This window comes from Ictidomys tridecemlineatus, chromosome 4, assembly GCF_052094955.1.
Source record: "Ictidomys tridecemlineatus isolate mIctTri1 chromosome 4, mIctTri1.hap1, whole genome shotgun sequence".
NCBI lineage: Eukaryota > Metazoa > Chordata > Mammalia > Rodentia > Sciuridae > Ictidomys > Ictidomys tridecemlineatus.
Window position 1 is genome coordinate 107,659,779 of NC_135480.1, and position 144,179 is coordinate 107,803,957.

General features: G+C 36.9%; 7 protein-coding genes and 2 pseudogenes across 9 annotated transcripts; 3 read left to right on the top strand and 6 right to left on the bottom strand.

The window, feature by feature from the left end:
* The first annotated feature begins 12,574 nt into the window (after positions 1-12,574).
* LOC101977419 (olfactory receptor 8C8) lies at positions 12,575-13,516 on the top strand. Its single transcript, XM_021719547.2, has one exon. The coding sequence runs from the start codon at positions 12,584-12,586 to the stop codon at positions 13,514-13,516; it is 933 nt and encodes a 310-aa protein (XP_021575222.2). The 5' UTR covers positions 12,575-12,583.
* A 14,189-nt stretch (positions 13,517-27,705) lies between these two features.
* On the top strand, positions 27,706-28,650 carry LOC101977699 (olfactory receptor 8B3). Its single transcript, XM_005339560.2, has one exon. It carries the CDS (start codon positions 27,706-27,708, stop codon positions 28,648-28,650), a length of 945 nt encoding a protein of 314 aa, XP_005339617.2.
* Positions 28,651-32,397: 3,747 nt separating this feature from the next.
* On the top strand, positions 32,398-61,080 carry LOC101977973 (olfactory receptor 8B8-like; annotated as a pseudogene).
* A 3,343-nt stretch (positions 61,081-64,423) lies between these two features.
* On the bottom strand, positions 64,424-68,896 carry LOC101978256 (olfactory receptor 8C8-like; annotated as a pseudogene).
* A 3,641-nt stretch (positions 68,897-72,537) lies between these two features.
* LOC101960061 (olfactory receptor 8B3) lies at positions 72,538-74,741 on the bottom strand. 2 transcript variants are annotated; one of them, XM_078047235.1, is made up of 2 exons: positions 73,836-74,741; positions 72,538-72,549 (listed from the first exon to the last, which is right to left on the bottom strand). In XM_078047235.1, the coding sequence occupies exons 1-2, from the start codon at positions 74,739-74,741 to the stop codon at positions 72,538-72,540; spliced, it is 918 nt and encodes a 305-aa protein (XP_077903361.1). The 2 variants fall into 2 exon arrangements, with proteins under 2 accessions (XP_077903361.1, XP_077903360.1); XM_078047234.1 differs by lacking the exon at positions 72,538-72,549 and having other exon boundaries at positions 73,800-74,741.
* A 9,100-nt stretch (positions 74,742-83,841) lies between these two features.
* Positions 83,842-94,161, bottom strand: LOC101978553 (olfactory receptor 8B3). 2 transcript variants are annotated; one of them, XM_013364836.1, is made up of 2 exons: positions 94,122-94,161; positions 83,842-84,767 (listed from the first exon to the last, which is right to left on the bottom strand). In XM_013364836.1, exons 1-2 carry the CDS (start codon positions 94,159-94,161, stop codon positions 83,842-83,844), a joined length of 966 nt encoding a protein of 321 aa, XP_013220290.1. The 2 variants fall into 2 exon arrangements, with proteins under 2 accessions (XP_013220290.1, XP_005339618.1); XM_005339561.3 differs by lacking the exon at positions 94,122-94,161 and having other exon boundaries at positions 83,842-84,780.
* Positions 94,162-107,106: 12,945 nt separating this feature from the next.
* Positions 107,107-108,069, bottom strand: LOC101954414 (olfactory receptor 8C8). Its single transcript, XM_005339562.1, has one exon. It carries the CDS (start codon positions 108,043-108,045, stop codon positions 107,107-107,109), a length of 939 nt encoding a protein of 312 aa, XP_005339619.1. The 5' UTR covers positions 108,046-108,069.
* A 7,750-nt stretch (positions 108,070-115,819) lies between these two features.
* Positions 115,820-116,755, bottom strand: LOC101960344 (olfactory receptor 8C8). Its single transcript, XM_005339514.4, has one exon. It carries the CDS (start codon positions 116,744-116,746, stop codon positions 115,820-115,822), a length of 927 nt encoding a protein of 308 aa, XP_005339571.1. The 5' UTR covers positions 116,747-116,755.
* Positions 116,756-136,352: 19,597 nt separating this feature from the next.
* On the bottom strand, positions 136,353-137,297 carry LOC101960632 (olfactory receptor 8B4). Its single transcript, XM_021719583.2, has one exon. The coding sequence runs from the start codon at positions 137,295-137,297 to the stop codon at positions 136,353-136,355; it is 945 nt and encodes a 314-aa protein (XP_021575258.1).
* Positions 137,298-144,179: the final 6,882 nt, after the last annotated feature.

Genomic DNA, 144,179 nt, shown 5'->3' on the forward strand with positions numbered 1-144,179 from the left:
AACAGGCAAATATTTTAATTTTCCAAATTCTGGCAAGTATGTGACATTCATCTACCAAATATGATTAGGTATCAATCCTCTAGGATTGACTCCAAGATTAACTTGTGGTAAAAAGGTCACACAATTTTGACATTGTTTTATTATATGTCTAGCTTGGTCCTTAGTTATTTGAAAATGCTTTTGTAAAGTATTAGCATTGACATGGAACCTTTTATGAAAATTTATAGCTTCTTCTAGTGTAGAGAAAATATGTATGTCATGTGTAGTTTTATCTGCTAAATCATTGCCCAAACTAAGGGCTCCAGGCAATCCTGTATGTGCCCTGATATGTCCTGTAAAGAATGGATCTTTTCTGTCCCAGATTAGACTTTGTATAGTGGAAAGCAAAGAGAAAACAGTAGAGGAAGGAGAAATCCTACCAGCATCTTCAAGGGATACTATAGCATTAACTATATACTGACTATTGGAAAATAAATTAAATACAGAATATTTAAACATCACAAAAGCTTGTAATACTGCATTAAGCTCTACCTTTTGAGCTGATTGTTTGGGTACTAAAAATGTAAAAGTTTGATCAGGTGTAACTATTGCTGCTGTACCATTATTTGACCCATCAGTGAATATATTTGGAGCATTCATGATAGGGGTTTTTCTTGTCATTTTTGGAAAAATTACAGGATGCAATGACCAAAAAGACAATAAAGGATTAGATGGTAAGTGGTTATCAGATGAAACATTAGATTTGCACATGATTATTGCCCAAGTATTTAACTCATTAGGTAATTCATCAATTTGATTCATAGTATATGGACTAATAATTTTATTGGGAGAAATTCCAAACACTCCCTTTGCTGCTTTTATTCCTTTGAGTATTAATTGTCCTACAGCCTCAGGATACCTAGTAAGAATAGTGTTAGGAGAATAAGATAAATGTATCCATAATAATGGACCTTCTTGCCAAAATACTCCTGTAGGAATATTTTTTGTTGGTAGTACAATAAATAATAAAGGCAAACTTATATCAATTCTATCCAAATGCATATTTTCCATATATGTTTCAATGATTTTTAATGCCTTTCTTGCTTCAGGCATTAACATGTGGGGTGAATTTGGATCTGATGGACCTTTGAGGATATCAAATAAAGGTCCCAACTCTCCTGTTGGTATACCTAGATAAGGCCTTATCCAATTTATGTCTCCTAATAACTTTTGAAAGTCATTAAGTGATTTGAGCTGATCTACTTGTATTTGAATTTTTGGTGGACGGACCATGGTTGAGGATAATAGAACTCCTAAATAATTAATTGGAAAATTTAATTGTACTTTATCTATTGCTATCTCTAGATCATAATTTTTTAATAAGTTTGTAAGTGTGGCATAACATTCTAGCAATGTGTTTTTAGCTTTGTGTGCTAATAATACATCATCCATATAGTGAAATATTTGTAGTTCAGGATTTTGATTTCTAAGAGGATGGATTACTTTGTTAACATAAATTTGACACATAGTTGGGCTGTTAGCCATCCCTTGAGGGAGTATTTTCCATTCATATCTATGATCAGGACCTTCATGATTCAGTGCAGGGATAGTAAATGCAAAACATGGACTATACTCAGGATGAATTGGAATTGAAAAAAACAATCTTTAATATCTATAACTAAAACATACCAAGTTTTTGGCAAAGCAGACAATTGAGGAATCCCCAATTGAGTAGGTCCCATAATGACCATTTCATTATTAATGGCTCTTAAATCTTGCAATAATCTCCATTTACCAGATTTCTTTTTGATGACAAAAATGGGAGTGTTATGGGGAGATACAGAAGATTGTATATGTCCTTCCGCTAATTGTTGTTTGACCAGATCATGGGCTACTTGTATCTTTTCTTTAGTCAAGGGCCACTGAGGAACCCATACTGGTCTTTTTGATTTCCATGTAATTTTTATTGTCTCAGTGGCCCTTTGTGAAAATCCAACCCATGTCTGTCTGTTCCTTGATCTATTTGTATTGGTGCTGCTATACCTTGTTCTTGTTTTTTTTTAATCTTTTTCCTTTCCTAAAACCTTGTCTAGCCATAATAGTGGGTGCATTTTGATTGATGTTATTTGTTAATGTCAAACCTAATTGATCTAAGACATCTCGTCCCCATAAATTTACGGGAAGATGATCCAATACATATGACTGTATAGTTCCTTCACATCCTTCAGGATCCTTCCAATCTAATACCATTGCACTTCTATGGGGATTAGTCACCACTCCTAGGCCTCGAAGCATTTGAGTGGTTTGTTGTAATGGCCAATGTTTTGGCCATTCTTGATGAGAGATGATGTTAAGGTCTGCACCTGTATCCAGTAGCCCATTAAATTCATGTCCTTGAATATTTAGTTTTAGCATGGGGCGAGAATCTAAATTTAAAGAAAGCATAGCCCAATTTACACCTGTGGAGCCTAATCCCTTGGAACCTCTTTCTACAGCATGACTGGAAAATTTATCATGTAAGCTTGGTATTATTAGTAACTGTGCTATTCTATCTCCTGGTGAAATTACTGATATACCCTTTGGAGAACTGGCTACAATTTTTATTTCACCTTCATAATTGGGATCAATTACCCCAGGACTTATCAAAAGTCCTTTTAGAGTAGAAGAGCTGCGTCCCAATAATAAGCCTACTGTTCCTTTGGGAAGAGGTCCTTTCACCTCTGTGGGAATGATTTGAACTCCCATCTCTGGAGTTAGTACTGATCTGGCAGAGGCACAGATGTCCAACCCTGCGCTCCCTCTGGTTTGTCTGATGAGGGATCTGATGTCCTGGGCACTACTCTGATGGGGTTGCTGGGGTTGCTGGGTTGCTCCAGTGCTCCGTATATTTGTGGTTTAGGGCCCCAGAGCATTGGGGCCCCCTTTCCATTTTTTGGCAACGAAGCCCAATGCCTTTGTCCACGATATTGTGGATAAACACCTTGTCCTTGTTCGTTTTTTGATAATGGAGTACCCTCTATGGTGGTTTGACAATGGCATTCATTAGCCCAATGTAATGGAGTACCCTCTATGGTGGTTTGAGAACGGCATTCATTAGCCCAATGTCTCCCTCTACAGCATCGTGGGCAAATACCCGGTATTCTACTCCTTTGATACCTAGTTTTGTTAAACCCTTCTCCTATGGGCAATTCCTTTTAAAATGTCCTGTTTGTTGACAATTGTAGCATGTTCTTGGCCTAGCATCTAAAGCCTGTTTTACTGCAACTGCCATGACTTGCTCTTGTTCATTAATGTCTCTACATAATTTAATATATGTGTTTAAATCTTCCTGTTTCCATGGTCTAATGATATCTCTGCACCAACGATTCACATGGTCATAAGCCAGTTGTTTTATTAATGGCATTGCTTGTTCTGTATTCCCAAAAATTCTGGTAGCTGTTCGAATAAGCCTATCTACAAATTCAGCGTAAGGTTTATTAATTCCTTGTATTACCCTAGATAATTGAACTTGTAAACCTCCATGTCCTTGTAAAGTCTTCCATGCCCTAATCGCCTCTACAGCAATTTGTGAGTATACGCCAGGATCATATGCAATTTGTTGTTGCTGATCCTCATAAGGTCCCTTTCCTAACAACATATCTAAATTTCTCTGAGGATAACCAGCTGCTGCATTTCACCTAGCCATCTCCTTGCAAAATTCCTCATTGGCAACCTTCCATAACAGGTATTGACCTCCATTTAGCACAGCTTTACACATATTAGCCCAATCTGCTGGCGTCATGTTCAAGTTGTTAATGGATTCGACCAAGCTTACAGTGAAGGGTGCTTGAGGACCATAGGTTGTTACAGCCTCTTTTAGCTCCTTCACTGTTTTGAAATTTAATCCCTGGTAAATTCGCTGCCCTCCTACCTCAAATACAGGGCATGTTAATACTTGAGATCCTGTCTCAGGATCCCAACTATCAACTGCGGGGGTTGGGAGCCTCCTAGCATATGGAGGTGGTGCTGTTGATTGGACACTTATGCCCTCTGGTGATAGAATGCTGTTAGTAGCAGTCTCCTGTAGAGGTAGTGCTGTTGGTTGGACACTTACGCTCTCTGATAGAAAGGTGTTATTAGCAGTCTCCTGTTGTAACTTTTCCCCTGATGGCTTTTTCTGCTTTAAACTTCCTTCCTCTGTCTGACTAGCTTGAAAGACCTTCTCTTTTACTTGAATCTTTTCCTCTTTCTGACTAACTTGAGAGACCTTCTCTTTTACTTGAATCAATATGTCTTCTCCTTCTTCTACCTTTGTCTGAATTGAAGGCTTTGGACTAAGCAAACCAGATACGAACATCCACAATGGCAATGTGCCAACTGGCAGAGTCCCTGGGTTGTTCTTTTCTATTCTTTTTAAATCTTCACCATGATGGTTCCATTGTGATATATTTAACAACTCCTCCTTAAAAAGCCATGGGCTACATTTTTGTATTGTATCAACATATGCCCTGACTGCTCTTGATTTTACTGGGATGCCTCCTTCCTCTAACAATTTACTTAACACTCTTTCAGTTTGTTTTTTACTAATTTCTTATCCCGTATTTCTACTATAATACAACCCAACAAGATGGCACCAAACAAAACTGAGACAGAATGAAATAAAAATGGAACAACAAAAATTCATTATAGCCTTTCTATCCTCCTGACATGTACATCCGTCCTTTCTCCCTATCTGTTCCTCAGACGCAAATAGTTTTTCCTCAGATGTGAGCAGTTTTTCTTCTGTCTCACTCATCTCCAGGGACAGGCAACTTAAAACAAAAATGAAGCAAAACAAAAGAGGAAATTTAGAATGGCTACTCATCCTCTCGCCCTGCCCTCAGGGGCGAGCAGTTTACTTACCCTCAGTCGCTCCCCGTACGGGCCACCAAATGCCGCAGTCTGGCTGGGCACAATTCAGGAGCCACTTGTCAAAAGAAACTAACTTTATTTTTAGAACTACAAACGCCAAACAAAACAGCTCCTCAGGAAAAAACCCTCAGAGCCCAACTGCCACCACCGGCTTCCCACAAGCCTCTCACACCACCCAAGCCTCACCACCTCCCAATATCCTCCTGCTCTTGAGGCCAATTGGCTGAGTCGCGTGGGCAGAGCCAAAGAAGTCCCCCAATGAGCAGCTCCGTGATCTGAAAGAGCAGGGAAACAGCCCAATGAACATCACCGCAGAGGAGCCAATCAGCTAGATGTTGCTGGGGCCGCTGTGAGCCAATCATCAGCCGGCAGCTGGAAGTTTGCTGGCAGCTGGAAGTTTGCTGGGGCCCCTTTGGCTGTGGCTCTCAACAGTTACCTACACCATCCTGAGGGCAGAGTCACAGCTTAAAACAGACAACCCCACCTATTGGGTGAGAAAAGAAACAAAATAGATTTGGATCTCTAAAACTAGCAACAACCCTGATTTCTTCTCTCAAGTTTTTTTTTTTTTCTCTTTCTCTTCTACCACTCTATCCTCGGGCCCTCACTTCCCCAACATATGTGAAACCAAGAACTTTGCATGAAATAGGATTTTGAGGACTGAGCAATCTGAATAATATAATATAAAGGTGTTCTATATGCCCTTTCCCCCCTCTTCTTTCTTCTTTCATCTCTCTTTCTCCCTCCAAATTTTATTATTTTAACATCCTGTATTTTTCGTATACATGTGTGTTTTTTATGTACTCTAATGTCTTCCCATGTAATTATCTACCCTCAATTACTTCCTGTCTATTCTCTTGCTACTAATCCTCTTCATTAGATTTCTCTTTCACACTTCCTAAGATATATTAACTCTATATCCTCACATCCTTCCTCAAATGTCCTATGCCTCACTCCCAGTTTATTTTCCATTGTCAGAAACTGTATACCATTTTACAACACTACTGATTATATTGTAGATAACTATTGAATCCAACATCTCTGTACATTGAGACTAAATTATAGTGTCTTAATAACAACAAATTGTTCATAGATGATATATTGTTGATATTGGGATCAGTTCACATTATCCTTCCCCACAAAGGAGGGATCTTGGAACCCTACAAGAGCACTACAAACCTATAGTGTAAAAACAATAAAACTCCAGACCCAAAGAGCTGGAAAGAAAGACACATGAGCAACATGAAAAGAAGAGGAAGAAAGTACCACAAATAAATCAAGACACCACATCATAAGAATCATTGGCAGCCACAGCAGAAAAAAATGGTAGAGAAAGAGTAAGGGTACACATGGTTAAAATGTTCTGTGAACTCAAGGAAGATATAAGAGATCAAATGCAAGCAGTGAAAGATCACTTAGACAATGAGCTACATAAACAAATTCAGGAAGCAAAAGATGACCTCATTGGAGAAATAGAGGTTCTAAAAGAAAAGAGAGAGAGAGAGAGAGAGAGAGACAGAGAGAGAGAGAGAGAGAGAGAGAGAGAGAGAGAGAGAGAGAGAGAGAAATTCTTGAAATGAAAGAAATGATAAACCAAACTAAAAGCTCAAATGGAAGCATCATCAACAGAGTAACCATTTGGAAGATAAGACATCAGACAATGAAGATAAAATATATCATCTTGAAAATAACATGAACAGCACAGCAAAAATGATAAGAAACCATTAGCAGAACATTCAAGAAATATGGGATAGCATAAAAAGACCAAATTTAAGAATTACTGGGATATAGGAAGGCATAGAGGTCCAAACCAAAGGAATAAGCAATCTATTCAATGAAACAATATCAGAAAACTTTCCAGACCTGAAGAATAAAATGGAACTCTGAATCCAAGAAGCCTACAGGACACTGAATGTACAAAATCACTGCAGACCTACACCAAGGGACATTATAATGAAAATGTCCAGCATACAGAATAAGGAGAGAATTTTAAAAACCACAAGAGAAAAGAATCAGATCACACATAGGAAGGAGTAAAGCAATTAGGATAATGGCAGATTTTTCAACACAGACCCTGAAAGCTAGAATATCCTTAAACAATATATTTCAAGCTCTGAAAGATAATGGGTGCCAACCAAGAATCTATCCAACAAAACTAAGCTTCAGATTTGAATACAAAATTAAAACCTTCCATGACAAACAAAAGTTAAAAGAAATTATAGCTAGAAAACTAGCACTAAAAACATACTTGGCAAAATATTTTATAAAGAGGAAATGAAAAACAATAATGAAAACCAACAGAGGGAGGTAGTACACTAAAAGAAAAACTAATCAAAGAGGAAAACCAAGTCAAGTTAAGTAACAAACAACAACAAAAAAAATATGGCTGGAAATACAAACCATGTCTCAATAGTAACCCTAAATGTTAATGGCTTAAACTCATCAATCAAAATTCACAAGCTACCAGATTGGATTAAAAAGAATCCAACAATATACTTCCTACAGGAGACTCATCTGATAGGAAAATACTGAATACTGAAAGTGTAAGGTTGGGAAAAATTATACTACTCACATGGACTAAAGAAGCAAGCAGGGGTCCCCATACTCGTATCAAATAAAGTAGACTTCAAGCTAAAGTTAATCAAAAGGGATAAAGATGAACATTACATACTTCCCAAGGGAACCATACACCAACAAGACATAGCAATCATAAATATATGTGCTGCAAACAATGGTTGCAGCTATGTTCATCAAACAAATTCTTCTCAAGTTCAAAGTCAAATTGACCACAACACAATAATCATGGGTGACTTTAACACACCTCTTTTACCACTGGATAGATCTTCCAAACAAAAGTTGAATAAAGAAACTATAGAGCTCAATAACACAATTAATAGCTTAGTCTTAACTGACATATATAGAATATTTCAACCGGCATCAAGAGGATACACTTTCTTCTCAGAAACATAGGGATGGATCCTTCTCTAAAATAGACCACATACTATGCCACAAAGCAACTTTAACCAAATACAAAAAAGTGGAGATACTACCATGCATTTTAACAGACCATAATGGAATAAAATTGGAAATCATTGACAAAATAAAAAATAAAAATTTCAGTATCACATGGAGACTGAACAATATGCTACTGAATGAACAGTTGGTTACAGAAGACATAAAGGCAGAAATTAAAAAATTCTTAGAGGTAAATTAGAACACAGACACAACAAAGCAAACTCTCTGGGATACGATGAAAGCAGTACTAAGAGTAAAATTCATTGCATGGAGTACATTCCTTAAAAGAAGAAAAAGTCAACAAATAAATGACCTCACACAACATCTCAAAGCCCTAGAAAAAGAAGAAGAAATCAGCAGCTAAAGCAGTAGAAGGCAAGAAATAATTAAAATTAGAGCAGAAATCAATGAAATTGAAACAAAAAAATTGAAAAATTTGATAAACTAAAAGTTGGTTCTTTGAAAAAATAAATAAAATTGACAGACCCTAAAGCATGCTAAAAAGAGAAGGTGAGAGAGCACTCAAATTACCAGCATGTGTGATGAAAAAGGTAATATCACAACAGACCCTACAGAAATACACAGGATAATTAGAAATTATTTGAAAACTTATACTCCAATAAAATAGAAGACATTGAAGGCATTGACAAATTTCTTAAGTCATATGATCTGCCCAGGTTGAGTCAGGAAGATATACACAATTTAAACAGACCAATACCAAGTGAGGAAATAGAAGAAGTCATCAAAAGATTACCAATCGAGAAAAGCCCAAGACTGGATGGATACACAGCCGAATTATACAAGACCTTTAAAGAATAACTAATACCAATACTCTTCAATTTATTTCAGGAAATAGAAAAAGAGGCAGCACTTCCAAACTCATTCTATGAGGCCAATATCACCCTGATTCCAAAACCAGAAAAAGACACTTCAAAAAAAGAAAACTTCAGACCAATATCTCTAAAGAACATAGATGCAAAAATTCTCAATAAAATTCTAGGAAATTGAATGCAAAAACTTATTGAAAAGATTGTATACCATCATCAAGTGGGATTTATCCCAGGAATGCAAGGTTGGTTCAACATATGGAAATCAATAAATGTAATTCATAACATCAATAGACGTAAAGATAAGAATGATATGATCATCTCAATAGATACAGAAAAAGCATTTCACAAAATACAGCATACCTTTATGTTCAAAATACTAGAAAAACTAGGGACAACAGGAACATATCTCAACATTGTAAAGGCTGTCTATGCTAAGCCTCAGGCCAACATCATTCTAAACAGAGAAAAACTGAAGACATTCCCTCTAAAATCTGGAACAAGACAGGGATGCCCTCTCTCACCACTTCTATTCAACATAGTTCTTGAAACACTTGTCAGAGCAATTAGAGAGATGGAAGAAATCAAAGGGATATGTATAAAAAAAGAAGAACTTAAATTAGCTCTATTTGCTCATGATATGATTCTATACCTAGAAGACACCTCCTCAAAAAAAAAAAAAAAAACTCCACCAGAAAACTTCTAGAACTAGTAAATGAATTCACAAAGTGGCAGGATATAAAATCAACACCCATAAATCATTTCTGAATATCAATGACAAATTCTCTGAGAAGTAAATAAGTAAAACTACCCCATACACAATATCCTCAAAAATATAAGATACTTGGGAGATCAACTTAACAAAAGAGATGAAGCATCTATAAAATGAAAACTACAGAACCCTAAAGAAAGAAATCAAAGAAGGTCTTAGAAGATGGAAGGATCTACCTTCCTCTTGGATAGGCAGAATTAATATTATCAAAATGACCATACTACCAAAAGCACTATACAGATTTAATGCAATTCTAATGAAAATCCCAATGGCATTCCTCATAGAAATAAAAAAAAAAGAAATCATGAAATTCATCTGGAAAAATAAGAGATCCAGAATAGCTAAAGCAATCCTAATCAGGAAGAGTGAAGCAGGTGACATCATTATACCAGACCTTAAACTATACTACAGAGCAATAGTAACAAAAACAGCATAGTATTGGGCACCAAAACAGGTCGGTAGACCAATGGTACAGAATAGAGGATACGGAGACTAACCCCCAAAACTAAAATTATCATATATTAGACAAATGTGCCAAAAACATGCACTGAAGAAAAGTATCTTCAACAAATGGTGCTGGGAAACTGGAAAGCTATATGCAACAAAATGAAATTAAACCCCTATCTCTCATCATGCACAAAACTCAACTCAAAATGGATCAAGGACCCAGAAAAAAAACCAAATTCTCTGCGTCTTATAGAAGAAAAAGTAGGCCCTAATCTTCATCATGTTGGATTATGCCCCAACTTCCTTAATAAGACTCCTATAGCATAAGAATTAAAACCAAGAATCAATGAATGGGATGGAATCAAACTCAAAGATTTCTTCTCATCAAAAGAAACGATCTGTGAGGTGAACAGATAGCCTACATCCTGGGAGCAAAATTTTATCCCTCACACATAAGATAGAGCAAAACTAATCTCTAGAGCAAAACTAATCTCTAGGGCATATAAAGACCTCAAAAAGCTAAGCACACACAAAAAAATAACCCAATCAACAAATGATCCAAGGACCTGAATAGACACTTCTCAGAAGAGGATATACAATCAATCAAACAAATATATGAAAAATGCTCATCATCTCTAGCAATCAGAGAAATGCAAATCAAAACTACTCTAAGATGTCATCTCACTCCAGTCAGAATGGCAGCTATTATGAAGACAAACAACAATAAGTATCAGCGAGGATGTGGGGGAAAAGATACATTCATACACTGCTGATGGGACTGCAAACTTGTGCAGCCAATTTAGAAAGCAGTATGGAGATCCCTTGGACAACTGGGTATGGAACTACCATTTGACCCAGCTTTTCCTCTCCTCAGACTATCCCCAAAGGACTTAAAAACAGCATACTACAGGGACACAGCCACATCAATGTTTATAGCAGCACAATTCATAATAGCTACACTGTGGAGTCAACCTAGATGTCTTTCAGTGGATGAATGGATAAAAAAAATGTGGCATATATACACAATGGAATTTTACTCAGCATTAAAAAAGAACAAGATCATGGCATTTGCAGGTAAATGGGTGGTATTGGAGAAGATAATGCTAAGTGAACTTAGCCAATCCCATAAAAACAAATGCCAAATGTTTTATCTTATATAAGGAGGTTGACTCATAGTGGGGTAGGGAGGGAGAGTATGGGAATAATAGATGAATTCTAGATAGGGAAGAGGGGCGGGAGGGAAAAGGAGGCAGCAGGGGATTAGCAAAAATGGTGGAATATGATGGATATCATTATACAAAGTATATGTATGAAGACTTGAACTGGGTGTCAACATACTTATATAAAAACAGAGATATGAAAAATTGTGGTGTATATATATGTATTAAGAATTGGAATACAACAACAAACAAAGTACATGTATCAAGGCAGAAATTGTTATGAATATACTTTATATAAAGAGATATGAAAAATTGTGCCCTATATGTGTAATAAGAATTGTAATGCTTTCCACTGCTGTTATGTGTTTTTAAAAATTAATTGATTAATTAAAAAAATAAAAACAGATACTATGTATGTATAGTATCATAGAATGACTAAAATGTTGGATTGAAGCACAGATTGATTTGAAGATATACTCCTATTCTTTAATCTCTTTGCTACAACTTCTCTTTTAACATATGTTAAACACATGATGTAATGTTTCTTAATGCAATCTCAGAGGTTTGCAAAAATATACAAGTTCTGTATGGTTCTGTAGGGCTGGCTGAGGGGGAAATTGACAAATGAGACCACATCCACGCCTGGGGATTAGGAATTCCTAGAGGAAAGTAACAAATTGTGTAGAACTTTGATTCTCAAAAGACCCAACTTTAGGTCTACTAAACAGGTGGTAAATGCAGGCTCAGTACTTTCTGCCTCCAGGGGCTCATCCAATTTGGGATGAAGTCATAAAACACAGCATAATTTTCTGTGCTTTTAATGATCTTTCCTGGAACCATGGGGATTCTCAAGTGAGTGAGGTGAAGTTTTGGAGGCTGGTATGAGATGGTTGTTTTCCTTTCTGCAAAGGAAGAGTAACAACAACAGAAATGCTCAAATGGAATATTCCCCAGAGCAGCTCTTCTAGCATGTCAGAGAAAGATCTGAGGTGATTCTTATTTCCTCTTTCATCATCAGAAACTTGTCCTCTTAGGACAGACACTTGGGAGGAAGCCCTTGAAGTTCAGCATCAGCAAGAACCTCCAGTGCATCAGGTAAGCCCTGAACCATCTTTGTCATGATAATTTTCCTTCAAAGTCAAAGCTCTAAAAATCATGGATTGTGGAGAAAAACCACCTTTTTATTTCTCTTTTCAACCTTGATCCTTACAGAAGAATGAAGAGGGAAGAAATGATGTTCAGAGACACTGGCAAGTCAGCTAGCACTCATCCTTGATGAAACATACATGAAGGGTGGAGGAAGAAGGCAAGAAATGGCAAATCCTCAAGTAGCAACATAGGAAGTCATACACTTTATAGGCCTTGCTGCATGTCTATAGACAACCTTCAGCCTGGAACCCAACAGCTCCAGCTAGCCTTCTGGGGTCAAAGATTAGAGGTTCATTTCAACATCGCCTTCCACTCTGGCTTCTAAGGGTCTCACTCCAGAAGCAATGGCTATGGAAAATGACTCCTCCGTGGTAGAGTTTTTCCTTACAGGATTAACAAACCGACCTGAGCTAGAGCTACCCCTGTTCTTCCTGATCTTGGTAAACTGTACAGTCACTGTGGTGGGAAACATGAGCTTAATTGTTCTAATTTTCCTGAATTTGCATCTTCACACTCCCATGTACTTTTTCCTCTTTAACTTGTCCTTCATTGATTTCTGTTATTCATTTGTCTGTACCCCTAAAATGCTCCTGTGCTTTGTTTCAGAGAGGAACATCATCTCCTTTGCAGGATGCATGACTCAGCTATTTTTCTTCTGCTTTTTTGTCCACTCAGAGTGCTATGTGCTGACAGCCATGGCCTATGATCGCTATGTGGCCATCTGTCAGCCTCTGCTGTACAGGGTGGTCATGTCCCCTAGGGTCTGTTCTCTGCTGATGTTGGGTTCTTACTTGATGGGGTTTGCTGGTGCCATGGTGCACACAGGGTGCATGATAAGGCTCAGTTTCTGTGACTCCAATGTCATCAATCATTACATGTGTGACATCCTTCCTCTCCTTCAACTGTCCTGCAGCAGCACCCACGTCAATGAGCTTGTGAGTTCTGTTGTTGTGGGGACAGTAGTCATTGTATCCAGCCTCATTATCCTAATCTCTTATGCTTTGATTCTTTATAATGTCCTTCATATGTCCTCAGCTAAGGGTTCATCCAAGGCCATGAGCACCTGTGGTTCTCACATAGTAACTGTTGGCCTGTTCTATGGATTTGGGCTGCTCACTCATGTTAAAACATCATCTCCAGGATCTGTGACCCAGGAGAAATTCTTCTCCGTGTTTTGCAATTTTGGGGTTCCCATGCTTAATCCCCTCATTTATAGCCTTAGGAACAAGGATGTCAAACTTGCTCTGAAGAGAACTTTGAAGAGAATCACAAACTGAACTCTCCAGCCTTGGTCCCTGTTCCCATTGCTAGGTCTTTTTCTGTAATTCCCATTCTTCTTAATCTTAACCACCTTCCTTCCATTCTTCCTCCTCATCTCCCTTATCTTTTATTCTGCAGTTTGAGCTGTATTTTCACTGTAATTTTTGTTTTTACACTATGCAATGCAACTATGTGGACTTATTCTTGGAGTTGAGACTTGTTTTTAGTCCCAAGAAGACACCAGAATTTGTCTTTATTCCCTGTACTACATGGAGGCACTGGACTGAAGTCTTTTCTATCTGTATATAAGACTATCTAGTATGTTTTTGTATGTCTTATCTATCCAAAGATTCTGGTGAGTTGAATGCTTTTTAACAAGTTTATTTCTTTAATCTTTTCCTGAGACAATATTGTAGATCTATTTTGTGTTTCAATGTTTTATTGTCTAACAAATGCTTTAAAAAAGAAGAATCATAAGTTGTAGATATGTAAAGTGAAAATTCCAAAAGTTATTCAGACTATTTAAGGAATGATTCTCTTCTATATATTTAGGCTCACATCTATAATGGAAATGTGTACTTTTGGAAATGGAAATCGACTTGGGGTCTATTCTTGTTAGTATTTGAGGATGGATGATTCCAACCCTCTTTCCAGGTTTCTTAGATCTCACCAATACTGACAATGCATTGGTCAACTGATATTTTGTCAGACATGGACCTGAAATTTTCACCAGTTTGCATCTAATCTATATTTTCATCATTGTTTTAAAATTTTTATAATGATATTTCTCTCTACAGATGATAGCATCATCATGATGTTTAACTAATTTTCCTGTCACATAAAAGGAGTTCAATTTTCTGTTTTAAAAACAAACAAACAAAAACTGATTACTTAATTTAGTAGTAGAGGGATGCTTGTGTATGATCCTGAATCTGGTCCCTTGCATCCCCCAACAAAAAAGGAAAAACAACAAATAAATCCCTCATATATGGGTTTTTGTCTCTACTCTATTAAACATAAGTCTCCTCATGGGATTCTAAGGATTATAAAATCTTTATGTGACTTGTTCAGAGCCAGAAACTAGCTATACAGAGCTCCGTTTTTATCCCATTATGCATCCTGAGAAGAAATGGAAAGAAAGAATTTTTAAAGAACAGACAGAACTTCTAGAAAGTTATTCAGAATGAGCCCAGAATTGTGTATTATATAGGAACAAACCTCTGAGCCAAGATGCCAGCAGCCCAGAATTCTTATGCAAGGCTTTGATGTCCTTGTAGAAAAATCCACATTTGTTGTAGAATCTCATTTTAAAGAGGTCACATTTCATTAGCACTACATGTACCTCTTTATTGGTGTATAATAATCATACATAATACTAGGATTTATTTTGACCTGACTATAAATGCATGGACTATATTTTGCTTCAATTAAGTCCCCAGTATTTACACTTACCCTCTTCTTCTTCCCTTTACTCTACTGATATTTCTATTTATTTACATTAAAATTAGTACCATAATGGCGAGAGTCACTGTAGTATATTCATATATGTATGTAGTCAAGTTAGGTCAGATTCTTTCCACAGTTTTTCACTTATCCTGTCCCTCACCCTCCTGCTTAATCCCCTTCTTCTACTCCCCTGATCCTTCTTTCAATTTAATGGAATCCCCCCACCCCATTTTTTCTCTTTCTCTCTTTCCACTGCAATTTTAGACTACTTCCTGTATATCAGTGAAAACATTTGTAATTGGAGACTCTAATGCTAAGTGTAATAAGTCAGATTCAGAAATTCAAGGATTTATTTTTTCTCTGATTTGCAGAAGTAGTACATGTACTTTCAAATCTACTAGATAGTACAGGATTGTTTGAAGACAAAGTGCATTATTAATATAAAAAATAATAGAAAACTATGCTTTACAAAATGTTCTTATTGTGTTGGTGGCATAGAAATGTTCTTGCACAAAAATGTTGTCTGATGTTCATTATTACCCTGAATTGTTTCAGACCGGTGCCCTTCAGTGGAAAGATCCAAGTCACAGGATACCAGTACAGCATCACTGTAGTTTTCATATTTATATAAAGATACTGATGTTTGAAAAGTTCTAAAACATTGATTTATATGAGTAGTCTCAGAAGAAAATAATGCCAGTTATGAATTAAATTCTTTCATTAAAATTATTGCTACTAAAACAGAATATTAATAACCTCTACCTGTAAATTTATTTTTCATTATAATACATTTAAAATTTACTTCCTCTAACATAGTCTGAATGCTTCCTATCAACTTCCACTTTTCTGTTTGTGCTCGCCATAGGTATGTTTAGACAGAGTTCTTAAAACTGTTTTCAAAATTTCTCTGAAGCACATATTTGAATAAAGATACAGAAGACAGAGGATGATATGTAAAACATCCATGTCTGTGAATCTTAACTACTCAACAAAAAATGTAAAATACAAGTCACGGGGATAGCACAATACTTGTGATCCTTCTTAATATTGCATTGTTGTCAACAGCACATTCTGACAGAGAATGAAGCATCCAGTATTGTGGCTGAGTTTTAGAAAGTCTACAGGGTTATTGTATTAGCTGAATTACTGGCATTCATTGCAAATTTAATTGATTTAACTTGTAAATCAGATACACATTTAATGATATTTCTTGAATATATTTAAACATTTTAATCAACGAATTTTAATTAATGAATTTAAAATTATTTAAATTTGAGTGCAGAATATTTAAAAGTCATATAGGTAAATTAGAAGCAAAATAATTTTAAAGCATTTAAATATATTTGACAATAATGAGTATTTGGAAGTGAATGTGTAATTTGTTAAAAGTAAGGATTATATCTTTCTTATCTTTTTTGTGTTTGATAGTTCCCAATCGACACAATTTAACTATTTTAAAAATGTCCTTAGCCCATATTAACATATATTAAAGACCTTTAAATATTTTTTAACATAAAATATTTATTCTATCATAATGATTTAAGTAGATAGGTAAAAAATAATTTAAAAGAGCAATATCTTGAGATTTAACTTTCAGTGAATAAATGAAACAAGAAATCTCAGAAACTTCATATGTCAGTCCACATAGAATAGTACCTATTTCCCACCTAGTTTATTCAATCACTCAAAGTCATTGAAATGTCATCAGGTCATTTATCTGATATGTCACCAACATTTTTAGGTACTTCTCAAACAGTTCTTTCCTGTCTTTCATGAGGAAAGACCAGAATAGGGTGTTCTAAGCACTGCAAGGCAGACAGAATGGTGAGTGGGCATAGGTGAAGGTACTATGCCCAGGCCAGTTGAGTTGGACCTCATAAGCTGGGGTTTCTGTCTGGTTGTTCTAGAAGACTGTGGTCCAAAATGGGAGTCTTGGAGGTCAAGAGTAAGAGCATTTGAAATGATTGTTCACCATGACTTAGGCAGGAGCAAGAACAATGGGATAAACTGGATTTTGTGCTTCACTGTAATAACCCAACTGAAGAGGTGCCCCACCACCTGGACAGGAGCTATGGTAGTGACAGGGGGAGGGACAGAGTCCATTTTGTGCAAGAAGCCTTTGGGTTGCTGGTGGAGGATACTGACAATCACTTCTCCAGGCAAAACCCCCAACCTCTATCTCCCCAGTATACATGCTTCTGCCCATTTCTAATTGAGTCTTGCAAAGTGTGAGATAGTTGCAGTGTAATTACATTAACAATGCAGAAGACTACTGCAAATTCAAGGTTATTTTTTGTTTGCTTGAAACACTTCAAGTAAAAATGAAACTGATTCCAAGTATTTGTCCAAAGCTAAATTTGTCAATAAGAGAGAAGAGTTCTTACATTATTTAACTATAATTAATGTTCAAAGTTTCAAATTGTGGTAAAAAGTACTTAAAACTGGATCACTATTTTAGATTACACCACAGCACACAGAACTTCTAATTTTGTGCCTGTTGACCTCATAGAATAGAGAGCAGGATGATGCTTAGCACAAGAGGAAAGGGGAGATGTTGGGTAAAGACGACAAAGTTTCAGTTTGGAGGAATAAATTTCAGTCTATTGCACACACAGTATGTTGATTATAGTCAATAACCATGTATTCTATACATAAAATTGCTAAAATAATAGATTTTAAATGTTCTTACTACAAATCACAATGGAGATGTGAAATGATAGATATGTTAATTTGTGACTCAATCACCTCACAATGTAAACCTGTGTCATAACATCCTATTGAACAACATATACAATTTTACTTGCTCATGAAAATAAAAATTTACATCATTTATTCTTTCACAATTTCTCACTGATTGTCCAGTGCCCACCAGTCCAGGTGCCTACCCAAAGATGAATGGATAATGAAAATGTGGTATATACACAGTGCAGTTTCACTCAGACATAAAGAAGAATGTAATCACGGCATTTTCTCATAAATGGATGGAACTATAAAACATCATAAGTGAAATAAGGTAGATTTAGAAAGTCAAGGACCAAATGTTTTCTCTCTTCTGTGGATGTTAGACAAAATAAGGAATAAAAGGGTGGGGGTGGAGCATAATCACATTAAAATAAAAGCGAGATCAGTGGAGTAAAGGAAGGGGATTGACGGAAAGGAAGAAAGAAGAAAATTAAAGGAATGGTAGAATTAACCTAACCTAATGATGCTATTTATATTTTTTAATATATTACAGTGAATTTTACTTTTATATATATCTATAAACATTCATTTATAAAAGCTCTGCAAAGAAATAGAAGGAAGACCAGTAGAGTAGAGAAAAGGGAATAGGGGTTGGGGTGGGTTTGGGATGGGGAGGAGGATAGAGGAAGAGGAAGTACTGGGAAGTAGGGCAAATTATATTTCATGCACGTATGATTATGTTAAAATGAGCATTAACTTATTTATAATTATAATGAATTAATAAAACCATAGAAATTAAGCATTGACACATAAGTACAAAACAAAAGAACAAGTAAAAAGCCTGGAGAAATATAATCACCTACAAATGTTAGAATTTAGAGAGAAATTAAGTGAGCATTACTTACTTTGTCATTATTAGGATTTCTACCACTAACACAGAACTAAGGAAACCAACAACTACTCATTTACACTGTACCCTCTCTCATAAGCACAGAATTCCGTGGCATCATGAATCTTAGAAGTGAATAATTGAAAAACTTAAAAGATGTTTAGGGACATATTAGATCTTCAGATCTCTTCTACCTCTCCATGCAGCAGATGCCAATCTTTGCTTATGCTCAGTAAAGAACTAGAAGCTTATTTATTAAAGAAAGTGAAGCAGGGTTTCTAAATCATACCACTATATGTGCATGTGTGGTAGAGTTCACTATGTTGTCAACAAGGCAAAAAGTAGAGGTTTTGCCTCATGAAAATTGACACCATTAGTCTTCTTCCTCCACTCAGGTCAATGTTGAAAGCCGGGATACCTTGCTTCAGGAAGACTCAAAGATTCTTTTCTGGGGAGTCAAAGCAGTCCACCTTAGAAGACCACTTGGTATTTCCATTAAGTATTTCTATTGGAATGGGACAATATGCAGTGAGATGCACAGTTTAAATGCCAAGGCTCCACTTCGAGTTACTCATCAGCTTGTAGAACCCCTTTCCCAAATGATAGGGCAGGGGCAGGGATGCTGGACACTCTCCAGGAACCTACAATAATACACATATAATTTAAACATCATAATCTTAATCAATGAAAAAGTGGACGAGAAAATACTGTCCAGAAAAAAAATCAAAGATTTACGCATTTGAACTTTCCAGAGAAAGAACTCAAAAAAAGATAAAAGGAATATATTAATAATTTATGCAATTTAAGAAATACTTTTGGAACTGAAGGCCTTGTACTTCCCAAATGGACTTAGTTAATAATCTTAATGTTCAAATACAGACACATATAAAATACAATATTTTGAATGTTCAAAAAAATGGAAACAAATGTATGAGTGAAAGTAAACAGTATTAGAGAGTTACTGGGCTCATATTTGGTCAATATATTGAAAAATTTGAGGAGCAGTCACTTCTAAACTTCTTGGACAATGACTTCCAAATCACCTATTTATTGTCTGTTTACAAGGACAATAAATGGGATGGTGCATAAAGACAATTTCATGCATGCAAGATTGGTGAAACTGCCATTCCAGTCACTATTTCCCAAGGAACCAAAGCACAATGTTTTGTAACCAATGAGTGATACAACCAAGAAATTGGGATAACATATCAAGGAGAGAGAGAATCTAGGATATGATAGAGATAAAGGAAATCCCATACATTATGATGACAGATGATCTCAAGAATTCAGAATTTTTGTCATATTCAGAAGTGATTCTATCAATGTGGGAGTGGGTCAAGAAACTCCTGAAAATCTTATTTAAGAAGATGAAATTGAATACCTATGACTGAATGCAATAAAGGTAAATTTAAAACAAATAAGGAAGACATTGAGAAGGATTCAGAGAAATACAGGGAATTGTATGGAAACCAAGCAAAAAGGGAATTATGGAAATAAAAACAATCACAGTGTATGATGGAGTAACACTATATAGCATTTTTAAATGTCTTCCTAATGATAATAAGGATATTTATATAACTGAATGTGTGATTATGATCATAGTTATTGGGAGGAGGGAATAGGAATAACAGTGATCTGGGTATGTACTGTGGTGATGGATGGTTACAAATGTCCCATTTCTCATCTTCAATAGGTTACCAGGCTCTCATCTTCAATAGGTTACTCCTAGAGCAACCCAATTTTGAGATGGAGAGGAGCTAAAGAAGTTGCCTGAGTGAAAGTACAGATCTTGGAAAGTGATAGATCCTCTGGAACTGTGAGATTAGATAAAGATAGTGAGGGAGGAAAAGGTGCTAAGTTTAAGTTGTGCACTAGTGGCTATGCTAGTGGTGGAAGTAACTGAGAAAATGATGAGCTGAGGAAGAGCAGCCTTGGAAATCATATGAAAATCTAAATTTGGTTTGGGGCACATTGATCTTGAGGAACACAAGTAAGTATTAAATAGAACTGTGTGGAGTCTGTGGAGCAGACATAGGAGAAAAGCAGGCTGCAGAGAAGGACAAGCAGTCCTCAAACACGGAAATTATGGCCCTGTAAGGAGAGGAAGTTGTGATCCCTTTCCCCCACACCCATAAGAGTCATGGCCAATATTCTTATGATGAAAGACAAGTTAATGAGAAAAATATAACAGATTTGCTTAATCAGAATTTCTGTGACAAAGAAGCCTTCAGATATGAAGCTCTATAACCCAGGGAAGGCTGTCCATTTTTATGGTTAGATTTGAGGAAGTAAATCTACTATGTTAGAAATGTGATTGGACAAAAGTGTATAGGCTAATGTAATATATGAAAGGGGAAACACAGCATGGCCTATCTTTTCTGATTCTTCTTGGCCTTTCTGTATGGTATTCCTTCCTCTTGGTTAAAGGACACATTCCTTTCTGGAATAAGGGTCTTAGAGTCTCTTCTCTGACAGAAAGATTTGAAAATATCCTCATGGGAAGCTCCTATACAGAAAGGCAGGGGGCAGTGAGACTAGTATTTCTACAGTTTAGGTCTGGCTTTGAGGAGACAGGTTCTTCTTCTTATGATCAGCCTTATGGAAGGAGAGATTCTTGGTATTTATGGCCTGTCTTGTGGGAGAAACAAAGCAGGAGGAAGAAAAGGATGAGAAGGACAGAAAAAAGATTTTATTCTGTGTCCTCCCAATTTCTTTATTTCAGAGTAGTCAGTATTCCAATGTGACATACATTGGTGCAATATTTTCTGATTTCCAAACAACCCAATATATACATGATAATATCTTGAGAAAATTTGTTGGTCACAACTAGTGAGAGCTTTTGTGTAGAAGGATAGTACTGGCAAATTATCAGTGGGACCAGATGTGCTGTGCTTTCTGCCATGCAGAGGACAGTTGATGAATAAAAAAAAAAATCACCAAATCCACATTAGAGTCAAGCCAGAGTTGAGAAACTCTGATTTACGTGAAGAATGTGGAACAGAAGAAGGGATACTAACACCTATTTAACTGTTTTTATATGTCAGGCACAGATAGGTTATGTGAATTATCTCATTTAACTCCCACAAAACAATGAGATAGGTCTTTTATTTTACTTTTTAAAACTGTATTATTTATTTATATACTCATTTATTTATTTTTGTTGGTGCTAGGATTTACATGAGGACCTTGTGTATGCTAGTCAAAAGTTGTATCATGTTGACAACCCCTAGCCATTTTTATGAACCTCATTTTATAGATACATACAACTACATGTACATATAAATGTAAATATAAATGAACAAGGTTCATAGAAATGATATGTATGTGCACTCTCAGAGTTTGGTAGGGAACGTCTAGATTTAAACTCAGACTTGAGACTACCCCTTTTTTAAACTTATTTAATACAACTTCTCATTGGTAGAGTGTTATACAACCTAGAATCTTGATGTAATCCCAGAGGCTTGTAGAACATACTAGCACTGGAAGTGATTCTGCAATGGACTTCCCTCTTGGTGGCTCTACAGGGCATGAGGAGACTGACAGAGGGGACCACCCATTAATCAGCCTGGAGATCTGGGATTCCTGATGGGAATTTATAAATTAAGCAGATTGTGAGGTATTGGAAGATCCAGAGTTAGTTTTATTATATAGGATGTAACACAGGCTCAGTAAGTAACACTCTCAAGAGGCTTATCCAGCTTGGGAGGAAATCTTAAAGGAGAACATTATTTTCTGTGCTTCCAATAAATATTCCCCAGAACCATGGGACATGAAATAGATTCTCATTTGAGTGAGGTGATATTCAGAGACTTATATAAAGTAATATTTTCTTACTAGTGAATTGAAATTTTCAAATGGAAACCATGGCACATTCAACAGAATAACTCTTCTAGAAAGTCAGATGCAGATTTTAGTTGATAGTGAATTTTGAAAAATTCTAAAACATTGGTTTATATTAATTACCTTAGAAGAAAATGATGCCAGTTAGAAACTCGAATTCACTCTGATTAAATGTATTGTTATTAGAGCAGAGCTGAGAATTTATATTATTGTGATTTCATTATACTATTATAATTGAATTGAATTTCTCAAGCATAGTCTGAATGCTTAATGTCTACTTCTACTCTTCTGTTTATATTCACTATACTGCATGCTTTGACAGTTCTTAAAACTGCAACTTTTTCTTAAGCACCTACTTGAATATAGACATAAAATGGTTTTTAAAGATAGGATATATATATATATATATATATATACACACACACATATATATTTTCTTATAGTGTTTCCATAGTTTCTCTATAAACATAATTTAAATTGAAAAAACATGATATTTTCCAAATTCTATCCACTTGCCAGCAAATGCCATCATCATTTCATTCTTCTTTATGACTGTGTCAAGCTCCATTGTGTATATATACCACATTTTCTTTATTCATTTCTCTGTGGACACGTATACAGGCTGGTTATTGTGAATTATACTGCTGTAAAGAAAGTGCCTGTATTCTTACAGTATGATGATTATAGGTTTTTTTGGATATAGAACAAAGAGTAGGATACCTGGGTCATGTTGTAATTTCATTTCTAGTCTTTTGATAAATCTTAATACTGCTTTCAAGAGTGATTGTACTAATTTGAAGTCCTACTAACATTATGAGTGTACATTTCTCCCTATATCCTAAAATCAGCATATTATAATGATACATACATACGGATGTTTATAGTAGCACAATCCATAACAGCCAAGTTATGGACCAGCTTGGATCCCCATCAGTAGATGAATGGAGATGAATGGTTAATGCAAATATAGCATATACACATAATGTAGTTCTACTCAACCAATAAGAAAAATTATGTCATTTGGTGATAAATGGATGGAACTGGAGAACATAATACTAAGTGAAATAGGCCAGACTTGGAAAGCCAAGGTTCAAACGTTTTCCCCCTTATAGGGGAAACTAAAGAGAAATAAGACATCAAAAGGGGATCTCATGAAAATATAAGGAAGAGCAATAGAGTAGAAGCAGGCAACTGAGGGTGAAGGAAGAACTGGAAAATAAATTTGACCTAATTGTGAAATGTACAAGTATGAAGAAGTCACAATTCAGTCTGATTTTTTATGTAACTGTAATGCACCAATTAAAAACAAACAAGCAAGCAAACAAATAAATAAGTGGAATATCAATTGAGTATTGGAAGGGGGTCAGGGGAAGTGAGGAGGAAAGGGATGGGGATAGAACCAGGAGTTGAAATAGGTAAAACTACATTATAAGCACTTATGATAAAATCCTGCAATTATGCAATGCAGTAAAATAGTTATTAAAAGTACTAGTATAAAAAATAGAAAACAGATACTAGTACACAACTCTTTAGAATGATTAAAATTTGAAAAACTGACAATTCCAAATTTTGACAGGATATATGATAATAAGCATCTCATTCATTTCTGATGATAGCTAATAGGAATCCAAAATGGTCCAGTCACTTTGGAGGAGACTCTAGCAATTTATTATAAAGTTAAATAGTATTATTGTACAATTCATCTTCTTCAGGATATTAACTTAATTGATTTGAAAATATCCTTCTACACAGAAACCTTATGTGAATGTTTATAATAACTTTATGTTTGTCCCAAACTCAAAGTAACAAAGATGTTCTTCAAATGGAAATAGAGAAACAAATTGCAGAATGTCCTTACAAGAGAATTGAAAGAAATGATCTCCCTGAATTCCCAAAAGGTATGCAGGTGTCTTAATTGCACATCTCTCACTGAAAAAGCCAGTCTGAAAAAGCTAGATACCAGGCACAAATTATATGGCCTCAGTAGGAACTAAAAACATCTGTAGAAACAGTGAAATATGAATGGTTGCTAGAGCTTTGGAGAGAGCAGGAAGGGATAAATAGAGAAACATGGAATTTTTATGTCAGGATTCTTCTGAATAACACTGTCAGGATGGCTGCACAATACAATGCATTTTTCCAAACCTATATAACTTTATAGCACAAAGAGTGAACATGAATATATGAAATTCAAAATTCAAGGTATCTCAGAAAGAAATGCATATTATAAAAAGAGAACCTAATTGTATTACAAATTCATGAAACAACTTCACTGAGGACAGTAGGGGAATGGATGCTGACTTAAATAATGTGAAAAATGAATGGAGTATGTAAAGCTAAAAGAAAAAGTCACTTTATACAAGTTGAGTGAGGAGTATAACAAAAATTGAGTATCACTTTAGCAAGTTACTATGAATTATACAAGCCTGTTGGTTATGAAATTGTTATTGTTGAGCACAGGTTAGCAATTCTGAGACAGCTATACCTGTATAGTGGAAGTGAAGGGCTATGTAAATAGAAGATGAAGTGGGAGCCAATTTTAACTATTGGAGTTGGAATTTAAAGATACCCAAGAAGAGGGGTAGAATGATCTATGTGATAACAGAGTACTATCGAAGACATTAGTAAAACTCTAATTTATCTTAATATACAAATAGAAATACAGGTAGTTTCATATGGAAACATTTATAGGTATATGTTTATGCATGAGTTAGTATGCCAGTATTTTTCTTCATTCTTTCAACTAAGGGAGCCTAAAATAAATGAAGCCCTGAAAACAATGAGCACACATAGAAATCAGCTCGCTGTATTTATTTATTTTTTAAATATATATATATATATATATATATATATATATATATATATATATTAGTTGTAGATGGACACAATACCTCCCTTTTATTTATTTTTATGTGGTGCTGAGGACTGAACCCAGTGCCCCACACATGCCAGGCAAGTGCTCTACCACTGAGCCACAACCCCAGCACCAGCTGATTTTTTTCTAATAACATCATTATTCAATAAAAGCAATCAGGATTTTTATAGAAATGGATGATTATAGGATGGAGCTTCAGCCTCTTATAATGTCAGAAAGTAAAGAGATGCTCAAAACTACAAGGACTTTTGGCGTATAGCTCACTACTAAGGTATTTGCAAACACGTGAAAAGTCTTGGATTCTATTCCCATCAAAGTAAAACAAAATAAAGTACTATACAACAACTTCCAACACACACACACACACACACACACACACAATCACACACACTCAATTTGGGGGTGGGGCATCCTAAAGAGGCACAGGAACAAACTAAAAGAGCTCCAAACAGTCAAAGTGTTGCTGGAGTCCTAGGTCAGAGGGGTAATAAAAATTGGAAAGTCCTACACTTTTGAAGATTCTTTATGGGTGAAGTTGAGTGAGGAGTATAACAAAAATTGAGTATCACTTTAGCAAGTTCCTATGAATTATAAGCATTTCAAGATAAAAAGTTAAAAATTTGATGCCCTGCTACATGCACAAGCACATGTCCAGATATATAGGAAACTCTAATATTTTCTTAAAATGGTAGCTCATGAATAGTGATTTGTGCATCTATTTGATTTTAAACTATTGACAAAAATATATTGAGTTAGAACTTTCTAAAATAATTAAATTGTCATGAAAAAATATTCTTATTTTGGATAATATTATTATTAAAATACCTATGACCAATGAGTACTTTTTCCTATAAAATATACACACTTTATTACTGATTATTTAAGGGACTAAATTTTTTAAAAATGAGCATAACAAATAAACTTAACTAAATTATACATAAAGTTTTAGTAAAACTATTATACTCCCTAGATTCATGATTAGTGAAAATTTTAATGATTTTAATTATATTTACATCTTGATAAATAAGAGCAGAGGCTCCTTTACTGTGTGCCCTTGGGATTCAAGAGCCCTTGAGGGGAGGACCATGTCTACTGTCGTCAACTAGTATGTAAACCCAAACACCAAAGTTTCTTTTCTTCCTCATTTATCACCATGGGGTGATCTCATCCTAGGGGACCACACATTCCTGAATTTCTGATCAGGCCCCAAAGAACTATAAGTCCTCATCAAATGCAATATGTTCTGTGATGTGTTGGCTCTGATGTCAATCCCATGGCTTTTCTTTATACCCTTTTGGAAAATTTATAACTAGAAGTTTCATCTATATTTCAGAATGAGTCTTGGAACACTCAGATTGTGAAATCTGTGTTCTGATACCTTTTTCCGTAAGGAGGAAGAATCTTGCAAAGCAAGTGATCAGCTCAGATACCTGGAAGCCAGTTCATCCTCCAGGACAGTAGAGGTGAAATATGTATAAAGGGTGATCACCTGAGTTCTTTAAGTGGAAGGAGGTGAGTTCCTCTGATCTCTATCTCTCACTCTCCATGTGAGTAAAGAATGAGTAGAATTATTACACTGAATAACAAAAAATTTAGCAGCATGGAGCCCTGGATCTACTGCTTGCATTTTTCTCATCTAGATCTTGCTGTGTTGGCTTCTCTCTCAGTTTTAGGAGTATAACAGGAACACACCAACATACAGCCCTTTACAAATACTGCTGTGTGCTATACATACAGAGTTTACATGTTGTAAGAACACAGTTGGGCAAATTTTTCAAAATTAACTAATATAATTAGCACTCATTTAAATTATGATTCTGCTTCATCTCCTCATATTTGATCTTTGAAAACACATTTGTCATCTTTTTTTCTGGCCTCTGTGTAGTCAAGATGCAGTAGAAAAATATGTGTACCAACACTGAGGTATATGTCATTCTGAATCTTAAGCTGCCAAGGATCTTCTCCATACCTGTTATCAATTGTTGACTTTATAGATTCTTGTAGTATGGTATATGGGAACTCTACAGACTAGAGGATACTCCTTTCTAGGATGAATAATTTTGATACATTCTCTTCCCTAAAATAATTCTTCCGTTAGTTACCACAGGAAAACTGAGGTGTCTAGTTGAGTAATGGAAATATGATTAGAGTCAAGTAATTGAGGGAAGAGATGAAATGGAGGGAGTTTGGAGAGAGATATCCCCACTACATAGCTCACCAGCAGGTGGGTTTGTGTCACAGCGGTTCCACCTTTCTACTAGCCAGGACAGGAGCAATTATTGTTTCACTTTCAGTAAATACAGAAAATTAGAGATGATTGAAATGTTGAAAAGGAGGGTTTATTCATATGACATGAAGCCAGGGATAATTTACAGGAAATCTGCCAGTACCCTCCCCATCAATGACAAAAGCAGATACATGGGTCCTCTATTAATGAAGATTTGTTCTGTTCTCCCAGACTCTCAACAAAGAGAATGCTGACCGGAAATGACTCCCTGGTGACTGAGTTTGTTCTGGCTGGATTAACAGATCTCCAGGAGCTTCAGCTTCCCCTCTTTCACCTCTTCCTAATGATCTACATTGTCACCATTGTGGGCAACTTTGGCTTGCTCACACTTATTGCTCTCAATTCTCACTTGCACACCCCTATGTACTACTTCCTCTTCAACCTGTCCTTCATTGATCTCTGTTACTCTTCTGTTTTCAGCCCCAAAATGTTGATGAACTTTATCTCCAAGAGGAATGCCATCTCCTATGTGGGGTGCATGACTCAGCTGTTCTTCTTTCTCTTTTTTGTCATCTCTGAATGCTACATGTTGACCTCAATGGCCTATGATCGTTATGTGGCCATCTGTAACCCATTGCTGTATAGGGTCACCATGTCCCAGCACGTCTGTTCTGCATTGTCTCTTGCTGCCTATGTGATAGGATTTGTTGGTGCCGCTGCCCACATGGGCTGCATGCTTAGACTGACCTTCTGCAATGCCAATGTCATCAACCATTACTTGTGTGACATACTCCCCCTCCTCCAACTTTCTTGCACCAGCACCTATGTCAATGAAGTAGTCGTTCTTGTTGTGGTGGGCATTAATATCACAGTCCCCAGCTTTACCATATTGACTTCTTACATTTTCATTCTCACCAGCATTCTTCACATCAAATCTACTCATGGAAGATCAAAAGCCTTCAGTACCTGCAGCTCTCACATCATTGCTATTTCTCTCTTTTTTGGATCAGCTGCATTCATGTATCTTAAATATTCTTCTCCTGGATCTATGGATCAGGGAAAAATTTCTTCTGTTTTCTACACTAATGTGGGTCCCATGCTCAACCCTTTGATCTACAGTTTGAGGAACAAGGATGTCAAAGTTGCACTTAGGGAAGTCATGACTAAAATTAAAAAGAGAGACAAATTGTAATTAGAGAAACTAATTGTATAGAGAAATTGAAGAATCTTAAAACTTCTACTTTCATGAAGAGATTTTGCTCATGTGATTTCTGCAGATAGTGTTTTATGTGGTTACACCTGTTGTTTTGACATTTCTCTTAAAATCTCATTGTTTTGTTTCTCTCTCTCAAACACTTTTAGCAATTTTTTAAAAATAATTAATTAATTGTCAAGAGCCATCCGTGGGCTGTGTGTGGACTACATCCACATTGCAGTCTAGTGAATAGGAGAATATGGTATTTGGGAACTTCCAGTGGAAATTTCCTCTGGATAAGACCATCCAGACACATTGTGAGTTCTATTGAAGCTCTGCCTGGTCCCACACAACTTTGGAGATGGGATGACTTGCTACAACCTCCCAGACACACAGCCTATCAGAGGTGGTGTGACCTACCAAGATGTCAATCAACTTGCTGACTGCAAGACACCATGAAGAAAGATTCCATATCTGAAACCTTATACCTGCCTTTGACATGCTCCCTTAAATAAACCCTGAGAGCCATTTTCTAATTACCTAGCACCAGCTCCTGTGTGGGCTCAATATTTCAGGTATTTCATCCTTTAAAACTATGTTTTCTGACTCTGTGTCTTTGTTCTTCACTATTGTTCTAGATTTTAATCTCTTAGGTGGCTTACATCCTCCTGAGCATATAGAAAAACCCTCTAATGAGGCACTTGATGCCTCCCCGTAATTAATAACATGTTTGCAAAGCAATATACACACTGGTGTTTTTCATTAGGATTAAATACAGACACCATTATTTCTTCCCTTTCTGGATTATTTCCAGGGCTCTTCTTAATCTGAAAATATATAGAAAATTTCATAAATTACAAAAATTTAAAATTATGGTGTTCTCACCTAAATATAGAAATATGACAAATGACATATAGAAATGAAAAATGTGGTTTGGGATAAGGTTTCAGGGGTGGAGTCTTGCTTCATGGTGTCTTGCAATCAGCAGATTGATTGACATCTTGCCTGGTCACACTCATCTCTGATAAGCTGTGTGGATGGGTGGTTGTAGCAAGTCATCCCATTCCAAAGCTGTGGGGGACCAGGTAGAGCTTGAATAGAACTCAGAATGCATCTAGGTGGTCTTATCCAGAGGAAATTTCCACTGGAAGTTCCCAAATACCAGATTCTCCTATTCACTAGGTGCAATGCAGATTAGTCCACACACAACCCACGGATGGCTCTCAGCAATTAATTATTTTTAAAAATTGTTAAAAGTGCTTAAAGCATTTTCATTGTTATCAATATTGTGATAGTCATGAGGATATGGTGGAAAGTCTTCATTTCTTATCTCTGTAAAGCTTGATACAATAAGATAGATAAAATAGAAGGAATTGTTGGATTTCCTTTCCTCATTATTGTTGTTTTTTGTTACCCTTGTGAATGGAATGGAAAAACTTGTATCACAGGACACTCATTTGTGAGAACCTATATCACACATTTATTGTTGAAGAGTGTATACACACCTACACCTTTTACTGACAAAGGCAGCATTAACAGAAGATGATTAGAGACATAATATATGTGTACCCCAAGATTCCAGTAAGGGGTATGGTAGTTCATATTATTTATCCTGCATACATTACAATCTAAAATGGCTTCCAACATTTTCATAAGAAGCATACCATTCTCATAATAACTTTTTTTTCTCTTTTGATCACTAACAAAAATGTACTGTACATTAAGTTAATAGAACTATGTTAGCCAGTGGTTTACTTATCCAATCAGGGTCATTAGGAAAAATATATGTTAGTATTAATAAACTATATTCGTATCAACATTTTGTGAGCTTACTTAAACTTTGTATCATAAATAAGACAAAAAACACTTTTAACATAGGGGCTGTTTCATATCATTTCTGTATTCCTCCAACACTTTTGTCATCTTCAATTTAGATTGTTAATATAGAGACATTAAGAAATGTTCATTTGAAGAGTGTTGTTTGGTTAACAAAAATTATAAATTTACAATTATGATTAATGACTATAAAATGTAATAAACAATAGGAACAATAATAAATAATAGAAATTTTGAGTTTTAATTTCCTTTTTGGTGGTAGAATGTCAGCTTTATAAAATCCTCCTTAGCTCCTGTCAAGAGAACCAGCGGTGAGGAACATAGTTGGCTGAGAAATCTATAGCTAATACTCCTCTGGGTGAACCATAGTGCTCAGGCAGAGGCCATGCTTATTCTGAGAAGACTCACACAATGGTCCAGCAAGGTGAGTGGGAAGTGCTGGGGCTGGCTGATTTCTGCCTAACACAGGTCTCTTTTGATAGGAATCTTTGCTTGCAGACTTCCTATCATTCTCACCATGACCTTTTAGTACTGTACTGCAGTGTGATATTTTCTACCCAATCCTTCCATTTCTTTGTCCTTTCTAAGGTGACACTTTCATCCTGGTCTGAGTTGCTCATCAATAGGTTCTGTTCTCTTCCGTTTTATCCTTCACAGACATTTACATAATACCTCGCATGTCTTATTTCTGGCATCTTCTTCCAAGGGGATATTCCTGCTCTCTATATAAGGGAATGTTTTGTTATTTAAGGCCTCAGAACTAGAGTACAGTTTTTTAACTCATTGCACATCTTCTGAAGAAATAGAAGGAAAAATGGAAAATTGTGAAAGACCAGAGATAACTTCTAGAGAGTTGCTTCAGAATGGGCCAAAAAGCAGAGGTTGTATGAAAATGATGTCCTGAGCCAAGATGCCAGTACCAGAGAGATGATCTACAAGACGTCAATGTTCAACTAGAAAAACGTACAGGTACCTACAGAAGTCTGCTTTTAAAGTGTTTAAAGTGGGTTAAGAAGGGTAAGGTGTGAAGGAACATTTCATCTTGATCTTTTAATGACAGTGATTATTTTTCTGGGATAGGAGTTTAGGTCAAGCCTTTTTTTGGTAAGACCTGTCAATATTTGCATTGTACTGAAAGTCTTTTAGATATTATGCTAACATTCAGAGTAACTAAAATAGGTATTCATAATAAAAATAATAGAAATCTGTCCTCTATAAAATTTTAAGATTTCTTATGTTGAAAGAAGATAAATTGAAGATAAAATGAATAAATTTCTTGAATCAGTTTAGAACAGATGCTCCTCAGTGACTATATCCTTGTCTCGGTAAATGGTTCATTATTGCTGTAATTTTTATATTTATATGAAGATATTATGATTTTTGAAAAATTCTAAAATCCTTGGTATAAAAGAATGGCCTTAAAAGAAAGTGAGGCCTCTTTTAAGAACTTCAGTATGATTAAAATCATTACAATGAGAGAAGAGTTTTTATTTATATTCATTATAATAATTTCACTATTTTAATTTAAAAAATACTCTGCAAACAGATTCTGAATGCTTAGTATCCAATTCTACTTTTTTATTTACATTCATAACAATGATTTGTGAAACAAAAAGCTTAACACTGGTTTGAATTTGGTTTTGTGGCACATATTTTACTAACGACTTTTTATGTTTTTATAAAGACAGAATGAAATGTACACCATCCATGTCTATAAGCCCTGGGCAGCTGGTCTGAGCACTATATTGTATTCTGAAGCATAGCATGGTAGACAATGAACCAACAAATAACCTGACTCAGTTCTGACAAGTTTGTAGCCCCAAATGGGGCTCTTAGGAAGTCGAGAGTCAGTAGGTCTAATGTGACAGTGCTTCATATCTTTAGTAGGCATAAGAACAATGAGATAAAATGGCATCCTTGCTCCATTCTCATATCCAAAGTGGTGCTGCAGCAGTCATAGGCCGAGGAGACAGAGCCTACAGTTGGCAAGAGGTCTTCGGGCTGCTGTTGGAGTTTATGATTCAGTTGTCCAAGGAGCACAGTGCTAATCCTCAGGACCTGTCCTGCATGGTAGCTGGATGCCAGGAAGCAAATCCATGACAACCACTTCTTCAGAAAGAAGCTCAAACTTCCATATTTCAAGGGCACATTACTTCTGCCCATTTCTAGCTACTATTAGCTGACAGAGGTCTAATGGCATCTAATATAGTTGCAGAATGTTTACTATAACTATCCACAACCTTCTACTGATTAGAGATCTTTAGTTATTTTGAAATACTTGGAAAAAAAGTGAAAATGATTCTAAATATTTGTTCAATGTTAAATAAATCAGTGAAAGAATAACTCTTGCATTATTTAAATATAATTCAATTTCAAAGTTTCAAATGGTCTTAAAAATTATTTAGCCAGGTGAGGTGGCACATAACTTGTAACCAGTAATCCAAGCCACATGGTAAACTGAGGTAGATGAACTGAAAGTTCAAGGCTAGCCTAAATAACTTAGTCAGACCCATCTCAAAATAAAAAATAAAGGGACTGGGGATGTTGCTTAGTGATATTGCACTGGGGTTCAATGCTCAGGATTGCAAGAAAGAAAAAAAGAATTTAAAGGAAAATATTTAACACTCAGAGATGTTTTTAGATATGTTATGCTTTAGATATGAGGCATTCTCCAAGAGCTCATGTGTAAGACAGTACAAGAATATTCAGACGTGAAACGATTAGATCACAAAAGGTGTAATTTAATGAGTGGATTAATCCACTGAAATGGATTTGCTGTGTGGTAACTGTAGGCAGGTAGGATGTGGCAAGGGGAAATAGGTCACTGGGAGCATGCTGATGGGGCTTATATTTTGTCCCTGTTGAGCAGAGCTCTCTGTCTGCTTCTTGGTGGCCATATCTTGAGTTTCTTTCCTCTGCTATGTCCTTTTGACCTGATGTTCTGCCTCACCTCAGGTCCAAAGCAATGGAGTTGGCCACACATGGACTGAGACTTATGAAATTGTGAGCTAAAATACAGTTTTCCTCTTCTATGTCCTAAAACTACGTTTTCTTTTCTGCACCTTCATGAAAATGGAGCATAATATAAAGCTTTTAAAGTTAAACTCCCATTGACTTTGAGAAACTGAACATATTGAGTTTGAAAAGAGAAATGAACAAAGATATTGTGGCACATCTCAGTGAGAAGAATGACCATTTGATGTACTTCCTTATAATTGAATCAGTGTGATGTAACTGTTATGCAAATGGAAGAAAGAAAGGAATAAATTTTGCAATACAAGGAGAAGCTTAGAATCTCTACATTCATTCAATGTTTGTCCATAGATACCCTGGAGGTATTAAAAGCAAAAGAATGACCTTCATCTTAAGCTTTAATTATAGCCTGATTTAAAACTCTTCTCACATTGTGATTTTCTAAAATGTGAACTTGAAGCATTTCATGTTCTCGCATTTCCTAAATAAAATTTCTTAGGATTTCCATAGAAAATACACATTTTAATGAATCACCAAGGTCCTCTTCAAGGTTGTTACTGAAGGAATGTCTGTCATGTGGAATGTTTCAAGTTCCCCCCAAGGAATTCTTGTTCCCTTATTAATTTTTGTTCCCTTAGTAATTTTGGGTAGTCTGAGAATAATAATGGAGATTCATTTTTCAGCAATAGTTGGGTTTTCTATTATCTTGAGTAAAATATAATGTGTAATGTTAAAAATAAAATAATCAGGGGAGCTCCAGTTTTTCCCCCTTGCTTTTGGTGTTTCTTAGTTTACTTCCTCACTGAGTGTACCAACCCATGACTTAATTGGAAATGACCCACAAACACTTTTTCATGTTCTAATCTTTCTCCCGAGCTTCATTTAACCTTATTTATATATCTCCTTCTCCATACTTGTACTAGGATGCCATTTGTTCAAAACTGAATGTATAATTATAGCAATATTTCCTGTCTTTGTGAGTTCTATCTGTATTAACACTCTAATTTACCCAAACACCTAGAGCAATATGTTGGGAAATTTTATTGTCTATTTCCATCCTCTTTGTGAGACATCCTGCTGAATCTTCTCTTACAATGTCTCCTGTTTGTTTCCTGGAATTACAATAGTACTCTAAATTAGGCCCTAACTTCCTTAACAAGATTGCTAAAGTGCAAGAAATAAAATTAAGAATTAATAAATGGTATGTGTGCTCTGGTCCAGCAAGGAGGTCCACATTACAGGGAAGAGGAGAATGTGGCTGTGGAGTCACTATTCAAGACCTCCGGAGACCACACAGGAAGCAGGTCTGATTTTATTGTGCAGTTCCCATGTATATATGCTCAGACAGTAGTTAAGCAGATTATAGGTAGCCATCAATACAATTTCTTAGTAACTGTTCTTGAAGTAACCAATTGAGGAGTGGGCTGTGGAGGAAGCACTGGGACTGAACACATGGCCTCATGCCCAGGGCTATGCCTACAGGATAAGTGTCCTGTAGCTCACGTGACTAGCATGAGGGGAGTGGCCTGACCCTCAGATACCCTTAACGTATGCCATGTATGTAGTACTCCATTCACTTGTCCCTACAGGAATGAACTCAAACAAAAAAAATTTCTGCTCAGAAAGTAAACAATCACTGAGGTGAATGGAGAGCCCACATTTGGAGAGCAAATTTTTGCCATGTGCACATCAGAAAGAGCACTAATCTCCAGAATATACAAAGAACTCAAAAAACTTAACACCAAAAAAAACAAACAATCCAATCAACAAATGGGCTAAGGAGCTGAAAAGGCACTTCTCAGAATAAGATATACATTTGATTAACAAATATATGAAAAAATGTTCAACATTTCTTGCAATTAGAGAAATGTAAATCAAAACTACTCTAAGATTTTCATCTCATGCCAGTCAGAATGGCAGTTACCAAGAATGCAGACAACAATAAGTGTTGGTGAGGATGTGGGGGAAAAGGTACACTCCTGGTGGAATACATGCCTGGTAGAATTGAAATTGGTGCAACCACTCTGGAAAGCAGTATGCATATTCCTTAGAAAACTTGGAATGGAGCCACTATTTGACCCAGCTATCCCACTCCTTGGTTTATACCCAAAGGCCTTAAAATCAGCATACTATAGTAATGTAGCCACATAAATGTTTATAGCAGCTCAATTCACAACAGCTAAACTGTAGAAACAACCTACATGCTCTTCAGTAGATGAATGGATAAAGAAACTGGTATATATACACAATGGAATATTGCTCAACATTAAAAGAGAATGAAATCATGGCATTTGCAAAAACGGATGGAGTTGGAGAATATCATGCTAAGTGATGTAAGCCTATCCCCCCAAACCAAAGGCTGAATGTTCTCTCTGATAAGTGTATGCTGATCCATAATAGGGTTCAGAGGCATTCACTGGAAAAATTAAGTAAATTTGAATGGGTAAAGGGTGGAGGGTGGGGAAAGGATGGGGGCAGGAAAGATGGTAGAATGAGATGGACATCATTACCCTATGTACATGTATGACTGCACATATGATTTGACACTACATCATGAGCAACCAGAGAAAATTTGTATTGCAATTGAGTATAATGAATCAAAATGCATTCTGTTGTCATACATACCTAATTAAAATAAATTAATTAATTAATAAAAAACACAAAGGGTTGTATGATGATTTTTGGTTTTAGTTTTGCTTTCTTAGTGCTGTAGATTGAACCCAGCAATAATCTACCACTAAACCAAATCTCCTGTCCAACTTTATTTTTTATTTTGAGACAGGGTCTCATAAGTTGAGTTTGAGAACTTTCTCAGCCTTCTGAGTCACTGGCATTATGGGCATGTGACACCAGGCCTGGCTTCTTTCTTCTCTTCATCTCCTCCTTCTCCTTTCTTCTCTTCTTTCTTGTAAATCATTCATTGACTGCTATAATTGCCTCTGCAGCTTATCTAACCTTTGTCTATCTAATACTAGTCATTCCTACCAGTGCCACCACATTAATCCTTATAAGGCAGCACTGTGGTTACTTCTGTTCTTTGCTAAAAATAAATAAATAAAGACCTAAGTGGCCTCCAATAGGGAAAAAATCCTTCATTTAGGTACCTGGGAGCTTCCTACACTACACTGATTCGTGGTCTGATCTGAGTCCAAGCTGCAGTCCCGTAAGAGAGATGTTGGGAGTTCAAGGAGGGGCTGTGCAAGTCCTCAGGGTGACATTCAGGGAGTGGGGAGACTGCAGTCTTTTTCTGAACTCAGTAACTTGGATCTGGAGTGCCCCTAGATGACTTTTGTGGGTCAAGCATTGGCCTTTATGTAAACATCTTACTGATTTTTTTTCTGTCCTTCATTCTTATCTACAACTAAAACCATTGGCACTGTATAAGCCTTTGCCAGGGGGCAAAATATCTGTGTTGTATCCAGGACAAGTTCCAAGAATAATAAAGAGATCTTCATTAATTCTTTCTTTATTTTACACATAGAGCATTTACTGATGTGCCAGGTATTGCTCTAGGTGGTACAGAAATAGCACTGAAGTACATAGACAAAATCTCTGCCTTTGGGGAGCCTAGACTCTAACATATGTAGGTGCATGTATTGGGGGAAGACACAACAAGTAAAAAAATGAATTTATGGTATTTCATCTAGTGATAGGTGAAGAGAAAATTCCATTTGTATATGGAAAAGTTTTTCTTATATGTCTTTTCTGGGGATGTATCCCATTTGGTGAGGAATCAAAATATATGCAAAATGGTATCCTACCAATAAGTTATTGTTTGGAAGATAATTTATTTTAGTTGTGAAACTAATCTGTAGAGAAAACACTGGAGAAATACTGGTCTTATGATTTTCCATCAGGTCCCTAGGATTTCCAAACTCACAAAAACCTCTTGGGATCTTTTGTCATCAGTAGATGATGCTATTTACCTAACCTCACTAGATAAAGAAGACATTAGGTAAAGCACCATCAGAAATCATGATCTGTACCTTAGGGTGTTTCAGAGTTTTGGGTATAGAGAGTTGTCCTCTGGCTCTCTCTGTTCATAATTTATAACAAACAAAAGCAATACCAACAAAAAATGTGTGTTTTCTGGTCTGTAAATTCATCAGAGCTACCTGCCATTCATAAGAATGGAGCAGAAGTGTTATCAAGAGTCCTGACACAGAGGGTTGAGAGCTGAATTGTACCCATCATGCTATTCTTCTAGAGCTCATCTCTGGAAGCTGGTGAGTGTTTGAAAAGCCTCATCTTCTCTCTGCTGTGCTCATCATTGACTTTGAGGTAGAGGTGGGAGGTGGATTGTAAAGAAAGAAGTTTAGCTGAGATGAAGTAGTCATTGCCTTCCTGACCTTTTTTCCCTCAGAAATTGCCTTAATAAACCCTTACAGGTTATCTAAAACTTATAAAATGGAGCAAAGGCATAGAGGGATGAAGGAAGGATTTAATTCATCTTCTATTCTGGATCTCCATCTCACTGTGTTGGGGCTGGGTAGAAAGAGCTGGCTTCTCCTTTTAATGTTACTATTTCTCCTTTTCTCACAGACCCATTCCAGGGAGGAATGGCCTCACAATGGCTCCTCAGTGACCCAGTTTATCCTGCTGGGTTTAACACAGCAGCCAGAGCTCCAGCTGCCTCTCTTCCTCCTCTTCTTAGGAACCTACGTGGTCTCTGTGGTGGGGAACCTGGGCTTGATTGTTCTGATTGTTCTGAATCCTCACCTGCACACTCCCATGTACTACTTCCTCTTCAACCTTTCCTTCACAGATCTCTGCTACTCCCGAATGCTGAATGCTGATGAGCTTTATAAACCAGAACATCATCTCTTAGGCAAAGTGCATGGCTCAGCTCTTTTTCTTTGCTTTTTTTGTAACTGATGATGCTGTATTTTGACATCAATGGCCTATGATCGAAATGTGGCCATCTATAAGCCCCTGCTTTACAGAGTCACCATGTCCCATTAGGTCTGTCTCTTACTAATTAATGGTGGGTGTGTATGCTAGGGGGCTTGTGGGTGCCATGGCCCACACTGTATGCATGATGAGACTCAGTTTTTGTGACAGAAACACCATCAATCACTACATGTGTGACATACCTCCTCTCCTGAAGCTCTCCTGCACAAGCACCTCCGTCAATGAGCTGGGGGTTTTCATTGTGGTGGGTGTCAATGTTATACGGCCTACCATTATTATCTTCATTTCTTACACTTTGATCCTGTCCAACATTTCCGGCATCCATTCCACAGAGGGCAGGTCCAAAACATTCAGTACCTGTGGCTCTCATATTATCGCTGTTTCTCTTTTCATTGGAGCATCAGCATTCATGTACCTTACACCATCTCCTACTGGGTCTCTGGATCAAGATAAAGTCTCCACAGTTTTTTTTAAGGAGATAAAGAGAGAGAGAAAGAGAGACAGATAGACAGAGAGAGACAGAGAGAGAATCTTTTGTTGTTGTTGTTGTTGATGGACACAACACAATGTCTTTTTTATTTTTTTATGTGTTGCTGAGAATCGAACCCGAGTCCTGCCTGTGCTTGGCGAGCACTCTACCGCTGAGCCACAATCCCAGCCCTCCACAGTTTTTTATACCATTGTGGGACCCATGATGAATGAACCCTTTCATCTACAGTTTGAGAAACAAAGATGTCCATGTTGCACTGAGAAAGATTTTGAAGAAAAGCATGCTTTCCTAAACAGAAACTGTGTTTGGTATAGATGCCTGATATTCATTAGGGCAAATGAGATGTGAATCATGGAAAGAATAACAAGAAACGGAAATAAAATGCAAATAATGTAATAATATAGTTGATCATGAATTATACGAATCAGTTCATTGGCTAAGGCAACATAAGGAAAAGGATGGTCAGTTCTTCATTCTTTCTGAGAGAAGGGAGAGTAAGTCTGTCTTACATTCTCTGGGTTATTCTCAGAAACTATAAAGTGTTAAGTAGAATAAGGTTTCATGACAGTAAATCAAGAAATGGTAAGATGATGAGATCTGACTAGGACACATCTGGAATTCTTGAGAAGCTGTGTCATGGAAATATTTGACTTTTGTGGACTTGGAGTTAGTCATTTAGTCTCTCACTTGATAACCCTCTTTTTGGTAATTAAGTGGTTTTTATTTTGTTTCCATAATTGAGGAAAGCCTTGTGGGCGTTCTTCTCAGGACATTTTCTCTTTTTGCTTCATTCTGAGGGGAGTTAGGTAAAGGGAAGTCAAAGATGTTCTTGTGATCTTAGTTCCTAAATCACCATTGAGGGCCACCAGGATAAAGGGACTTCCATGGGTTTGACCTCATGGAGTCCATGAGAGGACTGTGTGTAGGAGGACATTCTATTTCTTCCCTGGGAAGAAGATTACTGCAAAGGTTTGTCAATTATCAGTTGCTGCATGGATTTCTCTATAAATCACTCAGGTGAACATTAACCTATGTCCAGGGTGGGTGTAAAATTAACATAGGCCTTAAAAATAGAGGAGGAAGAAGAAAGTTAAATCTTTTGTGTGGTTAATATCACAGGAATTTTATTGTTCACCCATTCCTTTCTCTTACGAGATCCTAACATGTCAACCTCCTTTTCTAATTCTTTTCCCACATAATGCATACATCTCCTAACACCTCTCTCCCTCTGCACACCAACACACCAACTTCATTTCTGTTCCTCCTTCTCAGATGTCACTGTCTCTCAGTTATAGTACCATCTGTTCCCTCTGCGTGGAATGTTCCTGTGGCACCTATCACTGAGATCTCGCTTGACATGTCACCTCCTTAGTAGAGTCCATATTGATCATCTATTAAAATAGGTATACAGTTATTCTCTTCCCTTCTAGAGTAAGTACACAGTTATTCTCTCAAATGGTAAGATTGTGAAATTTTGACTAGGACACTTCTAGATCTTACCATTGAGATATTTTTGTCTTTTCCTCAAATAATATTTACAGTCTTAATTCATTAGCAGTGAGATCTTTCCTGATAACATTTCACTCTCTTTTGTCTTTTGAGGCTTACATGATACAATTGTAGCTTTTTTAATAACTGTCAAATGTAAACTGAGCTTCTATTCTATTTTAGACATCAAAATATCAAGGGTTTATGGTAAATGAGAAAAATATAGTGGTGAAGAAGATAGAAAATGAGTGTGTGTGTGTGTGTGTGTGTGTACATGAATATATCAGAAAAAAACTATAGAAAGTTTTCAGTTAAGCTGATAATAAAGAGATTAACTGTGTATTTACTTTAATGAGTGAGGTCAGGACGGGCTCTACTAAGGAAGGAGCATGGGAGCTGAGATCTCAGGGACAAAAGGAAGACAGCCACATGGACATTCCAGGAAGAGGGAAGAATTGATACAAAATCTAAGAGACACTGACATTTAAGTATGAGCAATAAGAAAGAGGTTGGTGTGTCAGGGGTGTAATGGGAAAGGGGTAAACAAAAGGATATGTATGTATTATGTGGGAAAAGAATTAGGAGAGGAGGTTGAAGTATTAGACTCTCATAAGGGAAGAGTGGGTGTTTTGAAAGCACAAAAAATCCAGGTAATATCAACCACACAAATGATTTAGCTTTCTTCTTCCTCCTCTATTTGGAAGGACTGCTTTTGTTCATTTTATAACCACCCTGAAAATAAGTTAACAGTTCTATCAGTAATTTTTGTGAAATCCATGAAATAATATAGTCTAACACCAAAGTGTCATATCCTGCAGGAGAGATAATGGTTTCTTTTGCTAATTTTCTACACATACCAAAATATGCATCAGAAGCTACAGATTCTCAACTGGAACAAGAATAGAAGGAGAACCTCCCCTAATTTTGTGCTTTCACCCTCAGTACAAATGGCCCAACAGGAAAGAACACTGGAATGGGTACTACAGGATCTGCTTTTGGTTGCAGATTCCGCAAGTGTTGTGCTCTCTGTTCTCTCAGTTTTACTTTCTGCATGGCTAATATTAAAAGTGCTGTGGTAGAGTTAAATAAAATGTTACATCATTACAAAGTGCTTAGTGTTCTAAAAATTATACTGAAGTGATTCTAAGAACTTAGCACCTATATTTTCACATAAGTTTACTGAAATCAATATTGTACCTTATACTCAATGACATCTCATTGTTACTGATTTGCTGGATCTAGCTATCATTGCTTGTGTCCAGCAAATGTGATCATATGTATCAATGTTGCTGTCACTGCAAGTGTGTCAGGAGAATTGTGTAGGGAGATAGTTCATTGTCATTTAAGATTCTTGTAAGTATATATATATATGTGTGTGTATGTATATATATATATATATATGTATATATATGTAATTTTATGTATATATGTACATATACAAACATATGTATATATAATGAGTTTATACAGTTTTTATAACTGTAACTTCACTATAAATTTAATGCAGCATTGAAGTATGTAGCTATCAAATACATGCAAGGATATGGTTAAAAGAGCAGAGGGTATAATTTTGTTATTTCATTTCATTTTCTGATTCATTTCTGCATTGGGGATTGGACAGAGGAGTACTTCACACTGAACTATATTTCCAGAAGAACAAATTTGAAAATAACAGTTTGAAATACTGATCACAAGAGTACCCTTAACCTGGAATACAGTTATAGTATCACGTGGTATGGTGAGAGGTGTGTACTGAGTTTTAGGGAGGCACTGGTGTTACTCTGAGGACTTGCTGAAAATTAGTCTTGATTTGAATAAATATCCTTCTCAGGAATTTAAAGAGTGAGGGAAAGTAGTCTTTTAAAAAAAATTCCAGTAATAGTGGAGAGCATAGTCCAATTTCATGTTTGGAAATTTGAGTTATGAATACAAATTTAAACAAAAGATCACAGGACTGCCGGTACCCCACTCCACCCTGGCTCCAATTCTTTAGGTTCATCAGTCTCTTGTCTCTTTTTGAGCAATTCTTGTTCTGCCTGACTTAGGTGAGCAATTTCATAAGGCCATGGGTTATTATCATTAGAGTTCTGAATATCCTTATACAGTACAATGGAGTTATTTTAAAGTTATCAGAAACATGAATTTGCAGAATTATTCCACGAAATTTCTTAAAGACACAGTTTCCAGATAGGTAGTTCTGAAATTCATGTTAATTTAGGTAAAGCAACTTAACTATTGGCTAAATTTAGAATAGCCATGTTGATATCTGATGACTATTCAAAATTGACATTGAAATTTAGTTATTCCTGTAGAATCCAATAATTTTATTATTAGAGTTATGACTGATACCATATCAAGATGCCACAACACGAGACAAAATCAGTTAAGAGTCCCTCCAGGTGAATTGGGCTGGCACTAAATAATCACACAGACACAGAAACACAGAAAATACCTTTTTCTTGGGGTTCAGTGACAACTTTGCTGCCCCAGCTCCCACAAGGGAGGCAAGAGAAGCATGCAAATAAAAGAGAGATATATAGAGAGAGAGCACACCTGAAACCATCCTATTTATTGAGGGGAAGACATTTGAGAGATTTCAACCCAAATAAGGCAAGGGATTGGGTTTCCGGGGATTGCTTGGTGATGTCTTGCTGTCAGCAGATTGACTGACATCTTAGAAGGCCACACCCATCTCAGGTGCTGGGAAAAGGACACATGTCACATAGCCCAGTCAGAGCAGCAACGTCAGTCCAGTCCCCTCATGAGCTCTAATGCTCATAGCTCACACACGGACCGTGGCTGTCTCACAACATCAAGTTGCATCTGACTTTTAGGAATCTCATACATTTTTGGAACACATATTTATAATACATTATATAAGCATAAGTCTAATAATTCTCTCAGAGTTCCATGGGCCTTTGAACACCCCAAATCTAGTTCTAGGTCAAAGAACTTAATTTTAGAATTTAATTTTTGGAAGCATGTTAAAAATATCAAGAAGATTAGGATACTTATTCTAGAATGATCTTGGTTATCTATTTAGTCAAAATGAAAAAATTGTAAGGGAAAATTAGATTATTCAGTTTTACAAAAACAGTTCTTTCAAGATTGAAAAGACACACTTTTCTTAAAGAATCAGAACTTAATAAAAGATGGCACAAAAAATTATCTTGCTAAAACACAGAATCTTTCTGTCCTAGCTAAGTTATCTAAAAAATGAAAAAGAATTCAGTATTTTCTATTATGAATAAATAAATACACTTGGAACCCTCATCATTTTTAATACAGAAGATTATATTTTAGATTTATATTAGTATATTTTTATATAAAACTTAATCTACATATATAATGCTGTATGATTTTTGGCAAACCTGATGACACATAAAATTGCTTTCACAAGATTCATCTTCCAAAAACCTATAACTTGGAGCTGAAGTTGTGGCTCAGTGGTAGAGCATTTGCCTAGCACAAGTGAGGCACTGGGTTTGATTCTCAGCACCACATAAAAGTAAAAAAAAGAAAGGTTTATTGACAAAAACAAACAAACAACAAAAAAAAAAACAAAAAAACCCTACAACTTGCTTTAACTGCAATTTGCTTAATCTTCATTTTTATTCTACCTTTCTTTCTCTAATCATTTTGACCACAACAGATTCTTTCTCAAACAAAAATTGCTTTTTTAAATTTTACTTTAATTCTTTAAAAAAATAAATCTTCATACATATAACTTGATCAAATACATCTCCATTTGCTCAAAAAAGAATCATTTCCCTTTTTAGTTTTATTTAATGACTTTGTCAAAACTCAGTTGACGATATGAATATGGATTAATTTCTGGGTTAATTTCCATTCCATCTCTCTGTGTCTTTTTATGCCAGTATCCATGGTCGTCTCAGCAATCTCTGGGTGGGGCCTCTACTTCAGAAGTCCAAGCACCAGCTCTGGCACACTCCAGCCTTTAGTAGTCCAAGGACCAATCTATCAAACTTCTTTTCTTAGATTCTAGAATCTGATCATGCTTTCTTTTCTGTTTGCACCAGTCCTGGAATAATACCTATTTTCTCTAGATTAAATATCTTTGTATTTTCTCATTGTTAACTTCTTGTTTTTCTCCTTGAATATCTGTATAACTGCTTCTCTATTTTAAATTCCTTTGTTTGGAAATGTATAATTTACTTCTTCTTTTTAACTTGACTTTTTCTGATACAGGAAACATACTCTATACAAATAGACTGTCTTCCCACATCACATAATATAATCCTGTCCAATTAGCTCATGCCAAAACCCTGATGACAAGGAGTCATTAAACATAGTAATTTGATAATAGTTTGTTTCTGCTAAAAAAATATTTTAAAAGTCATTCTCCCTCTTTATCTCTCTCTCTCTCTCCCCCCTCCTTTTTTCCCCTGAAGTTTCAGTTACATGTAGGGATTTATTGGTTCTCTTTTTACCACATGGTAATGGTCAACTGAAATTTAAACCAAGCAGGACCAAACAGGAAAAAAAGTGTGAAGAGAGAGCCAGCCTGATGACTTGACTCTACCCTGCCCATGTTACTGGAAGCCATTTACATCCTTGATTTATCAGTTGCTCACATCTTTTTGGCATAGGCTGCTTTGTAGAAGCAAGTTTGACTTAGATTCATTACTTAAATTGAAAGATCCCTGAATGCGCATGGTACAAACTTGTTTTTTATGTGCTGTATAACACAGTACTGCATACTATAGTGGTTAAAGAAAGCAATTTTGGATTTTTGGGTCTAAATATGACTTGGAACAATGAGTTAATACCTCCCAGCTCTGGGTTCCTTGTGTGGGAGACAGGGATGGTTGGCTCAGAGGGTAACTGTAAGCATGAGATGAAGGATGGTATCTAAAGAGTTTAGCACCATGACCATCTTTCTTGTCAGACTGAGGGGCCCCAGGGCAAGGCTTATGTGTCACTTAGTTTGTTTTCACAGTGACTTCCTGATCAAAACAACCAAATAAAAAAAAGTTATTGGATAAAATAAAGAATCAAAACTCTGAAATCAAGAGAGACTATGGGTTTTAGGCCACATGTACCTTCTGCTCTGAGTAGACCAGAGGTGTTTGAGACATGGGAGATTAAGCGTTGGTGTCCAGGTTATAGTGTGCTCAAAGTTGTCCTGGTGATATAGCCAAAGGACTCTGGTTAAAGGTGGAGTAATTAATGTAGACATGTTTTCTCTATTCCCCTTCAAATTTATTAACATGGCAAAAAGTGATTAAAAATGGCAGTAACTCAAAAGTAAAAAAAAAAAAAACAAAGAACAACAATAATAACAAAAAAAATTCATGGAGAATCACAATTTCCAAATTTAAGAAGTTATAAAGTAAATGAGTGGACAATATTTGGTTTGGCATTCTCACAACTTCTGGCGCTAAGATAGAAATGGAAAACCAAGGAAACTTCTGATTTACACAGTACCCTCAATCATATCCTCAGAACTCCCTGTTATGAGGTATCTTTGGAAGAAATGAAGGTGGGAAAATCTTTTTTTTTTTAGAAGAAATTATATCATCAGATCCCTTAATCTCCTCATGTAGCCAAATGTCTACCTTTATTTACATTCAGTAAAAGAATAAATTTTATTCATTAAAGAAGTAAAACAGAGTTTCTCTACCAGAAGACCATATGTTCATGTAAAAATTGTTTATTATATTTAAAACAAAGCAAGAAGGTAGAAGTTTTGACTCATGAATATTATAACCATTAGTCTTCTTCCTTCACTCAGGTCACACAATGTTGAAACCTAGGATTATATTCTTCAGGAATTTTAGAAGATTTTCTTTGAATAATCAGCTTGGATAAAATGAGCTAAAGGCATATAAATAGGTATTGAATAGAACTATGTGTAAGGTAGATATAGCAGGCACCCAGACTGTACAGATAGACTAGTATTCTCAAAGAGGGTAATTTGTCATTGTAGAGATGGAAAAGTGTGATTGTTTTCTTTCTCATCATAGAGGTCATGACCAACACTCTCACAATAAAACACAGATTAACAAAAGAAAACATTAAGAGATTTAATTAGTCAAATACAGGACCAACAGCCATTACCCAAAGAACAGGGAAAAGTTCTATTTTTATAGTTAGGTTTGAGGGAAAATGGGAAGTCAACCATATTACCAAAAGCACTATACATTTTCAATGCAATTCCAGTCAAAATCCCAATGACATTTATCATAGAAATAGAAAAAGCAGTCATGAAATTCATCTGGAAACATAAGAGACCCAGAATAGCTAAAGCAATTCTTAGCAAAAAGAGTGAAGAAGTGGCATCACTATACCAGAACTTAAATTACAGTACAAGAGGGGACCCAACATGGCGGCCGGCGAGGAAGCAGCGATTCTAACGTCTCCACTTTAACCGGATAAGAAAGACCCATCGGAACAGCGGCAGCCTACCTACGGAGGAACTTCTAGCATAATTCCCTGAAGAAGAGAGCTGCCGTGAACTGGTAGGTTTATTGGAAGTGACAGTTTGTCCCAGAGAAGTGGATTTTGGACGGCCACGCGGGCACAGAAATCTAGTCCCACAGACATCAGCTGCTCCCGCAAGCGGCTCCCCCGGGAGGTTTAGCTCTCGCTCTGGGAGGAGCCGCATCACCCACCCGGTTCCTAACCACGCGGCCACAGCTACCCGAATAGACAGGTGGCCCCACGGCGGGTGCAGAAATCATCTTCCGTAAACAGCAGCCGTTTTTTGCAAGCGGCGGACACCCGGAGCGGCTTGGCCCGCCCCGCCCGAACCGGAATTCGGCCTCCGCCATCCGGGCTCCCCCTGGGAGGCCTAGTGCTCGCTCTGGGAGCAGTCTCATCACCCACCCGGTTCCTAACCACGCGGCCACAGCTACCCGAATAGACAGGTGGCCCCACGGCGGGTGCAGAAATCATCTTCTGTAAACAGCAGCCGTTTTTGCAAGCGGCGGACACCCGGAACGGTTTGGCCCGCCCCGCCCGAACCGGAATTCGGCCTCCGCCATCCGGGCTCCCCCTGGGAGGCCTAGTGCTCGCTCTGGGAGCAGCCGCATCACCCATCCAGTCCCTAACCACGCGGTCGCAGCTTCCCAGCTCTACAGGTGGCCCCCCCGGCGGGCGCAGAGGTCCAATCCCGCAACCACCAGCAGCTTCTGAAAGCGGCGGCGGCCCGGAGCGGAGTGGCAGCCCAAACCGGCAGACGCCTCCGCCATATCGGCTCTCCTAGGAGGCCCTGCTCTCGCTCAGCGAACAGCCAAACCACCCGCTCGGATCTTAACCACGCAGACACAGCTACCCCGCTCTTCACGTGGCTCCCGGTGGCCCGACTCAGCTAGAAGGATCCCCGCATGGCCCCGTACATGGCCATGCCCTCCGGGCTCTGCTAATAGCCCCACACACCTGGCGAACAACCGGGAAACTTCAAAATCTCTCTGTGGGTGTGACCACAAGGACCAAAGGACTCTCAACACCCAACTCCCCTTACTGCCAGAGTCAGGCAGACCTGAGACCCACCAACGGAACAGGCCTAGAGGCCTGCCAGCATGGTAGATACGCCACTCCATTTGGAGTAGGGGGGCAGAGCAGAGCAGCCGCCCGCATCCGGATCAGGCCCAACGAAGTGAGGGGGTGATAGTCATATCGCCACAATTGGAGGGGGGACAGAGCAGTGCCGCCACCCGCTCCCGCAGGGTGGGCAGACCTGCGAACAACCGGCACAGCAGGCCTAGCAGCCTGCCAGCGCGGTATTGAGATCACCCCAACTAGAGAAGGAGCACAGCTACTACCCGCCCTGCAAGGGAGATTTTTCAACTATACAAGAGCAATATAAATAATTAGGGGGAAAAACTCATAATCACAACAGTTTCACCAAGCAGAAAGAAACATGAGCAGCATGAAAAGACAAGGAAAGAAAGGACCACAAGCAATGCAGGTCAACTCAACTTTCGAAGAGGTAATAGCTGCAACAGATGGAATGTCTGATAAAGAGTTCAGGATATATATGCTTCAGATGATCTGGAGTCTCAAGGAAGACATGAGACAGCAAAATCAGACAATGAAAGATCACATTGACAAACAAATCCAGGAAGTAAAAGATCAATTTCACAGGGAGATAGAGGTAATAAAAAACAAACAAATTGAAATCCTAGAAATGCAGGAATCATTAAACCAACTTAAAAACTCAATTGAGAATACTACCAGCAGATTAGATCACTTAGAAGAGAGAACATCAGACAATGAAGACATAGTATTTCAACTGGAAAAGATCATAGCCTGCTCAGCAAGTCTGCTAAGAAACCATGAGCAGAACATCCAAGAATTATGGGACAATATCAAAAGACCAAATTTAAGAGTCATTGGGATACAGGAAGGCACAGAGCTCCAAACTAAAGGAATAAACAGACTATTCAGTGAGATTATACAAGAAAACTTCCCAGACTTGAAGAATGAGACAGAATCACAAATCCTAGAAGCCTACAGGATGCCGAATGTGCAAAATCATAAGAGATCCACACCTAGACACATTATAATGAAGATGTCCAACATACAGAATAAGGAGAGAATTTTAAAAGCTGCAAGAGAAAGAAAGCAGATTACATTTAGGGGCAAACCAATCAGGATAACAGCTGATCTCCCAACACAGACCCTGAAAGCTAGAAGATCCTGGAATAACATATTTCAAACACTGAAAGAAAATGGGTTCCAACCAAGAATCGTGTATCCGGCGAAATTAAGCTTCAGGATAGAAGATGAAATTAAAACCTTCCATGATAAACAAAAGTTAAAAGAATTCGCAGCTAGAAAACCATCTCTTCAAAAAATCCTTGGCAAAACATTACAGGAAGAGGAAATGGAAAATAACATTGAAAACCAACAATGGGAGATAGGACAGTAAAGGGGGGAAAATAGTCAAAGAGGATAACAAATCAGGTTTAGAAACATCAATAAACAAATATGGCTAGAAGAACAAATCATATCTCAATAATAACCCTAAATGTTAATGGCTTAAATTCACCAATTAAGAGACACAGGCTAGTAGAATGGATCACAAAAGAAGACCCAACAATATGCTGCCTACAGGAGACGCATCTGATAGAAAAAGATATTCATAGACTGAAGGTGAAAGGTTGGGAAAAATACCACTCATATGGAATGCGGAAACAAGCAGGAGTGTCCATACTCATATCTAATAAAATAGATTTCAAGCCAAAGTTAATCAAAAGGGATAAAGAAGGACACTTCATACTGCTCAAGGGAACCATACACCAACAAGACATAACAATCATAAATATATATGCCCCAAATAATGGTGCAGCTGTGTTCATCAAGCAAACTCTCCTCAAGTTCAAGAGTCTAATAGACCACCATACAATAATCATGGGAGACTTCAACACACCTCTCTCACCACTAGACAGATCTTACAAACAAAAGTTAAATAAAGAAACTATAGAACTCAATAACACAATTAACAACCTAGACTTAATTGACATATATAGACTATACCACCCAAAATCAAGTAGTTACACTTTTTTCTCAGCAGCACATGGAACCTTCTCAAAAATAGACCATATATTATGTCACAGGGCAACTCTTAGACAATATAAAGGGGTAGAGATAATACCATGCATCTTATCTGATCATAATGGAATAAAACTGAAAATCAATGATAAAAGAAGGAAGGAAAAATCAAGCATCACTTGGAGAATGAACAATAGGTTGCTGAATGATCAATGGGTTTTAGAAGACATCAAGGAGGAAATTAAAAAATTCCTAGAGTTAAATGAAAACACAGACACAACATATCGGAATCTATGGGACACATTGAAAGCAGTTCTAAGAGGAAAATTCATTGCTTGGAGTTCATTCCTCAAAAAAAGAAAAAGCCAACAAATAAATGATCTCATACTTCATCTCAAAATCCTAGAAAAAGAAGAGCAAAACAACAGCAAAAGAAGTAGAAGGCAAGAAATAATTAAAATCAGAGCTGAAATAAATGAAATTGAAACAAAAGAAACAATTGAAAAAATTGACAAGACTAAAAGTTGGTTCTTTGAAAAAATAAATAAAATTGACAGACCCTTAGCCATGCTAACGAAGAGAAGAAGAGAGAGAACTCAAATTACTAACATACGGGATGAAAAAGGTAATATCACAACAGACACTTCAGAAATACAGAAGATAATCAGAAATTATTTTGAATCCTTATACTCCAATAAAATAGAAGATAGTGAAGGCATAGATAAATTCCTTAAGTCTTATGACCTGCCCAGATTGAGTCAGGAGGATATAGACAACCTAAACAGACCAATAACAATAGAGAAAATAGAAGAAACCATCAAAAGATTACCAACTAAGAAAAGCCCAGGACCGGATGGGTATACAGCAGAGTTTTACAAAACCTTTAAAGAGGAACTAACACCAATACTTTTCAAGCTATTTCAGGAAATAGAAAAAGAGGGAGAATTTCCAAATTCATTCTACGAGGCCAACATCACCCTGATTCCGAAACCAGACAAAGACACTTCAAAGAAAGAAAACTACAGACCAATATCTCTAATGAACCTTGACGCAAAAATCCTCAATAAAATTCTGGCGAATCGGATTCAAATACATATCAAAAAAATTATACATCATGATCAAGTAGGATTCATCCCTGGGATGCAAGGCTGGTTCAATATACGGAAATCAATAAATGTTATTCACCACATCAATAGACTTAAAAATAAGAACCATATGATCATCTCGATAGATGCAGAAAAAGCATTCGACAAAGTACAGCATCCCTTTATGTTCAAAACTCTAGAAAAATTAGGGATAACTGGAACATACCTCAACATTGTAAAAGAAATCTACGATAAGCCACAGGCCAGCATCATTCTGAATGGAGAAAAATTGAAGGCATTCCCTCTAAGATCTGGTACAAGACAGGGATGCCCTCTCTCACCACTTCTGTTCAACATAGTCCTCGAAACACTGGCCAGAGCAATTAGACAGACGAAACAAATTAAAGGCATAAAAATAGGAAAAGAAGAACTTAAATTATCACTATTTGCAGATGATATGATACTATACCTAGCAGACCCAAAAGGGTCTACAAAGAAGCTATTAGAGCTAATAAATGAATTCAGCAAAGTGGCAGGATATAAGATCAACACGCATAAATCAAAGGCATTCCTGTATATCAGTGACAAATCCTCTGAAACGGAAATGAGGACAACTACTCCATTCACAATATCCCCCCAAAAAATAAAATACTTGGGAATCAACCTAACAAAAGAGGTGAAAGATTTATATAATGAAAATTATAGAACCCTAAAGAAAGATATAGAAGAAGACCTTAGAAGATGGAAAAATATACCCTGCTCATGGATAGGTAGAACTAACATCATCAAAATGGCGATATTACCAAAAGTTCTCTATAAGTTCAATGCAATGCCAATCAAAATCCCAATGGAATTTCTTGTAGAAATAGATAAAAGAATCATGAAATTCATATGGAATAATAAAAGACCCAGAATAGCAAAAACAATGCTAAGCAGGAAGTGTGAATCAGGCGGTATAGCGATACCAGACTTCAAACTATACTACAGAGCAATAGTAACAAAAACAGCATGGTACTGGTACCAAAACAGGCGGGTGGACCAATGGTACAGAATAGAGGACACAGAAACCAATCCACAAAACTACAACTATCTTATATTTGATAAAGGGGCTAAAAGCATGCAATGGAGGAAGGATAGCATCTTCAACAAATGGTGCTGGGAAAACTGGAAATCCATTTGCATCAAAATGAATCTGAACCCCTATCTCTCGCCATGCACAAAAGTTAACTCAAAATGGATTAAGGAGCTTGATATTAAATCAGAGACACGGCATCTGATAGAAGAAAAAGTTGGTTATGATCTACATACTGTGGGATCGGGCCCCAAATTCCTCAATAGGACACCCATAGCACAAGAGTTAACAACTAGAATCAACAAATGGGACTTACTCAAACTAAAAAGTTTTTTCTCAGCAAAAGAAACAATAAGAGAGATAAACAGGGAGCCTACATCCTGGGAACAAATCTTTAATCCACACACTTCAGATAGAGCCCTAATAACCAGAATATACAAAGAACTCAAAAAATTAGACAATAAGATAACAAATAACCCAATCAATAAATGGGCCAAGGACCTGAACAGACAGTTCTCAGAGGAGGACATACAATCAATCAATAAGTACATGAAAAAATGCTCACCATCGCTAGCAGTTAGAGAAATGCAAATCAAAACTACCCTAAGATACCACCTCACTCCAGTAAGATTGGCAGCCATTAGGAAGTCAAACAACAATAAGTGCTGGAGAGGATGCGGGGAAAAGGGCACTCTTGTTCATTGCTGGTGGGACTGCAAATTGGTGCAGCCAATTTGGAAAGCAGTATGGAGATTTCTTGGAAAGCTGGGAATGGAACCACCATTTGACCCAGCTATTCCCCTTCTCGGTCTATTCCCTAAAGACCTAATAAGATCCCTGGGATGCAAGGCTGGTTCAATATACGGAAATCAATACATGCTATTCACCACATCAATAGGCTTAAAGACAAGAACCATATGATCATCTCGATAGATGCAGAAAAAGCATTTGACAAAATACAACATCCCTTTATGTTCAAAACATTAGAAAAACTAGGGATATCAGGAACTTACCTCAACATTGTAAAAGCTATATATGCTAAACCTCAGGCTAGCATCATCCTAAACGGAGAAAAACTGAAGGCATTCCCTCTAAAATCTGGAACAAGACAGGGATGTCCTCTATCACCACTTCTATTCAATTTAGTTCTCGAAGTACTAGCCAGAGCAATTAGACAGACAAAAGAAATTAAAGGCATAAAAATAGGAAAAGAAGAAATTAAATTATCGCTATTTGCAGATGACATGATAATTTACTTAACAGACCCAAAAGGATCTACAAAGAAGCTGCTAGAGTTAATAAATGAATTCAGCAAAGTGGCAGGATATAAAATCAACACGCACAAATCAAAGGCATTCCTGTATATCAGCAACAAAACCTCTGAAATGGAAATAAGGAAAACCACTCCATTCACAATATCCTCAAAAAAAATAAGATACTTGGGAATCAACCTAACAAAAGAGGTGAAAGATTTATACAATGAAAACTACAGAACCTTAAAGAGAGAGATAGAAGAAGATCTCAGAAGATGGAAAAATGTACCCTGTTCATGGATAGGCAGAACTAACATCATCAAAATGGCGATATTACCCAAAGTTCTCTACAGGTTTAATGCGATGCCAATCAGAATCCCAAAGACATTTCTTGTAGAAATAGATAAAGCAATCATGAAATTCATATGGAAAAACAAAAGACCCAGAATAGCAAAAGCAATTCTAAGCAGGAAGTGTGAATCTGGAGGTATAGCGATACCAGAGCTCAAACTGTACTACAAAGCAATAGTAACAAAAACAGCATGGTACTGGTACCAAAACAGGCAGGTGGACCAATGGTACAGAATAGAGGACACAGAGACTAATCCACAAAGTTACAACTATCTTATATTTGATAAAGGGGCTAAAAACATGCAATGGAGGAAGGATAGCATCTTCAACAAATGGTGCTGGGAAAATTGGAAATCCATATGCAACAAAATGAAATTGAATCCCTTTCTCTCGCCAGCCACAAAAGTTAACTCAAAATGGATCAAGGAGCTAGATATAAAAACAGAGACACTGCGTCTGATAGAAGGAAAAGTTGGCTACGATCTACATATTGTGGGGTCGGGCTCCAAATTCCTTAATAGAACGCCCGTAGCCCAAGAGTTAATGACAAGAATAAACAAATGGGACCTACTTAAACTAAAAAGTTTTTTCTCAGCAAGAGAAACAGTAAAAGAGGTAAATAGAGAGCCTACATCCTGGGAACAAATTTTTACCCCTCACACCTCAGACAGAGCCCTAATATCCAGAATGTACAAAGAACTCAAAAAATTAAACAATAAGATAACAAATAATCCAATCAACAAATGGGCCAAGGACCTGAACAGACACTTCTCAGAGGAGGACATACAATCAATCCACAAGCACATGAGAAAATGCTCAACATCTCTAGCAGTCAGAGAAATGCAAATCAAAACCACCCTAAGATACCATTTCACTCCTGTAAGATTGGCAGCCATTATGAAGTCAAACAACAATAAGTGTTGGCGAGGATGTGGGGAAAAGGGCACACTTGTTCACTGCTGGTGGGACTGCAAAATGGTGAGGCCAATTTGGAAAGCAGTATGGAGATTCCTGGGAAAGCTGGGAATGGATCCACCATTTGACCCAGCTATTGCCCTTCTTGGACTATTCCCTGAGGACCTTAAAAGAGCACACTATACGGATACGGCCACATCAATGATTATAGCAGCACAATTCACAATAGCTAGACTGTGGAACCAACCTAGATGCCCTTCAATAGATGAGTGGATAAAAAAATTGTGGCAGCTATACACAATGGAGTATTATGCAGCACTAAGAAACGACAAAATCATAGAATTTGCAGGGAAATGGATGCCATTAGAGCAGATTATGCTAAGTGAAGCTAGCCAAGCCCTAAAAAACAAATGTCAAATGTCTTCTTTGATATAAAGAGAGCCACTAAGAATAGAACAGGAAGGAAGAGCATGAGGAAAAGACTAACAGTAAACTAAGACGAATGGGGGGAGAGAAAGGAAGAGAGAAGGGAAAACATATGGAAATGGTAGGAGACCTTCAGTGATACACAAAATAATAAGAGGTTATGAGGGGCAAGGGGGTGGGGGGAAAAAAAGGGGAGAGAATTGAACAACAGCAGAGGAGGTAGAGAGGGATGTTGGGAGGGGAGGGGAGGGGAGGGGGGATAGTAGGGGATAGGAAAGGTAGCAGAATACAACAGTCACTAATATGCCATTATGTAAAAATGTGAGTATGTAACAGAAGTGAGTCTGTATTATGTATTTGGGGAGTTCAAAACCCAATTGAGTCGAATGTATGAAAGATGATATGTCTTGAGCTCTGTGATGTTTTGAACAACCAATAAAAAAAAAAGGAAAGGGGAGGAAAATATTAAGGCTTATAACTAAATTTCTCCTCTTGAACATCTTCATTAGAAAATAGTAATAGTACAGTAGGTCTGAAAATTTACTTTATAATGATGTTTAGTACAGTTTTTATGTTCCATAAAGATAGATACAAAGGAACAACTGAAGAAAGCAAAATGTACATTGACACAGACAAAGCAAAATCCACAAATGAACTTAACATGGGCCAAAAGTATTTAGCCACTATATTCTCCAGGTCATTAGAGAGGTTTACCTTCTCTGGTCTTCCCCACCCTGTGGTCCTGTGCTATGTATGCACTTATTACTCAAGAACCTTTAAAACTAAGCAGAGTTTTAAAATGCAGGAGATTAGATCCAATTCCTGTTTTGCTTGAAATTATCTGCAGATAAGAGTAAACCATTATTTAAAAAGATAGTAGAATCCAAGTGAGATAGTATACCTCTATAATCCCAGCTACTCAGGAGGCTGAGGCAGGAGGATCTCAAGTTTGAGGCCCACCTTAGTGACAGCCTATCTCAAAATAAAAAATAAAATGTACCAGGCATGGTGGCACATGTCTGTATTCTCAGAAGCTTGGGAGGCTGAGAAAGGAGGACTGTAAATTCAAAGCCAGCCTCAGCAACAGTGAAGTGCTAAGCAATTCAATGAGACCCTGTCTCTAAATAAAATACAAAAGAGAGCTGGGGATGTGGCTGGGGATGTTGAGTGCCCCTGGGTTCAATCTCCGGCACCAAAAGAAATAAAAAAATATAATGGCTGGGATATAGATCAGTGGTAGAGCGCTCTTATGTTCAATTCCAAAAAAAGAAAAAAGAAAGATAATAGACTTGGGGGAAATTTTTTTCATTATTAAAAAAAAGCATAAAAGCATAATAACAACAATTTTTTTTAGTTTGGATAGTTTAAACAGTGTATCAGACATCACTGAACACACATAGCTGGAGACTGATCAGAAAATATAGATAAACCAGAAAGTCATGGAAACAAGGGAGACAGTAAATATGAGAGAAAGAGATTAAAAGATAGGGAAAATAGAATGAGAATTAAATCAGTGTTCCAAAAGGAAATCGAGAGGGACTCTTATGGAAAAGGCAATATCTATGGAGATAATAGCTGAGAATTTTCAAAATTGATAAAAGAACTAAGGCTAGTAAAGTAACAACCCCATGATCATCCTTCTATGTAGCCACACTACTGTATAGTCCCCTCCCGCATCAATTATGGACTTGGCGACACAACTAAACAGTTCTTTAACACAATATAAATACCTTCTTGTTGTTTTCTGAAGTAGGGCTGAGAATGGTCAGTTCGGGTCTACTTGGTTTAGGTTTTGGAGATTCACAAGAATTAATGAAATTCAAGATAAAAGGTTCCAAATGCTGACCTTTCTGTGGTGACAGATCATTGTCAGAAAATTGAAAAGATTATGACTTTTAGTATCAAATAAACCATTAAAATTCAAAAAAAAAAGACCTAATAAGAGCATGTTACAGAGACACTGCTACAACGATGTTCATAGCAGCACAATTCACTATAGCAAGATTATGGAATCAGCCTAGATGCCCTTCAATAGATGAATGGATAAAAAAAATGTGGCATTTATACACAATGGAGTATTACTCTGCATTAAGGAACGACAAAATCATAGAATTTGGAGGGAAATGGATGGCATTAGAGCAGATTATGCTAAGTGAAGCTAGTCAATCGTTAAAAAACAAATACCAAATGACCCCTTTGATATAAGGGGAGTAAACAAGGACAGGGTAAGGACGAAGAGCTTGAGAAGAAGATTTACATTAAACAGGGATGAGAAAAGGGGAGGGGATGGGAGGGGAGGGGGGATAGTAGAGAATAGGACAGACAGCAGAATACATCAGACACTAGAAAGGCAATATGTCAATCAATGGAAGGGTAACTGATGTGATACAGCAATTTGTATACGGGGTAAAGTTGGGAGTTCATAACCCACTTGAATCAAACTGTGAAAGATGATGTATTAAGAACTGTGTAATGTTTTGAACGACCAACAATAAAAAAAAATTACAGTACAAATCTATAGAAACAAAAATGGCATAGTATAGACTTGTAAACCAAAGGTCCAAATAGAGGTCACATAGACAAACCCAAATAAATACAGTTATCTCATATTAGACAAAGGTGCCAAAAACATATATTGCAGAAATGCAAGCCTTTTCAACAAATGGTGCTGGGGAAACTGGAAATCCACATACAACAAAATGAAATTAAGCCCCTATCTCTCATTATGCACAAAACTCAATTCAAAGTGGATCAAGGACCTAGGAATTAAACCATACACCCTGCACTGAAGAGAAGAAAAAGTATGCCCAAATCTCCATCATGTCAAATTAGGTCCTGAGTTCCTTAATAAGACTCCTATAGCACAAGAATTAAAATCAAGAATCAATAAATGGGATGGATTCAAACTAAAGTTTCTTCTCAGCAAAAGAAACAATCTGTGAGGTAAATAGAGAGTGTACAGAAGTGGTAGCAAATTTTTACCCCTCACACATCAGATAGAACACTAATCTCTAGAGTATATAAAGAACTCAAAAACTCAACACCCCCCAAAAAAAACCCAATTGATAAATGGGCCAAGGACCTTAACAGACACTTCTCAGAAGATGATATATAATTAATCAACACATATATGAAAAAATGTTCAAGATCTCTAGAAATTAGAGAAATGCAAATCAAAACTACTCTAAAATTTCATCTCACTTCAGTCAAAATATCAGCTATCAAGAATACAAAGAACAATAAGTGTTGGAGAGGATATGGAGGAAAAGGCACACTCTGACATTGCTGCTGGGATTGCAAATTGGTGCAACCACTCTGGAAAGCACTACAGAGATTCCATAGAAACTTTTGAATGGAGCCACCATTTGACCCAGCTATCCCACTCCTTGCTTTATATGCAAAGGATTTAAAAACAGCATCCTACAGGAACACAACCACATCAATATTTATAGCAGCACAATATGCAATAGCTAAATTGTAGAACCAACCTAGATGCCCTTCAGTAGATGAATGGATAAAGAAACTGTAGTATATATACATAATGGAATATTACTCAGCATTAAAAGAGAATAAAATCATGGGATTTGCTGGTAAATGGATGGAGTTGGAGTATATAATGCTAAGTGAATAAGCCAATCCCCAAAAACCAAAGACTGAATGTTCTCTCTGATATGTGGATGCTGATTCATAATGGCAATGTCAGAGGACCATGTTAAGAATAGACAAACTTTAGATAGGGGAAAGGGGAAGAAGAAGAATGGAGCGGGTGTAAGGGTAGGAAAGATGGTGGAATGAGATGGAAATCATTGCCTTATGAATACACAAATGGTGTAACTCTACTTTGTAAACAACCAGAGACATGAAAAATTGTGCTCTAAATGTGTACAATGAATTGAAATGCATTCTGCTGTCATGTATAACAAATTAGAATAAATAATTTTTTTAAAAATGGGCAATCATATAAAATTAATGAGATTGGACAAAAATAGACCATCTAATATACTGGGTTGAAAAAGGAAACTCACAAATCTTGTCTGTGCTGTTTCTTCTTTGCTTCACTCTGTGGCATTCCTTCCTCTTGGCTATGAGAGAGATAATGTCTTTTAGAATGAGAGTCTTATGATCTACTATCTGAACAGAAAGGTCAGGGGATTTCTTTGTGTCCACTTCTTATACAGAAGGATGAGAAAAGGTTTGAATACGTTTCTAAGTCTCATGATTGGCCTTGGGAAAGAGGGGCTCTAGTTTCTATGGCATGCATTTAAGAAGAGGAATTCTTAGTTTCTGTGGTCTGCTTTGGGGAATCAAGGAGAACAGAAGGAAAAAATATGGGAGACAGTCAGGAAGAGACTTCTTTCTGAGCCCTTCCAATGTCCTTCAGTTCAAATACCCAGTATGCCAAAGTGCTATATATTGGAAATCATTCTCTGAGTTCCAAAATTATCAAGGGGACATTTTGTAATATCTGGGGAAATTTTTGATGATCACAACTAGTTATTTTCTTTAAAAGATGTGGGAGTTGGGACAGGATAGTACTATCATCTAATGGGCAATAGCCAGGAATTATGTGCATTCTACTGCCAGATGCCAATGTCTCGGCTTGGCACAGAATCATGAGCCACCACACAGCTTTGTAGGTTCAAACAGCAATTCTTTATTCCCCATCTCACACCACCTCCACGCAGGTACAGGGGCAATCCCAATCTCCCGCACAATTCAAGTCCTAAATACTTTCTCTCCAAGAGAACTCAGCGGGAACTCAGGCAGCAGGCACGCCCTACTCCCAGCAGGAATAATCTTCAACCTCCAACTTCCCTAAAACTCCTATTGTCACGCCCTAAACCCAAGGACGGGGATACTTCCTGCAAGATACACCCTAATTCTGGATCCACCCTGGTGATTGAGCAGGGTCACCTTTCTCAAACACACAAGCAAGGTCGCAGCAAATTTCCAAGGCAAGTCCATTTAACATGGGGTACGCTGGCAAGGATTACGATGCGTCATTCCCACATGGGAATGGCTCTCAGCATTCTGCACTATACAAAATTAGCCCCACAACAAAACCCACCTAATCAGTCAACAGTGTCAGGGTTGAGAAACCCTAATTTATAATGAATATTTATGTAGAACAAGGGAAGGGATTAAAGGTAATATCATCTATCAGTCATTTTTTACATGTAGACATGGATCTGATATGATTATCTAACTTAATTCCCACAACTCAATTAGGTAGGTCATTTGTGAGCCTCATTTTGTAAATATGCACATGTATATGTAGAAACAAATATAAACAAGGAACAGTGAAGTTTTATCACTTGTCAAAAGTTTTAGAGTCATTGAGTTGAAAAGTCTATTTAAACTCATGCAGACTTGAAAGCCTACTTTTATTCTTTCAGATGCTGCAACATCTCTTAAGATGAACTGCCCAAGCATGTTGAGTGTTAAAGTTATGACCCAATGATTATTAACACAATCCTAGAGGCTTGTAGGAAAGGAATAGGAATAGCAAGTCCTATGCCTTGGGCCTTCTTCTTGAAGAGCTGAGCAAGGCATGACAAGGAGGAGGCCTCTGGGAGTCACCCAATACTTTGCCCTAGATATCAGGAATTACTGGTAGGAAGTTATAAGTTGAATAGAACTTTGATTCTCAAAAGATCCAATGTTCTGTTATTCAGGGTGGAAATAGAGACTCAGTAATTTCTTCTCTCAAGTGGCTCATCCAACTGAGGAAATCACAAAGGGCAACATAATTCTCTGTGCTACTAATAAAGTTTTCCAGAACCAAGGGGCAGGAAATAGATTCTCATTTAGATGAAGTGATATTTTGGAGGATATCTAGCTTCATTATCTTAATCTCATATGCTTTGATTCTTTATAACATCATTCATGTCCTCAGCTAAGGGTTTCTTCAAGGCCATGAGCATTTGTGGTTCTCACATAGTAACTGCTGGCTTCATCTATGAATCTGCACTGCTCATATATGTCAAACCATCATCTCCTGGATCTGTGGGCCAGGGGAAATATTTCTCAGTATTTTATACTTTGGGGGTTCCCTTGTTGAATCCCCTCATCTATAGCCTCAGAACAAGGAAGACAAATTTGCTCTGAAGAGAATCACAAACAGAGAAGAACCACTGGGGATGCCTTAGTTTCTGACATAGGCTATCAGACTGGATTTTTTTAAAAAGACCAACAATATGCTGCCTCCAGGAGACTCATCTAATAGAAAAAGACATACACAGACTGAAGGTGAAAGGTTAGGAAAAATCATACCACTCACATGGACTGCGGAAGCAAGCAGGGGTTTCCATCCTCCTATCAAATAAAGTAGACTTCAAGCCAAAGTTAATCAAAAGGGATAAAGATGAACATTACATACTGCCCAAGGGAACCATACACCAACAAGACATAACAATCATAAATATATGTGCCTCAAACAATGGTGCAGCTATGTTCATCAAACAAATTCTTCTCAAGTTCAAGAGTTAAATTGACCACAACACAATAATCTTGGGTGAAGTTAACACCCCTCTCTCACCACTGGATAGATCCTCCAAACTTAAGTTGAATAAAGAAACTATAGTGTTCAATAATACAATCAAAAACTTAGACTTAACTGATATATAGAATATTTCAACCTGCATCAGGCAGATACACTTTCTTCTCAGCAGCACAGAGATCCTTCTCTTTAATAGACCATATACTATGCAACAAAAAAACTATTAGCAAATACAAAAAAGTAGAGATACTACCATGCATTTTATCAGATCATAATGGAATGAAATTGGAAATCAACAACAACAAAAAATAAAAATTTTCCAACACTTGGAGACTAAACTATATGCTACTGAATGAACAATAATGGGTTGCAGAAGACATCAGAAGGAGATTTAAAAATTCTTAGAGTTAAATGAGAACACAGACAGAACACAGACAGAAATCTCTGAGACACTATGAAATCAGTACTAAGAGTAAAGTTCATTGCATGAAGTTCATTCCTTAAAAGAAAAAAAATCCAAGAAATAAATAACCTCACATTACATCTCAAAGCCCTAGAAAAAGAAGAACAAATCAGCAGCAAAAGCAGTAAAAGGCAAGAAATAATTAAAATTAGAGCTGAAATCAATGAAATCAAAACAAAAGAAACAATGGAAAAAATTGATAAAACAGAAAGTTGGTTCTTTAAAAAAATAAATATAATTGACCTTTAGCTATGCTGATGAAGAGAAGGAGAGAGAAAATTCAAATTACCAGCATACATGATGAAAAAAGTAATATCACAAAAGACACTATAGAAATACAAAGGATAACGAGAAATTATTTTGAAAACTTATACTCCAATAAAATAGAAGACATTAAAAGCATTGACAAATTTCTTAAGTCATACAATTAACCCAGATTAAATCAGAATGATATACACAATTTAAACAGACCAATTTCAAGTGATAAAATAGAAGACGCTATCAGAAGCTTACCAACCAAGAAAAGCCCAGGACCGGATGGATACACAACAGAGTTCTACAAGACCTTTAAAGAAGAAATAATACTAATACTCTTCAATTTATTTCAGGAAGTAGAAAAATAGACAGCACTTCCAAACTCATTCTATGAGGCCAATGATCAGCACTTCCAAACTCATTCTATGAGGCCACCCTGATCCCAAAACCAGGCACATCAATAGATTAAAAGATAAAAATCACATGATCATCTCAATAGATGCAGAAAAAGCATTTGACAAAATACAGCACCCCTTTATGTTCAAAACACTAGAAAAACTAGAGATAACAGGAATATATCTCAACATTGTAAAGGCTGTCTACGCTAAGCCCCAGGCCAACATCATTCTAAATGGAGAAAATTAAAGGTATTCCCTCTAAAAACTGAAACAAAACAGGGATGCCCTCTTTTACCACTTCTATTCAACATAGTTCTTGAAACACTGGCCAAAGCAATTAGACAGACAGAAGAAATCAAAGGGCTATGCATAGGAAAAGGTGAACTTAAATTAGAACGATTTTCTGACAATATGATTCTATACCTAGAAGATTCAAAAAGCTCCATCAGAAAACTTCTAGAATTAGTAAATAAATTTAGCAAAGTAACAGGTTATAAAATCAACACCCATAAATCAAAAGCATTTATGTATATCAGTGACAAATCCTCTGGGAAGGATATGAGAAAAACCACTCCATTTACAATAGCCTCAAAAAATAAATAAAATAAAATACTTGGGAATCAACTTAATGAAAGACATGAAAGATGTATACAACAAAAACTACAGAACCCTAAAGAAAGAAATCAGAGAAGGCCTTAGAAGATGCAAAAATCTACCTTGCTTTTGGATAGACATAATTAATATTATCAAAATGATCATACTACCAAAAGCACTATACAGATTTAATGCAATTCCGATCAAAATCCCAATGACATTCCTAATAGAAATAGAAAAAGAATCATGAAATACATCTGGAAAAATAAGAGACCCGAATAGCTAAAGCAATCCTTAGCAGGAAGAGTGAAGCAGGTGGCATCACTATACCAGATCTTAAACTATAGTACAGAGCAATAGTAACAAAAACAGCATGGTATTGGCACCAAAACTGATTGGTAGACCAATGGTAAAGAATAGAGGACACAGAGACTAACCCCAAAAATTACAATTATCTTACATTAGACAAAGGTGCCAAAACATGCATTGGAGAAAAGATAGCCTCTTCAACAAATGGTGCTGGGGAAACTGGAAATTCATATGCAACAAAATGAAATAAATCACTCATAAATTTCTGGTGAGACTGCAAATTGGTGCAACCAATATGGAAAGCAGTGTGGAGATTCCTTGGAAATCTGGAAATGGAGCCACCATTTGATCCAGCTATCCCTCTCCTTGGTCTATACCTAAAGGTCTTAAAATCACCATAATACAGGGACACAAGCACATCAATGATTATAGCAGCACAATTCACAATAGCTAAACTGTGGAACCAACCTAGATGCCCTTTAGTAGATGAATGGATAAAAAAATGTGGCATATATACACAATGGAATTTTATTCAGCAATAAAATAGAATAAAATCATGGGCATTTGTAGGTAAATGGATGGAGTTAGAGAAGATAATGCTAAGTGAAATTAGCCAACCCCCCAAAAAAACAAATGTCAAATGTTTTCTCTGATATAAAGAGGCTGATTCATAGTGGGGTAGGGAGGGAAAGCATGGGAGGAACAGATGAACTCTAGATAGGGCAGAGGGGTGGAAGGGAAAGGGAGGGGGCAGAAGGTTAGCAAGGGTCGTGGAATGTGGTGGATATCATTATGCAAAGTACATGTGTGAAGACATGAATTGGTGTCAGCATACTTTGTATACAACCAGAGATATGAAAAATGGTGCTGTATATGTGTAATAAGAAGTGTAATGCATTCCTCTGTCATTTATTTTTTTTAAAAAAAATCAATTTAAAAAAGAAAGAAAAAATTCCCTTCATCCACAGACCTAGGAGATGATGGTTTAATATGAGTGAACAGCCCAAATCCATAGAACAGGCCAACAGTTACTATGTGAGAACCACAGGTGCTCATGGCCTTGGATGAACCCTAAGCTGAGGACATATGAATGATATTATAGAGAATCAAAGCATAAGAAATTAAGATAATGGGGCTAGATACAATGACACTGACCCCTCAAAACCAGAACTCACAAGCTCATTGATGTGGGTGCGGTGCGGCTGCAGGACAGTTGAAGGAGAGGGAAGCTCTCACAAAGGTAGTGGTTAATAAGGTTAAAATTACAAACCCTGAGTCTGACTATACATCCTTTGTGGACCATGGCACCTGCAAACCCCATTAAGTAAAAACCCAAAATCTTCAGAGAACAGACCTTAGGTGACATGATGTCTCTGTATAGCAAAGGCTGACAGATGGCCACATAGCAATCATATCCACAGCTGTTAGCAAATAACACTCTGAGTTGATCAAAAAGCGGAAGAAAAATATGTGAATCATGCATTCTGTAAAGGAGATGATGTTCTTCTCGGGGGCGGGGGGGGGGAACAACATCAATATTTTGGGAGTAAAGACAGATGCAAAACATAAATCAGTGAAGGATAGATTGGAGAGGAAAAAGTACAGGGATATGTGAAGGTATGAATTCAGGCAAATTAGGTTAATTAAACTTAAATTACCCACTACAGTGACTGCATAGTTCACCAAGAACAAGAAAAACAGGGGCAGCTGCAGTCAGGTTGGTCTGTGGAGCCATAAAAATAAACTCTGTCACAGAGGAGTCATTCTCTAAAGCCACTGACTTCAGAGGTGGGATCTATAGAAGCAGGAATAGAAGATGACATTAAGAATGAACCCCAAGTCTTTGACCCCAGGAGCTGCTGGTTTCCAAGCTCAAGATTGTCCAAAGACACACAAAGAGGCCTCCAAAGAGCAAGACTTCCTATGATGATCCTCGAGGAGTAGCCATTTCCTTCCTGCTTCTCCCACAAGCGTGTCCCTTTTTAAGGAGAATAGTTGACCTCCCAGTGTCTTGAACATTATTTCCTCCCTTCTCTTTAGTCTTCACTAAAGATTAGGATGGAAATGAATAACAAATAAGTGGTGTTCTCCACACCCATAGTTTATATAACTTTGGGCTTGAAAAGAAATTATCAAGACAAAAATGATTCAATGCTCACCCAGTTCCCCTGGAGGTCTCACTCCTGCGGGACATCAAGGACCTTCACCCCAGTGTTCTATGAGACAAAGTTTCTCATGATGAGGGAGGTAATAGCAATCAAGTCAGATCTGTCTCTCACGTGCTAGAAGAGAAACTCTCAAGAATGTGTCTGGATTTCTATTTGAAAATATCTCCTGAAAGTTCTTTTCGTTTGGATGAAGGAAAACAATAACTTTATGTGAGCCTCCAAAATGTAAATAAGAATATTTCATGCCCCATAGATCTGAAAATTATGTTCTCCTTTTTAATTTGCTCTCAATTTGGGTGAGCCCCTTGAGAGTTGAAATTATTGAGTCCATGTTTACATCTTGTGTAACAGAACTAACATTGGACCTTTGGGGATTTAATCTTCTACTCAGTGTATAATTTCCCACCAGAAATTCCTGATCACCAGAGTGAATTACAAAGGAATTACAAAGCCCCTACTGTTGATCTTCTCCTAATGCCCTGAGAGGGAAGTCCAGGGCAGAATCACTTTCCTTTCCTGGCATGTTCCTAACAACCCTCTGGATTTCATTAAGAAACATTAAATTGTATGTTTAACTTGATCAAACAAAATTACAGCAAAGATATTGCAAGAATTGGAGTAAAGACTCAAGACAGTATAAGTTTAAATCCAGCTTGTTCATGTTCCTGTTAGATTGTAGGCATGTATCATCACTTCAGTAAACATTGTTTGTTTACATATTTGTATTTCAATTACTGGAGATTGAACACAGAGGCATTGTACCACTGAGCTAAACCCACCAGCCCTGTTTAATTTTTATCTTGAGACAAGTATCTGGTTAAGTTGCTGAGGATCTCACTAAATTGCTGAAGCTGGCCTTGAACTTGTGAATCTCCTGCCTCAGCCTCTCAAATCATTGCTATTACAAGCATGAGTAACTGTGCCAGGCACCCCCCACCCCTTTTTCATTTTTATTTATTTACTTGTTTGTTTGTTCTAATTAGGTATATATTACAGCAGAATGCAATTTGATTCATTGTACACAATTGTAGCACAACTTTTCATTTCTCTGGTTGTACACAATGTAAAGTCGCACAGTATGTGCAGCTATATATGTACCTAGGGTAATAATGTCTATCTCATTCCACCATCTTTCCTTCCCCCACTCCCCTATCCCCTCTACTTCTCCTTTGCCTAATGAATGTTCTTCCATTTTTCCCATGCCCCCCATTATGGATCAGCATCCACTTATCAGAAAGAACATTTGGCCTTTGGGGATTGACTTACTTTGCTTAGCATGATATTCTCCATCTATTTACCTGCAAAAGCCATAATTTTATTCTCTTTAAATGCTGAGCATATTCCATTATGTATATATACCACAGTCTTTTTTTATCCATTCATCTATTGAAGGACATCTGGATTGCTTCCACAGTCTAGCTATTGTGAACTGAGCTGTTATAAACATTGATGTGGCTGTGTTACTATAGCATGTTGATTTTAAGTCCTTTAAGTATAGACCAAGGAGTGGGATAGCTGGGTCAAATGGTGGTTTCATTCCAAGTTTTTAAAGAAATCTCCATATTATTTTCCAGCTTGGTTGCACCAATTTGCAGTCCCACCAGCAATGTATGCATGTGCCTTTTCCCCCTACAAATCCTTGCCAACACTTATTGTTGTTTACATTCTTGATAACTGCCATTCTGACTGGTGTGAGATGAAATCTTAGAATAGTTTTGATTTTCATTTCTCTAATTACTAGAGATATTGGACATTTTTCATATATTTGTTGATTGAATGTGTATCTTCTTCTGAGAAGTGTCTGTTCAGCTCCTTAGCCCATTTATTGATTGCATTATTTGTTTGGGGGGTGTTAAGTTTTAAGTTCTTTATATATCCTAGAGATTACTGCTCTATCTAATGTGTGTGTGGCAAAAATTTGCTCCTTTCATTGGCCTTTCCTTTAGTGTAGTTCATCCCTTTGCTGATTTTCATTGATGTTTTTTCATTTCCTCCTCATGCAACATTTTGCTGAGAATGCTCTGTAATGCAGGCTTTCTCACTGTAAATTCTTAACTTTTTTATTATGAAAAGTTTTTATTTCATCATCAAATCTGAAGCTTAATTTTGCTGGCTATAAGATTCTTGGTTGGCATTCATTTTCTTTCAGAGCTTGGTATATGTTGTTCCAGCGTCTCCTGGCTTTGAGGGTCTGGATTGAAAAATCTGCTGAGATCCAAATTGGTCTCCCCCTTTATGTGATCTGATTCCTATCTCTTATGGCCTTTAAGATTCTGTCCTTATTCTGTATGCTAGGCATTTTCATTATAAAGTGCCTTGGTGTAGATCTGTTGTAGTTTTGTACATTTGGTGTCCTGTAAGCCTCTTGTATTTGATCCTCCAATTCATTCCTTATGTTTGGGAAGTTTTCTGATATTATTTCATTGAAGAGATTGTTCCTTTGGTTTGAATCCCTGTGCCCTCCTCTATCCCAATAAATCTTAGATTTGGTCTTTTGATGCTATCCCATAATTGCTGAATGTTCTATTTATAGTTTCTTACCATCACTATTTGGTCAACTTTATTTTCAAGATTGTATATTTTGTCTTCCTTACCTGATATTCTGTCTTCTAAGTGATCTATGCTGTTGGTAATGCTTTCTATTGAGTTTTTTATTTGGTTTATCGTTTCCTTCATTTCAAGGATTCCCTTCATTTCAAGGATTTTTTTTCCAGAATCTTTATCTCTTTCTTGAAGTGATCTTTTGCTACCTGTACTTGTTCCCTTATCTCTTTGTTGGTTTGATCAATTTTTGCCTGTATTTGCTCATTTAGGTCATTCTTTAGTTCACAGATCATTCTAACTATGTATATTCTGAACTCCTTCTCTGACATTTCATCAACTGTGCTGTGCATGAATTCTGGCATTGTAGCATCTTGGTTTGTTTGGGGCACTTTCTTCCCTTGTTTATTCATGTTGTCTATGTGTCTTCCTTTCTTGCAGTTCATATCTTAAGGTATTATAGTTTCTACCCTATAATCTTGTAATGCCCCCTGAAGATTACCTGTACCTCACCTTGGTGTTGGGCTTCCAGTCCCCACTGGTGTCTCACTTTGGATGCTACTGCAACTAAAGGTGGTGGCAGCAATAGCAGCAGTAACTCAAAATAGCAGTGAAGGTGTCCCAAGATGAATGCAACCACTTTCAGAGATAGGGCTGAAAGGGCAGGACTTAAAATGGGTTTGGGTTGCCTGTTCATAGAAACAGCTGCCTCCAGGCTCTGTCTGTTGTTGCAAGGTGGAGGCTACTGCTTGGACAGAGCTAAGATGATGGCTTCAGTGTCAAGATGGAGGTAAGGTAGGCCTGGGCTCCCAGGTGAGTCAGTGGAGTGGTTCTTGTCCTGACCTGGGCCTGGGCCCCCTGCACTGTTCAGCAGGGGCAATCCTGGGCTCCTGGGTAGGTCTGCTGGTCATCAGGGCTGTCTGGGCCTAACCTGGGCCTAGACTCCCGTGTGGGTCCTCATTTTGGTGCTGAGACAGGATTTCACTAAGTTTCCCTTGTGTCCCTCTGCCTCAGACTTTTGAAGAACTGTAATTATAGGCATGTTCTGCAGCACCAAGGTTTTACATTTATACGTGTTTGTGTGTGTGTGTGTGTGTGTGTACCTCTATGAAAGGAATGTCATCAAAATAGGTGTATGTCTCTTGCATAGTTTTTGCCTAAGATACAGAAGGACCTCAACTTGAGCCACATAACAAAATATAATAATAATTATTATAAAATTGGAATCACATTAAAAATGCAATTCCATCATGTTGTGGGAATTAAGTAAGATGATTCACATAAAATATTAAAACTGTTCCTGCCAGGTAAAAACAGCCTGATAGAAATTAGTACCCCTTCCCTTCTTCAATTTGCTTCTTCATATGAATCATGGATTCTCCACTTTGGTACCATTAAAATTTGGGTGAGTTGAGTCTTGTTGTAGGGCTATCCTGGGTAATATGCAATGCATGGCATCCCTAGTCCCTGCCCTTTAAATGCTTGTACTGTCCTCCCTACCCAAACCTACTCACCACTTGTGACCAACAGTAATTTCTCCAGTGATAGATTCCTTGGGATGCACTGCTGCTTAGAAAAAGATGTGCCAATGTATGGCACATTGGCATGCTGAGTACTTTAACTGAAGGACATTGGAAGGACTCAGAACATGAGTCTTTTTCTGAACTTGTGATGTGCTTCTCCCTCCTATTCTCCTCCCTCAGTGCAGGCCATAAAAAAAACAAGAATTTCCCTTCCTCAAGGTGGGTTATAGAAAAATGGAACCCTTTTTCCTCAAAGTCAGTCCTAAGTCATAGAAATATTACCCTCAACTTCCCCTTTACTTTCAGAGTAATAGCTAGTCATAAAGAAATTCTCAGATGTTTCTTGTATGAGACATGATCATAAGAGCCTCATCCTAGAAGGGGTTCTGATTATCCCAGGAAGAAGGAATACCACATAGAGACTTTAGGAAGAATCAGAAGACAGTACTTGCTGGGTTTCCCCTTTCAGATATTACATTAGCTCCTGCACTTTTGTCCAATCACATTTCTGTATAATTTTCCTTTCTTCACCAAACCCAGCCAATAGAATAGAGAGGTTTCCCTGGTTTATGGTCCTCATTTCTGAAGTTTCCCTTGTCAAATAAAATTTTGATTAAGCAAATATGTTATTTCTTTTCCTCATTAACCTGTCTTTCATTATAAGAGTATTGGCCATGACCCTTATGAAGAGGGTGGGGAAAAGGGATCACAACTTCCCATCTCTACAGGACCATAATTGTCCATGTTTGAGAACCACTGGTCTTTCTGTACAGCCTGGCCTCCAGCTATGTCTACCCCACAGGGAGTTCTATGTAATATCTCTTTATGTGTGTCAAGGTCAATGTGCCCCAAACTGAATTCACATTTTCTTATGATTCTCAGGGATGCTCTTCCTCAGCTCATTTTTTAAGTTCAACCCCTTCTCTGTCTTTATCCTGTCTTCAAAGAGGTAAAGGATCCATGTCCTTTAAAGGTCTGGACTATCACAGACTAGATCTTATAGTCTCTTTACCTTACATTTAGTTTACTCTAAAAGTTTTATAGCCTGCACACCTATTGCAGATTCTCATTTGACATTTGTAACTATTCACCACCACCACTGCATATACACACCCTTGTTCTTCCTGTTCCCAATTTAATAACTAACAAAATGATTATCATTATAAATTGAGTTATGTCAATATTTCTGTTATTATGAAGACTATTTAAGAAGATTTCCACAACTAATTATATTCTTTCATTTTTTCATTTCCATAACCCCCTTTCTTGTTGGTTTTCATACTGTTCCCTGTATTGTATTGATGTATTTCCAACTTCCCAATTTTTTGTAAATCTTTCCTTAGTACATTCAGTCATGGTTATTCAATTTTATCTTCTTAAATAAAATTTTCAGGAGCTTCTGACTCCCTCCTCTACTGAAAGATTATCTTCTAACCATGATACAAAACCTGAGATTATCATACAAAATCTTGAGATCATCCATCATCATCATGTTCATGTTCTATTTCAAGGACATAATTGATTTGTTGAAGACAGGAAGGTCTTTCTCCCCACTATTTATTCTGCTTGGTTCTGCTTGGTTTTAATATCAGATGATATCTCTCAGGTAGTAAAGAGAGGAATAACAGAATCCCTAGGTGGCTGTAAAGAATACAAAAAAATGACTATTTCTTTTTCTTTTTTCATTTTTTTAGTTAAGATGGACACAATACTTTATTGTATCAATTTATTTTTATGTGGTGCTGAGGATTGGATCTAGTGACTCACAATGATTAGGCAAGTGCTCTTCCACTGAACTACAACCCCAAGCCCCAAATGACTATTTTTAACAAATCCTTGTCATGGATTTGGCCTGTGTCAATCAGACTTGATTATATCATGTCTCATGAGAACATTGTTTATCAAAATTGAATAAAGTGTGTTCCCTGTATCAGAAATAACTCAATCAAATAATAAAATGATAATAAATAGAATGTTATGCAATTTCAACAGAGGATATTAAAACAGAGTATTAGTTGTACCAATATTACAAGAGACAAAGAGCAAAATGTTAACAATGTAAAAATATAAAGATTTATAGATTAGAGGAAAAACACTACCATTCCCAGGTCTAGTGAGAAAAATAGAAAAGAAAGGAGAACTAGATACTAGAATATAAGAGGAGCTCCACAGGATTACTGCTTGGATTGCAGTACGTTTGAAGGTGACCTAGATTTGATGCTTGGCATTCTGTAATAGAAGTTCCCAACGGAGGAGACCAGATGTGAGGCCTGACAAGTGTTCTAGACTCTCTACTGGCAATGCGTAGGCAATGTAGTAAGGGCAGATTGCATGATGGGTTAGAGAAAGCTATCCAGATACTGTCTACACAACTAACCAGGTGCTGCAAGTTAAGCATATGTGCACATGCAGGCCATTTGCATGCCTTCTTTTAGAATTATTTAAGGCAATGACAGTTCACTTCCAAAAAAGAAACACTAAAGTGTTTTCAATTTATTAATATCTTCATTCATTACATTTTATTAATAATTAATTAAATAGTAAATTTATTATCTAAATAAGACACTTCAATTAACAGCTATTTCTTAATATAAAGTATATCACACATTCTAATATACTGATGGAAAAAGCACTTCAGGAATAGAGAAACTATATAATGGATTCCATGTTAAAAGTGCCATATGTCTTATTCATGATAAAAAGTTTAAATAAGCTAAAGAAATGTTTGTAGAAATATGGATTATTATCATTCACATACAATTAATTTTCATGATAAAACTCACTTCATAAGTAAACTATGGCTAAAATTCTTTTATTAACTTAATGTCTATTCTGTTCCCACCAAGTGAAAACAAAAACATTTACAATAAGAATCACAGGCTCTCTTTCAATATTTACTATTTCATGTGGTATTAATATAAATTTTATGAGGTGATCCAACATACCCCATTGTTGGGATACAGAAATACACTTGTATTATTTCTCTCTGATCCTCTGTTATAGCTGTTTCAGGCAACAAAACATGAAGTTAAACATTAAATTTTCAATATTTAATGTATTGAACTGCTAAAGGTTCTCAGAAGCAGATATGCTACAAATTTTGTGCCATTTATCAAAGACAATGAAAAAATCAGAAGGATTAAGGAAGGAGGGTGAGAAAAATAGAAACATCCAAAATCAAAGGGATCTTATTCTGCTTTAAACTTTACACAGCGCATAATGAAGACATTTATCAAATTATGTTACCTATAGCAGTAACAATATTCATAATAATGAAAAAGACTGAAAAATTTGGCACTTCATTGTTTCTGCCTTGACACCAAGGCTCGAGCTTCATAAAAGAAGGTTCAAAGCATAGAAATTTACTAGTGAGTTTTAAAATTAAAGAGACATACTCTCATTACCTTTAATTCCCAGCTCCAGAGAAGGCTTCTCCTAGGTCCCATCTCCAGCCACCTAATGCTGTGACGAAGTTTACAGAAGAGACTAGCAAGAGAGGGAGAGCATGCCAGGGAGTGAGCTTTTATTGGGGAACAAAAAATTCAAGGGAAAATCCCATCCAATGAAGGTCGAGGGGGGCAGCATCCCAAGGTCAAGGCCAGCTATTGGGTCTTCAGGTCAGTGTCCAGGTATGCCTCCATACGGACAAACTCTCGTACCTGGGACAGGGTGAGAAAGGCTCTGACACAGTTGCATCTAGAGCCTCTCACCCAGCCAGGGAGGTAACTCAAATCACTCGCGAGGATGGCCTCCCACAATCATTGAGACAGGAAGCCATGTTTCTGAGCATTTTATAATACAAAAATTCACCAAATTTTTCCAGGATAAGGAATAGCTCAGGAGATAGAAAGGGTATAAAAGAATAATAAAAAACATCAGTACATATGTTGTTTTAAGACCATGCCTTTAGTTGTTTTGAAAATTGTGAAAAGTGCCAGAGATAAAGAAAAATGAAATTAGATTAGCTGTAAGAGAGGTGGTAAGACAACTCTACTGAACCACGCATAAGACTATCAACAGAAGTCACCAATAAAAACTTAATGCCTTTCAATTTATGGACATGATTATTGCTTCTAATTAGAATAAGCCTCTGCTCTGAATTTTAATCCCAGCATTCCTCAGTGCAATTTTGACATCCTTGTTCCTCAAACTGTATATGAGAGGATTGAGCATGGGCACCACATTAGTGTAGAAAACAGAAAATATTTTTCCCTGGTCCATAGACCCAGAAGAATATTTAAGATACATGAATGCAGCTGATCCAAAAAAGAGAGAAATAGCAATGATGTGAGAGCTGCAGGTACTGAAGGCTTTTGATCTTCCATGAGTGGATTTGATGTGAAGAATGCTGGTGAGAATGAAAATGTAAGAAGTCAATATGGTAAAGCTGGGGACTGTGATATTAATGCCCACCACAACAAGAACGACTACTTCATTGACATAGGTGCTGGTGCAAGAAAGTTGGAGGAGGGGGAGTATGTCACACAAGTAATGGTTGATGACATTGGCATTGCAGAAGGTCAGTCTAAGCATGCAGCCCGTGTGGGCAGTGGCTCCAGCAAATCCCATCACATAGGCACCAAGAGACAATGCAGAACAGACGTGCTGGGACATGGTGACCCTATACAGCAATGGGTTACAGATGGCCACATAACGATCATAGGCCATTGAGGTCAACATGTAGCACTCTGAGATGACAAAAAAGAGAAAGAAAAACAGCTGAGTCATGCACCCCACATAGGAGATGGCATTCCTCTTGGAGACAAAGTTCATCAACATTTTGGGGCTGAAAACAGAAGAGTAACAGAGATCAATGAAGGACAGGTTGAAGAGGAAGTAGTACATAGGGGTGTGCAAGTGAGAATTGAGAGCAATAAGTGTAAGCAAGCCAAAGTTGCCCACAATGGTGACAATGTAGATCATTAGGAACAGGTGAAAGAGGGGAAGCTGAAGCTCCTGAAGATCTGTTAATCCAGCCAGAACAAACTCAGTCACCAGGGAGTCATTTCCGGTCAGCATTCTCTTTGTTGAGAGTCTGGGAGAACAGAACAAATCTTCATTAATAGAGGACACAGCTCTTTGTTTCTAAACTCATATTTACAATAAGGGGGACTTGTAGCTAAACTGAAGAAAGTTCTCCTTTGTTTGTAGCATCCAAATGCTTACTGCTACATGCTCCCCCTCTGTCTTTTGTCTGTGAGGGAAATGTGGCAAACTATGGCTCCTGTCCTTACTAAATAATAAAGAGGTAGACTGATGGAACTACAGCTTGCTGAGGTAGTGGAGACGCCTGTGTCAACTCTACCGCTACTTCATCGGGCCCTTCAATTTTTACTTCCTACTCATTTTTCCTTTATTCTACTAGACATCTCGGTTCCCTTGCAATGACTAGTAAAAAAGAGATGATTCCTCGAAGGCAGAGACCATACCAATATTCTTCCTAGAAGGGAGTCCCTCCTATCTGAATAGATTACACGTACCTTATTACAAGGATACATAAAGTAAAAAATTGATAAAAGATGAGGAGTTCTTTCATAAGTAAGGTTTATATTTAACCATAAACCTGAGTGTTTCTACACATTTTCCTCTATTCCTCCCTAGTTAGAGGAAGAAGAAAGAATGGTAAATATGCTTTCAATGGTATTTTTATGACGGCATAAAAGAAAATATTCAGATGCTTGTTATATTAATTGTAAAGTTTGAAAAAATGCCAAACTCTACTCCTAAGACGCTTAAACTCTTAAATGCATAGCATACATTAACACTTTTTAAAAAGACAAATGTCTCCTCCCTGTGGTATTGCTATGTTTCTTGTGTATCACCTGGAGCTGCTGATCTGTCTTCTGGCCCGAATGAGGCAGAAGCCAACCTAGAGGTTAAGATGAGACAAGAAAAGGAACTAGAGTCAGAGCTCTGAGCTGCTGAGCTGTTATTTAAAAGCATAGTTCTTCTCGTTTTTTCACACATGGAGAGTGAGAAAGACAGAGACCAAATTAAATCACCCACCTGCCACTCAGAGAACTCAGTGGAAGTTATTTATTCATGTTTCACCTCCACTGTTCTGGAGGAGGAACTAGCTTCCAGGTTATCAGAGCCCATCAGATGCAGTCACAGATCCTTCTTCTTACTTGACTGGCAAAACTGTCAGAGAACAGATCTCCTAATCTGAGTGTTCTGGGGCTAATTCTGAAGTAAAAGCAAATTTCTAGCTATAAATTTGTCCAGAGGAGGTGAAGGTAAGCCATAGACTTGACACCAAGGCCACTATGTCATGTACATGGCCATTGCTAAGGCTTATTAATCTATGGACTTGATTAGAATTCCTGGAGTGTCTCCTGGGACCTCCTCTTGGTGATGAACTAGGAGGGGAGGAACTAATGGTGTCTCTGTTTACACCCTAATTCATGAGAGTAGGTGTGAACTACCCACCAAGGATTCTACAGTCCCCAGGCATATTATAGAAGCCTCTGCTCTCATTCATAAAGATGTAAATATAATTAATATTCACTGATTATAATCCTAGGTAATACATCAATTTTAGTAAAAAGTATGTAGAATTTTGTAATTTTTTGCTCATTTTTAATAATTTAAATCTTTTTAAGTGATTAGTAACTATACATATTTTAGAGATACAAAGAAAAAATGTACTTTGATTTCAGGTATTTTAAGAAAAAAGTTTGTAATATAAGAGTGATCCTTTATTTCATGAAAGTGTAGTTATCTTGAGTATTCTGATGCAATAAGTCTTTGTGTTTAACAGATTGCAATCAAATCTGTGGGCTGGGGTGTAGCTCAGCGGTAGAGTGCATGCCTAGCATTCATGAGGCTGACAGCACTGCAAAAATCAAAACAAAACAAAATAAGAAAAAAAAATCACTATTCATTGGCTGACATTTCAAGAAAATATGACTTTTGAATTTCTCTGTATACATGAATATGTGCTTGTGCTTGTGAGAGTATATCTACTTTTTAAGGTTTTTATTTTAAAATACCTATAAATTCACAGAAAATTGCAAAAGTGATACTAAGTTCCCTTGAATTTGTCACCCAAATTCTTCCCATATTGACATTTTCCACCACTGAAGAACAAAAACAACATTAAGAAAGTGACATTTGCATAATAATGGTAATTACCCCGCATAACTCAGAAACTCAACCTGCATATATAGAACCTACTTTTCTATGTGATTCAGTCCTATGTACTTAGAGCAAACATCACCATGACCAAGATTCATAAATGTTCCACCACAATAATTGAACTTCCTGGCACTACCTTTGTATTGTTCCACCCAAACCCTCCCATTTTCATCTCTGTCCCCTGGCAACAACAAACTTGTTCTCCCTCTCTTTCATTCTGTAAATGGTGTATAAACCTACACAATGTGTCACCACTGAGATTTTTTTTCTAACCATAACTCTTTCTAGGTCCATCCAAATTGTTGGCGTATCAACAATTTTTCCTTTAACTGTTGGGTAGTATTCCATTTTTGACAAACAAAGTTTATTCAGCCATTTTTAGCAATTTAAAGTATACTAGAAACTGGATACAGTGGCTTATGCCTGTAATCTAAGCAACTTCAGAGGCTGATGCAAGAGGATGGAAAATTTAAGGACAGCCTTAGCAACTTAGGGAGACCCTTTTTCACATCTTAAAAAATGAAAAGGACTGGGGATGTATCTCAGTGGTAAAGCACTCCTAGGTTCAATGCTCAGTACCAAAATACTCTTACTACTAATAATAACAATAATACTTTAACTAATGCCTTAAGCAGGTGCACATCCCTGATAGTAACACTAACAAGGAGATAAAGTTAATCCAATGGAACTTGCTATTTTTGAATGTGTGCTGCTTTCTGATAGTCACAGCTTTCTTTATTAGGAGTTCAGAAACCACCACTTTATTAATCTGCTCTACAATCTCACACTGGACCAATCATGAATTCATTAGATAAGTACAGTAAATATAAATAAGAGTTTTTTTAAAACAAAATAATTTTATAATATTCAAGAGATATCAGAATTAAAACTAGATGGCCATGCTAGTGCATACTTGTAATCTGAGTTACTTGAGAGTCTCAAGCAGGAAGATGGCAAATTCAAGGTAATCCTGGGCAACTTAGTGAGACCCTGTCTCGAAAAAAAAGTAAAAAGGGCCAGAGATGTGGCTTAGAGGTAGAGCACTCCTGGGTTCAAGTACCCACCCCCCGAAACACACACACACACACACACACACACACACACACACACACACACACACACACTAAGTATCTGTCTTGACACAAAACTAAATCTGGTTATGTTGTGGAAAATGTTTCAGGGAAGGAGTGAAAGATTACAATGGAGTCTGGTTCCCCTCAGATGTTCTGTAAGTCAAGTGAGTCTCTTTCTTTCCCCTCTAAGATTAAAGACTATCACCCTCAGATTTGCATAGGTCTCACAATCTGTCAAAGACATAGTGAACACAGAATATGTACCACCATTACTTTTTGTAAAAGTACACAACATAATTATCTGACCTAAGCAAATCACTAAAGAAAGGGAATTTCAGTATGAAATATGTATAAAAACAATGGGAATTTTGCATTTTTGCATAACCCTCTAATCAATCACCTCTCTCTCTCTCCCCATCAATATGGTTGATGCAAAAATCATGCAAAGGTGGGTGCAGATAAGTATTAGCAACCATCCTGCACAGAAGGCTGACTCAACAGTGAGCAGATGCAACAAGCACCTCATGTACTATAGCTGTGTGTTACTCTTAGTTACAGGCAAGGAGAGATGGTCAGGGACTCCACTAGCTTGCAGTTGTAGTTATGCTTAGAGCAAGTATGCTCTAGACTCTGCAGGAATGCACAGCACAGAGTGGAAAGAACCTGTCATCCACACATTCCTGGGAGACCAGGAGGCTCCATACATGCTCCCTGGAGATAGAAACATCCACAGGATAAATTACACAGTAATTAAACTTAGCCTGAGTTTTGTACACAATCCCCTACTCACCACACATACTGGTAGCTGGCAGGAACAAATATAAAATATATTTTTTAAATATAATACCTACTTACAACAGCCAAAACTAAAGAAAATGCTGCCTCTCCCCCATGTAATCAGGCTAAGTGGAGAGCTAAAGTTCTACTTCCTGCTTCATGGTAGCAGGGGGTTCTCTGATTCCCTTATGGGTGACATCAGCAGGGGCATGTGGAGGCTGAGCTTTGCCCCATGTCTGGAGGTAGTAGGTGGAAACCTATTGCCCTCACTGAGGCTAAGAAAAATCCAAACTTCCTCCCTCACCCACGAGCAACAAAGTTGAACAGGGCAATGCTCGTCGGTATTCCACTTTCTATACCAGTGGCACATCAGTGAGGCCAAGCAGGGAGCTGAACTGAGGTGCACTGCTGCCCATGCCCCACTAAGCCAGCAGGGTCACCTGGGGAGCTAATCATGCACTTCCACATGGGTTATTAGTATACTGAGCAGCATTTCTTAGTCTTTTTCTCATATTTAATATATAAGTTATAAAAAAAACTCAAAATAATTCGTATCTTAAAAAAAAACCTGTGTGTAGATTAAAACCTTAGTAAAAGTGTCAGGATTCTTTTATTTTAAGGAGTTTGAGGATTTTCTAATTGACCTGATCTTCCAAGGGGATAAATTCCCCTCAGGTAGGAAGACTTTACTCCTGAAAAAAAAAATTATCTTTCTTACTAAAAGAGAGAATTTAGAGGTACCTAACAATGAAAAATGGTAAACATTTAAAGTGATGGAAATACTAATTACTTGATTCGATTAGTACCATTGAATACATTGAGCAAGGACACAAATGTCGAAAGGATGGCGTCACAAAACTCTTTACCTCCAGGGAAACACAAGTCATGAGACCACAGTGACTGAGGTCATTATAACCTTGCAAAGCAGATTTCTACAGACATCCTGATGCCATGAAGATAATAAGTAATCCTAATAAAAACATTTCCAGCTTATGGCAATTCTTACCTGAAATGAATAGCATAAGTGATAAATGACCAATCCTTATCCTATGCTATTCATGTACATCAATGCAATTGTAACAACCAGTTTGCTGTAATCTCATTGTCTGTTTTATTTTTTAATACATTAAAATGTAGATTCTTTGAATTTCATTTTGGGAGAATTTATTTTAGGCAACTAGAATCGGTGTTGCCTTGGGTGGCAAACACTTTGTAGCTCAAATCAACTATTATCACACTTGGTTTGCATCAACTTGCCTCTTAGGGTAATATATTTAGTGACTATGAATGGAACCCAAAGTGACTATCTTTGACTCCCCGGCAGCTCAATTAAAAAAGAAGGAGAAGGAGAAGGAGAAGGAGGAGGAGGAGGAGGAGGAGGAGGAGGAGGAGGAGGAGGAGGAGGAGGAGGAGGAGGAGGAGGAGGAGGAGGAGGAGGAGGAGGAGGAGGAGGAGGAGGAGGAGGAGGAGGAGGAGGAGGAGGAGAAGGAGAAGAAGAAGAAGAAGAAGAAGAAGAAGAAGAAGAAGAAGAAGAATTCTCGTTCTTTGCATAAAATCTAGTACTTTCAATGTTTTGGTCTGTTTTATCTTTTTCCTTGTTTCACTGTTTTGTTTTTCTCAGTATACTTTCTTAAAGGAGAAAGTTATATTTTACTCTTGTATTAGTTTGCTAGGTCTACCATAACAAAATGCCAGACAGGGTAACTTAAAAGGCAGAAACTTATTTATTCACAGCTCTGGAGGCTGGAAGTTCTCAGTCTCATTATCAGCAGATTTGTTCTCTTCTGAGGTTTCGCTGCTTGGCTTCAAGATGTCTGCCCTTTTCCTGTGTCCTCATCAGATTTTTCTGCTGTGTATGTGCATTTTCTTGGTTCCATACATCCAAATTTCCTCTTTGTATAACGACACCCGTCAGATAAGATTAGGGTGCGCCCAAAAGGTTCATTTAAATAATCATTAAAGACCCAGTTATATAAGTATCAACAAAGAATAGTGTCCTAGAGGAATGAACACCATCACCTCATTTTGCAGGAACACAATTAAGCCAGAGACAACCAGTGTTCACTAAACAAGGTAAAGATAATGTGGAATTTCACTGAAATATCAGCATCAAAACTTGATGGACATGATATCATGTTTTGATTTTCTGAGAGTAAGAGGTTGTCAAACATAAATTGGCATGAAGTCATGTGCTACTTAGGATGTCCATTTCATATTTAATAAAGATACTTCTTTTTAACATTTATAGATAGTCCAGTGTTATCCTGCTTCCAATTATATGACTTTTAATAATGTAAGGCATTTTTCCTGTCTCTGAAATGATGACACATGTTTAGCAAATTGCCAATATTTTGCTTTTTCAAGTATTGTTTCACAATGAATGAATGAATTGATGAATAAATAAAACTGTTATTATTCTATTATTAAGGTATATTTCCAGCTGGGATTAAAACTCAGAAGTAGAGGGCTTGCCTAACCTGAGCAAAGCCCTGAGTTTTAAACCCAGTGTGCAAGAAAGAAGAGAAGGAAAAAAGTATTTCCTTAATTATTAGAAATTTTCACTTCTCCATAGGTTTATGTGTGTGTGATAACTTTATACTTTAGCATAATATTTTATCTTTAATTGAAGTTTTACCTATAAAAAATTAAACTCATATTTAAAGAAAATATACATGTATATACAAAACATTCAGAACTGCGAGCACACCAACAGTGAGATGTCTTTGAGTGTAATATGCATGTTGATTTTAAGGAAGTTATGTGAAAATACATTTGCATCTTAGTATCCCTGAATATGATCTGACCCTTGAATATCATTACACTGACCATAGACAGCACTTTTTAAATATGTGCCACTTCACTTCAGCTGCACCACATACTTTGAAATGTTCTCCATGCAGACACCAAGACTGAGAGAACATAAACACAAAAATTGTAAGAATCTGGAGCCAAATCAGATCACATGGTACCAATTCCAGTTGTCCTTCCACTTTGTGACATTTGTACCAAGAGAAGGAAAAAACTGGACCCAGGGCTCTTCCACAGAATTCTTGTTCCTGTTTCACTTGACATCCAGAACCTCTGACTCATCTTTCAGGTTAGCAAAACTAGGAAAAAATCATCTTCCCTCCTGAACAACCTGGCAATTTGTTGTTAAATAACATTCACCCTACAAGGTGGTAAATAGCTTCTACTGTTGCCAAAACAGCCACCTGCTAACAAGACCCAAGGGGTTTTATGAGTAGTTTGGAAATCCTAGGTATAGCACTTCATGAATCTCACTACAAATTATTCATGGAACCCTTAACATTCTTTCAGATCATTTAAAACTACATAGACAAAGCTTCAAAACAGAGGAGGAGAAAGAGAGCTGAGTCCTTTGTGTGATTAATAACACGTAAATTTTATTGTGCTTTAATAGCATCCACTCTTTTCCCTTACAAACCCCTAATACATCGACCTATTTCCTAACTTACTATGTACCACACACACCTCAACTACACCACAGACATGCTGGTCTGTTTTCTGTCCCTCATAATCATCAAGATTTTTATGGCCTCAGGGACTGTGACCCAGCTCTATCCTGTGAGGAAAATGGTCTACAGGTGACTGTCTTCCTCTGTCAGTGCTGTCTCTGCTTATATGCCACCTCCTCAGAAAAATCCCCTCATAACCACCCATTCCAAAGTAAAACACAGTGACTTTCTGTACCAGCATCTTAATTTGAGACTTTGTATAATACAGCATTTTCTGATAGATTCACATGTGTGTGTATATATTTTTGCTTATCAGCTACCTCTCCCTCCGGCCCACCTGCACCTCAAGTGCACCTCACCCTAGAAAATGAGCACTCTGAGAGCACAGGTGCTTTCTTTCTTCCTCGCCATTCTTTTTTTATATTTTAAACAGATCCTGGATGCTTGTGTGTCTAAAACAGCATATATTCTCAGTTTATACCTGCCAATTAAATAAACTACATCATCTGTACCATATAAAACTCTGAGACAAAATGAGAATGAAAATGTTAAAGGGAAAGACCTGTTAATGAATTGAAATTATAAAATCTACTTGAATAAAGAACAAAAATTCCTCTACTGGGAGTTGGTGAACATTTGCAGAAGCAAACTGCTTGTGAAAGAAGATAATAGTGTGTCCTCCTACCCACATTTCTGCCCTGAAGTCTTAGGGGTGAATCCAGTGGAGGGCCCTTTTTTCTGGCTGCTCTGAGTGGCTCCTTCATTTCCTGTCCTTAGGAAGTAGGATCACAAGAAAATCTTTGGCCTCACTATACTTCATTCCCTTGAGGCTAAAGGGAACTGACCAGAGATCCGTATTTCTCCCCTTTATAGAAACAAAGGTATTTCCCAAAATGCAGTCTCCTAGAACACTTGATAGAGTTTTATCTATCTTAGAGTTACTGACTTTAAGACTGTGAAAATCATATTCTCCATGTCATAGCTATGCAGGAATTCTAGATGAGTCCCTGTCAAAAAATCTCACAACAGTCCTGAGAGCAAGGCTCACCAGAAAAGCCTCTTGCCTAGCATGGACAACAGACTAGGTTTGTTGGACAACAAAGCAAAAAGACTTAAATTAAAAAGCTTGACAATTTTTCCATTTCTGGCTTATTATTGTCCAACTTTTTGTACTTAAAATTTTATAATTTCTAGGTCTAGGGGTAGGGCTCACTGGAATTCAGCTTGCACAAAGAGTCGGGGTTCAATTCTCAGCTCTGCAACAAATATATTTACATACATATACATATATATGTACATATAAATAATTTCTGGAAAATGACAGAATTAACTGGTCTCTCTACTCTCTGAAAGGATGATAGACTAAGCTTCCTGAATATATTGTCTTCACTTCTGAAATGATTTCTACAATTAATTTAATTTTGTGTAATATTAAATCACTTGCATTTATTTTGATTTCTTACTATACTTTCCTTAGTTTCTTGGATGGTTGTAACTGCAACTGAGGCTGTTTTTCAGTGCTGGGGATCAATTCCTGGGCCTCATGCCTGCTTGGAAAGCACTGTATCTCTGTGCTACGCCCCCAGCTTACTCCATAGTTTAAAATATCATTTGCCTAACATAAGATTTGACATATTTAACAAATACAGCTTCTATTTAGGATAGCAACCTTTTCTTCAAAGTCTTTCTCAGTGCAATATGGACATCTTTGTTCCTCAAACTGTAGATTAAAGGATTTATCATTGGTCCCACGATGGTATAAAAAACTGTGGATACTTTATCTTGATCTAGAGACCCAGTAGGATATGGTGTAAGGTACATGAATACTGCTGCTCCAAAGAAAAGAGAAACAGCAATAATATGAGAACTGCAGGTACTGAATGCTTTGGACCTACCCTCTGTGGAATGGATGCCAGAAATGTTGGACAGAATCAAGGTGTAAGAAATAAAGATGGTAAGACTAGGCACTATTACATTGACACCCACCACAATGAAGACCACCAGCTCATTGATGGAGGTGCTTGTGCAGGAGAGCTTCAGGAGAGGAGGTATGTCACACATGTAGTGATTGATGATGTTGCCACCACAGAAGCTGAGTCTCAGCATGCATCCAGTTTGGGCCATGGCACCTACAAACCCCATGGCATACACACCCACCATCAGCATGAAGCAGACCTGATGGGACATGGTGACCTTGTAAAGCAGAGGCTTACAGATGGCCACATATCGATCATAGGCCATTGATGTCAAAATATAACACTCATCAATAACAAAGAAGCAGAAGAAAAAGAGTTGAGTCATGCACTCTGCATAAGAGATGATGTTCTGATTTACAAAGCTCATCAGCATTCGGGGGGTTATGACAGAGGAGTAGCAGAGATCAATGAAGGAAAGGTTGAAGAGGAAGTAGTACATGGGAGTGTGCAAGTGAGGATTCAGAACAATCAGAACAATCAAGCCCAGGTTCCCCACCACAGAGACCATGTAGGTTCCTAAGAAGAGGAGGAAGAGAGGCAGCTGGAGCTCTGGCTGCTGTGTTAAACCCAGCAGGATAAACTGGGTCACTGAGGAGCCATTGCTTGAGGCCATTCCTCCCTGGATCTGGTCTGTGAGAGAAGGAGAAATAGTAACATTAGAATGAGAAGCCAGCTCTCTCCACCCAGCCCCAGTACAATGAGGTTGAGACCCAGAGGGGGAGATGAACTCAAGCTCACCCTTCTCTCTGCCTCTGTTTTCTCCATTTTATAATCTTCAGAAAATGTATGACAATGAAGACTTTAAAACACACAGAGAAGGGAGTTTCTGAGGGAATGAGGCTCAGCTCCACTCTGCTTTTACAGTGGACCTCCCACCACAGGGAGCAGATGAGGCTTTTCAAGGACTCTCTGGCTCCCACAGATGAGGTTTGGAAGAACAGCAAGATAGGTACAATTCAGCACTCACCCTCCTGCATCAGGACTCCAGGAGAGGCTCTTGATAACACTTCTGCTCTATTCTCACAGAGTGATAGGTGGCACTGATGGATTTTAGAGGTACACAGCCCAGTAAAGAGATTTTTTTCTGATATTGCTTTTGTTTGGGATGAATTTTGGGCAAAGGAATTCAGAACACAGTCCTCAGTCTTCCAGGCTCAGAAAAGTCATAAGACATGGATCATGATTTCTGGTGGTAGCTTTGTCCAATGTCCTCTTCCCCCTACAAGGCGATAAATAGCTTCTACTGTTGCCAAAAGAGCCACTTGCTAATAGGACCCAAGGGGTTTTTTAAAGAAGTATGGAAATCCTAGGGACCTGATTAAAAATCAGAAGACCTGTGTTTCCCCCAGTATTTTCCTCAGAGATCATTTTTTGAGATTAAAAGATCATATCTACCCTGCATTTGTAGTCCCCCAGTTCATGATAATAAAATGAAGCATATCATTGTGCATATATATTGATTTCCTCCCAAATATGGCACATCCCCAAACAGAAAGCAAGAAAACCTGTCCCATATCCAAAGTGGATTCTTCCTTTTATCTACAACTAGATGAAATACTATATATTCATTCATTTCTTTGTTGTGTCTTCCTTCAATTCATGTACCTATATATATATTTGAATATAAGCTTTATACTGGCATGGTTGTTTTTCTGTTTTTCTTCAGTCCTGTTTTATCATTCTAGGTCTGCAGTACCTAGAATAATACTAGCATGTACAGAAGGTACTTAAGAAATAATAAAAGTTGGGTGATTGAGGATGCCTTTTCCGTTACTCCTGGAACCTGTACTGGAAACCGCACAGACTTTTGGCTCCACTGTCAGAGGTTTATGTAGTTCCAGTGCTTTCAGTTGTAGACAAGGATGCAGGACAAGAAAAACATCAATGTGCCATGTAAGGACCACTGCTGGACTTGTAAAGGGTCATCTAGGAGCACTCCAGGTCCAAGTCGATGAGCTCAAAGGAAGATTGCCATCTCCTCCCTCTCTGAATGTCACCCTGAGAACTTGCACAGGCTCTCTGCAAGCCCCCAACATCTCTCCTACAGGAATGTAGCATAGTCTCAGATCAGAGGCAGATTTGGATCAGGTGGACTAGGAAGCTCTAGGTGCCTAAATCAGAACCTGTTCCTTTTATTAGGACATTTAGAGTCACTCCAGTTTTTATTTAATTTTAAAATAAAAATAATGGAAATAAGGATTAATTTGGTGGCATTGGTGGGAATGACTAGTGCTAGAGAGATGAAGGTAGAATGAGCTGTTTAAGCAATTACAAAAATGAATGACTTTGGAAAATAACAAATGAAAGGAAGAAACTTCTTGGGTTAAGGCTGCTGCTTTGAAAAGTTATAAGAAGAAAGATCTGCAAGAGACATTGCAAGGACTTCTCACAAAGGGAATATAAATAGATAATACAATTTCCCAGAATACTAGCCTAGGTGTTTGGATAAATTATGGTATTACTACAAAGGCAACTCCGAAAGACTGGAAATGTGATAAAATTTATACATTCAGTTTTGAACAACTGGATATCCCAAGTACATTATGCTGTTTTCCACATATGAGAGAAAACACTCAACTCTTGACTTTCTGAGTTTAGCACATTAACTTAATGTTCTTAAGTTCCATCCATTTTTCTGAAAATTGCATAATTCCACTCTTGATAAATGAATAAAACTCCATTGTGTACATACACCACATTTTCTTTATTCATTATTTCATTGATGGACACCTAGGTTTGGTTGCATAGTTTGGCTGTTGTGAATTGTGATGCTGTAACTATGGGCAGGCATGTATTCCTATAGTGTGCTGATTATAATTAATATTATAATATATTATGATAAATACCAAAGAGTGGTTTAGCTGGGTCATATGGTGATTCCATGCCTAGCCCTTTGAGAACCATCCAGATCAATTTCCAAGGTAGTTGTACTAATTTACAATCCCATCAACAATGCAAATGTGTTCCTTTTCCTTCACATCCTTTCCAGCATTTATTATTGTTTGTATTCTTGATGGATGCTCTGAATGGAGTGAGATGAAATCTTAATGTAAAATTGATTTGCATTCCCTAACTGCTAAAGATGTTGGACAAACTTTTTCATTTGTTGCCATATATATTTTTTCCTTTCACAAAAGGTAGTTCATTTGTCCACATGTTAATTATGTTATACTTATTTTGGTATTAAGTATTTAGCTCTTAATACATTCTAGATGTTAATACTCTGTCAGAAGAGTAGATAGCAAAGATTTTATCCTAATCCATAGGTTCTCTGTTCACATTCCTAATTGTTCCTTTTCTCTGCAGTAGATTTTAAATGTGATGCCATTCCATTTATTAACTTTTGACATATCCTGAGCATTGGAGGTACTAATGAGAAAGTTGTTACCCATGCCCAGATATTGGAGTGTTGATCCTAGATTTTCTTCTAGGAGTTGTAAAGTTTCTGGTCTATTTTCTAGATTGTTGATCCATTTTGAGCCAATTTTTGTGCAGGATAAGAGTCTAGTTTCATTCTTCCACATATCAATAACCAGTTTTCCCAGCACCATTTGTTTAAAAGGCTGTCTTTTCTCCGAAGTATGTTTTTGGCAACTTCATCAAGAATCAGATGACTGTATCTGAGTGGGTGTGTCTGTCTTTTTATTCTGTACAATTGGTCTGTGTCTATTTTTATGCCAGTACCAAGCAGTTTTTGTTACTATAGCAGTATATAGTGTTATTTGAAGTCCAGTATTGTGATGCTTCCAGCATTTTTTTTTTTTTGGCTTAGAACTGCTTTGGCTATTCTGAGTCCTTTATTCTTCCAAATAAATTTTTAGCACTTTGTTTTCTAGTTCTGTAAAGAATCCCTTTGGTACTTTGATGGGGATTGCATTGAATCTGTTCACTGCTTTTGGTACTATGAACATTTTAATATAATCTATTCTGCCTATCCAAGAACATGGGAGGTCTTTCTATCTTCTGTCATCTTTCTTCAATGTTCTATAATTTTAATTGTATACATCTTTTAACTCCTTGATTAGATTATTCCTTGATAATTTTTTGAGACTATTGTGGATTGAATTGTTCTTCTGATTTCTTCCTCAACAGATACATTGTGTAGGAAAGCTATTGATTTTTGTATGTTGATTTTATAATCTGCTATTTTGCTGAATTTGTTTATTACTTCTACAGTGACGCTTTTTGAATCTTCTAAGTATAGGATCATATCATCTACAAACAATAATAGTTTGACTTCTTCCTTTTCTATTTTATTACTCTTATTACCTCTTATTGCCTAATTGCTCTGGTTAGAATTTTTAGTGCTATTTTGAATAAGGGTAGTGTGATTGAATATTTTTGTCCTGTTTCATATTTTAAAAGAAATGTTTTCAGTTTTCCCCCATATGTTGGTTTGGGGTTTGTCATGTTGATATAGGTTCCTTCTGTCTCTAATTTCTTCAGAATTTTTATCATGAATGGGTGCTCAATTTTGTCTTAGAATGTTTTTGCAACTATTGAGATGACTAAGTGATTTTTGTCTTTAATTCTGTTTATGTGGATGAATTACATTTTTTGACTTGCATATATTAAGCCATTTTTGCATTCCTAGGTTAAAATCAACTGGTCATTATGTGCAATATTGTTAGTATGTTGTCAACTATAATTTGCTAATATTTTAGTAAGAATTTTGCATATAATTATCAAGAATGCAAGTAACAATGATGTGGTTTTACTTGTATTTTTAATTAATTAGTTTCAATGTTGGCATCTAATTATGTTGGCAAGGATGTGGGGGGGGAAAGGTACACTCATACATTATTGGTGGAACTGCAAAGTGGTGCAACAATTCTGGAAAGCAGTATGGAGATTCCTCAGAAAACTTGGAATGGAACCACCATTTGACCCAGCTATCCCACTCCTCAGTCTAAACCCAAAGGACTTAAAATCAGCAGGGTGCCTAGGTTGAATCCAAGCTTAGCTATTGTGAATTGAGCTGAATAACCATTCATGTGACTGTGTTACTACAGTATGCTGATTTTAAGTCCTTTGGGTCTGATAGAATTCAGCTGAGAAGACTTTTGGTCTTGGCTTGTCTTTTTTGAAAGACTTTTTATTACTGCTTTTATCTCATGGCTAGTTTTTGGTCTGTTTATGTTTGGTCTGTTTATGTTCTGTTTATTTTAGGTTTTCCAATTTATTGCAGCATAAGCATTTAAAAAGTCACTAATGATCCTCTGGATTTCTGTGATGTCTGTGGTGGCTTCTCCTTTTTTATTATTAATTTTCTTTATTTTGGACTTTTCAATCTTGGTTATCTTTTCAATTAACCAACTCTTAATTTCATTAATCTTTTGTATAGTTTTTTGGTTTTTGGTTTCATTCTGTTTTGTTTGGTACTGGGAATTGAACTCAGGGCCTTGCACATGTTAAGTAAATTGTATTGTTTTGTTTTGTTTTCTCTCTATTTCATTGATTTCAGCTCTGATCTTAATTATTTCCTTTTCTTTCATGCAATTTGTTTGTTCTTCTCCAGGGCTTTGAGATGCATTTAGTTTGTTTATTTGGGATCTTTCTGATTTTCTCATGTAGGCACTCATAATTACAAACTTTCCTCTTAAAACTGCCTTTATCATGTCCCAGAGTTTCAAGTATATTAAACCACAATTCTCATTTGATTCTTAGAATTTTTAAATTTCTCCTTCGAAGACATATTTTTCAATCTCCATGTATTTATATTGTTTTTGAATAGTGTTTTAGTGTTTATTTCTAATTTTATTCCATTATGATATAATAAAATGCAAGGAATTATATTAGTTTTTGTATTTTCTAAGAGTTGTTTTGTGTCCTAAAATGTGGTCTATTTTCAAGAAACTCACAAAGTTTCCATAAGCTGCTGAGATCAAAATGTATTCAGCTTTTGTTGGGTGAAATATTCTATAGATGTCTGTGAAGCCCATTTGATTTGCATTTTCAGGTACAGTCTTCACTGTGTCTGTCTGGATGATCTATCTATCGGTGAGAGAAGTGTTGAAATCAGTATTATACTGGGGTCTATCTGAGTCTAATTTGAGTACTCTCTGTTTTATGTAATTAGGTTCACTGAAGTTTGTACCACAAATATTTATATCATTATATCGTCTTTTGGGATTTTCCCCTTTACCAGTATAAAGTAGCCTTCTTTCTCTCTTCTGATTAATTTTTATTTGAAATCTGCTTTGTCAGATGTGAGAGTAGCTATTTGTGCTTATTTTCAGGTTTCATTTCCATGGTATATGAATTTTCATTCCTTCACTTTCAGCCTGTGGCTATCTTTGCCTGTAAGATGAGTTTCTTACAAGCAACTTATAGTTGAATATTGATTTTTGATCCATTCTACTACTATATGTCTTTTCATTAAAGAGTTGAGACCATTTACTTTTGGTGTTTTTATTAATTCCTATGACTTTGATTTATTTCTAATGTTTAATTTGGTCTTTTTCTTATTTGCTTACCTACTTGTCAAAAATGTTTGTTCACTTGATACCTCTAGGGTTGGTTTTGACTTCTTCTGTGTGAAGTACTTCTCTGATTAAGTTCTCTAGTTTTGTAATCCTAGTTTTTTTTTTTTTAATTTCTGCTTATCTTAAAAAGTTTTATATTTCTTCTATGATTTGGAAAGATAACTTTACTGTATATTGTATTCTTGGTTAAGTTATTTTCTTTCAAGACTTAGACTACATCACTGTGGAGACCAAATCCTCCTGGCTTTTAGAGTTTAAAAAACCAGAAGTAATTCTGATTGACTTGCCTCTAAGTGTGACCTGACATTTTTCTCTTGAGACTTTTAAAATTTTATCCTTGTTCTGTTTGTTATGTATTTTACTCATAATGTGTAATGAAAAGATTCTTTTATGATCTTGAAGATTTGGGGTTCTGAATGCCTCTTGTATCTGAATGTCCATCTTACTCTGAAGGTTTGGAAATTTTCTGTTATTATTTCCCTGGAAGAGTTTGTCCATTCCATTACCTGCATTTCACAAACTTCTTTGATTCTGTGATTCTCAAATAATGTTGTCCCGGAGTTTCTGTATATTCTGATCATTGTTATTTTCTATTCTTTAATACTGTCAGAATATTCAAGGTTAGCCACTATTTCTTTCAGCTCTGAGAATTTGTCATCAGCATGGTCTATTTTATTAGAGAGACTTTCAATTGAGAACTTTATTTAATTTATTGTGTCTTTAATTTCTGAGGTTTCTGTTTGATTCTGTTCCAACCTCTCCATCTCCTTATTGAATTTCTTCTTCACATACTGTACTGACTTTCTTAATGCATTCAATTGTTTTTCTGTACTCTCTTGAAATTCTTTGATCATTTTTATAATCATTATTCAAATTCCTCATCTGATATTTCATCCATTTCAATAACTTTGAGGTCAGTTGCTGGTAAATTATGAATTTTAGGAGGTGTCGTATTACCTTGTTTTTTCATATTTCTTGTATTCTTCTGTCGGGTTTTATGTATCTGTTGGAACAGGTTTTCTCTTCCACTATTATGTGGGCCTTTTTAGAGACTCTCTTAACTTGCCAAAATGTCCCTGAGTGGTTTAGACTGAGACTCCCTCAGAGGTGTGGTATTATCCACAGCCTTTGTGTTAATTCTCTCTGTTTTTACCATAGGAGTAGATATCTGTGAGTGGAATGTGGAGGCCCACACCTATCCATTTCTACCCGGGGCCTAGTTGTTAGTATTGGGTTTTCTCTCTTCTATTCTTTGTATTGAGACATAACTGAAGTTCTAGTGTGGATAGTTTGTGTGTGAAGCAAGATGTGCTCACCTTTGGCTATATTTATTTAGCTGCAGAGTCTCTATCCTGTAAACTTGTTGTGTTCCTATAGATTACCAGCACCCAACAGGAAAGGGGGAAACAAATAATAGTGACAACAGAAAACATAATGTACAGCATTAAAGTAAATATCCAATGCCTACTAAAATACAACACTAATTACCACAAAAAATGAAATTATGGGATTGGCAAATACCAAGAGCAAAAATAATAAATAGTTATGTACCAGGTCTTCCATTAAACAGCAGGTGTCAACTATTTTATCCATAAGACTAATAATTGTAGCAACATAACTGAATGGGGAAGAAGTTATATAAACCAAATAGTTCTAATCTATGCTTTAAATACAGTTAATTGAGATTAACAGTGTAAGAGGATGGTAAAAGAAAGTCTTTATAAAGAAAGAAGAGAAGGCTGGGGATGTGGCTCAAGTGGTAGCGCGCTCGCCTGGCATGCATGTGGCCTGGGTTCGATCCTCAGCACCACATACAAACAAAGATGTTGTGTCGGCCAAAAACTAAAAATAAATAAATAAATGTTTAAAAAATTATCTCAATTCACTCTCTCTCTCTCAAAAAAAGAAGAAGGAAGAGAGCAGAGGCCCTGCCACAGATGCCACTTCCGTGCCCCAAGGTCATTGCTCTGGGCGCACTACCACTACCCCCAGGCTGCTGCAACTGACTCTGGGAGGTCTTTTCTCTGATCCTGCTGCTGCACCTGCACCAATACAGCCAACACGGCTGCCACCCGGAGGTCAGCTGGAGATCTTCTTTCTGGGTAGCACTGCCCACACAGTTGCGCCCAACCCACTGCCACTGCTGTAGACATCATAGCTCCCAACGCCACTGCCCCTGACACTGCTACTGCCCCCCATCACCTGGGTGGTGCTTCCCCCACAGCCATGACTGCCACTGTTCCACTACAGCTGCTGTTGATCCAGCACCTGCTACCATCAACCCTGCCATTACCATTGCCATCACTGCCCAGAAGTCTGCTACCAGGGAGACTTAAGGTTGCTTGCACGTGGACACATCCATCTTGAGACACTACCCAGGGCCTGGGAGGGCAAGATGCCAGAAGGTTTGTCACCAAAACTGCCTCTGTCTAGGGACTCCAGTTTGGACCTGGAGGTTCAGTGTGGGGATGCCTCAGGTTTGGCTGTGCCTGGGGTCTTCCTGCTGGAAGTTCTTGTGGCCTCTGTCTTGCTGCTGCATCCAGGAAAGCTCCTTTGTTTTGAGCATATCCCCGGTGGTCTCTCTGCAAGTTGGAGTAGTGTTGAGATCATGGGTCTGCAGCATGGCCAAGTGTGGGGTATCTGAAGCCCAGACAGGTGAGATAGTGACTGGGTCTAGAGGGATAATTTGGGCCTATTTGTCCCGTAAGACATTAGAGACAGGGATGTGAAATTCTTGGATGCTGATGAAGACAGTTTGATTTTTTTCCATTTATTTTATTTTTCTACTCACTAACATCTCTACTATATTTGGAACAGGGTGGTTTTTATGCATCAGTGTGTGGAGGACAATGATATATAAATGGTGTTTTTGCAGTTTTGTTGTATTATTATGTCTTTAATTTTTTTTATTTATTGCTATTCTTCCTCTCATCTTCTTCCCTGAATTCTCTTTCCACCTATTATCCCACCAACAGACAATCTCTGAGGGTTCCTTTTCCACTCTTCCTGTGAATTTTTGCTTCTAGTCTCTCTTTTCCTCCCTTGTGAACATTGCAGACTATGCTACTTCTGTTGTCTCATCCACCATTCTAAATTGGAAACCATTTCAGCAAATTTTCTGTTTATACTGTAGGCAGTTACTGAACTCATAATTTTGGGGTATTCTGAGAAAGCAGTAGATGCCTTAGTGGGAGCTATAAGGTTTAAGGCTATGTATTGTGTACACTGGGTTCTGTTGATATTGGTCTCAAAGGTGCTGGAAAATTTCAGGGACACTCTAGGTCTCCTGGGTAGAATCTGTACTGCCTCAGATCAATACTGCTAGATGAGAAAACACAGGAATAACATGGAAAAACAAGGGACTAAAGTGCCCCAAACAAACTAAGATGCTTCAACAACAGAATACAAGAATAAATGTCCAAGAAGGAGTTCAGATTGTATATAACTAAACTGATCTGCAAAGTAAAGGATAGTATAAGGAGTGAAATCAAAGAAAAAATACAGAAGTAAACCATCACTTCAAGAGTTAGAGGTTGTGAAAAGATAAAAAAAAAAAACAAGCAGAAATTCTTGAAATGAAGGAATCAATAAATCAAATTATAAATTCAATGGAAAGCATCACCAACAGACTAGACCACTTAGATGACAAAACCTCAGGCAATGAAGACAAAATATATAATCTTGAAAATAGAGTTGACCATGCAGAGAAGATGGTAAGAAACCATGACCAGAACATCCAAGAATTATGGGATAACCTGAAAAGACCAAATTTAAGAGTTATCAGAATAGATGAAGGAACAGAGATACAAACCAAAGGAATATACAATCTTTTCAATAATATAATATCAGAAAATTTCCCAAACTTAAAGAATAAAATGGAAAATCAAATACAAGAGGCTTACATTTGTACCAAAAATTACAGCATACTCACACCTAGACACATTATAATGAGAATGACTAACACAAATGATAAAGATAAAATCTGAAAGGACATGAGAGAAAAAAATCAAATTACATATAGGAGGAAACCAATTCAGATTTCAACTGATTTCTCAACCCAGACCCTCAAAGCTAAAAGGTCCTGGAATAATATATTTAAGCTCAAAGAAAATTAATGCCAACCAAGAATTTTATATCCAGCAAAACTGAGTTTCAAATTTGAAGAAGAAATGAAAACCTTCCATGATAAAAAAAATTAAAAGAATTCACAATTGATTTCACAAAGCCTGCACTACAGAACATTCTCTGCAAAATATTCCATGAGGATAAAGTGGGGTAAAAAAAAAAGTGAAAACAAGCAAAAGGAGGAACTACACTAAACAAACAGTCAACCAAAGGGGAAACTAAGTCAAATTAAACCATAAATAAATTAAAGTGACAAGGAATACAAATAATATCTCGATAATAACCTTGAATGTTAATAGCCTAAAATCATCAATCAAACTGCTTTGACAATCAGGGGTTTCCATCCTCATTTCAGATAAATTGGACTTCAAGCCAAAGTTATCAGAAGGGATAAAGAACTTTTTTTCATAAGTTCTTAAGGGAATTATATATCATCAAGACATAACAATTGTAAATATTTATGCTACAAACAATGGAACATCTATGTACATCAAAGAAACCATTTTCAATTTCAAGAATCAAACAGATCACAACATAATAATAATGGGTAACTTTAACATACCTCTCTCACTACTGGACAAATCTTCCAAACAAAAACTAAATAAAAAAACTATAGAACTAAATAATACAATCCATAATTTAGGCATGACAGGTATATATAGAACATTTCATTCATCAACAAACAAATATACCTTCTTCTTGGCAGCACATGACTTCTTCTCTAAAAGTTGTCACAAAGCAACTTTTAGTAAATACAAAAAAAGAGAGAATACCCTGCATTCTATCAGATCACAATAAAATGAAATTAGAAATCAATTATAAAATAAAAAATAGAAGATACTCTAACAAATACAGACTAAAAAATATACTATTAAATGATGAATGGATAATAGAAGAAATCAAGAATGAAATTTAAAAAAATTCTTAAAGGTAAATGAGAACTCCAATTCAGCATATCAAAATCTCTGGGACACTATGAAGGCAGTGCTAAGAGGAAAGTTCATTGCATTGAGCTCATTCATTAAAAGAATAAAAAGCCAACAAATAAAAGATCTAATATTACATCTCAAAGCTCTAGAAAAAGAAGAACAAATCAACACCAAAAGCAGTAGAAGACAGGAAATAATTAAAATAAGAGCTGAAATCAATGAAATTGAACAAAAGAAATAATTGGAAAAAAATGACAAAAAAGTTGGTTCTTTGAAAAAATAAATAAAATAGATAAACCTCTAGCCATGCTAATGAAGAGAAAAAGAGAGAAAACTCAAAACAGTAAAATATGTGATGAAGAAGGAAATATCACAACAGACATATCTGAAATACAGAAGCTAATTAGAAACTATTTTGAAAATTTATATTCCAGTAACGGAAAATATCAGAGACACTGACAAATTTCTAGAGACATATGACCTACCCAAGCTGAATGAGAAGGTCATACACAATTTAAATAGATCAATTTCAAGCAATTAAATAGAAGAAAACATCAAGAGCCTACCAACCAAGAAAAGCTCAGGACAAAGGGATTCTCAGCCAAGTTCTACAAGACTTTCAAAAAAGAATTAAAACCAATACTTCTCAAGGTATTCCATGAAATAGAAAAGGAGGAAACACTTTCAAACTCATTCAATGAGGCTAATATCACCCTGATACCAAAACAAGACAAAAACACATCAAAGAAAGAAAACTCCAGACTAATATCCCTGATAAACATAGATGCAAACATTTTAAATAAAATTCTGGGAAATCACATACAAAAGCATATTAAAAAGATAGTGTGCCACTCTCAAGTAGGGTTCATCCCTGGGATGCAGGGTTGGTTCAACATACAGAAATCAATAAACATAATTCATCATATCAATAGACTTAAAAATAAGAATCCTGATCATCTCAATAGATGCAGAAGTAAGCCAATCCCCCCATTTGACAAAATACAGCACCCTTTATGTTCAAAACACTATAAAAACGAGAGATAACAGAAACATATCTCAACATCATAAAAGCTATATATGATAAACCCAAGGCCAGCATCATTCTAAATGGAGAAAAATTGAAAGCATTCCCTTTAAAAACTGGAGCAAAACAAGGATGCTCTCTTTCACCACTTTTAGTCAACATCATCCTTGAAACACTAGCTAGAGCAATTAAACAGAAGAGAGAGACTAAATTATATAAATAGGAAAAGTATCACTATTTGCCATTGACACGATTCTATATCTAGAAGATTCAAAAAAACTCCACCAGAAAACTTCTAGAATTAATAAATGAATTCAACAAAGTACCAGGACATAAAATCAACACCTATAAATCAAACACATTCCTATACATAAGTGATGAATTTTCTGAAAGAGAAATTAGGTAAACTATGCCATTCACAATAGCCTCAAAACAACAACAGATTTAATGCAATTTCAATTAAAATCCCATTGTTGGGCTGGAGATGTGGCTCAAGTGGTAATGTGCTCACCTGTCATGCACAGGGTGCTGGGTTCGAACTTCAGCACCACATAAAAATAAAGATGCTATGTCCACTGAAAACTAAAAAATAAATATTAAAAAAATCTCCTCTCTCTCTCTCTCTCTCTCTCTCTCTTTTTCTAAATTCATTTGGAAAAATAAGAGATCCCAAATAGCCAAATCAATCCTTAGTAAGAAGAGTGAAGCAGGAGGCATCACAATACCAGAATTTAAACTATACTACAAGGCTATAGTTACAAAAATGGCATGGTATTGGCACCAAAATCAACATGTAGACCAATGGTACAGAATAGAAGACACAGAGACTAACCCCCATAAATACAGTTATATCATACAAGGCAAAGGCACCAAAAACATACATTGAAGAAAATAAATCTTCTTCAACAATGATACTGGGAAAACTGAAAAGCCATATGCAGCAAAATGAAACTAAACCCCTATCTCTCACCATGCACAAAACTCAAAGTGGATCAAGGACCTAGGAGTTAGACCAGAGACCCTGTGCCTAATAGAGGAAAAAGTAGGCCCAAATCTTCATCATGTTGGATTAGGCCCCAACTTCCTCAACAAGACTCCTAAAGCGCAAGAAATAAAATCAAGAATAAATAAATGGAATAGATTCAAACTAAAAAGCTTCTTCTCAGCAAAAGAAACAATCAATGAGGTGAAGAGAGAGCCTACATTTTGGGAGCATGTACTGTGGGGGGCAGGGATGTAATATAGAGAGAGAAAGCATGAGCACAGAGTCTGTGGGTTGTTAACCCCTTCCTCTCTTTGTGTTGTGTACTAAGCTGTCAACTGGAGTGGCCTAAAACTGAAGCTGATTGAAACAGTTCTCAGCTTCCCTTTACACCAGTATAATGTAGTTTACAATGAGAAATACTGTTGATTTGACTTTTTCCCACTGTTATTGTTTAGGTGTGTGGTGTGCCCAAACGTTCATGTGTGAGGAAATGCAAAAAGATTCAGAGGTGAAATAATTTGATTATGAGAAATGTAACCTAAACAGTTAGTTAATCCACTGATAAGGATTAACGGCATGATAACTGTAGGAAGATATGGTGTGGCTAAAAGAGGTAGGTCACAGGGAGCATGCCCTTTGGGTATATATTTTTTCCTGGTGAGAGGACCTCTCTGCTTCTTGATTACCATTTCCTTTTCTTCTTTCCTTTGCTGTGCCTTTCTGTCATAATTTTCCACCTCACGTTGAGACAAAAGCTATGGAATCCTCCAATTATGGACTCAAACTACGGAAACTATACGCCCTAAATAAACTTTTCCCTCTCTATGTTGTTCTTGTCAAGTCTTTTGGACACAGCAATATAAAAACGGACTAAAACATCTGCACACACTAGATCTATGCAATCCTGTGATGGAATTGCCACAAAGTTTTATGAGGGGAGTTCTATTGATTGGGCCCTAGGTTTAATCAGGCCCTAAGGACTTTGTTGGGTAGTACCTGCTCTAATGAGATTAGATCAGCATATCGCTGGGACCAGGCAGATTCTGATTCCTACAAGGTGTCTGGACCTCAGGATGGTCCCAAGAATTCTACTCATGAAGCAGAAGAGCCAATCCTCCACACACTCTGCTGCCCATGAAAATAGCCCTCCCAGGCTTAGTCTCTGAGTGCAACCATACCCACCTATTCAGTTTTCTGAATTTATGAATTGGTCACATAAGCCACCAGACTCAAGATGAAAGCAAGTTGCACTTTCTATCCTTAATTTTTCTGATTTAAATCCCCTTGGGTACAATCTTCTCTGTTCCTGTTTCACTCACATTCTGCTAAGCACACCCTAGGCCACATTTTGGGTGCACACTGGGACAGTATGTCAAGGTTTGCTATGATGTCCCCAGCTCCCGAGGCAGCAAGCCGCATCACAGTCTCCTCAAGGTGGCTCCTGCCTCAGCTCTGCACTTGGGAGTTGAGAAATACAAAGCACTTTTCAAGCACCATTTCACTGCCCAGCCTCTAGATCTCCTAAATCCAGTCTCCTTTTCTGATGTGCAGCTCTTTCCATGCCAAACCTGTCCATTATGTTTCTATGTGTTATCCCTCCCCTTGGTGTTGAACCAGCACCAGCAATGTTGCCACTGTCACAACTAGCTTGGCTCTAACCCAAAATGCTTTTTATTTCTTGTTCTTGTTCTTTGTTAAATGCACTCAGATTTCTGAGTCTCTAAGACACTCAGACTGTCCAATATTGAACTTTAGCAAATTTCTTTTCACCTACCTTACTGAGAAGCAGTACTCCTGCTGCTTGAATCCTTTCTACAGAGCAAATGGAAAAGCAAACTTTCTCTAATCTACCATCTTGAACCTCTTTTCAAGCACAGTATGTTCAACCTTGTCAAAGTCAATGATAATTTAACTCAAAAATCTTTATATTACACTATATTTTCATAAATTATAGAAATGAAAAATATGCATTTCTGGTCTTTTGATTTACAGGATTATATCACACTCATCTAATCTGCTATGAATGCTTAGAAATGTTGGCTCTTATATTTTTATTTTATTTATTTATATATTTATACCAGGAATTGAATCTAAGGGTGCCTAACCACTGATCCACATCCTTAATTCTTTTCCTTTTTATTTTGAGACAGGGTCTCACTAGGTTACTTACAGACCCGCTAAATTGTGAAGGCTGGCTTCAGATCTGTGGTTCTCCTGCCTCAGCATCTTGAGCTGCTGTGATTATAGGCATGTGCCATCACACCTGCCAATGTTTTTAAATGTAAATATATATCTGTGCTTAATAAGAAAAAATTAAATCTTTGTTTGCAAAAATTAAAGAGAAAACAGACTCTCTTTCCATATATTTGGGATGGAATCTGATATACTAACATTTTTTTTAATTTTTACTGAGAGTATTGTACATCTTTATGGAGTACATTGTGATACTTTGAGAAATATATACAATGTGTAATAATCAAATGAGGGTAATAAGCATTTTCATCTCTTCGAACACTAATTATTTTCATGTGTTGGTAATTTTGCAGTCTTCTTTTTAGTAATTTTGAAATATTTGATAGACTCATAACCAAGAGTTACCCTACTATACAAAAAAAACTAGAAGTAACCTCTCCACTGTGTGTTTTGGTACCCCTTATTAAACTTTTCCACTTCTTCTCACTCCTCTCTTTCCTAGTCTCTAGTTACCATTATTAATTCCATTTTTCTATGAGACCATCTTACTAGTGTCTACAAATGAGTAAGAACATGTAATGTTTGTCTTTAAGTGTCCAGCTCATTTAATTTAACATAATGACCTCCAGTTACATACATACTGCAAATGACTGGATTTTATTCTTTTTTATGGCCGAATAAATATCCCATTGTGGCATTATTTTTTAAATAAATAAAAAGCACCACATTATTTTATCCATTTATCCATTGAAGGGCATCTGGGTTGATGCCATATGTTAGCTATTATAGTGGGGGAATAAAAAAGGGGACGCAAGTATCTTTTAGGTATTATCTCCTTTGGATATATACCCAGTAGCAGAATTGCTAGATCATATGATAGTTCTGTTTTTAGTTTTTTTAGGACATTATGCTTTCCATAATGTCTGCACTAATTTACATTCCTGCCAACACTATGTATTTTTTGTGTTTTGTTTGTCTTTCTGATGATAATCACTCTGAGGTGAGATAATATCTCATTCTGGTTTTGATTTGCATTTTCCTGATGATTAGTGACATTGGACTTCTTTTTTATAAGCTTCTTGGTCATCTATGTCTTATTTATTTATTTATTTAGAGAGAATTTTTGATATTTATTTTTCAGTTTTTGGGCGGACACAACATCTTTGTTGGTATGTGGTGCTGAGGATCCAACCCGGGCCGCACGCATGCCAGGCGAGCGCGCTACCACTTGAGCCACATCCCCAGCCCCTGTATGTCTTCTTTTGAGAAGTGTCTATTTAGTTCTTTAATCCAATAGGGTTATTTATGGAGATTTTGTGTGTGTGTGTGTGTGTGTGTGTGTGCTTATTTTGTGTGTGTGTGTGTTCTGCATTTTTAGTTCCTTATATATTCTGGATGTCAATTAATTAGGCTACCAAGTAATTCTAAAGCTGCTATATGTGTAACCATATTTTGAATACAAAATTTAGGCCAGTGTCTATAGCAATTATTTAACAGGTGTATGGCTATTTAAATAGAGACAAAGTAACTAATCTTAATGGAAGTACATGAACTTTGGAAAAGGCAGAAGATCTTTTCCAACAAGTGAAAGCGAAATGGACTGAGATAGACAGCACAGGGAGGGGATCTCAGCGTAAGTGCCAGGTGACCTCAGCAGATGCTCCTACATAGGCCTTGGCATCCAGGATTAAAAATAAATAAAAACCTGCTGCTTATATCAAAACAAACATGAAGAAAATCATTAAAAACACGACTTTAAATTTACAAAGAAGATGCAAAAGATTGGTCTTAGTATGAAGACAGTATGTACATTTTTTAACATAACACTATTCTGATTATAATTTATGGGCTCACAAGTAGGGAGTAGAATTTCAAAAATTGTAAAAAGTAATACACATGAACTTAAGAGTGTTTATCTATAGTCAGAAGAAGGGGCAAGGGATGGAGGTCCGTGCCGTTAGCAGGTATAGTCAATCGTGTGTGTATGTGTTTGTTAGTAGAAGTAGCAGAGAATCGAGCAAAATATCTGAGACACCAAGAGTATGAAAATATTCAACAAAGAAGGAATGTGCAATTATTTTTAAGAAATGATTAGTGCTTAATATAAAAAGACAGAGGAAGGGAAAAGGGGAAAGTAAAAAGGGAAGGAAGAGAATTTCATTTTAAGGAAAAGTTATAAAGCTTCAACAAAATGGATTTCATCTTAATGTGTTTTTAGTGTGAATTTAATTTTCATTTCTAACACAAAGGAGTGCATCCCTAAGAATTAAAAATCTAAAGGGAAACATCAGACATGTTTACAGTTTATATATTTATATAGAAGGGCTTTTCAAACAGGATTCAGAACAAAGCTGGACAGAAATATGGGCCTGAAATCTGAGCCCAAAATGAGTTCCCCTTTTTTCTCCCACTGAATCTCTGAATTTCACACACACTGCAGCGGAATCGGCAAATTATACTACCACCACGAAACGGAAGGCCAAAATGATGCAAATGTCCCAGAAAGAAAAAATAAGGCAGAAGCAGCAATAAATCTCAACCACAGAACCAGGCTGCCCCCTGGGGGAGAGGAGGGGAGAAGATAATGTACTCTCCTTCCAGGTTGGAGAAAAGGTGACTTTTAAAAGATCCATGCACATGAAACAGGGATTGTTGAGGAAAGAGTAACAGGCATGGAAGGAAAGCTCAGTTAGCCTGATCCCTTTCTCCACTGCAGAGTGGACTCGCTCAAAGCAAAAGGTGGTCCAGTATTAGCCTCCTCCAATAGCCGATGCTCCATCTTTGGGGGAAAACAGGAAAAAAGAAGACAAAGGTCTCCCTTTACTCCCAAAGCAAGGTAGAAGTTTAGTCATTCTATGAGACCTCAGAGGACATGAGCAAAGTCAAGAAAAAAATCTTTCCCTTGCCTTCTTCAACAGTGGTCACAGTAGAAGCAGCAAAATTTTGTTTATTAACAATGCATTTTTCTAGTTTTATTTTTAATTGACACATAATATCTGTGAATATTCATGGGGCACAGGGTGACAGTCTAATATTATGTACACAACATATAATGAACAGATCAGGGCAGTCAGCATATCATCACTCCAAATTTCTTTGAATTGGAAACATTTAAAATTCTCTTTTCTAGATATTTGAAAATACAAAATTGATTATAATTCTTGTAAACCACAGTTATCTTGCCATTCAGTACAACATTAAAAGTTATTCCCTTCTGGACCACAATCTGCAAGAGTAACCAGACACCCAAACTGTAGCAGGTCCTACCTGATTGGCCTGAACACAATACAATCACCTCTACTCCACTTGCCATTCTGTCTGCCTTGCAGTGTTCAGAAAGCTCTGCCCCATCTTGATTTATAAAGGAGAAGAAATGGGAACTGTGGACAAGTACCTACAAACTTTACTAAGTCGACATGATGACATGTCAAGTAAATGACCTGGTACCTTTTCAATCCCTTTGGGTGATGAAAAGAACTTGAGGGTAAATAGATACCATTACTTCAGCCCAAAACATTTAGTTTCTAAGATTTCTAATTTCATATGTTCCCTGAAAGGCAAAGCTTGGTATATTGCCCTTTTACATTCCTGTTCCCAAATCTACTTATATCAACTCGTAACAAAATTAAGATTGTAGATAAAAATGTTGCTATGCCTTTAACTTGTGTTGATATGAGATTCAATGTAGATAGAAAAAAGATTTTCCAATGTAAATTGTGCATATGGAGAAATCAACAACATGAGGATAAGAAGGGTGTATATGTCAATATTTATATTTTTAATGAACTACAATTACAAAACATCCAAATATCCAATAATCATTAAATAAGCTTTCAAGTTGTAAAATCATTTTACATTTAGTTTACTTATAGATTAATTTTTAAAACTCAAATCTAGAATTAAAACAATTTTAGATGTAAGTGTTATTACAAGTGGTTTTAATTAAAAGATTAAATCAACTATATTTGTCAGTTACATTTGTTAGTATTTGTCAATACTACAGACCTACAAATGAGCCATTGATATCACAGCACAAGAACCAGGCTGCCTCTCAATCATTCTCCACTAGGCTGTGCCATTGACCCCAATATCATTCTCGAACTGCAGACAATGTGCTATGTCTGTGACTCATTTTCACCTTGTTGTTAATTATGTAGGGTTTATTAACATAGATGTAATATATATCATTCTATGCCCTAATGAAAGCATTCTGCATAATTACTAAAATATATGCTTTAGAGAAAATTTCAAGCCAAACAGTGTAAAAGTTTTTTAAAACCAGTTACTGTGACGAATATAAATTAAAAAAAAAAAAAACTTAAAATCAGCATACTACAGTGACGTGCCCACATCAATATTTACACCAGCTCAATTCACAATAGCTAAACTATGGAATTAACCAAGGTACCCTTCAATAGATGAATGGATAAAGAAAATGTGGTACATTTATTCGATGAAATGTTACTCAGCTTTAAAGAAGAATTAAATTATGGCATTTGCTGGTAAATGGATGGAGTTTGAGAACATCATGCTAAACAAAATAAGCCAATTCCAAAAATCCAAAGGCCAAATGTTTTCTTTGATATGCAGATGCTAATTCACAACGAAGTGGGGGGGGGGCACTAGGGAAGAATAGAGCTACTTTAGGTAGAGGAGAGTGAAGGGGGGGGATATGGGGATAGGAAGGACAGTAGGATGAAACAAACATTATTACCTTATGGACATGTATGACTTCATGACTGATGTGATTCTACAACATGGACAATCAGGAAAATGAGAAATTATACCCCACTTATGTCTGATTTATATCAAAGTGCATAAATGCATTCTACTGTCATGCATAACTAACTAAAACAAATTAAAAAATTTTTAAAGTCGTCACTGTTCATTAAGACAGTTCATGAGAATAACATTTCAAACCATTATAAGAGTGACAAAAATATTGGGAAACATAAATACTTAGCTCTCTGCTCTAAGGGCAATAATTTTAATAAGATTGAATAAGTTCTTAACTGCATCATTATTTTCTAAGGCTATTCTAATAAATCAAAGTTTTAGAACTTTTCAAAATTCATGATATCCTCATATAAACATAAAAACTGCAGGGATAATGTATCATGATCCCCTGAAAATAATACATTTCCTAAGAGACCTCTGTCCTGAACTCGTTCAAGATAGTGACAGAAAGTAGACCACATATCTTCTGCATAACACACAGGAAGAAAATTTTGTAAAGCACAATTTTCTAATTTTTTGTGGTTCTTGAAATTGAACTCAAGGTCTTGCACATGATGGGCAAATACTCTACCACTGAGCTACATGCCCTGTTCCAATTTTCTAATAATTTTGTTATGAATAACTCTTTAGTTTAAATTATGGCATTTTTTCTAACAGGATTGAACTACTATGGAAATAGTAATCTTTTAGAGAGGCTTGACGTGAACTCAGCCTCACCACTCCAAGAAAATGTTCACTATTTTAACAGATCAAGAGGGCAGTTTCCTTGTAGCTCACCCTATTTAAAATAAGACTTATCTACAGGTTCAAGACATTTTTCTAGTTAGCTGTTGAAGTCTTATAGATCATTTCTCTGCTATAGAAATCTTGCTCCATACATTATCACTATTGAAGTCCTAATATCAGTCTCACACCAAAACAACTTCCGGAAGCCCTCTCTGTTCCTTCACAGTCCTCCTTTCTTTCCTTCCCATTTTCCCCCCAACAGGAATCACATTGGGATCAAGTACTGGGCTCTGCGTCTTCAGCTTTATGCCCTTAAGCAAGTAACTTAATCATTTCTTCCTCTGGAAATGGTTTAATAGGATTTGTAAAGAATGGAGAATGATATATCAAATGAAAGTATTCTTCTGAGAGAAAAAGAAGTCAAAATTACACATTGAGAAGAACAAATCCCAATAGGGCAAAATTCATCCCATATATTTTTATTTGTGTTTTTTAAAGAAGGAAAATAGAAATTTCATTGAAAAGGGCAGAAACAAAAAAATCTTGACATTACACATCATACTGTAATCTAAGCCAGGAGAGAATCACTGTGCAATTTTAAAACAAAAAGACACAATCCACAGAAACAAGGAAAATAGGTGAGAATTTCATTTCTATTTATGAATAAATACAGTCAAGCTGTGTGTTCTCATTATGGGTAGGTTTGGCTCATCCAGCCTCACACAACCATTAGAATAGATCCTTAGTCAAGTAAAGCACACAGATCCATCATAATTGTACAGATAAAATTCCAAAATAGGAAACATAACCAAAAGAATGCTGAGAAAAGCTGAGCATGGTAGTGCATGCCTCCCAGAAGCTCAGGAAGCTGAAGCAGTCGGATCTCAAGTTCAAAGCCAGTCTCAGCAACAATGAGGCTCCAAGCCTTAAGGTTCTTAACTGCATCATTATTTTCTAAGGCTATTCTAATAAACTAAAGTTTTAGAACTTTTCAAAATCCATGATATCTTCATATAAACATAAAAACTTCAGGGATAATCTATCATTATTCCCTGAAAATGATACAATTCCTAAAGACCTCTGTCCTGAATTGTTCAAGATAATGACAGAAAGTGAGACAGTGAGACCCTGTCTCTAAATAAAATATAAAATAGAGCTGGGGATGTAGCTCAGTAGTTGAGTGCCCCAGTATCAAAAAAAAAAAATGCTGAGAAAGTGGCAAATTTTTTCAACATTGATCTTGTTCATGATTTTTGTCATCCCTTCTGTTTCCATATAGTTACAGATAATAAAACTCTTGAAACAGAAAATAGTTTTAATTGTTTCAGAAAAAAATATATGAACTTGTCAGAAAACACAAAAACCTTGGCTCTCCCTATGTGGAACAAAAAAAGATATTTTTAAAAAAATAAGAAGAAAAGAAAAAATATACAAGAGAAAAATAGGAGGCAATATTACGTTTAGGTTGGAAAATATATCCGGCCTGTGTCTCAACCTAGTAAGGGAAATACAGACCACATTGGAGCTACCATGAGACTCAGAATGAGTTTCAGTTCCAAGACTAGGCCCACACAATAGTACATGATGAGAAAATGAAAAATACTAAAGTAGAAGTCCTTTCCATACTATAGAAAGAAAGATGAAGAGAAGAAAAGAAATAGACAAAAATTGAGCTGGAGGACCAGGAGGGGGAGAAAAGACACATAAATGGGGACAGATACAATACATCCCTACTATTCACTCAGTTTAATCTGTTCAGGGTTCTCTTCAGAGCAAGCTTGACGTCCTTGTTCCTGAGGCTATAAATGAGGGGATTCAGCATGGGCACCACAAGAGTGTTAAACACTGAAAACACCAGGAAAAATATACGCTGGCCAAAAGACCCTGAAGATGATGGTTTAACATGAGTGAGCAGCCCAGATCCATAGAATAAGCCAACAGTTACTATGTGAGAACCACAAGTGCTCATGGCTTTGGACCAACCCTTAGCTGAAGACATATGAAGGATATTGTAAAGAATCAAGGCATAGGAGATGAAGATAACAAGGCTAGACACAATAACAACAGTTGCCACAACAACAGAACTCACAAGCTCATTGGCATAGGTGTTGCTGCAGGAAAGCTGAAGAAGGGGAAAAATCTCACACATATAATGGTTAATGAGGTTAGAATCACAAAAGCTGAGCCTGATCATACACCCTGTGTGCACCATGGCACCAGCAAACCCCATCAAGTAAGAACCCAACATCAGCAGAGAACAGACCCTAGGGGACATGACCACCCTGTACAGCAGAGGCTGACAGATGGCCACATAGCGATCATAGGCCATGGCTGTCAGCACATAGCACTCGGAGTTCACAAAAAAGCAGTAGAAAAATAACTGAGTCATGCATCCTGCAAAGGAGATGATGTTCCTCTCTGAAACAAAGCTCATCAGCATTTTAGGAGTAAAGACAGATGAATAACAGAAGTCAATGAAGGACAGGTTGAAGAGGAAAAAGTACATGGGGGTGTGAAGGTGTGAATTCAGGAAAATTAGATGAATTAAGCTTAAGTTTCCCACCACAGTGACGGCATAGTTCACCAGGAACAGGAAGAACAGGGGCAGCTGCAGCTCAGGTTGGTCTGTTAATCCCATAAGGATGAACTCTGTCACAGAGGAGTCATTTTCCATAGCCATTGGCTTCAAGGATGAGACCTGTAGAAGAATAGAAGTTGATGCTAAAAATGAACCCTTACTATTTAACCCCAGAAGGAGATCTAGAAATGCTAGTTTCCAAGCTCAAGTTTTTCTGAAGACACACAGCAAAGCCTCCAAAACACAAGATTTTTCTATGCTGATCCTTGAAAATTCCCCATTTCCTTTTTTGTCTATGTCCAGGAATAATGCTAACTGACCTCCTAGTGCCTCTGAAGAGCATTTCTTTCTTTCCCTTCACCCAATCTTCACTCTGGCTGAATAGCAATAAATAATTGATATTCTTCAAACCCATGCTTTATATAGCTTTGGGCTTGAAGGGAAACTTTTACAAAAAGATGGTTCAGTGCTCACCTCGTTTCCCTGGAGGCCTCACTAATGCTGAACATCAAGGGCCTTCCTACCCACTGTCCTAAGAGAACAAATTCCTCATGATGAGAGAGATAATAGCAATCAGCTTAGATCTGTCTCCCACATGCTAGCAGAGCAACTCTCAAAAATATACTGAGATTTCTATTTGAAAATATCTACAGAAGTTTCTCTTCACTTGCAAATGGAAAACAAAAACTTCACATGAGCGCCTCCAAAACATAACCTCACTCACATGGGAATCTATCTCATGTCCCCTAGAAAGTTAATTAGAAGCACAGAGAATTATGCTCTCCTTTACAATTTCTTCCCAAATTGGATGAGCACCTTGAGGTTAGAAATTAATAAGCCGGCATTGGGTCTTTTGAGATTCAAAGGGAATACTCAATTTGTAATTTCCCAATAGGAATTCCTGATCCCCAGGGCAAAGTAGGGTGTGGTCTCCATGGCCATTCCCCTCATCATCCAATGCAGAGCTCTACAGGAGGACTATCCAGGGTATAGTCACTTTCCAGTTCCAGCATATTCCTTCAGGCTAAAGGATTGCATTAATAAATTTTAGACCATAGATTTAAAACTCTACATACTTTGGAGTTCATACTAATGAAGAATGTTGTAGCAGAGAGTCTCAAAGAATAGGGGTAAGTTCTTAAATCAGTCTGAAGTTAAATACAGACTTTGAATGTCCTAACAAAGAGACTTTCAACAAATGATAGAACTTTTCTGACTCTTGTTTATTCAAATACAACTATAAATGCCTATGTTTGTCCATATAATGAGGTCCATAAAATGCTATCTTATTGGGTTGTTGGAATAACATGATTCTGGCAAACCATTAGCTTCTTGCCTGGCATATAAAAAGACCTGATAGTACCACTTACATATTCCTCTGTGCCACACACATGTTCACATACACTAGGGTTTCTTATGCCTGGCACTACTGATATTTGAAGGAGGTAGGCTTAGCTGTAGGGCTGTCGAATGCACCACATCCTTGGCATTTATCAGATGACAGTGATAGCCCTTCCATGTGTACATATGCAAATAAAATACTAATGTGATCATCAAATTTTTCTATAGATACTGTGAAATGTCCCTGGGGTAGTCTAGAAGTTCTGAAAACAATACTCCAATGGCACTTTTGCATGCAGAGTAATTTGAACTGAAAGACATTTGAAGTGTTATTTCTGACCTTTTCTCACTTCTTTTCCTATTTTCATTAATCCCCCAAGACAGGTCACAGAAAATAACAATTACTTTCCTCAAAGTAGGCAGGTTGAGAAATTAGAACCCCTCTCCCCAAAGTAAGCCATGAAGCCTAGAAATGTAATTCTAATCTTTTCTCACCTTTCTTTGTAGGAGCTGCACATAAAGTAATTCTCTGATCTTCCTGGTGTGAGGGAAGACCTTAAGATCCTTATGCCACAAATTTCCACCTCCATCTTCAAGAGGAGGGAATGCCACATAAAGACTAAGAAATAGAACACACAACCTTCCTGAGATTCTTCTTTTATTCAAGTATATTATATGTAATCTTTTTTGCCAATCACATTTCTACATGGCTGTCCATTCTTTATCAAACCTAACCATAAATACAGCAAATCCAAGTCAAATCTCCTCAAGGCAACCTGTGCCAGAAGACACAGGGAGCTGATAGTACAAGGACATAAATGGTTTCATATTAACCAGGCAGGGTTTAGTCTTATTGTGGGGCTGTGTCTCTCTCCCAACATTTGTATTGCTTGCTTCTGCTTGGTTTTAATCTTATATGGGCTCTCCAATGCAGTGAAAAGAGATCCAACAGAATTGTTATCAATTGTACCATCAAGGAGAAAATAAAAGATTTTTTAAAAATAATTTTCTTCAAAGATTATGGTAAAATGACTATTATCAACATATACTTGTCCTCAAGGTTTGGCATGTGCTAATCAGACAAGATTATACTATGTACAGCGTGAAAATAGTCTATCACAATCATACATTGTGCGTTGCCTGTACAGAAATGGTCCATTCAAAAAATAAAACAGTAACAACAAACAGCATGCTATGTATTTCCAACACAGGTTATTTAAAAGAAAAATGGTTATGTAGATATTGCAAAGAAAAACAGCAAAAAGTTAAAATACATGAAAAAATGAAAAGATTTATAAACTAGAGAAAATTTTTATTTTTGTTGGAGTTCGACAAATGATGCCATGATCTCTGAATGATTTCATTAAGTACGTGTCTGATTATTTGACAAGCATCTCTTGTCTCATGATGTAGGACCTTTGTCCTGTACTTTGACCTTAGTGGTCCCATGTAAGAGGGAAACTGTCAGTTTATGGATTAATATCTCAAGACCCCTTTTTAGACAATATTAAGCAATGGAAGTTTTTTGAAAAATCATCTCTTAGGCCAGAAAACTAAAAAACATTAATAAAAGCACTAAAAAACATTAATAAAAGCAAAGCCATCCAGTCTGCATAATACATGTGAACTACTAAGCACAGTCTCTTTAGTTCTATCTTCTTTATCCAACCAACAAGCCCAGCTTTGTAAAAAGCAGTCCTGTCAGATCTGCCTAAAGAGGGTCTAACAGCTGGTGTCCTGCTTATGTAAATCACAGTTAATCCCCATGTGGGTAGACTGTTTAACCCATATGTCCTAACATCTTTAGAGTATAAAAACTTGGAATATAGTATACAAGAATTAATGTCATTCTTCCAATTATGAACATCCATACATAATTAAATGTACTTTGTAAACAAGATAAATTATTATATTATTATATGTGATATATTATATATTATTATATTAATAAGCAGTTTTCATCAAAATAAAAATAAAAATAAAAACCTTCAAAAACTGACAATCTTATACATATCCTATATCAACATCTCTAAACCTTAAATTTGTCTTGAAACGGAGGTTGAATAAAGCAGATTTGCCTTTATCCTTGTTCACACTACTTAAAATGGCTACAAACCATACATAAGGTTGATTAATACTTTCATAACTTTGTGACTTAACAAGCAAAATTTAGTTATTAAGATAACAATCAAGATTTATAGCATTATATCCAGACTATCAGATTTTGTAAGTTTTATAGGTTTTGTATCAATAACACATAACACTTCATTGTAAAACTGGTAGTTCATGTAACCAGAATTGAAAACCAAGATAGTCTTTTTAACAAATAAAAGCTTGAATAAACCTGATTTCTTCTAGGACTTAATTTTGTTTTAAGCAATAAAAAAGAAAGAAAGAAAAGAAAAATCAGCAGAAAACATAGGAACTCGTCTTTATGAAACATGAAATCTTTATTATTTGAGTCCATTCTTTGTAAATTTTGCTAAGAACTCATCAATCATTGTCCATTGGATTTCATTTATTAATGCATTTTTAAAGTTGTTTTAAGTTCCTATAGAATTTAAGCATTGCTAGACTTTTAACATCAGGCATGGCACAAGATCCACAGCAAAGCTTTGAGGGACATTTTTTAAAGGCAATGAAGCACCTCTCTGATTAGAATACTAAAATTCAAGCAGGTTTTACAGAAAATACAAAGCCATACATGGAATTATTTGAGTCGTTCTATAAGAAAGACTATAAAAGCTCATTTTTAACTCTAGGTTAGTTTACAGAAAATTATATAGTTTTTATTTATTTTTACTGAAGGTAATTAACATTTATTTTATTGTTTATTATTTATTTAATTACTTACCTACTTCTTATTACTGGGGTACTGGTGATTGAATCCAGGAATGTTCTACCATTCAACTATATCCCCAGCACATTCAACTCTTGTATTTTGAAACAGGGTTTTGGAAAATGGCTGAAGCTGGCCTTGAATTTCCTCCTGCCTCTACCTCCCAAGTGCCTAGGATTACAGGTGGGTGTCAAAGACCTGTGCTCCTTGGGCACATGAAACATAATCTTCACCAACAGTCCAGAGTTCTTTTGCCCACAGTGGGCTCCGTTCCTTCTCCTGTGACTGCTCTACCTGACATCCAGGTGGCGGGACAACTCTTCCTGCTATTATAATGGAGCAGGGAATTCACTTCATCTCATCCTCTTACTCCTGCCAAACACATGGTACACTGTCATATCAGATATCCTTATTCTTGACCTCTCAGGACACCCAAAGAGAAACCTCAAATGTACAAGGTCCAAGCTGAGGATTCTGGGCACACATGATGCTTTCCTGTGCCCCACTTGCCATTCTGTCGGCCATGCTATATAGTTACATAGCTCTTTTCTGGACTGTATTCATGAGGGACAAAGATTGAGGACTGTGTAGAAGTACCTAAAAACCTTTCATTAATAAACCAATATTCACATGTCTTTAACCTGTGTTAATACAGCGTTCAATATCAGTGGAACGAAGATTTTACATTTGAAATTGCCAATATGAAAAAACAGTAGGAGAAGAAAGTAGTACATGGCAATATAAATATGTTTAATCGACAACACATACAAAACATGTAAATATTTAATAATTATCAAATAAACATACATGTTCTAAAATTAGTCTATGTTAAATTTACATATTATATTAATTCATAAAACTTACCTTGAATTTAAGTAATTTAGGTATAAATATTGCTAAATTGGGGGGGGCTGTTTTTATTTTTATTTTTGTTTTTGTTTTGGTATGGGGGGGTACCAGGGATTGAATTCATGGGCACTCAACCACTGTGACACATCCTCAGCCCTATTTTGTTGTTGTTTTTTTTTTTTTTTTTAATTTAGAGACGGTCTCAGTTGCTTAGGGTCTCGCTTTTGCTGAGGCTGGTTTTGAACTTGCAATCCTCTTGCCTCAGCCTCCAGAGCTGCTGGGACTAAAGGCATGTGCCACCACAGCTGGCTAAATTTGGTTTTTACTGAAAAAATAAATCAACTGCATTTGCCAGGTCAATACTATAGATTTAACCTGAAAATTTGAGCCATTGACATCACAGTACAGAGCCAGGCTACCTCTGATTGGTTCTCCACCAGGCTGTACCACTGACTCCAATATCATTCTCAGACCACAGATAATGTGCTATGTCTGAGACTCACTTTTCACCTTTTTGTTAATTATGCAGTATTTTATAAACGTGGATGTAATACAGCTCATTCTGTGTCCTAGTGAAAGCATTCTATGTCTTTATTAAAATATATATTTTTAGAGTGAAATTCAAACCAGTGGTAAGCTCTTTTTTTAAACCAGGCACTGTGCTAAATATAGATGGAAGAATGAAACTAGACACTGGTCATTGAGCCACTCCTAGAGGAATAGCATTTCAAAACATTATAATAGTGACAAAAATATTGCAGTAAAGATTGAATTAAAGTACTTAGTTGGCATCATTATCTTCTAAGGTTTTTCTTATGAACCAATATTGTAGAACCATAGAAAAATAACAAATATAATAATCTCAGGGATAATGAACTGTTGTCTTCTGACAAGGATTCATCCACTATGGAAAATAAATAATTTATCTTCTCTGTAACACACACAACAAGAAAATTAATAAGAGCACAATTTTCTATTCTTTTTACTATGCATAACTTTTTCATTTACTCTAAACAATAGCATAATGTCTGATAGGATTATGCTGCTATGGAAACAATGACATGTCTCACCAGAGATCCTTGGCGTGAACTCAGCCTCATATTTTCAGAAAAATATTCACTCTTAGAAAAAGATTGAGATTAAAGATTTCCTTGTAGGTTGTCCGGTTTATACCACCATAAATCAGAATATTGCAGGTGCATGGCATGTTTCCCATTAGCCATCAAAGCCTCATAGATCATCCCTGCTATGGGAATCTTACTCAGGACATTATCTAATAAAAACCCAATTTTCAGGCTCAAGCTGAAACAACTTTCCAGAAGTTCTCTCTGTTCTTTAATCTTCCTTCCCTTCCTTCCTTCCTTCCTTCCTTTTTCTTCCTAGGATGCTCAAAAGCCCCCCCACACCAAAAATGGTTAAATGCACAAGAGGATCTGGATCATTAGGTGTACAGCCATAAGCAAATCACAGAATCATTTCCTGATACAGGGAACAGGAAAACAATATATACATTTAAAAGTTATTTGAAAAGAATGCAGCAGATAATAAGGGCCACAGACTTCTAACAAAATAATAAATCAAATTGAAAAAATAAATTGCAGTTGGGTAATATTTATTGTGGTGAGCCGTTCCTGCGGACTGTGGTCGCCATTACATGATGGCGCTGGCTCCGTTGTGGTCTGTGAAGGACAACTCCATATCAAAGAGAGTTGGCGTGTTCCCAGCTCCTTATCAGAGAAAGTTGGCGTGTCATTTTCTAGCACCCTGTGAGAAGGGTACACGTGGCAGCTTTGCATTGGGGTTCGTGGTGCTTTATTAAGGCTGGGAGGGGCATCCGAAGTAGAAGTAGAAGTAGTAGTAGAAGAATTATTAGAAGAATATCAAGGGCCTGAATAAACTGCTGAAAGAAGATTCCTGAGTCGCGTCTTCCTTGCGGGCAAGGGGGGTCGCGACAATTTATCCCATACATTTTTGTTTTGTGTTTTTAAAGGTAAAAGTACACTTTCCTTTGTAAAAAGGAATACTCAGTATGCAGCTAGGAAGACAAAGGACATTGACCTTACACATGACAATAAGGCCTAAGTCAGGAATATCATTGTGCAAATTTGAAGCAAAGCCAAAGACACAATCCACAAATACATGGACAAATAGGTGACAATTTCAGTTCTATTTATTACAGTCTAGCAATCAACCAATGCTGTGTCACTATGGGTGAGTTTTGACAAAGGTGGGCAGAGTGGTGGGTCTCATCCATCCTCACATATCCATAGGAATAGAAATATAGTCTAATAAATCACACAGTATCATCACAGATATAAGAATAAATTCCCAGAAGAGACATATCACTAAAGTGATGTTGAAGAAACCTGAAAAAATGTACATTGACTTTGTCCACAATTTTTGCCTTGACCTCTGTTTTCATCCAGTTATAGGTAATAAAACACCAAAAACTGGAAAAATTTTGTACAATTGTCCCTGAAGATCAAGAAATAAATGAACTTGTCAGAAAAAACATAACTCCTTGGGCTTCCCTGGATAGAGAAGATATACAAGAATGAAAACAGGAGGTCATGTTATCTTTAGATAGAAAAAATATCATCCCAGTGGCTCATTTTATATGGGAAATAAAGATCAGGTTGAAGCCTCCTTGGACGGGACTCGCAAAGCCACTAAGCCCACATGGTTATGTCGTATGATGAGAGAGGGAAAGTTGTTACATCAGAATACTACCCGGTCTTTAAGGAAAAATGAACAGAAGAAAGAAGAGAAGGAAAGTAAGTAGAAGGAGCAAGAAGCAACAAAATTCAATAAAGGGAATAGAAACTAAGGCATCCCCACTGGTTCTGCTCAGTTTGTGACTCTCTTTAGGGTTCTCTTCAGAGCAACTTTGACATCCTTGTTCCTGAGGCTGTAAATGAGAGGGTTCAGCGCTGGCACCACAAAAGTGTAAATAAGTGAGAAATATTTCCCCTGGTCCACAGACCCAGAAGATGATGGCTTGACATGAGTGAGCAGCCCAGATCCATAGAACAGGCCAACAGCTACTATGTGAGAACCACAGGTGCTCATGGCTTTGGACCAACCCTTAGCTGAAGATATATGAATGATATTGTAAAGAATCAAAGCATAGGAAATGAAGATAATGAGGCTAGATACAATGATAACTGTCCCCACGACAACAGATTTTGCAAGTTCATTGGCATATGTGCTGCTGCAGGAGAGCTGGAGCAGTGGGACAATGTCACACATATAATGGTTAATAAGGTTAGAATCACAAAAGCTGAGCCTGATCATGCACCCTGTGTGCACCATGGCACCAGCAAACCCCATCAAGTAAGAACCCAACATCAGCAGAGAACAGACCCTAGGGGACATGACCACCCTGTACAGCAGAGGCTGACAGATGGCCACATAGCGATCATAGGCCATGGCTGTCAGCACATAGCACTCGGAGTTCACAAAAAAGCAGTAGAAAAATAACTGAGTCATGCATCCTGCAAAGGAGATGATGTTCCTCTCTGAAACAAAGCTCATCAACATTTTGGGGGTGAAGACAAATGAATAACAGAAGTCAATGAAGGACAAATTGAAGAGGAAAAAGTACATGGGGGTGTGAAGGTGTGAATTCAGGAAAATTAAATTCATTAAGCTTAAGTTTCCCACCACAGTGACAGCATAGTTCACCAAGAACAGGAAAAACAGGGGCAGCTGCAGCTCAGGTTGGTCAGTTAGTCCCATAAGGATGAACTCTGTCACAGAGGAGTCATTTTCCATAGCTTCTGACTTCAAGTGTGGGATCTATAGAAAAAAAAAGAATAGAAAGAAATGTTAACAATGAACCCTTACTGTTTAATACCAGAAAGAGAGCAGGAGCTGCTGGTTTCCAAGCTTAGAGTTTTCTGAAGACACACAGTAAGGCCTCCAAAGACCAAAACTTCCTCTTATGATCCTTTAGAAATCCCCAGTTACCCCATTCCCCATCTACTTTTTCTGTCAAGGAAAAATGTTAACTGACCTCCCAGTGTCTCTGGCCAGCATTTCCTCCCACTGTTCACTTCAATTCATTAAGGCTAAAAAGAACAACTAAAGTGTGGACTTTTCCAGATCCATGAATTATATAGTTTTGGTTTGAAGGGAATGTTTCAACACAACGATGGTTCAGTGCTTACTTAGTTCCCCTGGAGGTTTCACTGATGCTGGACCTCAAGGGCCTTCCTCTTCCCTATCCTGAGGGGAAAAAGTGTCTCATAATGAGAGCAGTAATAGCAATGAGCTTAGATCAGTCTCTCACATGCTAGCTGAGGAACTCTAACATGCCAGGATTTATATTTGAAAATGTTTTCATAAGGTTCTTTTCACTTACAAGAAGCAAAACAATAACTTCACATGAGCCTCCAAAACATGACCTCACTCACATGGGAATCTATCTCATGACCCATAGTTCTAGAAAGTTAATTAGAAGTACAGAGAATTATGCTCTCCTTTATGATTTCCTCCCAAGTTGGATGAAACCCTTGAGGGTAGATTTACTGAGCCTGTGTATAGACCCTACATAATAGGCCTAACATTAGATCTTTGAAACTCAAAAGGTGTACTCAATTTGAAATTCCCCACCAGGAATTCTTGATGCCACGGGTAGAGTAGAGGGTAGCCCCCATGGCCATTCTCCTTGTATTCAATACAGAGCTCCACAGGAAAAAATGCTCTGCTGGTTTTAAAAAGAGCGAACTCTCAAGTCAGACTGTCTGAATTTAAATCCACAGGGTTTCTCCACTTCCAATTTTTGAGATGTTAGGCTAGTTACATAACTTCTTTACCCTTGGTATCCTAATCTGTAAAATGAGAATAGAAGCTGCTATGAGGTTTGAATGATTTCTTCTATATAAAGTATTAGAATACTTCCTGTTATAGTTTGGATGTACGGTGTCCCCCGAAAGTTCCCCTGTCAAACAATGCAAGAAGGTTTGGAGGAGAAATGATTGGGTTATAGCCTAAACCTAATCAGAGAGTTAATCCCTGATGGGATTAACTAAATTGGTAGGGTGTGGTTGGAGGAGGTGGGAACTGAGGTGTGGCTTCTGGGTATATATTTGTATCTGGCAAGTGGAGTCTCTCTGCCTTCTGATCACTGTGCTGTGAGCTGCTTCACTTTGCCATCCTCTCCCACCATGATATTCAGCCTCACCTTCAGCCCTGAGGAATGGAGCCTGACTTCTATGAACTAAGACTTCTGAAGTCTTAAGCCCTCAAATAAACTTTTCCTGTTCTGGTTAGGTCCTTTTGTCACAGAAGTGAAAAAGATGACTAAAACACCACTTGAAAAATAGCCTCTGACATGTTCTGCCCTCCTCAGTCGTGAACCTCACTCATATTGACCGTATCTTAGATAGCAGGCACCTGTCCCCTACCTGCCTTGTTATACCAATACCAAGACCCTCAAATAACTCTCAGACCCACATTGCCATTCCAATTAAGCATTTATTGCTGGCCAGCAGCAGACACTCTGCTCTCTAAAGAACGAAATAGAGTGGTGCGCCCACCTTCAGTTGACCTCAAAAAGCCACAAAAGGGACATTTGGGGGCTTAGCCAATGAAAGCAAGCAAGTACACAAGCTGAATTGGGCAGTTAATGAGACAATGCAATGGGTACATTGGTATTTCCCACAGGACTTTCCAGGTTGGCAAGCAGCAAGCAAGCAGAAGAGAAGTGGGTCAAAATGACCTTAGTTGAGTACTGGTTAGAGAATGGTTACTAATGTCTACACAATTAATCTCTCACAATTAATCTTGGGTACATTGCCCAAGAAAAATGGAAAGCAAAGAGAACAGTTCTATATTGTATAAGTATTGCTATTTTGTGTTGCCAAGTATGTTATGCTAGGTAACTGTGAATGGGTACAGAGGTGGGGCTTTCCCACGGGAGAAATATTTCTTACATGATATGGAGTCTCAGGGTAAAATGGAGTCTGTTTGGTCATTGCCCATATAGCCTGGCCCATAACACCTTTCCAGACATATCTTAGTATTGAAGATTTCAAAATCATTTGTCCATAATGCATTCACATGGTTAAAAAGTCAAAAAATTTTAAAAAGATATGAAGGTGAAAGTTTCCCTTCTACCCTTGTCCCTTATCATCTCTTTCTCCCTGGAGACAACAAATGTGATCAATTACAATCAGTACATTTTACTCATTTGTAATAAAATCATTGTGCATTATCCTACCAAATTTATTCAAATAGTAACATATATGCACTGTTTGTCAATTACTTTTTCCAAATTTATTTATTTATAATTGATATCTAAAATTGCATGTATTTATTATGTACAACATAATGTTTTGAAGTGTATATACATTATGAACTCCTTTAACCTGGCTAATTAACAGATTCATTACCTCAAATGGTGTCATTTTGTGCTAGGAAAATTAACATCCATTCTTATTGCATTTTTCAAGAGTAGAATTAACTGTAGTTGCTTAACTATAGTTACCATGCTGTACAATAGATTACTTGGATTTATTTCTCCTAACTGTAACTATGTAGCCTTTAACCAAAATCTCTTCTACCTCTAACCCCCAACTCTGATATATACCATTTCTTGGGAAACAACTAGAGAATGAGTAAGATTCAGGATCTGGGAAAGAATAAACGCAGAAGAGTAATGAAGAAGAGTACCACATGATATCTGTGCAACTAGTCTATAGGCTAACCAGCACAGACTGAAACATAGTATAAAAAAGTTTTTATCATTCACCAATACATTTCAGAAATAGTTTAATATTCACACATGAAGATGTATTCATTGTTTATATACCTTCATAGCATGTTTTATACAAACATACAGTTGATTAGTCCTTCTTTGATTAATTTCTAAGTTAATCCCAGTCCTTTGCTATTATCAAAGAAAGTTGTAATGAATAACTCAGTACATAAAACTTCAGGAATATGTATAAATTCTTAGTGTGCAATTATGAAGTCTAAGGGTATATATATTTCTAAACTTGGTAAGCATTGTTAAACTTCTCTACTAGTACCTATTTTTTTGACCCACATGAATTTGTCTCTATACTTTTATGAGCCTGGTGATGTGCCTCTGAAGATTACATTTTTACTTTGCCAACCAGCTTAGTATTTGATTCCATCAATATGCAATGCATCTGCCAGAAATTTTTTAAAGTATCTAAAAATATGTGAAAACAAATTGAATATATGAAATAAGTTAGAGGAATATTATTTGAATCCTTGACATCAATTTAATCATATGCAATGAAAAATAGCAAGCACACTGCTTCCAAATGTCATATTTGGTATTATGTAAATAACCAGAGTTAAAAATCTTTTTTCTCCTTATGCATGTGAAACACAATTATATGCGTATGTATTTGGGGGGGAATAATTCTCCATTCAATGTCATGCTGGTGGGATGCAGTGTCCAACTTCCAGCCATGGAAACCACATGGGAAAGAAGACCCATATTCCCTAGCAGCCAGGAAACAGGCTCTCTTACTCCATTTTGTGTTGTTATAACAATTAATTGAAGCTAACAACTTCATAATAAAAAGTTTATGGTTTTAGAGGCTGAAAGTCTTGATATTTACTGGCCCTCTCTTTTTTGCCTCTGGTGAGGGTCTCCTTGGCTGCATCACAGCACTATGAGAAAGCTGACAAGGAAGTAGTTGCATGCAAAAAAGCTAAGCCTGTGCAGAACCCTTGCTTTATAACAATCTTCCCTCATGAAATACTCCAAAACATGAGCACTAATCCCTACCAAAGATGGTGCCCAACATGAGCTAATTACCTTCCACTATGCCCCACCTCTTAAGGTTCCACCACTTCCCACCATTGCCACACTGGGGACCAAGCTTCCAACACACAAACCTTTGGGGGGCACACTCATATCATTGTACAAGTACTTTGACTTAAGTTCAATCCATTGCATGCTCCTACCTGAGAATTATATCTGCAACAATGCAAACATGTGGAACCACTGGAAACCATTTGCATGGCGGCAGTGGAATCCAGGGGTGGTGTCAGCTATATGGAGAAGAGGTGTGGCATTGTGGCTGAAATATCTCCTGATCTTGATCTGTGAAGTTGCCTTCATCCTGTTAATTCTCCTTAAAAAAGTTCACCCCACACAAAGTCTGTGCATCCCAGTGTTCTTTCTGCCAAATTTAGAGTCACTTCCTGTCATGTCAATGTAAACTTTAACATGATACTTTTCTTCATTATAAGCTATAAAAAATGTTATCTTCTGCTGGTAAACATAAATAAATGTTGCAAATAAAATTGTAGGGTGCAGGAAAATGAATGGAACTACAGACCATCATGTTGAGCAAATTAAACCAGACTCAAAAAGTCAGGGGTCATGTGTTCTCTCTCATATGTGGCTGGAGAGACAAACATTTTTAAGAGGGGCCTCATGTAGGTAGAAAGGAAACTAGTAGAATTGAGAAAAGGGATCAGGGAGAGGAAGGAGGGTAGATACCGGGGAATGAAATTGATCAAATTATGTTATGTACATGCATGAGTGTATCATAATGAACACTGCTATTATGTATAATTATAGTGTACCAATTTTTAAAATTATAGGCTGCTTAACTCACAATTCATAATTCAAGGTAATAGTTCTTATAAACTTCTCTATACCCTATTTTACAAAGGGAAAACTCCAGTTTCCTCTGATGGCAAGAATGTTATTATTAGCATCCCCAATAATGAGTCCTCTTTCATCTAACACCACCTCATCTGCTGCAACATTGGATTTTCACCTCTAAAAACTATAAAATATAGGTTGAATACAAGCTTTTCATACATTAAAAGTCAAAGGTAATATCAAATCAAAATGACCTTGTTTACCTGGATTGTCTAATTTAGGCTACATTCAAATCACACTCTCAAAATGTTTGGTAACAATAACATGACACTTTGGTGCCCAACTAAATTCAACATCATGTTAATTTTATTAACTGTGGGCTTTGTATTCCATGATATTTGTTCATGGAGGAAACTAATAAACAAGACAATGTATGTCATATAATGTTCACAAATTCTCAGCTCAACACTCGCCTCTCCTGTGGGTTTCCAAGATTGGGAATCTGCTACTACATATCACCAACACCCCTGACATCTTGATATGATGATAAGTAATTTAAATATGGCTTTTGTCCTAGAAGAGCTTCAAATCTGGTAGAATCTACATAGCAATTTTATATTCACTGGAAGGATAAGTACATTGATACCTAAGCACATAAGATTGGTTTAAGAGGTTGGGAACATCAAAAAAGAAAGTAATGTTCAAACAGAAAGCAGAAAAAGGAAGCAAATTAACTGAACAAAAGGAGAAATGTGTGCTGTCGCATGAGGAGTGTGGAAGCAAGGCAGAGTGTATTCTAGAAGGAATGGCATGAGAAAAAGGTTAAAGGAAATAGAGCACAATGCATTATCAAAAGAGCACAAGTACATAGAAGAATATTATACAGAAATCACAAATCAAAATGGAAAAATACTAATATCAGTTAGTTCTGGGTGATGTCTAAGGTGTAGCCCAGTATTCAGGGTGAGAATCTAACCAGTCTGAGTCAGCATTGGATAGTAATCAGTTTCCAAAGTATCAACAGAAGGAAGTAGGGGAAATAGCAGCAAGTCAAAGAGAATGCATGTTCCCAGAGATTTAGCATTTGCCCATTAATATCCAGTTTAGAAATGCAAGCTAATGTCCCCGAGCAGTGGGCATGGGATCCGTATTTCCCATTGTTAAATTACATTAAATTTAGACCTGAGGAGTCCCCTGAACTTCAATCCTTTAGAAATGAACCCCAACCTAACTTAAAACAAATAGCTGAATCTTAGTTGACAAAAACATCGGAACTCCAGCCAACCTCAGGCAGCCAGTGATTCAAAAACAACAAAGCACCCAGCTGTAAGCAGTTAAGCTGTCTCTGGACATCACTTCCCTTTTTTGTTCATACATGTTATCTGATCATGTTGCAGTCTCAGAGTTCTTTGAACCTGCTTTGGTTCTGAATGCTGTCTGATTCTAGAATAAAAGCCAAGTAAAGTCTTTAAACTAAGTTCATTGCGATTTTGTCTTTTGACACCATCTTGGTTATTTTCAGCTCAGAGATGAATATGGATGAGCCAGCCAAACACAAACGTTAGAATTTGAAACTGTGTATAATAGGGGAAGAATATAGACTTCTTCTTTTCCAAAGTAAACAGCCTGAGAATTTTTTGCTGTTATTTAGAAACAGAACACTAAGTGAATTCACTGCTCTTCTGTTTCTTGGACTGATGTTTTTCCTAAATTGCCTGAGGAAATAGTGGTAATATTCATTGAATCACTCATTCAGTCATTCAACACATCACAGCTGATGCTAAATCTGGGGTATAATACCAAACAAAGCAGAGTTCCCTGCATTCATAGAACTCACACTACAGTAAGAAGTTGTAATTATGGTTTGGTAGAGAAGCATCCTATGACACATGTTAGGGTCTGTAAACAAGTCAAGATGGCGCCTGGCACTTTGCCAGAGGGAGTAGTTTGTGAAGTAACGCCAGCGAGCCATTAAGATGATAGATTCCTTAATGACTGACTGCTGTGTCTAGATTATGTCAATTAACTTAAGCTGTGTGTAATCATTAAGATGATGATTCCTTATTAGTTGACAGCTGTACCTAGCTTATGTTAATTAAGATAAGCTGTGTGTATTCAGTTATGTATATATACACGCCTCCTGCCCTACAATAAATGGCTCCCACTGTATCCATCTTCACAAGTTGCTCATCACCCCCTGGTTAGTTTGCTGCAGCCAGACTGCGACAGACACATATCACCTAACATATAAACTTAATATCTATTACATTATCATAAGTATTATGCATTTTAACTTGGTATGAAGAACTTTTTACTCTATGATTCACTTGGACTTTTATTGTTATTGTTGTCATTTAGGTTACATTCACAATTTTATCATAAAACTCACTAAAGATCATATTTACCAGAGCTAGTAAAACCATTTAACATGTGTCTAGACAAAGCCCAGATGATATTAATAGTGTCTGATGAAGTGGAGATGTGATGGGCTTCATGAATTCAAGACAAGATGGTCTATTTTGCTTCTACCTTTATTTGTTGTAACTGATACTCCATAAGAATTGGGAAGATGTCAGGCGTGGTGGCATATGCTTGTAATTCCAGTGACTAGGGAGGCTGAGGCACAATTAAAAGCCAGCCTTGGAAAATTAGGGAGACCTTGTCTTTATATAAAATGAAAAGGGCTGAGGTTGTAGCTCAGTGGTAGAACTCCAGAGGGTTCAATCCCCAGTACAGCAAAAGAATAAAAATAAGTGGGAAGATGCATGCATAATTCAGTGCTATATCCTCAGGTCCAAATGCAGGGCCCAGTATATCTCTGATGCTCATTTGAATACTTTTTAGACAACTGAACAGAAAAGATGGGGGATAAAAGTGATCAGTATCCAGAAAGCAGCCAATGGATGTGGGAGGTGGGAAATGAGGGGCCTGGAGGTGGAATGCTGTGTCACAAGCTTGTTGCAGAGCCTTGGAGAATGTGACTGTATTCCCATGGAATGTCCTCTGAGCCCTGGAAAGAGGGGGTAGTAGACCAAGCTGACAGAAACTCAGGGTAAGGAGCATGGCTGTCCCTTCCATAGCAATATATATCCTATGATTTAGGCTTCCTGAACACAGCCACACCCTGCAGAAGACTCAGAAATCCTTAAGGGCATTTTAAAGGAGTTGAAATCCTGCAACAGTTAGTGAAAATGCAACCAGATGGACATTATCTATTTTAATGAATTAGTGTGTGGCTTTAAAAAACATTAGAGATCTTCTAGAACAACCACCTGTTCCATGATCAAATACTTTTTAAGACATTCTGACAGCCATTCGGCTATTGTCTAGACAATTTTAGCCACGGTTTCTTCAAGGAAGAGGCATCTCAAGCTCCACAGATTATAAAATCACAGATCTGACAAAGATACTTTTCCCTAAAAGAATGCATGACAATCTTCTTGCTGTCAAAAACTTGACTTTGGAAGCAGAGAAATATTCTAATAACAGTGTTGTTAGAAGACCAGTTCGTAGAGCATTTTGAAAACATCTGTATTTGTTTTACAAAAAGTTGTATAAACTGTAAATACATGCTGATAAAATTTTTAATGTAGATAGATGATAGATAAATAGATGTTAGAAAGAAAAAGAAAGAGGAAGGAAGGAAGGAAGGAAGGAAGGAAGGAAGGAAGGAAGGAAGGAAGGAAGGAAGGAAGGAAGGAAGGAAGGAAAGAAACCTGGGCAGTTCAAAAGTGCAGACAAATGACAAAAGAAACTTTTAACATTATGCTAGGCAGTTCACTGAAGTAGCCACCAGGTTGCGCTGATGATTCAGTAACATCATTTTTTAAAAAAAGAGAATTTTGCTCAAGATTCATATTTGCATCTTTCACAGACCCCTGAAATATATAACCATGAATTTTACATAATTCCTTATATAAAAATTTCAGCTCCTTATTAAAAAACATAAACTTTTTTAAAAGGTGTTCTTTACAGCAAAATTTAAACAGTTTGAATATGTTCAATTTGGAAAACTTATTGGGCACTTTCTATATCACGTAATAAAAAAGAAAGAACAGATAAAACATGATGATTCCAATACAAGTAATATATCAAATGTAAGTAAGCCCAAAATAAAAAGTCACTAAAATGATAGCTCCATTTATTGTTTGTTTGTTTGTTTACTGCTCTATCTCAACATCTGGAACAAACCAAGAAACCAATAAATATTTGTTGAATGAATGATTTGAAAAAATCATATTTGTTAATAGATGTTTATAATTTTATGGGTCTCTGTTCTTTAATTATAGTTATTCACACATTTATTGCACAAATTAATGGGGTTTGCTGACATATTTCCATGCCTGTACACATCCTGCATTGATTATGTTCATTCTCCTTTCCTCTACCCTTGACTGCCCTCCCTTCCAGCATCTTTCCCAGTCCCTACAAGTCCCTTTTAATTTCTTTCTCCTCCCCCTCCCATCACCCTTCGCCATCTCTACTGACTGCTATTCCCTTCCTGCCTTCTGAAAAGTTGAAAAAATCATTTCTCTTTTATGCTTTTATTCCTGCATTATAATAATGCATAATATTGGGATTCATTGTGACTTAAGTATTCATAATATAATTTGTTCTAATTACTTCACCAGGACTTCCCCTTTCCCTCCCTTCCTCCCCAATCACCTTTCTCTACTCTATTGGTTTTTCTCCTATTCATTTTTTAATTGGTGTATTATAATTATACATAAAAGTAAAATTCGTGGTGACAGACATACCTGCACATAGCATAATTTGGTCAGTTTTGTTCTTCAGCTCCTCCCCTCCCCTCCCCTTCTCCCCCTACCTCCATTCCCTTCCTCTACTCTTGCTGGTCACCCTTCTATTTTCATGAGATCCCTTTTTTGAAATTCCATTTTTCTCTCTAGCTTCTACATGTTAGAGAAAACATGTGACCCTTAACTTTGAATCTGGCTTATTTTACTTAGATGATATTTTCTAGTTCCATTCATTTGCCAGCAAATGACATAATTTCATTCTTCCTTATGACAAAAACTCCATTGTGGGTACGTATAACCACATTATCTTTATCCATTCACCTCTTGACAAACACCTGGTTGATTCCATACCTTATCTATTGTAAAAATGTGCTCTTATAAACATTGGAATATATGTATCACAGTAATATACGCTGATTTCCATTCTCTTGGAAAAATTCCAAGGAGTGGATTAGCTGGCTCATATGGAGTTCCTAGTCTTTTAAGGAACCTCCCTACTAATTTGTAGTCACACTGACAAAGTAAAAAGTATTCTTTTATCATCATACCCTCAATAGTATTTATAATTATTTATAGTCTTAATGATTATTGGGATAAAATAGTATAGTTTGGGTTTGCATTACCCTGATTGCTGAAGATGTTGAACGTTTTTCATATATTTTGATCACTGCATTTTTTTAGTAGAATGTAAATTTAGTCCATTGCCTATTTATTGATTAACACATTCCCCAACCTTGTGAGGCCCATTGTTGAAAACAAACTATCATTCACTATTTCTTTGTAACCAACTTTTGCAGCTGTAGGTACAAATTCCTTAAAGTTATATGCATGTGTCCACTTTAACATTGAAATCAGTACCTATTTTAGGTTACAGAAAGGTATTCAGAACACTGTTTTTGTGACTGCCCTCCCAATATTTTCTCTGGATTGTTACTCTCTGCTTTCCTAGTCTCTGTTTCATATTCCTGTTTCTTTTCTTTCCTTCCTGTAATCAGATGTGTGTTAGTGCAAAATAAAGCATTAAACAACAAAAAATTAAAGACACAGCAGCTGAAGCCAGAAATAGATGGGCTTTAAGTGGGATCTGCCACATTCTGGTGACCTTCAGCAGATCCTTCAACTCTGAATCTCGGTTTACTCCTCTGTAGAGGATAAGAGCCAGCAGAGCCATGTTATTTCTGACTTCTAAGAAGCAAATGACAAGTGGGAGTTGCATATAAAAGTATTCAATCTATTCCACACAATTTCAGGAATAAAATGTCTTCTTCCCTTCATTCACACTAGAAAACTATACTTGCTGCCAAAAATCAAAGAAACTTCACCCTATGGATAGCCCTTTGGTCTTTAACTAAAAACAGTATGTTTAATATGCTGTGGGTTTTGTTCTAACAATTATGGAGCCCAAAATATTTGTCCAACTCTTGGAAACAGCTAGAATATAAAAGAAGCTTCAAATACACACAAACAAGACAGTTATAATAATGTTACCTGCCTCGTAATATAGTACAATTATATTAGTAACATAACATTGAAAATTCTATGAATTTTGTACAAGGATTGAGGTTAGTCTTATAAAAATCAGATTCTTAGAAATAAAAGCAGAAAAGAGCCAACAGTGTTTTTACTTTTAGAGAAAAATAGAAAATTTGATTATTTCTATCAAGTCCTATTTAATAAAATCAATTTAATAAAAAATAGATAATAATAGTGAACATCTTTTTAGTATCTATGGAGATGATAACATGGCATTTTCCACAACTCTACTAGTAAATAAGTTATATTGGTAGATTTGACTTATTAATGTTGAACCATCTACAGAATAAGTCCCAATTAGATATAATATGTTACTTTTTTTGTTTTTCAGTGTTTGCTAATATGTTATTTAGAATTTTATATTGATATTCGTAAGTGAGATTTGTCTGTACTTTTCTTTCTGTATACATTCTTTTCAGACTTTGGATCAATGTTATGCTCATTTTGTAAAAATTAACTTTAGAGAAGATGGGGTTTTTTGTTTCATTGGTTTTCTACACTTTGAATCTGTTTAAATAATATTGTAATTATCTGTTTTGTAGTCAAATTCCTCTGCGATGCCATCTGTGACAAGTAATTTATATAAGTTGACTTTTTACAACATTCTTTTATGGAATCTAAACTCTTTAAATTTTCTGTTTCAGAAGTAACTGTACTGTTATGTTTTCCTAGAAAATGGGCCATTCTATCCATTTTTTTTAGTATACTGTGTATACAACTAGAGATATGAAAAATTGGGCTCTATATATGTAATAAGAATTATAATGCATTCCATTGTTATATATAAATAAAAATAAATTTTAAAAAACTATCCATGTTTTTTAATACATTTTGACTCATGCTAAAATTTTTAAAAGTAGTTTGGTTTTTTAATTTTCTCCATTTCTATAATTAGAAAAATAAGAAAAAAAAGGGTCTACCTTTCTTCTTATTTTTTCATCCTCCTTTGTCTCTGAGTTAAGATACTAATGGTTAATACATTTCATTAATTTTTTTCAAAGAACAAGTGTTAAATTATTTATTTTTTTTAGTATTTTTTTGCCATACGATTTATTTTTATTTTTTTGTCATACATGACAGCAGAATGTATTTTGACATATAATACATACATGAAATGTACATACATCAATCATATTGTCTATTCTATTCTGCTGCCCTTCCTATCCCCCCTACTCCTCCCCTCCCCTCCCATCCTTTCTCTCTATCCAATCTAATGTGACAAACTTTTTTTTTCTTTTTCTCATCACAACATCATACATGTATTCTGTATAACGATGAGGTTCTCCTTCCATCTTCCGTGCAACTCCCTTTCTCCCTCTTTTTCCCACCTCTCTTCCCTATTTAGTGGTAGTCTTCTTCTCATGCTCTTCCTTCCTATCCCATTTTGAGTCACCCCTCTTATATTAGAGAAGACATGCGGCATTTGTTTTTTAGGGATTGGATAACTTCACTTAGCATAGTCTGCTCTAATGCCATCCATTTCCCTGCAAATGCCATGATCTTGTGTATTTATTTATTAATACTATTTTTTTCTATTTTCTAATTCAATATTTTCTGTTTTTAACTTTGCTATGCTACCCTGTTTGTCTTTAATTTTACTATGAGTCTTCCTAACCTGTTTAGTTAAGGGTTAAACTCACTTGTCATTATTCTTTTTTACTAATACAATATTTAGTATTATTTTTCTGCTTTACCTACACTCATAATTCCATAAGTTGTAAATAGTTGTATTTTTATATCCTTTTAAGCTATTCTTCAATTTTACATGTCTTCTTTGATCTATAAGCGGTTGACATAGAGTTTTAATGTCAAAGTCATAGTATATTGTTGTTTTTCTGATTATGTCATTTTTAGTTTTACTGAATGGAGATCAAAAGAACATGGTTTTGTACTATTTCTAAAACATCAAGTGACTTAAATCTATTCAATTTATGTGACTGCTTCTTGAACTGTTGCTAAGATATATTTATAATATATAGGACACAGATCTACACACACACACACACCTATGTATATGTGATTTTTATAGACAATAGACACTCTCTTATCTGCAGTTTCACTTTTCATGGTTTCACTTACCCATAGCCAACTATAGTCTGAAGATATTAAATGGAAAATTCCAGAAATAAACAATTCTGGGCAGTTTGAAGTAGTGTGATGAAATCTTATCATACCACCATGCTCCATCCCTACCTGAGATATGAATCATCCCTTTGTCTAACATATCCATCTTGTAGGTGCTCCCTGCCTTTAGTCCCTTAGTACTACAGGGACTAAATTGTTGCACTACAGGAGTGCTTATTGCAAATAACCCTTATTTTACTTAATAATGACTCCAAAATGCAAGAGTAGTGATGTTGGTGGTTCTATCATAGTATATTGTTATGATGTTCTAATTTATTTAGTTGTTGGTGGTGGTCTTTTATTATACCTGGTTGATAAATTAAATATTTTCATAGGTATAGCATGAATAGGAATAAAGATAGCATCTAATAATTAGCACTATCTGGGGTTCAAACTTCTACTGGTAGTCTGGAAACCTCCAAGAATATTCCTCATGTATAAAAGATTGTAAAATGAATGTAAACATTTATAATGGACAGTAAGAGATCAATTTTCCTTCTAATAGTGGGTTTCTATTTCCTTGTAGTTCCTGATATTTTACTACTTGGTGCATAGAAAGCAATAACCATTATACATCAATTGTGAATTGTACATGGTACCACTATAAAAGCTTTTCAAATTGATATTTTTGACCTAATTTCCATTTTGGTTGACACTCAGGCTGTTCATATGCTTGTTTGTTTACATTTGCCTGGTCACCATTTATTTTCTATCCTTCATAATTACTTGGTCTGAGATACATTTCTTATATGCAACATGAATTTTATTTCACTTCATGATCCAATTTAATTCTTTTATTTTTGATGGAAAGTTAAGATATTTACATTTATCAATATAACATATGTTTCCTTTAGTTCTATCATAATATTATATGTTATGGACTTTCATTTTACATTCACATTATTTTGAATAATTCAGTAAGTAGCTTGCTTTCTTCTTTGTATATGTGTAGTTCCAATATTTAAAAAGCTGTATTTATGTTCTACTGTTTTCTAATGTTTTAAAACTTTATGTAATATCCTTAATGTATCTATTACCTCCTCATTGCGATTAATGATATAAACAATGTCTTTCCTCCCCTTATCTCCACTGCTCCCTCTTCTCCATTTTAACTAGAGGTAAAGCCTTCCTATATGTGCTTTGTACTGTTGAATATTCTTATTGTTAATTATTTGTGAACTTTTTTGGAGTAGTGTGATGAAATCACTATTATCTTACCTACAAGAAGATAGAAAATGTTCTAGTTAGGCAAATTTCTAATTAGAATTCTCCATTTTCAAGAAGCAGTGCCAATGCCACCTCCACTTCTTTATCATTTAAGGCATGTAGTTGTACATATTATTGAACACAAAAGAAAAGTGTCCTAATAATCCCATTAAATGAAACCATAAACTCATCTGTAACTTAGTAAGAGTTTAATTGAGCCAATAAATGGACTAGCAAGTCTTGAAAGATGAGCCAGTCTTCTTGCTTTCCTATAGAATTACCGATTCCCTGGTCTAATTTTTCTTGTCAGATTTCCCTATTTGCTCTCAATGAGCCCCTCTGTCCATGGTCCTTGTTGAATTGCATTTTGTTCTTTTTTTTATTGGTACTGAAAATTAAATCCATACTTTACTACTGAGCTCCAATCCCAGTCCTTTTTATTTTTTTTTTTATTTTATATTTGAGAAGGTTGTCAATAAGTTGCCAAAGGTCTCACTAAGTTGCTAAGGCTGGCCTTAAACTTGAACCCTCTTGCCTCAGCCACCCTAGTCACTGGCATTACAGGTATGTGCCATCATGCCCAACAAAACTTTGTGTTTTTTATTTTTTTAATTTATATATGACAGCAGAATACATTACAATTCTTATAACACATATAGAGCGCAATTTTTCATATCTCTGATTGTATACAAAGTATATTCACACCAATTCGTATCTTTATACATGCACTCGTGTACTTTGAATAATAATGTCCATTACATCTCACCATCATTTCTAACCTCATACCCCTTCCTTTTCCCTCCCACCCCTCTACCCTATCTAGAGTTCGTCTATTCCTCCCACACTACCCCTCTCTACCCCACTATGAATCAGCAGCCTTATAGCAGAGAAAACATTCCGCATTTGGTTTTGGGGATTGGTAAACTTCGCTTAGTGTTATCTTCTCTAACTCCATCCATTTACCCACAAATGCCATGAGTTTATTCTCTTTTACTGCTGAGTATTATTCTATTGTGTGTATGTGCCACATTTTTTATCCATTCATCTATTGAAGGGCACAAAACTTTGTTCTTAATGCGGATTCTAGTAACCTACTATCAGAGCAAGGGAGGACATCCCAAATTATAGAAAATTGAAAGCTTCAGTCACCAGAATGCTAAAACCTCTGTGGGAGGTTTAGCAACATTAGTCACTCACTCCTCCTCCTCTGTGGGACCTGATTAGTGACAAAATAAATTCAGGGAGCCAAAAGAGGATAAAATGCCTTTGTTTGTTTATTAATAGCAATGATGAACACAGAAATAGGTCAGGATACACACCTTCCTCCCAGGACCTAGATCCCAACTTAGCCCAACAAGAGACAGGAGAAGTTAGAAATAAAATAGCACAGTCTTGACTTGCCCTTGCCAAGAGCACTCCTCTCTTCAGCCACCAACAGGACAGTGAGGAAAACCCTGGGCACATCTCCATCAATGACTAATTTGTTGGTCTTCATTCTTATCTGCCAAATTAATTGATCCTCCTCTCCTGAAGCAGACAAAAGCAGAAAGTAAAAATAGCAAGTGCCCACTTCTGAACTGCTTCCAGGCAAGTAGAATCCTATCCTTTGGGAGAGACTGCTGGTTATCTACACAATAGCCTTTTCCCCCTCTTCTTATCACCAAAGTCTTATTTTCAAAATGATAATGTTCTCAAGTTAAATGCTAAGTTTCCTAGTGTCCCTTGCAAATAGACGTGGCTAATAAGATGTCAATAGAAGTTATTCACACTGACTAGGTAAAGCATCCTTTTCCTTGCCCTCTCTGCTGCGTGTTCCTGCTCCTTAAAATGTGAACAAAACCATAAAAGCTCCAGCAGCCATCTGTAAACTATTGCATACCACTGAGAATGAAGTCACTACTAAGAAAGGAAAGAAAGAGTCCTTGATGGCTCAGCACTGTCATATCAGTTCTGGACTGCCTACCTCTAGATTATTTTTCTGTTAAGAAACACTTAAATCCCCTTAGTCACAGCAGTCAGATTTTGTTATCATCAGCTCAAACACTTAGTAAATGATGCATTTCACTTATGGACATGTAAGGGGAGAATGCTATCTATGTACCTGGGCTGAGGGTAAGCACTGAGTCAGTCCAGACCTCTCCCGGCTGCCCCTCAGCATATATATTTCCTTCCCAAGATTCACACAAAGCTCTCCTTGAACTCTCACTCCTAATATTTGATGTCTATTGCTTATCTTTTGTCCTCTCCCACCTGTTCATAATTTGGGAAAGTAAGTAAATATCAAGAGCAATTTATTCTACCTTACATTCTAAAACTGTGTCACCACCTAATCATGACATAATTCTACCTGGACATTAATGTTGATAATACTTTAAAGTTCCTAATTTATAGCTGATTTCAGGTTAAAACAATAGATTGGGGACAAGGGTATGGATTTGGAAGTCACCATCAAATATGTAGCTATTGAAGCCAATTGAGTTAAAGGGAAGTTGCGGGAAGAACAAAAAGAGAAGTAGAATGAGGACGAAATACAGAGGAGTCCCAAGTTTAAGAATGCTTCCCCCCCAAAAAAAACACTGACCTTGCTGAAAAACAAATGTCATGATGTCATGTCATGTCAACCATAGGATTATGGTTTTATGGTATAAGGATTAACCTGAGGACATCTAACATGGGGTTTCAATTCATGTCTCCTGGTTACTGTTTCCAGTTTTTGATCACTGAGAATAATTTCTCAACACCAACCCAAAATATCATGCAAGAAGACCTATCATTGTTTTGTGAGAAAGATGAAGACCTTCTTAATCTATAAGACATTGCATTTTCTCTGGGAGCAATAGATGGCTCTCATCCAGCTGTTGCAGACACCACTAGTTTTTGTCATTTCAGTTTCTCAGTAACAAAAAGACTGGTTTTCAAAAGATCCAAGCCAATGTTTCATTAAGTCAAACATGCTTTCACCTCTACTTACACCCATGACAATGTGGAATGAATGTAGCCAAAGTTGTTCTCAGATTTAAATGCATTTATTTCATAATGTTTCTTTCTACTCATGTCTTATGTTCCAAATTAGTTTTTTGTTCTTACTCATTTTTTACCAATGGTAATTGATTTTTCTTTATCCATACTAAAGTAGATTTACTTTTGTCCTTCCTCATTCCTGACACTCTGCTAATATCCCAAGATCCCCATGAGCCCAGACACAAACAATCCTGTAGAGAGTAAGATTCAGTTAGACCCAGAGGGCTGATAGCAGTGGTTCAGAATGGTATGATAATTCAATTCTGAAAAGTAAGTTATTACACATAGGGAACCTTGAAATGTGCACAAATATACAGTACACTTCTGTAAATGTCTAGCTCCATCATTATCATAATCTAGATATAATCCAAGTATCAACATTTCCCTCCTTCAAAAATTTCTTTCCTCTAGCGTACATTAAGAAAACATGATTTTGTCTCATGTCTCCTTGCCAATGAGCCCCACACTGCAGGTCTTTCTCTGTGTTTCTCTGATCTCTTCTCAGAACATCTTAAGCCTTGCTCCAGGCTTCATCTGGAACATGTGGACTGCCTTCTTCTTGGCATGATGTGTCCATCTCCACATCAGTGTCATAGAGAGGCAGACGGGAAGAAGGCCTTACCTCCCTTCACTGTCTTACCTCTCACCCTGAGCAATGCCCACTTTTATGAAGAGTCAGAGAGATAGATGCAAAGAAAAAGATACAGACTCAGTGCTTTATACAGTCTTCCCCGTATCCCAAAGAAAAGCACCAATGTTCTTCACAGATATTTTCCTTAAGAATACCCCAAATTCTAGCCTCTTTTCAGAGCGTGCCCCTTCTGACCACAGTGTGAGTCTATACCCTCTACTTCTCCATGTTGGTTCGGCCTTAAGTCACCTTCCTCCATGTGCTCAGGGTGGTTTATAAGAGTCGATTTCTCAAAAGCTGAACTATTCAACATAGAATGGCAGAAACTTTAGAAGACTGGTCTAGAGTGGTCCTTGTCACTCAAAATGCAGAACTTTTCCAGTCTTCCTGAGAGCGGAAGTGTAATATGATCCTCCTTTCTTCCTGATTCTCTGATGGTTATCTATAAGACACACACACACACACACACACACACACACACACACACACACACACACGTTCTCAGAAATTGTAAAGTCTAAATTCACTTTAGAGAATAAAAGATATACACAGAGTCTCCAGGACAGGACAGAGATTCACATAATCACACAAATTGATGGGGAGTTCTTTGTTCTTACTTTCAGCCTGAGCCCCAAGAGCCCAATTACAAGATCACCTACCTTTAAATACCATCCCAAAGCTCTGAAATTTTCAAACTTTGAAATGAAAGATTTGTGTTTTGATTTATCCATACAATATCAGGCCATGTACAGTTCTTAGCTGAACCCTTCTCTAGTCTGTGCATATATATGCATGGAAGGAAGGATTTATGATCTGCCTAGCCAGTAAGCTCTCTAAGAGTTATGAGAATACATTATCTATGGCACCAAGTAATCTAGCTTTAGTCTTTAGTAAGCTGTTCACATAACTGAAAAAAAAAAAAAAACATGCTCCAGTTCCCTCATGCTACCACATGTTCCTTATCCCAGCTAGAAGTGTCCTTACTTAGACAAACCCATCTAATTTACAAAGAAAAAATAAAGATTTGGAGCCTCAGTTTATTCATTTCTTGAGTCTAATATAGAGTCCAGTAAATGATAGAAGCTAAATTTTTTACAGTGAAACAAGTTGAGCAGTACAAAATGGCATAATCCTCAAGGAGAGAATACAAAGCAAGATATTTTGTAACTTTAAAAGTGGAGGGAAAGGGAGGGGGCACAGTGTCACATGCCTGTAATCCCAGCAGCTTGGGAGGCTGAGGCAGAATGATTGTGAGTTCAAAGTCAGCCTCAGCAACAGGCGAGGTACTAAGCAACTCAGTGAGACCCTGTCTCAAAATAAAATACAAAGTAGGGCTGGGAGTGTGGCTCAGTGGTCTAGTGCCCCTGAGTTCAACCCCAGGTACCAGGAAAAAAAAGGGGTGGGGGGAGACCTTATTTGAGAAAAAACATTAAAATTCCTCTTCCTGTAGATAAAATGTTACTTAAGTAGAATGCTTGCTGAAAATTAATTGCCAATGATACAAAAGACTTATTAGCAGAGTACTCTCTTCAGGGTTTTATCTAGGGCTAGTTTAACATCTTTATTCCTCAAACTGTAGATCAGAGGGTTAAGCATGGGAACCACGTTGGTGTAGAAGACTGAAGCAAACTTGCCTTCCTCCATCAATCCAGAAAAAGAGGTTGTTAAGTAAGTAAACGCCCCCGACCCAAAAAACAGAGCTACAGCAATTATGTGAGAGCCACATGTGCTGAAGGCTTTGGATCGTCCCGCAGCAGAAGGAATGCGAAGAATGTTGGAAAGAATCAAAGCATAAGAGATGAAGATGCTGACACTGGACACTGTGATGACTACTCCAACAACAGTGAAGAACACAAGCTCATTGATGTGGGTGCTGCTGCAGGAGAGCTGCAGGAGCGGGAGAACCTCACAGAGGTAATGGTGGATGACATTGGAATCACAAAAGGTCAGTCTCAGCATGCTTCCAGTGTGGGCCATGGCCCCAGCAAACCCTATCACATAGGAGCCAATCATGAGCAAAAAGCAGACCTGAGGGGACATGATGACAGTGTACAGCAGAGGGTTGCAGATGGCCACGTAGCGATCATAGGCCATCGATACCAAGACACAGCACTCGGCATTGACAAAGAAACAGAAGAAAAACAGTTGAGTCATGCACCCCATGTAGGAGATAATATTTTCTGACACAAAGTCATTCAGCATTTTGGGGGTAAACACACAGGAATAACAGAGATCTATAAAGGACAAGTTGAAGAGGAAAAAGTACATTGGGGTATGAAGACTAGAACTCAGCCCAATTAATGTGATCAAGCCCAAGTTGCCCACCACAGTGAATACATAGATCCCCAAGAACAGGAGGAAGAGAGGGAGCTGGAGCTCTGATTGTTCTGATAATCCCAGAAGGATAAACTCAGTCACTAAGGAGCTGTTTCTCAGAGTCATTCTCTTCTGGCACATCGACTGGGGAAACAGAGGACAAAACACAAAGTTATACAAGAATAAACATGAGTAATGGAAAAAGGCTAGAGACGATTGGTCAGGGCATAGAGGCCTCCCTTCTTCTGCCCTCTTCCCTCATCTATGCCTCTCTCTATCCTAAACTGTTGATAATATGACTGAGGCAGCATCTCAGCTCCCCTGATGCTAGTCATGAACCCCAGCTACCCTGTTGGCATGGGCAGCAAGGATTCTGTCTCTGCTTAAGAAATGAAGAGGCAGCATACCTCAAGGGGCTGCCCCATCTCAGAAAGATGCCCCAAGAGCCAGGGGTACAACTTGGACCTGCTGTCTCAGGCTTTGTGACACAGAAGTTCCCATGTCCCCCATCATGCCCAGCTATTCTCTGCCTTTCTCTCCCAAACACATACTACCTTGAGAGAAAACCAAGCCAAAAGCCAAGAGTGTTCCCTACTGGCTCTGCCCTATACCTTTTCAGTGCTGGATTTATGCAATGCTTTCTCCATTAGCCAGAGGCATAAGATGGTGCTGCTAGAATGTGAAGTAGACAGCCTTGCAGGCTAACTCTTCTGATTCTCATGATGCTGGGAACAGAGCTTTAACAGACCCAAATTCTCCAAGGTGCTTGAGGAATAGCCCAGAGTTTCTGTTTGTGGATTTCCCCAGATGGTCTTCATCAACTTCAGGAGAAAAACATTAGCAATCTTTTCCACCAGGACCCCAGCTGGCATACCATGGGGGACTTTAAACTTCATGACAATCTTAGAGACCTGATTAGTTATAGTCTCCCCTGGGAATTTCTCTTAAACCTGTTTTTAGACAGAGGAAACCGCACTCTATTTACATCCTGCATCAGTAACATCTTGAGAGCTGGTGTTCTGCTCAATATTCCCCTTTCCTCCAAGGATTTCATGTCATTCAATGCTGAGTTTGATGGGCTCCTTCTTCCTCCCTTTCATTCATTCTCCGACCCTAAGTTTAAATTTAAGAGATAATGGCCCCAAATTCATTTTCTACCATTTCCAAATTTTCTTAAGGAGTTTTGAAATGAGGACCAAAAATGTTCAGACCAAGGTTATAGGTGATCAGAAAGCTCCTTGGATGAAATGCTTCTAAAAGCATGAGCTGCTCAGAACAGTGAGACAGCAACACCAGCAACACAAACACCATCTCCTCTCCATTCTACAAAAGGCCACAGACAGGCCTTGACAATATGTAAGGAGATTAAAATATCACAAGACGCAAGCCATGAAGCACACACACTGGCTTACTCCGTAGCTAGGCAGGAGAAGTACTGAGGGTTTGATCTGTCATTCTTCAGACGTCAAAGCTTTTCTTCATCAGATCTGCTATGCGCACATTCTAGGGGAAATCCACATACATGTGTACATCTGCATTTGTAACTTTCCATTGAAGTTGCCTAAAATAATTCCAGTTTGCCTGGGAGGATCCTGAATGGCAACCATTATGTCTGTACAATTATTCAGAGCATGTCCTTTCAGTCTCAAAAGAATGTAAATATGGATTAAAATTTTTATGTTCACCCTACTAAAAAAAGCATAAGCAGCTATTCAGATATTCTGGTTCACTGACTTCCATCCTCTGTCTGTCAGAATCTCTGTCTTTCACCTTTACTCTCCTCAACTGAACACCCTTCCTACCTCTTCAGTAGACTTTGGCTTCAAACATAGGAAGCTGCTTCTGATTTATACCTAGCCAAGAAACCTAAAGCAAAGAAATTCAAACCCTAGCTGTCCACCCAGAATAGGTGAAAAGAGAAAAGCAAGGAGACAGAAATTACATTGGTACCAAGAGTAAAATTAGTAAAATATATTGTTGTGTATAATTGTCTGTGGATACAATAAATTGGTTGGCATTATTTAAGAAATGTGGACATATTCCATATATATGTATATGGAATATATATATCCACATTTCTTAAACAGTGTCAACCAATTTATTTATACATGTAGACACACATATATACATACATATGTACACATATATCTACATAGATTTTAAACAGCATTTCACTGCTAGATGTATACCTAATAAAAATTACAAAAAAAACTACATATGTTTACCTAAAGACATGCCAAAAATATTCATAGAAGGATGGATAATACATATTAGCCAAAAACTGAAGACAATGTACATGTAAACCAACTGTAGACTAAATACTAAATAGTGAAATATAATAAAATAAAATTTCATTTAGCCATGAAAATCAATAACATAGATAAATGTCATCAATCTACTATGGAGTAGAAGAAGCCAAGCACAAAAGAGTGCATATCTTAGAACTCCACATGTATAAAATTGAAAGACAAGGAAATTAGTCTGTAGTCCTAAAATTCAGATAATAGTTACTCTTAGCTGGGAAGTCAGAGGCTAGACAGACATATAAAGGGTACTTCAAGTTTCCGAATAACGTTCTGGTTCTGTTAAGGGTACTGGCTACATAGATGTATCTAGTTAGCAAAAAAATTCATCAAGCTATGTATCTTTATGTTATAATTAAATAAAAAGTTTATTTAAAGCATAAGTTGAGAGCAAAAAAAATAAATCATCCTACCAAATTACTTTAAGACTAAAATTGCTAAACATCTTTGAGCCATAATCCCTCATTTGGAAAATGGTTATTTACTGACCTGACAGCTCAGTATAGTAGAACATGCAAGAAAAATGACACTGTTTTTATTTCTCATCCATCTTGTGTTCCTTAAAATAAAAACCTGCTATATTTTTCTTATATAAAGGGAGGAAATCAAGAAGTAAAAAAAAAAATAATGCATATGGAGCAACTATAGTCCTTGGCATTGTGCTGGATGTTTTCTAGTATAATATTATGTTTATAACAACTATAGAATGTGCATGTGTGTGGCAGATTGTATTTTCCAAAGATGCCCATTACCAACACACGCACGCTCACGCATATATAGCTTGTATCCCACATATTTTTGGTGTAGTGGGAGGACTGACTCTCTTTGTTCCCTATCCTTGCCTCCAGAGGGCACAATATTGGACTTTCTCCAAACAATAGAATATGGTGGAATGGTGGGACTGAGGCTATGTGACATTCAAATGATATCATTCAAGGACATGGCTGCTTGTTCTTGTGCTCACTCTCTCTCGATCTCCCTCTCTCTCCCCCACCCTCTGTCCTTCCTAGCCTTCAGGACAGTCATATTTATGGCCTGCATGCAAGTGGGTGAATATCAGGGACAATTGTCAAAGGAAAGCCGGGGGAATTGCCAAGACAGGACTAACTTACTTGGTCCAATTCTTCCTTATACCTAAAAACTATCCTTTTGTTTTCATATTTGAATGATATTTTTAAGGTTTGTTTTGTGAAGAAAATAGACGGATCTTTCTAGTATACATAATCTCTTACCCACTGTATTTTCCTATTTTGAATGGCAATTTAGTAGATGTGTAGCAATGGCCCAGAAATGGAAGAGAAAGAATCGTCTGTGTTCATTAGTGTAGAAGTCAATTTATTCACCCAACAAATATTTATGACGGTCATCCATTTCTAGCAATATTACACAATTTTTATGTTCAGAAAGATTTCTCCCAATTAAAATGGAATGAAAGATTCTGGATAAAGTTTAAAATCATCTGTTTTCATGTGAGAGCTGGCAGAAACTAAGTGAAAATCTGCAAGAGCAAAAGAGAAAAGATAAGAAATCCAAAGGACAAGCACTGACCTGGAATTTGTCTTCAGGGAACTAATGGATTCCTGGATACTTATGAGTTTAGGCTTAATCGGCCACCTATGCAGGACATTCAGGCAAAGCCTGGGACTCCAGTAGGCTGGGAGTTTGGAACCATGAACTCATAATACTGAATCCCCAAAAGGAAACATCCTTCGTGTCTTAATTAAAGAGGAAGAAGGGAAGGGGGAAAAAAAAAAAAAGCCCACACAGGGAGAATGCCAAGAAAGACAAGTGTCTAACTTAGTCTTAGATCTAGAAGGGCAAAAATGAGATAAAATGTTTGAAGAATTTCTAGCCACCTTGTGTGTAAGACAAAAATATGCAATAGATAAATAGATGATAGATAGATGATTGATGAGATAGATTCCTCTATGAATAATGCAATTTAAATCCAGATATCCAAGAATTTTCCCAGATAAATATCCAAGGATCTTGAGCTCTTTATCAAAATAACTTAAAATAAGGCACCATGAATAACAAAACATGATCTGAAGACCAGGCATAATGGCTCACACCTGTAATCCCAGCAACAGGGAGGACAATAAGGCAGGATGATTGGAAGTTTGAGGTCAGCCTCAGCAACTTAGTGAGACCCTATCTCAAAATAAAAAACAAAAAAGACTGGGGATGTAGCTCAATGTAAGGCACTCCTGGATTGAATTCTCAGTTAAAAAAAAAATACTGCAAAGCCAACCAGACCTGCAAAATTATGTAGGCTTATCAAGAACAGGGTACAAAATAATGTTGAATATATTTAAAGAAATATAAAAACAAATTGAAATCTTAAAGGAAACATCAAAATTGAAGGAACCATCAAAATTTCATAGAGCCAAATGGGTCTTTTAGAAATTAAAACAAAATGATTGAAATCAGAGACTCTATGAAAATAATTTATCAATATTTTTTAAAGAGAGAGAGAATTTTTTTAATATTTATTTTTAAGTTTTCAGTGGACACAACATCTTTATTTTATTTTTATGTGGTGCTGAGCATCGAACCCAGAGCTCCGCACATGCCAGGGTGCATGCCAGGCGAGCACGTTGCCACTTGAGCCACATCCCCAGCCCACTTATCAACATTAAACATGTACAAACATTTTCTTTCATTCTCTAAACAATATAGTAAAAAAATTTGCATAACATTGACATTATATTAGGTATTATAAGTAATCAAGAGATGGTCTAAAGTAAATAGGAGAATGTGCTTAAGTTATATGTAAATACTATAAGATTTTATATAAGAAATGTTTTTATATTTTATATAAATATAAAATTTTATATTTATATTTGTGTTTATATATATATATATATATATATATATATATATATATATATATATATATATATATTAGTATTGGCCAATTTGGGCATGTATTCTTGAATCAGGTCCTAAGGGATAACTGCATATACAGAGGATTAAGCACAATTTATGTAGAGGGTTAAACACAATTTAGGCCCATTGATGTGCTCTAAAAATAAAACAATAGCTGGACCCAATGGTGAACACTTGTAATCCCAGTGGATCCCAGACTAAGGCAGGATGATCATGAGCCAGCCTCAGCAAAAGCAAGGCACTAAGAAACTCAGTGAGACCCTGTCTCTAAATAAAATACAAAATAGGGCTGGGGATGTGGCTCAGTGTTCAAGTGCCTCTGAGTTCAATTTCTAGTACCATAAAAAAATCAAAAATAGGCTCCTGCAATTTGAATATGTAATCCAGATAGAGAAACCTAAAAGAAACAGATCCTTATATACAACTAATTAAAATAATAAGCATAAGTGTGCCAGGGAGAGGTCATGGGATGCCAAGGAAAACCCTGTAAGGGTGGGCCTTACTGAGTCTTGAGGGTCAGAGAAGCTTCCTTAAAGAAGGAAAATTCAATTTCAAAGCTGAAAAATAAATAAGGAAATAAACTCTTGTTTATGACTGTTTAGCATTGGAATTCCTTCCATGTTTGAGGAATCTTCCTTTGTGTGAGCCTCAGTTGGAGCCAGACCCTAAATCCTCCTGCAGCAACTCCCAGAGAACATCAGACCTACACTAGTTGGATGATTCCAGACAGGACTCTGAGTGTAGGGCAAGTGACACAAACAGGAACCATTTATATTTCATTTTGGCAAAGACAAAGAAAAAACAAACCTACCAGTCAAAACCAGATGCCAGGTGTTGGCAGTGCCCGCAGGAACAACCAGCACAGCCTAGACAGACCGTTCTGTGGCTATGATTCCCACTTGGCTTTGATTCTACCACCTGGCTCCCCGTTCCTGCCTGACTCCAAAGCTGGTTCCCCAGCCTGTTCTCAAATTCTGTGACCTCCCTGTTTCTTGCCAATTAGCTCTTCTTTCTAAGTTAACCAGAACCAACTTTACTATTTGCAGCTAAGATGCTTGGCTGGTACAATAGAAACAGATTAAGAGCACCATGGGCAGGGAACAGAGATGAGGAGAGACCAGATCCCTTCAAAGAGGGCAGACACACACACACCCTCAGTCACCTTTCAAAGGGGTGTGATAAACCCCGTTGAGATTTTGCTCTATTTTGAATGATTTTCTCCTCGCTAGATGTGTTGTTTGGATGTGGCTTGGAGGGTAAAAATGAACAAACAGCCCAGATTCCAAAGACTGCCATTCCTCATACCCTTGCAACAAGATTTCCAAAATCTTCAATTTTTCAGTGATTTTTTTAAAAAGCAAAATTATGCTTAGTGAAATGAATATAAACTTTCTTGTTGGCTAAAGAGAAACGGGTTCAATAATATATCTGCGCTAGCTTTTTAAATGAAATGTTAGCTGTGTAAAAATTAAACTGATGGAATTAATAGGATTGTTTAATATCTAAGAATGATAATAGCTCAATAATTGATTTTATAAATGATTAAATAGGTAGCATATGTTTATATTTCTCCATCTATGATAGTGTTCTGTTTTGCTTGTGCTGTGTTTTCACTTTATTGACTTTGAGATCAATACCTAGGAGAGCTTTTTACATACCTTTGTAAAAGTCAATAGCTAGATCAGTTTTTGCACACCTTTTCAAACAAATTTTTCTTGTAAAAACCTAGAAAATAGTTATATTCTTAAAAAAACATTGCAGGCTATTATAGGGAGTGTATCTTTGATTTTAAAGCATGTTATTTTATCCTAACTCTTTATTCAGAAGCAGT

Bases quoted from the DNA above. Each gene is read 5' to 3' on its own strand.
- LOC101977699 (XM_005339560.2), top strand. From the start codon at position 27,706: ATGCTGACCGGAAATGACTCCCTGGTGACTGAGTTTGTTCTGGCTGGA.
- LOC101954414 (XM_005339562.1), bottom strand. From the start codon at position 108,045: ATGGCTATGGAAAATGACTCCTCTGTGACAGAGTTCATCCTTATGGGA.
- LOC101960344 (XM_005339514.4), bottom strand. From the start codon at position 116,746: ATGGAAAATGACTCCTCTGTGACAGAGTTCATCCTTATGGGACTAACT.
- LOC101977419 (XM_021719547.2), top strand. From the start codon at position 12,584: ATGGCTATGGAAAATGACTCCTCCGTGGTAGAGTTTTTCCTTACAGGA.
- LOC101978553 (XM_013364836.1), bottom strand. From the start codon at position 94,161: ATGGTTTACTTCTGTATTTTTTCTTTGATTTCACTCCTTA. The intron at 84,768-94,121 runs TACTATCCTTTA...GAGGAATGGCCT, and splicing joins TTCTTTGATTTCACTCCTTA to CAAGCAATGGCTCCTCAGTG.
- LOC101960061 (XM_078047234.1), bottom strand. From the start codon at position 74,741: ATGCTGACCGGAAATGACTCCCTGGTGACTGAGTTTGTTCTGGCTGGA.
- LOC101960632 (XM_021719583.2), bottom strand. From the start codon at position 137,297: ATGTGCCAGAAGAGAATGACTCTGAGAAACAGCTCCTTAGTGACTGAG.